This window comes from Watersipora subatra, chromosome 4 (assembly GCF_963576615.1).
Source record: "Watersipora subatra chromosome 4, tzWatSuba1.1, whole genome shotgun sequence".
Classification (NCBI taxonomy): Eukaryota; Metazoa; Bryozoa; class Gymnolaemata; order Cheilostomatida; family Watersiporidae; genus Watersipora; species Watersipora subatra.
Window position 1 is genome coordinate 40,165,916 of NC_088711.1, and position 144,179 is coordinate 40,310,094.

The following is a 144,179-nucleotide window of genomic DNA, read 5'->3' on the forward strand; positions in this document are numbered from 1 at the left end:
TTATTATAAAGTGCTGTAAGAGATCATCAGGAGTGTTAATAAAGTACTGAGAATAAGTATATGTACAATTATTATAAAGTACTGTAAGAGATCATTAGGAGTGTTAATAAAGTACAGAGAATAAGCATATGTACAATTATTATAAAGTACTGTAAGAGATCATCAGGAGTGTTAATAAAGTACTGATAATAAGTATATGTACAATTATTATAAAGTACTGTAAGAGATCATCAGGAGTGTTAATAAAGTACTGAGAATAAGTATATGTACAATTATTATAAAGTGCTGTAAGAGATCATCAGGTGTGTTAATAAAGTACAGAGAATAAGTATATGTACAATTATTATAAAGTACTGTAAGAGATCATTAGGAGTGTTAATAAAGTACTGAGAATAAGTATATGTACAATTATTATAAAGTGTAGTAAGAGATGATCAGGAGTGTTAATAAAGTACTGAGAATAAGTATATGTACAATTATTATAAAGTGCTGTAAGAGATCATCAAGAGTGTTAATAAAGTACTGATAATAAGTATATGTACAATTATTATAAAGTGCTGTAAGAGATCATCAGGTGTGGTAAAAAAGTACAGAGAATAAGTATGTGTACAATTATTATAAAGTGTAGTAAAAGACCATCAAGAGTGTTAATAAAATACAGAGAATAAGTATGTGTACAATTATTATAAAGTACTGTAAAAGATCATCAGGAGTGTTAATAAAGTACTGAGAATAAGTATGTGTACAATTATTATAAAGTGCTGTAAGAGAACATCAGGAGTATTAATAAAGTACAGAGAATAAGTATATGTACAATTATTATAAAGTGCTGTCAGAGATCATCAAGAGTGTTAATAAAGTACAGATATTAAGTATATGTACAATTATTATAAAGCGCTGTAAGAGATCATCAAGAGTGTTAATAAAGTACAGAGAATAAGTATATGTACAATTATTATAAAGTGCTGTAAGAGATCATCAGGTGTATTAATAAAGTACAGAGAATAAGTATATGTACAATTATTATAAAGTACTGTAAGAGATCATTAGGAGTGTTAATGAAGTACAGAGAATAAGCATATGTACAATTATTATAAAGTACTGTAAGAGATCATCAGGAGTGTTAATAAAGTACTGAGAATAAGTATATGTACAATTATTATAAAGTGCTGTAAGAGATCATCAGGTGTGTTAATAAAGTACAGAGAATAAGTATATGTACAATTATTATAAAGTACTGTAAGAGATCATTAGGAGTGTTAATAAAGTACTGAGAATAAGTATATGTACAATTATTATAAAGTGTAGTAAGAGATGATCAGGAGTATTAATAAAGTACTGAGAATAAGTATATGTACAATTATTATAAAGTGCTGTAAGAGATCATCAGGAGTGTTAATAAAGTACTGAGAATAAGTATATGTACAATTATTATAAAGTGCTGTAAGAGATCATCAAGAGTGTTAATAAAGTACTGAGAATAAGTATATGTACAATTATTATAAAGTGCTGTAAGAGATCATCAAGAGTGTTAATAAAGTACTGAGAATAAGTATATGTACAATTATTATAAAGTGCTGTAAGAGATCATCAAGAGTGTTAATAAAGTACTGATAATAAGTATATGTACAATTATTATAAAGTGTAGTAAGAGATGATCAGGAGTGTTAATAAAGTACTGAGAATAAGTATATGTACAATTATTATAAAGTGCTGTAAGAGATCATCAGGAGTGTTAATAAAGTACTGATAATAAGTATATGTACAATTATTATAAAGTACTGTAAGAGATCATTAGGAGTGTTAATAAAGTACAGAGAATAAGCATATGTACAATTATTATAAAGTACTGTAAGAGATCATCAGGAGTGTTAATAAAGTACTGAGAATAAGTATATGTACAATTATTATAAAGTACTGTAAGAGATCATCAGGAGTGTTAATAAAGTACTGAGAATAAGTATATGTACAATTATTATAAAGTGCTGTAAGAGATCATCAGGTGTGTTAATAAAGTACAGAGAATAAGTATATGTACAATTATTATAAAGTACTGTAAGAGATCATTAGGAGTGTTAATAAAGTACTGAGAATAAGTATATGTACAATTATTATAAAGTGTAGTAAGAGATGATCAGGAGTGTTAATAAAGTACTGAGAATAAGTATATGTACAATTATTATAAAGTGCTGTAAGAGATCATCAAGAGTGTTAATAAAGTACTGATAATAAGTATATGTACAATTATTATAAAGTGCTGTAAGAGATCATCAGGTGTGGTAAAAAAGTACAGAGAATAAGTATGTGTACAATTATTATAAAGTGTAGTAAAAGACCATCAAGAGTGTTAATAAAATACAGAGAATAAGTATGTGTACAATTATTATAAAGTACTGTAAAAGATCATCAGGAGTGTTAATAAAGTACTGAGAATAAGTATGTGTACAATTATTATAAAGTGCTGTAAGAGAACATCAGGAGTATTAATAAAGTACAGAGAATAAGTATATGTACAATTATTATAAAGTGCTGTCAGAGATCATCAAGAGTGTTAATAAAGTACAGATATTAAGTATATGTACAATTATTATAAAGTGCTGTAAGAGATGATCAGGAGTGTTAATAAAGTACTGAGAATAAGTATATGTACAATTATTATAAAGTGCTGTAAGAGATCATCAGGAGTGTTAATAAAGTACTGAGAATAAGTATATGTACAATTATTATAAAGTGCTGTAAGAGATCATCAGGAGTGTTAATAAAGTACTGAGAATAAGTATATGTACAATTATTATAAAGTGCTGTAAGAGATCATCAGGAGTGTTAATAAAGTACTGAGAATAAGTATATGTACAATTATTATAAAGTGCTGTAAGAGATCATCAGGTGTGTTAATAAAGTACAGAGAATAAGTATATGTACAATTATTATAAAGTACTGTAAGAGATCATTAGGAGTGTTAATAAAGTACTGAGAATAAGTATATGTACAATTATTATAAAGTGTAGTAAGAGATGATCAGGAGTGTTAATAAAGTACTGAGAATAAGTATATGTACAATTATTATAAAGTGCTGTAAGAGATCATCAAGAGTGTTAATAAAGTACTGATAATAAGTATATGTACAATTATTATAAAGTGCTGTAAGAGATCATCAGGAGTGTTAATAAAGTACTGAGAATAAGTATATGTACAATTATTATAAAGTGCTGTAAGAGATCATCAGGAGTGTTAATAAAGTACTGAGAATAAGTATATGTACAATTATTATAAAGTGCTGTAAGAGATCATCAGGAGTGTTAATAAAGTACTGAGAATAAGTATATGTACAATTATTATAAAGTGCTGTAAGAGATCATCAGGAGTGTTAATAAAGTACTGAGAATAAGTATATGTACAATTATTATAAAGTGCTGTAAGAGATCATCAGGTGTGTTAATAAAGTACAGAGAATAAGTATATGTACAATTATTATAAAGTACTGTAAGAGATCATTAGGAGTGTTAATAAAGTACTGAGAATAAGTATATGTACAATTATTATAAAGTGTAGTAAGAGATGATCAGGAGTGTTAATAAAGTACTGAGAATAAGTATATGTACAATTATTATAAAGTGCTGTAAGAGATCATCAAGAGTGTTAATAAAGTACTGATAATAAGTATATGTACAATTATTATAAAGTGCTGTAAGAGATCATCAGGTGTGGTAAAAAAGTACAGAGAATAAGTATGTGTACAATTATTATAAAGTGTAGTAAAAGACCATCAAGAAAATTAATAAAATACAGAGAATAAGTATGTGTACAATTATTATAAAGTGTAGTAAGAGATCATCAAGAGTGTTAATAAAGTACAGAGAATAAGTATGTGTACAATTATTCTAAAGTGCTGTAAAAGATCATCAGGAGTGTTAATAAAGTACTGAGAATAAGTATGTGTACAATTATTATAAAGTGCTGTAAGAGAACATCAGGAGTATTAATAAAGTACAGAGAATAAGTATATGTACAATTATTATAAAGTGCTGTAAGAGATCATCAAGAGTGTTAATAAAGTACAGAGAATAAGTATATGTACAATTATTATAAAGTACTGTAAGAGATCATCAAGAGTGTTAATAAAGTACTGAGAATAAGTATATGTACAATTATTATAAAGTGCTGTAAGAGATCATCAGGAGTGTTAATAAAGTACTGAGAATAAGTATATGTACAATTATTATAAAGTGCTGTAAGAGAACATCAGGAGTATTAATAAAGTACTGAGAATAAGTATGTGTACAATTATTATAAAGTACTGTAAGAGATCATTAGGAGTGTTAATAAAGTACTGAGAATAAGTATGTGTACAATTATTATAAAGTGCTGTAAGAGATCATCAAGTGTTAATAAAGTACTGAGAATAATTATATGTACAATTATTATAAAGTGCTGTAAGAGATCATTAGGGGTGCTAATAAAGTACAGAGAATAAGTATATGTACAATTATTATAAAGTGCTGTAAGAGATCACCAGGTGTGTTAACAAAGTACAGATAATAAGTATGTGTACAATTATTACAAAGTGTAGTAAGAGATCATCAAGAGTGTTAATAAAGTACAGAGAATAAGTATGTGTACAATTATTATAAAGTGCTGTAAGAGATCATCAGGTGTGTTAACAAAGTACAGATAATAAGTATGTGTACAATTATTATAAAGTGTAGTAAGAGATCATCAGGTGTGTTAATAAAGTACAGAGAATAAGTATATGTACAATTATTATAAAGTGCTGTAAGAGATCATCAGGTGTGTTAATAAAGTACAGAGAATAAGTATATGTACAATTATTATAAAGTACTGATAAAGATTGTACATGAACATTTTCTTATGTATATATTCAATGTTTCATTTATACTATATTATCTTTATTGTGTCCTATCTACTTGAATATTTTCATATATTTCAAGTTAAACAAAAACTATTTTATTTTTATTGAAACAAAATGATGATGGAAATAATGAATAATACATATAAATATATCTTTTAAAGTGAATAATTTTGTAATAAAACTGATCTTTCATTCAACATATTAATTTCTCCAACAAATTTCAATCTTACATACAAAAAAATACAAAAAAAAACCGAAAATAAATTCCTTAAATTTCTTAACCATTCAAGAGCTTCAACATTACAAAATCATCAAATCTTCAAAAAATAACTTTGTACATAAACACTTTCTCATATATATTCAATGTTTCAAATATATAACAATCTCCGGAAAATCAACCCCTCGGTGTCCCAGATATTAACCCCCTCACTCATCCGGTAATCTCTCGCTCTCCTCGATAATCCGCGAGATCCACTCCGGAAAACCAACCAGCCCTCGATGTCCCAGATATTCACTCCCCACTAATCCACCGATAATCCGCGACGATTCGGCCGACTAATCCGCAACGATTCCCCCGACTAATCCCGCGATAATCCACGTTTAATCGGATGACTCATCCCCCACTAATCGGATGACTCATCCACAGATAATCCGCCGATTACGCCGGGAGCGGATCCATAACCATTTCCCCCCAAACCCCAACATCTCATTCAACTCCACCCAATTCAATCTACACCCTTAGCCAATTTAATTCGCAACCCCCTTTTTCTATCCCCCCGCTGGATCCATCACTTTTTTGTGTAGATCTGCTCTCTACATACTACTAATGTTCTTGACTTCTTTAGTTGATCTAGCTGAGTGTCAGTAGAAAATATCAAGCGCTTTTCACCAACAACTTGAATGTCCGCTCGCAAGAAGTTTTATTGGCATCAAGTTGAAGCTAAAAGATGTTTTAGATATGATATGATAGATATGATATAGATATGCATTGATATTTGTGTCATAGTTAGATTACCATGTCAGATGTTCAGATTACCAACCTTCATTTGCAAAATTAAAGCACAAGTGAAGTTAGTTTTCTAAGCAGCATCCCACTCAATAAGATTATAATCAATTGTTTTAATTAAGGCCAGTTTTCTTAATTCTATATTAAAATTCTATATGATAAAATTCTAGGCTGACTCACCTCAAAATCTTTTGACTTTGAATGTTTTGGTCTGCATCTCTCTTTTATCTTATTGGCCATCCTAATTAAATTTTGTCTTGAAAGACTGCTGCTGGCTGTACATTTGTCATAGATTCTTTTAAATTGTTGTGTACTATCAAGATAGCACTCAAGAAAGATTTCAGTTTTGCTTCTTCTTTAATCTATAATATCAGTCAGAGTCATGTGCAGCATTTTATAGGCTAATCTTTAGCATGAAAAGCTTCAGCCAAACGTATCAAATAGTCTGTTTTTCCACCATCCATTTTTGTGAGTTTTATTGACGACATAGCTGGACCCATTTGATGACACAAGTATCTCTCCTTGCTGCTTGCTCCCGGCTGGATAAATCTCATATTTCACCACACTAGAAAAATAGATTTTAGCTATGGTTATCTTTCCATAAAACAACACCAGAATTGCAAACATGTGAGACGAGATAACTACATTACATTACCGCCATGAACATATAACACATGTAAATGATACGTGGTGTTTTTATTTCTTTTTCAGTTATGCTCTCTGTTGACTTCTCGGATGTTTTTGGTACCACCTGATAGCACAACTACATAGATGTTCATTTCAATTGGTGCTGGACAATAATTCCATAGTTTTGAATCGATCTAAAAAAAATTTGCCTTTAGACATAACATTTGTATTTCCTTTTATATATAAAAAATAAGTGAATTCCATGTATATTATTGTGTGTTTAGTATATGAAAACCACACATTGTTATAATGATGATTTATCAAAAAGCGGTATACTTTTTTGGTCATATTCATTGTATGGTTATTGCTAATAAGAATTATATTTATCTAGACTCACGTATCATCAAGGTCCCTGTTGTCAAAGTCATCAGGTCCTGGATCATGATGCATAATTGATGACGAAGAATTTGACCCGCTATAAACAAAATGATAAATTATCATACTGTATGCTGTGCTATCAAAACATGTATTAATAATTATGAAGGAGGGGTGCTTAATAACTTTATTAAAGTGAAAGTAAACACATAATTTTAACAATGTTTTATATAATTGGTAATGGATGATACTATGTTAATTAAACGAGAAAACTAAATTTTAGCAGATATTTCCACTAGTTTAGCAAGTTCATAGTTGAAAACATATTTTGGTGCATTTACCTCGGGACATCACTGGTTCGCAATTCAGCCATTTCCGGTAACTTTTTCCTTAGTGCGATAACATCCAACACATTTGAATTTTTTTGTCTAGCCACAATCAGTTAGTTACAATGGGTAGATGTCTCTTTGGTACTTGCGAATCTGACACTAGAAGTCGTGGCATAACTTCTTTTAGAGTGCCTGTGTCTCAGTCATCAAATTTAACAAAATTGTGGCTGTCTAAGGCCAAGCGTGCCTATTTAACTTTTCGCAGACTACCTGCTAGTGCGGTCGTGTGCATTAGGCACTTCCATGAGAGCCAGCTTTATTCTGAAAATTTTTGGACAACCTCAAGATTAAGGGTGAAAAAGGGAGAAGTTCCATTCCCTAATGGTGTTGTACCATACAGCAAGAGGGCATCATTGAACAGGAAAACCTCAACTGTAAGTAATTTATAAATAACTTTAAATAAATAACCAATATAGTAGTTGTATAATATAAATTAATAAATATGATAATTAAAAATATTTAGTACTGTACATGAGTACAAAGCAATGATTTAATATGACTGGGTGACAATGAGACTCAGGCTGAGTTTCATACGTTTGCTTTTAAATTTTTTGTTCGGTCTGGATTGTCAGAAATGCCCAAATTGTTCATAAAATACATGACTAATATAATCATAAAATTTGGATTGCATTACTATTTTTATATTCATTCTATTATTACTAATATAGGCTTTACAGATCGCTTGAAGTGATTAGCCTATACTTACAATCAGGTATAACTTTTAAACTATGTGTAGTGTTAGTGTGTGTAGGTGATGGTGGTAGATAGCGGTTATGGTGATAGTGTTTGTGGTGGTAGTGGTGACACTGTAGGTAATGGTTTAGAAGCAATTCAAATGCATTAACTTTAGTCTTATTTATTTGTAATTTTTTGATAGGATGTATGGCATTGGACCAAGAATCTGGCCAAAAATCTGACTAGATCAGATCTGAAAGATCAAAAAGAGTTGCTCCCTTGGATAAAGGAAATAAAGAACCATGTGTGGTATTCTGCGGTTGAATATAAAGGTGATGCTGAGCTATTGGTTGAGATGGTACTTAGCATAAGATACCATGTCGCTAATATTCATAGGAGCTTCCCAGGACATGACAAGTTCATCCACTCCTCTCATGAACCAATTGATCCGTGAGTGATAAAAAAATATATTATTTGCGCTCAATTTTGGCATGAAAGCTGTATGTTGAATCTAATAATATATTCAGAAATAACAAAGCACAGGCAAATGTGTAATATAATATTTTATATATCACTTACAATACCTTTGGTTTGTGATATAAGAAGATGTAGTCATTTATTGCGTAATACTAAACAGCGATTGTACAAAAGGTAAATATTCTGCAGCTGGTTGACATTTGAATAAACAGAAACTTTGCAGATTTATAATATATTGAAAAATAACAATGAGTAATTTGATATGTTCACAGAGAAATGGAAAGAAACGTGAAATGGTTAATTCCAGGAAGTGCATGGCACAAAGTGCTTTGTGATGCGTTAGGGCAAGCGAGACAGCTAAACACATTGCGTCTGTTGAACCATGGTCAACACACTGGTGCTTTTGAAAACCTCCACAGCCTCATATCAAGTTATGCACCAAAGTGAATAGACTTTGATCCCCCAGGATATTTTACGAGAATCAAACTAGTAGTGACAGATCACAACAGGAATGTGGGAAGAGAAGTTCTGACTGGTAAGCTGAACAATCTACAACAAAACTATATATGGATTACACTACTCTTCAGCAGGGATACCACTTTTACAGCTTAAACAGCATTAAAGATAAATTTATGCAGAACTTGTATTAACACGATTGATAACTGGCATTAAATTGTAATTATTAGAAATTATTTATTAAAGATAGTGATGGGGAACTGAAGATGACAGTATATTACTCTAAAGAAGCTAAAGGCTGTCGCACAAGAAATGTATATGCTGGAAAGTCGTTTGAATTTCGAAGAGAGCTTTTAAAGATTATCTGTAAGAAATCTATGGGATCAACTCCAAATTATTGAAATGATTGAAATGTAATTATTTATCAAACCATACATTATGGTTGTATTATTTTGTTAAAATCACTTATTCACTGTACAAGACATGAACATCAGCTAAGTAAAGATGCTGTCAGATTCAGTTAAAATATTTCTAAAAACTATATTTTTTTCAACTCTCAACTGAACTTACATTATTTCCTTCATCCATAATAAAAAGCTCCACTTTATCTGCATCATTCTGATCATCATCTTCTGATTCTACATTTTTGAAGCCTACATAACTCCCATTTGGATAAGGTAACATTATGTAGGAAACAACGCATGAAAGACTAACTTTTTGGTTTTTCTTCCAAGGTACCCGTAGACAAGAAAGGAGTAGTTGTGTTAGCAGTGAGTCTTTTAGCCTTCGTATTATGAACGTAATAAAAGAACGATAAAAATAAATTATAGTTGAAATTTTTTAGCGAAACTTATTAGCAATAATGATCATAGAACGCGTTCCATATGTGCACTTGTTTCCGGGTTGTTACAATTGCGGGGGACATGTGGTCTCCACCACATTAGATAATAAAGAGTCAAGTCAAACGCTACATTTCGCGTGATTGGATGATTGATTGAGAATCAGTGTTACCAGTGGCGAGCCTGTTTCACACTCATTTTCACAATGGCGTTATCTATCTGATTTTTGCAAAATATGCATTTGGAGAAAGACTCTGTACTCAGTTATATGTGAATGCATGGGCATTTTTTGTTTTTAAAATATTATTCTGAGTATTTATCTATTGTAAGAAATAATTTATATTTTGCTAAACGTAGTAAATTACACAAAACAAATAGAGTAAAAGTTGGCCTTCATCAGTAAAATGTGTTTACTTTCCCTTTAACAAATTTCTATCTATAAGTTGAAAATCAATGTGCAATTTGTGCCGCAGGTCCTATGTCCTATGTCATAAAAGAAACGTATACTCTAAACTTCTACTCCAAAATCTATAGCGCTGATCTGCCCTTAATCTATTATAATAGTGCCATGCCTGATTCAAAGTCATCTCAAGATTTACATTTTCACTTATTAGAGCAAAAACCAATGCACAACTACCCTTAACACTTTCTCTATATTTATCTTTTGCATGAACTATAAGCATGTGTCAGGTTTTTGTTGAATGAAAACAATAGAGTTAAAATATACAAAGTTTTAATTGCATATTTAAACTGCTTGCAAATTCTGAATAAAAATAATACACACTATAGAATTACCCAGTTTTGGTGATCTTCAGTACAGCAGCCTTAAATAAAATATAACATATATATGTTTTATTGTTTGGCTGTAATTTTAACTGAGTATATCTCAAAACCATGTGAGCTGTCATTGATATACATTATTTTTACAGTGTTTATGTCCACGGAAATCAGCAAATGAAGTCTCAAAGATTTTCTGCTTAAGGCTGCGGTCATGACTACCTTACAGCCTCAAAACCGCGCCCACATGTATGGGGTGTTTTAATTTACAATTTATACATATTACAAAATATATTTGTATTTATATTCTAGTAACATAATCTTGTACTGTGAAGTTAAATGACACATATAATATTTAGGGTTGCGCCCATTACAAAAACGGTACATTGATAAGTCCTTATAGATGACAAGATGTAAAATGTGTTGCAATAAATCATTGTCAAGATATATATGTAGTTGCATTAGCAGTGCAGTAGTGGGCATACCATGATTATACAGTGTATATGCATTGTGTACTTTTACCACTGTAGCATACATAGAATACAACTACTTGTATTTCCTATTGTACAGTAAGTAGTATTGCTGCAAGGGAGAATCACCTACTGCTCTAGATGAAACGAGAGTGTTGCTAGTACACATTGACTCTGCACAATTTTAATGAGCCACAACTCTGATAATAGTATCAACCTGAGTAGAACACAGAAGTATATAGACAACCATGTAAACATCGTTTCATATAAAGCCTCACTTTTGGTGGCGGCGCACATTCAAAAAATGTGCATACACTTGCATTGAGCTGAATTTTTCTAATACATTTGCTGTACTTTTTAAAGCTTAGAATCAGTGCTAAAATAAATAATGACTGGAAATAAATAATGACTTATATATTGGTCTAAACTAACAAAGAAGTTTAAATTCTAATAACTATTAGAAAATTAATCATTACTCGAAAAACGGATTTTACCACTTACTTGATATACGATTTTGGAATTTCTTTTAACATTTAGGAAACAAAAACTTCTAATATAGGGGAATTACCAACAAAGTGAAGAATGGAAAAGTAGAATTGTTGTAGATAAGTAACCCTAGCTACTTTTGGAAGTGGGTTTTTGGATGGTGAAAGATAGTGTCTCGGTAATATGTTATCAATTGGAGGCGTGGCATTTCCGCCGCCACAGCTAATTAGCTATGACGTCATTGCCTAAACCTTTATAATCTTAAAAGTTGACTTGCAACAAAATTCACATTACAGTGATTTGGTATCAAAAAATTAACTATGTCTTACTCTGTTGTGTTGTAGGTGCAAAATATGTGGAAATGTGATTACAAGCTTTTAAAAGCTCAAAAACGAACAGTTAATCGTAGCCATCACAAAACCGCCGTAGATAAGAATCTATTTCCAAAACGACTCAAATGGGACGTAGTTGTACGAAATGGCTTCTGTTCACACTTTCACGCAACCTCAGTCATCAAAATATCTTCACAAATATACTTCACGCATTCAATAAAACCATGTCTATTGTTCTTATGGGTCTATTTTATCATCATTGTAATGCTGTTACTTTCAGCACTGATATATTGTAACATACCGTAAAGATTTGTTTAATTTTTTAACCTTAGCTCGAAGGAGTACATATCATTGTCTGATAATCATGGGGAGCCTGTTGGTCACCTGTGATAATCAAAAAGCGCTGCAGAAATTATTTGCGAAGTATTGGGTCACATGATCAGATTACAACTAGACGATTAGACCAAGTCGAAACAAAACTGTAAAGTAGCGAGCATCTATATTTGATACAGGGGTCTTCGGTAAAACCCGAAGTGTTTGTCGTAAACTAGTGCTATGAGAAGTTTTATATTGAGCCTTTTATTGGCCTTTCAATTCACATGAGAACATCACGTGACAAAACAATAACCAAATGTAACGAAAACGTCAAAGAAATAAACTGATTCCAATCTACGGCGACTTTTTGTTTTTGAGCTTTTAAAAGGTTGTAATCACATTTCCACATATTTTGCACCTACAATACAGCAGAGTAAGACTGTTGTATTATGGGATTTGTTAGGCTCAGGCTATATTGGTGTCTGAGCTCAAGGCAGTACAGGTGGTCTTGGTAATTACGGTGAGAGCATAAAGCTGGATAAAGCTAGTGGATAAGTCTAGTAGGTTAGGTAGTGTAAGGCAGTATTGAGAGGATATAAGGAAGTGCAATGAAAGAAGGAGGCTCTTCTTCATCTTTACATCAATTCATATAAGTGCACATATTTATACAACATGGCGCAGTTGACAAAGCTCTAAAAAAATTTTGTGTATTATCGTTAGCTATAACTTTCTGGTTTCAGTGTAAGTTTAACGTTTGATAAGACCCTTTCATGGGTATGCAGGTGAGATGACATGTAGAGGTATGGTGCAGACGAGTTGTGAGGTATTGGAGTGATGAAGTATCGGGGTTGGAGAGGTGTAGATATTTATTAAGAGATCAGAAAAGGTGGGAATTACAAAAATTTATACGAGAGGGGTAGAATGAATTTGTAGCGGGAAATAAACGTATTGTGTTGAGATGGAGAGCGGTTTTCCAAAGCTGGTGTTCGGAGAGAACGGTGATGGCTCATGGGAACGGTTTATAGAAGAGATGAACTTGTGTATTGAGAGTGCAGTGGAGAGGAGAGGTTATGTAGTTGATGGTGAGGGCAACAGAGTGGCTATTATGAGAGGTAGAGCTAAGTTAGTGCCACTATTGAGAGCTATAGGACATAACGGTAGAGAAGTATTGAGGGGTGCAGGGTTTAATGTAGATGGTGCAAGTTCAACTTATAAAGAAGCAGTGGATATTTTGCAGGAATAATATGGTAGACAGGAGAGCATGTTTGTGAAGGGTCATAAGTTTTTGACGGCTAGTCAGGCACTTGGTGAAAGTTATAGAGAGTTCTTGTTACGAGTTGAGAGTTTAAGCAGATATGCTGTGGTAACAAATAATGCTGATAGAGTAAGGTTTGCGCTTATAGTGGCAGTTAACGGGTTAAGAGATAGATAAGTGAGTAGAAACTTGATGAAGAATGCTAATTTGACCTGGGTGATGTTTAATGAGACATTGAGGGCTCGTGAGATGGCGAATCATTCAGACAGGTTTGTGAGAGCAGATAGTAGAGGTAGAAATTTAAAAAGTGAGATTAAAAAAGAGGTAGCAAGGGTATCACAGTGCAACCGTCGTGCGCAGTACTGAAGTGGTTGTAGGGATAGAAAATACGACTCAGGATGTAGATATTCTCTTAGAAGCAGTCTTAGGAGTGATAAAAAGTATTATGGGGATAGTAGTGATGAGCGAGATGTTAGTAGGTATTGGGCAAGAAGTGGAAAGTATAACAGGGACAATGGGAAGTATAGAGACATTAGCGGGGAGAGGCATGTCTTTAGATATAGAGCAAATAGTAGAGAAGGTTGTGAAGATAGAGTATGCTACAATTGCAAACATAGTGGTCATGAGATGTGAAGTTGTCTCTCCATTAAATGTTTTTCTTGTGGGCAATGAGGACATATATCCTGATATTTTGGGGATAAGGGTAGAGAAGGAAGGTATGGCAGTCAAGATAGCAGTAGGGAAAGGTATTGGGGTAGAGAAAGTTCTCAAGATTTAAGAGATAAGTGGAATAGACCCCGAGATTACAGTATGAACAGGTATGAGAGATGCAGTTGGTTTGAGAAACAAGAGATGGATAGGCATGATGAAAAGTACAGTGAAGGTAGCAGGAGTAGAAGTGCAAAATTTGCTGGGTATAGAGATAAATATGGTGAAGATCAATGAACAAGGCCAGAGAATTGCGCAGTATTTAGAAGTTAATGGAGTAAATGTGTAGTTTACGTTTGACACTGGGGTGTCAATAGTAACTGAGGCAACAGCCAATAAGTTGAACCTACGGTTAAAGAAACCGTTGATAGTGTTAGAAACTGCTGATGGTAGTGAGTTAAAAGTGGTTGGAAGTGTGGTAGTTCATTTGGAAAGTAAACACCGGCGCATGGATGAAGTTCATGTGGTGAAAGGATTGAGAAGGAGCTTTTTGGGCATAACTGAGTTGAAGCAGCTAAAATTATTTGCTGTTGTAAATGTGTTATGCAAAAATAGGTTTGAGCCTGTCAAGGAGTGTAGAAGTATTAAGCCAGTCAAGCCGTTTTCGTCGAGAACCATTATTGCTGGGTCAAGTTATGTTTCAGATGGTATTAAGTTGCAAAACCTGACAAATAAGTCTGACAGTGAGAGCGAAATTAAGAAAGGTCACACAGGTCAAGAGGAGTGATGAGTAGTGGATGCGCAGTAATAGAAAGGCATACCGAAAACCAGCTCAAGGACAGTGGTGGAAAAACTTGTAGTCAAGGGGGACAGCCAAAGGCAGCAGAGAGATGAAAGTGTCTATGGGACATAACAGGAAACACAGTCACGCTGACGTAAGTGAAGGTGCTAAGAAAGTAGCCGAACCAGTATCTGTAATGAAAAAGGTTTGCTCTTTTTAGCTGAGGTGTCCTGCAATAGAACATTAGACAAAGATGATCATGAGAAAAATATAGCAGAGATTGAAAAAGAGGAAAAGGAGGTGCAGAGGAAGTCGAAGGAAAAATTTGGCTAAGCTAAAAGCCATACGTAAGGCAGCAGTCATGGAGCTGGAAAATGTCCAGGCATTCAGGGTAGCTGTGCAGGAGTTAGCCGAGGTTCAGAGAAGAATTGCTGGTAGCAGACCTAAACTGGTGGCAGGTGAAGTCGAGCTAGATAGGTCTGGGCCTATTCCAACTCCCAGCTCTGTGGTACCATCCCCTGTGCAGCCAATTACGGCCCAGGTAGAGACCTCCTACAGGATGCCTGTCGAGCCCACCTCTTATTGGGGAGAGCGAGATAAATGCGGAAGAGACGGAGATGAGGTTGAGGAGTCATTACTGACCCAACCAAAAGACTCCGGGCTAGTCAAAGTTGGTGGAAGTAGTATTGGAGATGTTGGTTGAAGTAGTGGCAGTGGTCACAGTGAAAGTATTGGTAGCAGCGGAGGTCAGGGCGATAACAAAGCAAGTACAGACGGGCAATGGAGCTGGCAGTAATGAGGAGAGTATTGTTGACGGTGGCACATAGTCAGACAAGCCAGAGGCATAGCCTATGGAGACTGCCCTAACGGAGTCAGGTAACGAGCAACAGAAGTAAGGTAAGTTACTACGTCTGCTTGTTGGTAGTGATAGGGTGGCCCAAAACAAAAAGAAAAAATTAAAGGGCATGTTGTATTATGGGATTTGTTAGGCTCAGGCTATATTGGTGTCTGAGCTCAAGGCAGTACAGGTGGTTTTAGTAATTACGATGAACGCATAAAGCTGGATAAAGCTAGTGGGTAAAGTTAGTAGATTAGGTAGTATAAGGCAGTATGGGGAGGATATAAGGAAGTGTGATGAAAGACGGAGGCTCTTCTTCATCTTCACATCAATTCATGTAAGTGCACATATTTATACAACAAAGACGTGGTGAATCTTTTGATATCAAATAACTGTAATGTGAATTTTGTAGCAAGTCAACCTTTAAACCCAGGAATCAACTATCAAAATCAGAAGAACGGCAGTACCGTAACTGCAAACGGCTAATTTGTACTTAGAGTTATGCTCTCTTAAATAAATAACATTTTCGCGAAAGTGTTCAAATACTTCGACCGAATAGTCTATGAATTCGACAAATAGTCTTCAATTTCGACTAATAGTCTACGAATTCGACAAATAGCCTGTCGGCAACAACGGTTTCGACCATTAGTTTTTTTACTAAATCTTTATTTACCTGCTGACAGATACGCCGAATTTTTCACGACGTGAAGCAAAAACATTTTTGTATTTTTACTCACTTTGTAAGAGTGGAAGTGCACCGAATTATTAATTGCTGGCCTAAAAAGATGCTAAAAGTGGTAAGCTACCATTGACCTCAATTTCTGCTGCCTATTGGCACAATAATAATGTGTGGCAATCAGACTATCGGTAAAGGAACACGTGCACAACTAAAGATGGAAACATAGTGAACGGCGAGTGAAACGAATACTTTTCGCCGTCGTGACGACATTCCAATTTATAAATTCAGCATTATTATGTCTGACGTTACTATTGGATAAAAATGTAAATAACAAATTGTGATTGACTAACCATTGTTAGCCTTACAAAACACACCCCTAGAAACGACAACATCGTCGCTATACAGACTGCGCGTAGTCCCCAACAACGACAAACACGTTATAGTACCAATGTAAAAGGGCAAAGGCACTAATACTCTGTTGACTTTAATTTCTCTACTTGTGATATAGCTGCCATCTAATTTTCTAGATAAACAATGGTTATAGTATGTGCGCCTTAAACATTTTTACATGTTCAACTGTCAGTTTAACTGTTCACTAAAGACGAGATTCTAATGAAAATAGACTTGGGTTTACATAATGGTATTGTTTGTCTTCAGACATCAGCTACTATTGAGAAGCATTTTATCTATATATAAATCTCACTGCTTGTTTGGCGTTTGGTTATCTGTTGTCTTTGTATTCAGTCACAGCTGATTAAAAGTTATCAATAAAAATCTGGATAGCACAGGAATTGAACTGCGTATTCAAATTGCAAATCTACAAACAACCGCACCTAGCCACTAAGCTAAGCCGTTCTTATCATCCTCAAATGTATCTATCCTTATTACAGTTGCACACAATAAATAGGTACTTTTATTATTATTTAAAGTTAGATTTTGTGGTTGTTTTTTTTTACAGTTTTTTTGAACGCCATTTTAAAATCCATTGCTTATTTTTTAATTTGTAATTTTCAAATGTGCCATTTTAACTCCAAATGTGCTGTTACACTTCTCTTTTTTGGTTTTTCGTAAGGTCAATAGCCAAATCTGTAAAAGCTAAATACTTTTCTCGTAAAATGTTGTATTATCTAGAGTAGGATTTGCCTCTACATTCTCTCTCCTTTACAAAGTACCCTCGTGCACTTCACTACTAAATGTTTGTACCTGTATGAAAGGTAGTGGTATCGTTTATTAAAACTTTGAATACATATTTAAATATCTAACTATTACTTGCTAATTATTTCCCATTTAAACATCTTTACAGCTATTTAATTTTTACTCTTAATTTATTTGAACTGCGCAAAACACTTTTCTCTTTAATTGAAGTTTCAAAGTTAGAATGGTAAATGTTGTAAGTGATAATTAAAAATAACTTTTCTGTGCAAAAAACTTTTTTTTTTGGCAACGCTAGTCTCATAATAAGGCTCATGACCGGTCAATAGATAATGAATGCATCACTTCAGAGAATGAAAGTGAGCTACGAAGGCTAAAGCTTTCACTCTTCAACAAAACGCACCAGCCTAACAGTATACTAGCCTAGTCTTAGTCATTGTCTTTTTAAAGGGTCAACAGTACATTTTGTTACTTGCAATGTTTGCTAACGTAAATTGCAGAAAATCCCTGTCAACTATCTGTCAATAGATATAGAGGAATGAAAGGTGGAGAAATATTTACAAGCATGCGCTAGGATTTTGATAAAAACCTGAGTTATTCAGCCTCCTGTTAGGATATTGTTTCTGTTTGTTACGCTTATAGATTTTTACCAACATCACATTAATAGTTAACCAGTTTGTATCAGATAATCTCTGAGATAAATAGAGCATAAATTGATTAGCTTTTGAGCACCGATGTTGATCAGTGCTTGTTCACTACAACGCCTCATCTTATGTACTCACCATGCAACTAAATCTAACTCTTAGAACTGTCAGAGATCTGCTATTAATTTGGCTGTGCACAAATTAAGTGTGATTACATTGATCTCTTTAGCAGCAGGATCATATAAGATACATACTAGTGATATTAAAAATGTACCAGACTTTGAGCAATTTATAATATAAGTAATAGATTATTACTAACGTAAAGGAAACTGCCATGTTCCCTTTACTACTCAACAAGACTTAAAATTGCTGACTTCAAGGCAATGAAAGATATATACTGTATATTTGATAATATATATATCTAAGCAATTCAAAATGTGCTCATGCAATGAACAGCATGCAAGAGACCGCCAGAGATCTATGTTTATCGGCACTTCAGGCGATCATTTTATATCATTTTGTCTTTGATAAGTTTTAGCTGACCAGAAGCCTCACCAGCAGTGGTGTCTTCTGCAGACCCAGAGCATGGTCTGGTCAGTACATCGGTTACTCTGAAGTCATCTAGGCAACCAGCCCTGGTCTTGATAATCTTTCACCACATGATTCTCTCTAGTGGAGGCCCTGACAGCATCAAGATGAAATATCAACATAGACCAAAGTTGCCTCTGCAAACGCCCAGTCTTTTTCGGTAGGTTTTCAGGTCTGTATCAGGCTGGCAGTCCTAAGAGCCACTTCTTGCCAGTGGTGGCTTTTATCACACCGCCGGCAGGCTCTCTCCTCCTGCTGACAATTGAAGGGCTTGTTAGCAGTAGGACCTCCTGACTCGGCCTGTGGCAAGGTCTCCTTGGCTCATCTCTTGTGTCAAGCAGGTGGGCCACTGGACGGTTCCTCAGTCCATTTCCTTTTTGCAGGCTGTCGTCTTGTGGCGGGGTTAACCCAGGTCGGCTCAGCTGTGTAGAGGTAATTTGCTATCGTTGAGTCAGCTCTGGCTCTGATGACTCAGCTCGGTCACCTTTGACCAGGTAGCGCCACTGACATAGCACTCGGTCTAGACGATCTCTTTTAGCTAGCTCAGTAGGCAATTTCTACAATCAAACAAGAGATTTGGGCCGGCTCAGAGAACTCAGCTTGCTCGACTGTTACCCAATCCAGTCGTTCACAGATCTCAAAGAGTTTTTCACTCGGTGCCTCACTCGTCAACTGATTGCACGAAGGCTGAGTGCTAACCAGGTTTGACTCGACATGAGCTTTTCTGTCTGATAAAGAGTCACTCATAAAGGCAGCCTGGCTAAAAGACTTTTTTTCCTCTGTGCTGAGGGCCCCACTGCCTCATCCGAATCGTCTGTCATCCCTATACTCTTACACACAGACGCGGGCTCCTTGGTTGAGTCAAGATAGATCATCAAGCATTCTTTTTCCCCTACTTCCAGTGGCTCTAACAGGCTTAACATATCTGCGATAGAATTTACAGTCTCACCTGGTTGAGCCATGTCGACAGGTTTATTAGAATATAGAACAACAGTGTTTGGTGTGTAAGTATCGATGTCTCCGAGAGAGTACTTGCTTGCTGTAGGGTGCAAAAGCAAATGGCCTTGGCCTACTAAGCTCCTGAGATTGCCACCTTTTCTTGGTCCCTGTATTCCTATGCGAGAGTTACTTGGGATTGGCTGCCATTTCCGATAACAAAGCCCACTCTCCATACCTGTGTAGTTGCCGAGTGATCCAAGCTAATGAAGGGTTGTGCCAAGTGATACCAGGTGCTGTTAGCTTTGGGCTCAGGGGTCGAACTGGCTTTTCTGGGGTGTCAACTTGTCATTTTTCCAATTGCCTCCAAAGTTCCTTCAACCGAGCTTTTCGCTCTTTAATAAGCACCAGGTTCTTTGTAGCCTCAGCTCTTGGTTATGCCAGTTCCAGCTCGGCTTCTAACTCAACCTGAACTTTTTGCTTTCTGGCCCTATTCCCTTTCATATTAAGGGCCTCGGTGAGACTTTATCAGGGCTGGTGTGCGATCGAGCTCTTTTATTCAACTGTGAAGTGAATGAAACCAGTTCTCGCTCTTCACCAAGGATTATCCTTGAAACTCAATCAGGCAAGGATAGTTGGGCCAAGCTTTGATAGTCTGGTGAGATCCCAAAACTTTGTCTAGAGCATGGGTGGGCCACCTTTTTGGTCATAAGGCCACTTTCAGATGGTAATTTGATAAAAGACCACCATCACTTATGTCCTATAACTTTTAACAACTAGTGTAGGCAAAAGAATGTTTACCTTTTTATCTAGATCACCCTTTCTCAGAAGTCAATGCTCATAGGCGATTTTTCAGAATTTGTTTCATCATTGTAAAATTTTAGAAGTTTATGGAAATTGGAAGAAGTTCAACTTTGTCCAGTTATTGCAATGACTGTATCATTCACCTGTAATTGTACTGGAATGCAAATAAACATGAGTTAGTATACATAGAGGGCAGTGTATGCTCACACATAACTCCTTTAATGATACTCTTGGCATTGAATGTCATCCATGACCTGCGTGTACCGTTGCGGAATGTCTGTAGCAGAGAGATGGAGAATGCCGTTGATGTGCTCATCTGTGAGCTTTGTTCTGTATTTATTTTTGACATAATGCAGTCAAGAGAAGAGTGGTTCACACATGTAAGTGCTTCTGAATGTACTCATGATTCATGCTGGAAAGGCCTTCAGTTGTGGGTATATCAGACAGGGAAGCATACGATAGGTGTGGGTGAGATCTTGGCCAGGGTTAAACAGCGTAGAGCAGATGAGCTCATTTCTAGAATCAATCACTTCTGCATGTAGTAGAAGATGAGATTGGAATGTTTTTTACAACTAGCACTGCTGAGAACAGACAGAGCTCGTTTTTACATTCTTGAAGTCATGAGATCTGTCCTTCGAATTCTTGCTTTAGATCACACACAACATCAGCATAACTTTCTAGCTCTGGTTCACTTGGCTGCTCACAAAACCTTGGAACGCTTTGTACATCTAAATTGTCCTCTATTTACTTTGATTGTAACATATTTTATCGACCGTAAAAACTAACAACAGTATCATAGATAGATAGGACTATTTTCTAGAAACCAATTTTCACTTTGCAGTTTAGTGTTGAGCTCATCAAGGTGCAGCATCATATCCACAAGGCGATGTCATCTAAAAATTGAACATCATGAAACTCAGTCAACTGTTTCTCTTGCAATCAATAGAATTATATTATCTCAGTTTGCAAATTGAAGGCTCGGATTAACATCTTTCTTTTTGATAGCCAGGTACTTGAGCAAAATATGGAGTATCTACAAGTTCTGATTCAATATCATTGAGAAGCTGACAGAATGACAATGTCTCAACCCTTTCTGTCCCAGATAGAGGACAACATCTTTGATAACCCGACATGATTCAGTTTCATTGCTTTATCAGCCAAGTTTTGCTGATGTAGAATGTAGTGTAATTGTAAGGGAAGTGGATTAATCCCATCTTTCCAGAGCTCATCCAGTTGCAAACTGCGGAAACCATTGACACAGCCAATCATACCAGAGGCTCCATCTGTTGCTATAGAACATAATTTGCTGAGATCAAGATTTTTCTGTTCTACCACTTTTCATATTTTGGCCAACATCTTTTCCTGTTGTACGACCATGCATGTTACACAGAGCAAGCAAATCTTTAGTAATAGTGAGCTCTTTGTCTACTCCATAAATAAGCACAGCTAACTGAGCTGTATCTTATGCATCTGTCGTTTCATCGAGTGCGATGGAATATGCTGTAAAACCTTGCAATTTATCATGTAGCTGTCGCTGCATATCCTGGCTCAAAATTTCAGCCTGACAAGCTACTGTACGACGGGAGAGGGGTATACCTTTAAAAGTTTTTTTAGTTTTTCTATCAGAGCATTTAACATCAGCTGAATCTTCATTACACTTTTTGATTAACTCCCCATCCATAGATAGCTTTTCACACCTGCTGATTCGGTGAACTATCTTCATACTTGCTAAAGTGACCATTTGGCTGCTCTCAGTAGAAGTCCTCATTATATTCTGCTGTGTTCTTCTTTTGTTGAACATTGTCACATTTCTTGCCTTTTTTGCATCATTGGACATCTGTCCAGATACTGTTCTGATCTTAGCATTGAAATCCGTCTTTGCAATGTTTTTCTTCATGATCTTTACAATGTCCAAACATTCAACAGCTTGGCAGTTCTACCATAAGAAATTTATCAGTACACTAATGCTGCACCTTGAAAATAAGAAAAGAAATCAACTTGACCTTGAGAGCGACTTGAGGTGTGCATTATAAAAAAACAATGCCTGATTGGTGCAAACTTGCACAGAGGCATCAGCAGGAGCGGTCTCATTAAAATTCATAATCTCACCCCACACCCGTTGAGTGTACTGACATAACAATAATGTTGACGTGATTTATTACTATATATGCTACTCTCAGATATTTAACAAATAAATACATGTATATATGCTGCTGACCTACATATATGTACCTGTGTAGCCCTTTCAGTGAATAAAATATAGTATAAGTTCACACTCCAAATTTTCCAGGGGGGAATTTGTATTTGAAAACTTTGCAAAGGGGTAAAAGCAAATAAAGGTTGGGAACCACTGCTCTAAAGCTTTGTAGTAATTTTGGAGAACTATAGTAAGAGTATCCTTTACTGCCATCTCGGCCAGGGTGGTCGAGGCATACCTCCTTTGTCCCAACTTCTATATTACTCTTTGAGCTCATCCGGCAGGACATCTCTCCTGGCAAGACGTCCCTCTTGGCCAGGCGTCTCTGACCAGCATATCAGAGTGCCTGTTGCCGGGGTGGGATCAGTTTGAGGCCTTGGTGCAACCAGATTGCCCAAAAATGTAGCATTAAAACATTTACACAGACTAACCCACCCATGCACACAAAACCGGATCTATTATATAGATAATAACAGAGAAGAAAGAACATCAACGCAAAAAAATCAAAGCAATTCGCTGTAATTTAATAATAAATTAAATACAGAGATTATTAAAACACTCTGCTGGCTAATGCTCACTTCTATATTATTATTATCAGTTATACTTTCAGGCACCAAGTTGTGTTTACATAATCCTCAAGTAAATTTTACTACCCAATTGATTGGCCAATAATTTTGTGAATTGAAGTTTAGATAATTTGGTCTCCATATTTTGATTAGATCAATAACACATAGACCTATTAATTATACTAAACTTGGCAGTCTAATGCATCACAGCTCAGCATTCTGCCCCACTTGAATAGTCACATTCTTTACGACACAACATCATTGCTTTGTTCACCTTACCTAGTCCAGGCCATAATTTAAAGTAGGAAGCTGTGGAGAGTAGAGCAAATACCAGCACCGGAAAGGATTCAAAGGTAAATTTTGCTCTAGTTTTCAAGTTTGGTTGTGAGGGGTCTCTAGATATATAGAGCAAGGAATATTTCGGACTGTTTCGAGATATGCATACAAATAATGGTTTTTTCCAAAGATTTTTTCGAAAGATCAATGCTAGCACTACAATTTGAAAAGTTGTATCACACAAAGAGGCGCCAAGTGCATAGTAGACAAAGTGTTGCCCAGTTTATGAAGCTTTCCATCACCATGGCAGGCGGACATAGGCCAGTAAATGAGTATAAAGATGGCTGCCATACCAAAGCTAACTGCTGTACCATGCATATTTGATTCTCTGCCAAAATACTTACAAACGACTCGACCAAGGCATAGACAACTGTAGTGCCGCCTAACGCCATCTACATCATCTACACCGGACCAAGATGAGCCAGCCGTGGAACCTTCATTTTGCTCTGAAGACCCAGCAGCTGCCGAGCAATCTAAAGAGGTCACTATCGACCCTCTACATAAGCGCCCACGAGGTAGACCAAAGAATGCACCAGAGATACGTATATCGAATCTTCTATTGTAATCGTATTCTCTCATCTGAACGAAGAAAAAGCCATGTAGAAAGCAACAATGACTTCCATGATGATTTGGAAACAAGCGCACAGCTGGAAATCATTCTGTCAAAATCTGTCTCGGACATAGTGGAGTACATAGGTAGGTAAATATTATCAATCCTTCCACATTTTCTGCAAAACAAGGGATCTGGCATACATTGTAGCCTTGCTGCATATGCTAAACTGCATGGCTGATCCTATTGTGTTACATGATTTGGGTATTAGCTACTTTCACTCATCGTTAATGTGTAGAGCAGATATACAGAAAGCAGAGTGGCTTGAAATAATACTGCAGCAGATCACTGAGATGTAGTTAAATTTATATTACGGTTGATACATCTGATTTTTATAATAATATTAGCATCGGTTATTTATTTATTATTTATTTTATTTATTTATTTAGCAGGTTATGTGGTACGAAGCTTAAAACTCAACTGCAATGACTGTAACAGCTTTATAACCTCCTGTCCAGATTTACTCACCAGGGATGATGCGGCACTAATCAGTGTAAAAGATAGAGGTGGTCCGTTTACACCTCATCCTGTCATCCCAAAGATGTGTCTAGGCTCAGAACAGATCATACGGCAGTGTGTCGACTTACAAGGAATCACTGCAGACATACACAAGCTGGTGGTCACTAAAACTCTTTCATTGGGCTTACAAAGCAATTTTCATCAGGAATTTTCATGCTCAATCTACAGCACGGCGTTAGTTAAAACTATCACCTCCAGATATGTCAGGATTATAATTCACCAGGAGGCTACAAAGGTTGCTGTTAACAAGAGTGATCTCAGATCAAGGCTCAGCCGACTGGTGGTCTTTACTCATGTTTAGCCCTTCACAATAATGTATAGAAAAGTGTACCATATGTCACTTGTTTTCTGCGATTTTTCTAATGCTGTTTGCATAATACCCAAGACCCAACATTTATGTTCAGGGCAGACTGCAATCAGTGTACCATTTACCAGTGTGTATACATTTGAAATCAGTTTGTACACTTAGCTACCTGACATATTAGCCCATAGTATAGGGCAACATTGATGATTTTGCAATATATTTTGAATTGGATCAATATACATTTTTACTCACACTTTACATATGAAATATTCAACTTTGTTTACAAATTTGCAGGGTAGAAAATACATAGCGTATATGCTTTATATCTAAAATTTGAAACAAATATCTTGTGTACTTTAGCAGTTATGTCAAACTACATGTAGCAACAAAAATGTATCTTTATTCTTTCAATGTAAACAATGATGGCTCACTTGCCTGACTAGGTGAAAGTGAACAAAGCAATCGCGTTGCGTCAGAAAGAATGTGGCTATTTATGTAGGACACCACGGTTTTGCATTGCCCAGTCTAAAAAACGTTAATAGGTCTATGGTATCAGATGAGACTGATGGTTACTTTCTATGATTCAAACCACTTGGTTGCACAATTTTTAACAGTCATTTATTGCTGCAGGCAAAGGATGGAGCAGTTGAGGTCGCTTTTGCTACCATATTTATACTCACAAACAAAAACGATCACAGACACAGATACCTTGAAGAAGTGCTTAGAAAATGTATCTGAAGATCAACTGTTGCGTGTGCTCACGAATCTTAAAGATGGACGGGGATTTGGTGTTATACAGCACGTAGCTAAACAAGGGGACATTGATCTTCTAAGATGTTTAATGGAAAACCGCAGCTGTGCTGTACTCAGTCTGAAGGATGCAGAGGAACGAAATATTCTACACACAGCCGCTCAAGCTAATCAGACAAATATTTTGGAATATTCTTTAAGCAAGTTGGACGCAAAAACGAAAATGGATTTGCTGAAACAACTTTCAAAAAAAGGTTGGAACCCTTTGAGTGAAGCCATTTCAAGTTGCAGCCATGATGCGGTCAAGGTCATCCTAAACCACACATCGCCTATGGAATGCAGTGCAATTTTGAAGCAAAAACTAACTCAATATGACACAGTCCTCCATTTGGCCACATCGAAACCAAACATGCTTGACATTATCAATCGTCTGATAAATAAAATACCAAAAGGAGACTTAGTGGAACATCTCATACAACAAGACTCTGATGGGAACACACCGCTTATGATCTCAGCCAAAGATGGTCGGCATAGTTATGCTGAGTCACTCCTGAAGATATTACCAGACTACGAACATAAAATTCAGGTTCTGCGAGTGCGAAATAAACAAGGGAAAAGTGCTGAGGAGCTAGCAGATGCAAATCGTTACCATGGTATCAGGAGATTTATTGGAGTACTAACCGAAGGTGAGATCAGCCGCTGCGATATTGTCTGGCAGCAGATGATTTATCTGAACCGAGTTACCACGGAATTTTTATTGTTGATTATGCTAACAAGTTGATGTAATAAGCTAACAGTTATGAAAAGCCTTCTGAAAAATTAACTTATGGATAAGGTTTCAGTTTGCATTGCTCTCACACCTACTTGAGTCATTTGGAAAACATTTTAAAAGGAGCTCTTCGTTCTAGACTGAAATGTATTTTAAGGTTTGAACTACACTTTCTGAAGCACCTAACTATTTGTGTAACTAAATGATATATTTGAGCCATAAAAACTGAGAAGTGATAGTATTGCGTGTTAAAAATTTGCATTTTATGATCACGGAAAACCATCATAACATCATAAAATTTAAAAAAGCAATAAAAAAGAATTTTAAAACTGAAACACAAAACTTGGCAGCATCTGCAAGCCCGCTACAATGTTTATATTTCAACACCTTTTGTTTTCCTCGCTGCATGTTCTAATGATGGCTGCATAGAAATCTGAAATATTAGTCTGTATCCATCATTTTAAACCATAAAAATAAGCAGGTCATTTTAAAACCTGATTGGCAGCAAACCCTTTTGCAAATCTGGCTCTTTTTAAAGGCTTAAAATATTTTTCTTGCAAATATTAGGTATACTCTGATGTTTTGGCTAAAAATCATGAGACAAAATCTCTGTTTTAGAGCCTCTGACTGCTGCTGCATTACAAATGCAAAAGGAAAGATTGTGTCTCTGTGAGAGAAAACTGATTAATGCAAAAAAGCAAGTAGCTGAGGCTACGACCAGGGCACAAGTGAAGCTTAACAAGGTGGGGAAAGACATTCTTGAAACCAATCAATTGATCAATACTTATGAAAAGAAAAACAAAGATCTTCAACAACAACGAGACCAAACTTCAAGAAAGAAACAAGAGATAACTCACAAAATAACAAATACTACCTCACAAATGCAAGCGAAAGAATGTGCAGAATTTTTGGAAGGTCAGTATTTTTGTAGTTACAGTTTAGATAATAGTTGAGATTCAGTAAATGGAAAAAAGCTCAGTTTTCTCATTTATTGAACAAACATTTGTATCAAAAACTCGAGTCAAAGGCTGTACTGTTGTGCAGAATACAGCAAATTGAGGGCAGAACAGGAAAAGCTGAACAAGGAAAAGGCGGACAGAGATACGGAGTCGAGAGAGGTGGAGAATGAGAAGGCCAAATGTGAACGCGAGCTGAGAATGTTGCAGGAAAGAGCGGGTGATATGACAGGAGAACATGCAAAGCTAGAAAATAAAATAAAGGACTATGAGAAAAAACATAGCACTTTAGAGATCAAACTAGCGCAAACCAGGGAAAGGATTACTATTTGTGACATGAGGATTCGTGATCTTCAGCAAAAAGATGCATGGAAGCTGTTAAAATATGCAGGTCAGTCTTACAAAAATATTTTTATATTTATACCTATACACATACATACATATATATATATATATATATATATATATATATATATAAATATATATATATATACCTATATATGGGAGCAAATACTCAATGGCTTTGTGTACTAATATATATATATATATATATATATATATATATATATATATATATATATATATATATATATATATATATATGCTAGGATGTAAGAACAACTGTAATTCCAGTAGTCAATGGGGCACTGGGCGCAATAAACCGGCGCATAAAATGTGGCTTGCCCAAATACCGACAGCAATCAACCCAGGTGAGTTGCAGAAAAGTGCGCTATTGGGAACAGCTAAGATCTTGAGGCAAGTGCTCAAACTCCCAGGTCTCTGGTTGGAAACCTGAGTTGGAGCAGAAATTACCACCCATATGGGTTAACCAGGGTGAGGAAACAATTTTTTATATATATACTAGCTGTGCTTTTCGGCATTGCCCAAGTATTAAAAATCAGCTTATAAACACTGAGAAGTAATGAGAGTTGCCTGCGACTTGCTATTAGCCTGGCAGATTGGCAATGGAATAGTTTAGTAAGCTAACTAATGACAATCGCTTATGTAATCACCCAGCGCGGTATGCAAAGTCGTTGGGTATGTGCTCCCATATAGTGACTTAGATCGACGAGCTCTCAACTCATTCTCTATGGCCTATTAAGTATGGTGTCGAACTGGTGGACATTAGGGTCTGAGATCAAATCTTCTAGTACAGTTTCTTTATTCCAAGATGTTAATAGCTATAGTCGGAATGCATACATCCGGACATACTTTGAGAAATATACATATAAGATAGAGGATAGATATATATTTATGTATAGCCCAACTAAGGTGATTCAGTGACCACTTGATCGCTTACTTTAAGTTACCAACTATTATCAAACTAAACAGGTATTTTCCGAGTGTTAATAAATAATTGTTATCTTTTTATGAGGTAATTGTTGGTCAATGTTGAGCTTATTATGTGAAGGGTACAAACTCACTAATTTATTTAGTATTTTCTTATGTAAAGGCTATATCTGCTGTTACAGGTTTCGCGGCAGCAGCAGCATTTGCAACACTTTCTGCGCCAATAGCGCTTACAGCAGGAGCAGTAGTTAGCGCTGGGGCAGCTGCTCTGATGGAAGGCCAAACTCCTCCGCCAAGAGTTATTGGGAGTAAGTGGAATGATGACCTCTTTTTCTAATCTAACATCCAGTAATCAGTAACAATCAAGCACAATATGGTTAGACATCTCAGTTTTACAGCAATGAGAACAAAATGATAGCTCAGTTCCTATAATTCTTTTCACGAACTGAGTAATGATCCCTCCTCTACTGTTATTTCACAGATTTGGAATTTACTATGGACATAGACGACTATATAAGAGACAACATTACAGCAAAACTTTAAGATGGATGATGAGGACAACTAATGGTAAATACACACCTTAATATGTTTATATAAGGGTAGCGTTATCTTATATGTTACTGTTCACATAATGATAATACTATATATTTTATTCTGATTAATATGACTTGAAGGAGCTAACTACAGTTTAGCAAATTGATCAGCACGAACATGACAAAAGCAAAACTATTTCTATGATGCATGAGAGAACGACACGAAATTATCTGACAAAATTGAATAGACAACTCTTAATGCTTCAAAGCTTTCCAAGTGTTTTTCAAAGAAGTGTTAGTTTCTACAGATAACTTTATGAAAAATCAGTTTAACTGAAGTCAGTTTTAACAGCAGTTATTTATTGTAGGACTGAGCTACTAATCAAGACACCGTAGATGGGAACTAGAGTTCTGTCCAATACCATGAAAACAGAGACTGCGACTCCTGTGGAAAAAGATGGTGTCTAGGAAAATAACTTATTAGTGAGCACTACAAACTTCTCTCAAATCTCTCGCATTCTGGATACTCAGGTTTTGTAGAAAGACCAAGTTTTACCTTGACCTATTAATCTAATGGTTTTCGTCTATAAATTCATGCCCAGTAGCAGATAATTCTATTGAATCTCCCATCATTTTTTACCTAAAACAAGTTCTGGCCACTTTCAACTTATCTCTGAATGGTACTAACCAGGTCTCTATACCTTCACTAGAGCAGATTAGTTTGGTTGATTGTATTTTAGTTTCTAGTTTTGAAAATTATTCAGTTAGTACGTATTTTAAGTTTGGATTATTGGATTTTAGCTTTTAGTTTTAAAAATAATTCAGTTGGTGCGTATTTTAAGTTTGGATTATTGGATTTTAGCTTTTAGTTTTAAAAATCATTCAGCTGGTGCGTATTTTAAGTTTGGATTATTGGATTTTAGCTTTTAGTTTTAAAAATCATTCAGTTGGTGCATATTTTCAGTTTGGATTATTGGATTTTAGCTTTCTAGTTTTAAAAATCATTCAGTTGGTGCGTGTTTTAAGTTTGGATTATTGGATTTTAGCTTTTAGTTTTAAAAATCATTCAGTTGGTGCATATTTTCAGTTTGGATTATTGGATTTTAGCTTTCTAGTTTTAAAATCATTCAGTTGGTGCGTATTTTAAGTTTGGATTATTGGATTTTAGCTTTCTAGTTTTAAAACTCATTCAGTTAGTGCGTATTTTAAGTTTGGATTTTAGCTTTCTAGTTTTAAAATCATTCAGTTGGTGCGTATTTTAAGTTTGGATTATTGGATTTTAGCTTTTAGTTTTAAAAATCATTCAGTTGGTGAGTATTTTAAGCTACGCGTAATAGTTACCCTACAAACAGCATTTCATGATGTAAAATTTCAAGTGATCTTTGTCATGGCACAAAATTTAAGTCTTATGTTGGCATCCCTTTTTGATTCAGATATTTCTTTAGCTAGTTTTAATACGATTTCCGTGGTGTTTCTGGAAAATGCTTACTTGCACATTTTTAAACTTGGTAAGAAACCCGCAAGAAATTCACGCAAATCCACATTTATCAATACTGAACTGGACATATGCTCGTGTTTATTATTTGAGCTTATAAGCAGTGATATTGACAATAGTACACACAGGGTGGCATGATTGATGTATATTCTAACCTGTTTGGTTACCGGGGTCAAGGTGTCATTTAAACCAGTTGTGTTATTTCTACAATAGTGAGTTGCTATGCCATCTATTTGCTATGCCTTTTTATTGCGTGAGTTTTTACAGATGTTTTCTTTTGCTTTAGTACTAAAATAAAGCTTTTAGAAAGTTTTACATATTGCCAGCAAAGAAACTCAACCCGTATCAGATACTTTGCTTAAACAACCTTCAAGGACTGGAACGCTTTTGGTGAAGCTATTTTCAGTTCCAGCCATAATGCCTTCAAGGCCATCCTAAACCATACATTGCTTATGGAATGCTGTGCAATCTTGAGTCAAAGGATGGCTTAAGATGACCCTATACTTCACCAAACAGTTTCAGAACCAGACATGCTTAACGAGATTGACTTGCTACAGAAAGTACCACAAAAACATTTACTGGAATATTTCAAACAAAAGGACTCTGATGGGAACACACCTCTTATGAATTCAACTAAAGATGGCCAGTTTAGCTATGTTCAGTCTTTCATGAAGCCATTACTAGACTATGAACAGACAACTACAGTGAGGAATACACAAGGAAGGAGCGCTGAAACAATAGCAGCTGCAGAAGTAATGCTGCAAGGGGGGGAGGGTCAAGTTCTAATACTCTTGTATAACCAATGAATTTATAACACAGCTCCAATTTATAGCATAATTTATTTCATCAACTATATATGGTAATTATATACATCTATAACTCTCGCTAACATTGAGACTGCAGAATTTACGAGTGGTAAATGTGTTTACAGCTACGCATGAATAGTATTCTCAGCGATAGAAGCTTCCAGAGCAGCCTGCAGAGAGTCCTCTTCATCTTCTTCCAAATTCTAAAGTCAATACATAGCAACTCTATTAATAGAGCCACGAACTAGAGTTATTCTCATCAGTGGAGACAGAAGAATCTAGCTTCATCCATCCACATCACGTACGTTAATAGAAATACCCATAGGTATACGCACCGCCGCTAACACCCATAGGTATACGCACCGCCGCTAACACCCATAGGTATACGCACCGCCGCTAACACCCATAGATATACGCACCGCCGCTAACACCCATAGATATACGCACCGCCGCTAACACCCATAGATATACGCACCGCCGCTAACACCCATAGATATACGCACCGCCGCTAACACCCATAGATATACGCACCGCCGCTAACACCCATAGATATACGCACCGCCGCTAACACCCATAGATATACGCACCGCCGCTGACACCCATAGATATACGCACCGCCGCTGACACCCATAGATATACACACCGCCGCTGACACCCATAGATATACACACCGCCGCTGACACCCATAGATATATTCAAAAATACGCATTACCACCACTGACACCCATAGATATATCGATAGTGATACACACCACCACTGACACCCATAGATATACCCATAGAGATACATCCCCATAGATACATATCATTATATTTGGCTTATCTGAACAAAAAACTTCCTGAGTTAGAATTTTTTTAAAGAGCTCATATTGCTAACTACATTTCATCAGGTTCTCTAACATGCAGAAAGCATCCTCCTCCCATTGAAATTATATAACTAAATCTCAGTTACTGCAATTTAACATCCTCCTATTGATAAATGTAGAGAGTTCTTTTCTATGTAATTCCAACTATAGATAACAACTAAAGTACAATAATGCATTCTAGTAACTGGGTTTTAGCACTGCTTTGGATATCAACAATGATTAAGAATGTGACTACCATAACTACCGGTATATTTGTCAGATCCTCTTGCTATATCATAGCCCTGGGAGTGTCTCTCCCAAAGACCAACTGTACTCACCACAAACCAGTCATAATCAAACTGATGACGCAAGTTCATATGACGCAGCAGATGAATGCTAGTCTTGTCCGATTCTCCCCAAGGATACGCGACACAAATTGTACAAACCTGCAATAGGTGGATACATTACACAAATTGTACAAACCTGCAATAGGTGGATACATGATACAAATTGTACAAACCTGCAATGGGCGGATACATGATACAAATTGTACAAACCTGCAATGGGTGAATACGCGACATAATTTGTACAAACCTGCAATGATAACTCTAATAACTAGATGTATATCACAGAATTCTCAGCTTGCACTGTTAATTACTCTGCTGGTCATTTAATACCCTCAGCTAAGATATATTTTGTTCGACCTTAGCATTATTATTAGTATGACACTTTTCGAAATGATATAGTATATCATAAGCATAACAAGCCAGCCAAAAACACAGATTTAGCTTATATATCACCATGTGCAATATGAGCCTTTTTAAATCTGAACAGATATCACGATCATCTAGCAAACAAACTTTGCCCTACAGTGCCGCGCATACGTAACACCAAGTGACTAATGATTGGACTATATCTATGTTGGTAAACAAGCCTTAGCGCCAGACCGATTACTGGCAAGAGGCGTCTATACTAGAGCAGAAAGATGGCTGTATGAACCATGATACAGATTGTTAGCAGAGTAACTGCTAAGGACAGAAGTTATGAGCCTTACCAGTTTGTGGCTCGGCGCATGTTTATGGTTGGCATTGCAGTGTGCCAAAAGACCTTCCCTGGAGAAGTTCCTCGCCCCACAATAGGCGCAAGAAAACAGATGCGTGTTTGAACCTGTCCTGAAACAGTAACGGGTAGAATGATGTCAATAGAGCCCGACTACAACAGGAAGTTTCAGTCACGCTGACACAAAGATTAACACAGTTTGGGGCATACAGCTATCGACAAGAGAAAATGTCAAAACCCACCCCTAAAGGCTTGTCGGATACGCTATCAATTTTGTGCATACACTAAGAAAGCGGAAGAATTTAACTGAAATAAAAATCTAGACTAAAAAATGGGGCAGATGTTTTAAGAACTCAGGAATAGACTATCATGACCATACATTAATGTTTTTTTTTTTTAAGTTCTGAACTCACATTATAAAACAGATTCAGTTCAAAGTCCTATTTCCATTTTGTTTTGGTTTATAAAATACTCGTGCAAGTCTCTCAAACATTGGTAAATATGGCATCGAGAGGCAGATATCTCAAATACATTTAGAATAAAAGGGAAGACAACTACCGTGTCCACGCTCGCAACTACTAAGGCCAGTTAACCACATTTACCAGAATTAATCGAGTTTGGTTAAAACGTTATTAATAAATGGTAGAATGAGTAAGAAGCCATTTCCCATTATGAACTTGTAGCAACCGCTTAGGAAAAACGAACAGCTCTAAGAGACACTTACACCACGTCAGGATTTCTAGCTACAGGCCTCGAAACATATGCATCCACACACACGTCATCATGATCTCTTCCATCAACAGCTCTAAACTGCAACAAATGTAAGATTATACCAAATAGAAATATTTTTTGAAGTCTCCATGCTCTACTACATACTACAGCTCATTGACAGCGCACAACTGCTGCCGATACCTATTGATACTTACCTGTCCTTGACACCTATCACATGTCAACAATGTTGAAATCATGCTCTCCTCCATCGCTTCAGCGACTTCGTAATGTAGCACTTGTGTCCGACAACACGGACAGTTTAGTGAAACATTGAGAGATGTGAGAAGACAGACTTTGCAAAACCTAAAATAGAAAAATGAGAATTTTGTCAACGAATAATCTTTCCAAATTTTTGCATCTTCTTTCTTTCCATAATCTAAATTTTTATTTTGCATAAATTAAGGATTAAAGTTTTTTCATGGTTTGTGTTTGTTTTTACACGATAGTTACACTTTTTAAACTCATTTCATCTTATGTGATATGAAAAAATTGCCCACAACATCTAACAATTATTTTCAAGTATCCTTGCTAGCTGCTTTAACCATCTTCCACCTAATATTTATTGTCTAAGCAGAGAGATACATTTTTAAACACCATTTGTTATTTGAAAACATACTATTTACTTGATTTTACTGGTGCAATATTGCCCTTTTTTGTTGTATGATTGTTGCACGGCATAATTTGAAAAATGTTACTGTTTGAAATGATATGCTTGCCAATAAGATAATATATATAATTATATATATTTGTAGTGAACTGAAGTTTCTTAAGGTACTTGGTTTAAAGAAATGGTGTTGGTGGGCCTACACCATCATGTTTCTTCTAATTACCTTTAAACCGTCTTCTTGTCGACCTCAAGTAGAACTTGAATCAGTTCTATTAAACCAATGTTTTCCCAGTTGAAGAAATGCAACCAGAAAGTCAGTCAGAAAAAAATTTCAGTCTACACTACACCTTACCAAATATGGCTAATATGATATTTAAAAAAGGAAACGAGCATTCCCAGCTTTCCACGCTTCGGATTGGGTTCGGAGTAGACGATTACGTACCCTACCATTTCCACGATTCAGAGTTGCAGATTTTTTCAAGTTTTAATAAACTATTAGTATGTAGCCTTAGGACTAAATAAAATTGAGAGATATTTTGGTAACCTTCACTTGTTTCTAATAAACTGGTTTCATAAATGCATGCATCCATAATATATTTTGCGCAAACCCATATCTTGTTGCTAGAATATGACTATACATCAATTGAAACCATTATTTTTAATTTGGGTCAAAAACTTCCAGAATTTCTTTAAAATTCAAAGCCAATCTATAGCCAAAATGATAGAAGAAACGTAAATGAGATGATTAGCGGTTCAATGCATCTTTTTTTGAAAAAACTTTGGTCAAGACTGATTGAATACACTTTAAATATGCTAAGTACATGTATTTAGTGGCTTTTATAGAATTTTAAATCAAGCCTCTATTGTAAGTTCATTAACACAGGGCTTCCATGCTATGAATGGATTGAAAGTTGACCTCTATACAAATTCACACCCTACACTAGACTATATAGATCTTTCCAAGGTTTGTGATATATTCCCTCGAAACAGAACTTGTTAAACTTGATTTTATGTCACGATCACATTTCAATTCACACGTAAAATTACTAGCTCTGAAAGGGTAATATTTCATCAACCTCAAATGCTAAGGCCAGGGCAAAAGTCAAGCATGACCAATAGTAGAGTAGCGGTAAATGTTTTCGTAACAAAGACCCGCATGGTTGTGAGCTGATATTTTTTTACCTCCACTGGGGAGGGTTTAGCAGAGTATTATTGATTAGGATCCATCAGCAGTGAGGGTTTCTATCATATCAAATAGTACTCTCACAGTGAATGCCTTCACACAAATTCGGAGCAAAATTCAGTCGAATGCGTTCAAATTTTACTGTTTCTACGATTTGAAGAAAAAGCCGACACCGAAACCATTCAAAGCATAAAATCGCACTGATAATCTCATTACCAAAAGGTCAAATGCAAAACAACGAATACATACACATGATTGCAGGAAGTCTTTACGGGTTCCTTCAAATAGTCTTTACAGATCGAACACATGAACTCGCAGCTGGAAGCATCTCCCGCCGCTGTCTCACGAGTCATCGAGCTGTTCATACCTGCAGTTTTCTTTTGTTAGGCGTGATTGCTGCTGGCTGAAACAGCATACCATAGATGGGAGTTACCCTAATACCTGACCCAACGCAGTACAATTCATAGAGCAAGCAACTTTGCTGAAGCCATTGACTCTCGAACAAAACATGTAGAGCAATCTGTACTTTTTAAAGCTAGAGCAACTTGGAATAACACAAAACAACTTATCGTAACAGATGAAAACAAATGCATGTTTAACTTAGCAAATAACTGATTGCCACTACACCCAGAAGTACCACAATTTCATGTGTATTCATTTAGCCAATTTTTAGCCATGCATAAATGATACAACATCATAATCCTTAGGTTATGGGCTGTTTGACAGGCACAAACATGTACTTGGATTATTCAGAAAGATTTTAGATATGTCAGAAGTTGCAGCAACAGTTTAATTTGCCTATTCAGAAGGTTTATCAGGAGTTACAACTGAACATAATTTGCACCAAGTGGTTACCTTCTCAAAGTATGCTCGCTATATTCCCATTGTGTATTTCAACACAACGAAACACATGAAATTTCGGCATATGCAAATTATAAATAACGTTGTTTAAAATCATGTGCAGATGATGAACTAGCGTCTCTGCGATAAATAAAATGCCAGCTGTGAATTACAATAAACTGATCAAAGCTTACCTTAGCAGACGGTGAGAGCTACTGTTCATTCAGCTAACTCCTAGCAGAATGGTATCCTCTCTGAACATTCTGAACCTTTTATATGAATCCTTTGAAAAAGCTAGAACTAACGTAAATCTGATTACACGATAGCTAACAAAATAAAGCAAGTTGTAGCAGAGTTTTACCGGCTTGATAAATGTTCCCATCATTCCAGTCGATAATATAATTCAGCTTCTCTGAAACCAGTGTGGCTTGAAGATTCCAATGCCAATCTAAAAGTATTAATATGGGCAGGGTTGGAAAAAATCAATGATTTTTTGCAAAAAACCAGATTTTTTGTGATTTAAATCGATTTTTACAAATTTTTGTACCAATAACTGTTTTAGTATCTTGCAACGAGAATGCTAACACAAATTTATGTAAAGAATTACATTTTATTCTGCGAAAAGAAACTGATAATTGATAATAATTGATAATAATTGACAATAATTGATAATCTGATGCATTAGCGCTGCAGCATGCAGTTCAAGACTGCAAGCCTCTGTAAACTCTCACTCCCTAAAGGTTCCTATTTAATTAAATTCTTAAGTAAATGAATGTTTGGTCAATGAGTTTATACTATCCAGTTAAAAGCAGTACAAAACAGGTTGCTTATTGCAAGACTAAATCTACTACACTAGTGGTAGACTATTTTTTTGAAAAAAAATCCTTTTTTGACAAAAATCGTGATTTTTTTCGCGTGATTTAAATCGAATAAAAATCGCCTGATTTAAATCGTTTGATTTAAATCGTGCCAACCCTGAATATGGGAGTTACAGTAAGTATGGTAGATGGCCAAATTAAAGTCTGGCATAAAATTCCAGTTTTCCCATTCAGACTACCTTCAAGAAATCTCATCCTTTGCAAATGAACAGTGTTTTGATAATATCCCAACTTATTCTTTGCTTATTACAATCAAGAACAGCTTTATAACAGTAGTAAGTAATGGCTAGCCAATCAAAAAACATTGGTTTCATTTTAAAACTTCAAAAAAGGAAAACGGCAAATTATTACTGCTGAATACGTTCTGTTGAATTACAGTACGGAAAGCTGTCTGACAATTTGATGCAACCGCAGGTCTCATAAACAAATACCATACTTTGATAATAACAGGAAGCTAAGTAAAAATGAAGCAACCAGATGTTTCCCTAGCACGAATGTTTTCATTATTAGTCCAGATGGTTAGGTGCAACTCTTCTCTGCAGAATATATTGACGCTAACAGTAATTATGAAGCATCCAGTTACATAAGATATACTCACCAGTTCTGCATCCGCGAGGATAGACAGTATAGAGTCACCTATTTCAGCCACCCTCATCGGTATAGCTAATCGCTGTGAAGTGAGCAGCGCTGACATCGCATAAAGGGTCTACTGAAATAATATATATGACATTTTCGACATTTGGCTGATGGAGGTTTTTTTCGTCATGTTGTTAGTACATGTTTTTTCTCAAATAGTTCTTTGACAACTAATCGCGAAGCAACAGGATTCATAGCAAACCAAAACAATACATTTCATGCTCATTGGATAGATGATATTTTCGAATTATCAATAACAACTTGTATTATGGGTCTGGTATCACCAACTCGGTGTTTTTACATCGAGCATTAGAACTGAATATTATAATTAAATTTTCTAAATACCTTTTGTCAGATAAATCGACTGAAGCATGAAAATATTCGCGAAACAACCACACGGAGAACATAAGTTATTTGCTCAACAATATGGATTAAGTTTTTTGTTTTACAAGCCCATTTCTTGTAATACTTTCTAGCTAATCAAAAACTGAAAGTTGTAACACAGAAGGCAATAAAGAATTATATTTAAACATTTTCATCCACTCCTACTTTTAAAAACGCACAGAATCATGCTGCGTCAAATACCACACCATCGTACACTTAAATGTACTTTTATACAGTAATTATGTATTTAAAGGTTATTTAAAGACTTTAAAATTTTAAAAAACTTATTGAAAGATCACTGGAACAAGAGCTTGCTGAAGCTAGAATCTTCTCTAAGCAGTAGCTAAAAGTAAAGAAAAATTAAGAGCTGGACACTGTGTCGAGACAGTGACGGATATAAATCAGAAGATTTTGTTACATTTGTTGGCTTTCGTCGCAAAAGCTGCTGTACTATGCTCAGGCAGCATGTGAGAAACTGAAACATTTCACTATTACAGCTAAGTATTTGCTCAATAGAATTTATAGAAATACTTTGTAATTTAATTAAATAAATACTAATGTAATTTATTAACAATAACCAATTTACCAGATCAAACTATACTTTTAAAAGCTCATAAAACAGTTGTTTTTACAATTTTTTTATTTCAAAAATGACTGCAAAATCCTATCGGATTGTTACTTAATATAAACTAAATTTGTAAAGGAATGACATCAACGTTTTGTGAATGTATAATACTGAACCCAGCAATTCTTATGCATATCTAAAAGCATACAATGCATGGCTGTGATACAATGATAGCATACAATGATGTGTTAAAATAGCACCTATTAAAATAGCACTGGGTGCAGAGCAGAGTTCACTAGACAGCAGCAGATTTTTATTTGTCTTATAAACTAAATAATGCTCTGAAAAACACTCTAGTTTCACTGAAATTTGTCATGGTTTCTGTATGTCACAGCTACCAAACATTTTTTAGGTTTAACTAGTAAGATGTGGCATTTATGAATGTTGACTAGATATACTCCCTATTTCCATACCATGGAATAAAACTGACATACCCAATTAACTATCAATACAGAGTAAAAGTACCCCCCAAGCTACTGCAAAAGCAAAAACTAATAAGACCTACTGTCTTATAGAGACATCAGCAAAACCAGATACCAAAAAGGAAGTGATGAATGAAAAAGACCGGACAAACACCAAAGAAAATTAGAGGCGGATGCTATATACAGAGCTCTACCAACCTCTACCAGACCCGACCAAAATAACAGAAGTGAGTCATCTTTTCCAATCAGTACAATTCCATGTCGTACTCTAGACAAGTTTTTTAAATACCAACCCTCTACAACATAAAGAAGAGAACCTGAGCACCTAAACGCCTTCTCACAGGCTAACAGAGACATCTATGAATGAGAGCAACTTCAATGATTCTGCCTCTTTCCCTTGTGGCTTCAGAGCCACTTTTCTCTCTGCCTGCTAAAGCTCTGTTTGCCCTCCAGCCGCAAAACCTCCTCTTCTGTCATCGTCTGAGCATCTTCTCCTTCACCGCTGAGACTCCTACTAATTTAACTGGTGAGCCTCTCTACATACGGACTGTCATGGCTCTCGTTTGAATGTCGAGACTCGCAGCCATAAAGAACTGAGTGAATAACATGGATGACCTTTCAAGTGAGGGTGTAACGTGTATTGGCTATTTTAATTTTTTGACATTAATATTATTGTTTGAGAGTTTTGTTAGTTGTGTATTTTAATTGTTTGACTTATAGAATAAAGAAGTAACTTTTTCTAGTAAATATCAGTATTGCTCACACTAGCTTTCTTTCACTAGTACCTAAACCAGCAGCTATCAAATTAGTTCACACAAGCTAAGCAACAGTGCACAAAGCAATCATAAAGATAATAGAATTAGATGACAAAAGATATGCAACACTGATGTATGTGTGAGTTCGGATGAATTGTGTATAACATAGTTTCTCCCCAAACACACATTGCATTTTTGGTGGAAGCGCCAGGTACATATATTTTCACATAACAGTAGTGCATAGATTCAATCGACAATTAATATTTTTGTTGCTTAAATTATATTATCTAATTATATATGAACTGATATTACGATTTGCGTGTGTTCCTATTCGTCGTTATCAGATAATTCACGCCATCGTAAGTATTTCACTAACTTGATCATTTCGGATCAAGATTTGGTTGTGCTGTCTCATAAGCAACACGTATCACCACCACGCATCAAGTGTCAGCGCAATTAGCTGTACTGTACCGTTGTTTTGTATTTGAAATCAAATTTCCCAGCTCTTTGCTTTTTCGAGGTAACATTCGCAAGAACCCACACAACCGGAAACTGGGGTGAGCTTTAGTAGTAAGCCATCCGCTATTGAACGATAATAATTTGATACCAGATGGCAGAAATCAATAGAGAACCATGTTGTCTATTTGCCCATTGTGGTGCGTGCCAGGGAATAGATCAAGAACAACTTTTAAAAGGTTTGCAAAAACCAAGTGGATGATCTTAAAAATGTCAGCATTGAACAGCTTGAACAAATTACTGACGCATTTTCATTACACCACGTAACGAAATTAGGTTTATATTATTGCTTAATGCATGTATTTATGGTTTTTGTTAGATGTTACTAAGAAGCACAACTTGCCCGAATATGACACAATTGTTGAAGACATATTAGGATTTACTTGGAACTTTGAAACAAAATATTACACATGTACTGTGAAACTTTGCAAGACCAACCGACCGGTTCTAGGAAGCCAACAGTTTGCAGACGATCTAGAAGTAGTCATACTTGTATTTGATCCTAATGAGGTAATCGTATAGATTAATTACATCTCTGTTACGGTAAAGTTGAACGCAGCGAGCCTAAATCATTGCGTTAACATACACAAGTTTAATATTCACAGTCGAACTGGATATTTCAAAATGTTTTGTAAAGCTATTATGGAATGAAAAATGCAGTGCTTTGTAAGTTCCTCCTTTTTATTTTTTGTCAACCTCTTGCAGTAGGTTACCAATTATAAGCAAAGTACTGATTTCCTAGTTGATATACATGTATATTAGACTTTTTCTTTTTTAAATATGAAATTATCCCATTTTGGCAAGCAAGCAAAATGAAGAGGTCTCATTTTTTACAGCTGGTAATACATCTTTTTGGTTTTGGAGTTATGCAAATACTCTTACGCTTCATTTCCAGGCCTGTTGTCTGGTTGAATATAAGATTTAATTATTTTACTTTTTTATATATCTTTGTGCTAGTTCATTCATGTTGTCTAATTTTAGGTGGACAGCTGGACAAGTGTAACTTCATGGCTATCTTATCTTTCAGAATTAGAACCTTATGTTAAAATGCTGGTATGCAATTCTTGCACAGAAAGTGATCGTAAGTTTGTTTCAATGTTAAAATCTCAGAATTGGAGTTCAATTAAGACAACTTGTGCTCTTGAGCTTTCTTTACCAGCTTGGTGGTACTTTTGCCATGTTCTGCCACATTCTGCCACTTTGTGAATAGACGGAACAGAATCGGATTAGATTACGCAGAGTTGCTTCTCATTGAGAAGACAAAAACTCCTTTTTCTCTCGTAAACTGAAGTATTGACTTTAATCAAAAATTGTCTATAAGTGATCTTGATATACTTTGAGTATTTAACTGCATTGCACTATCATTTTTGCGCATATACCGAAGTTCATTAATTGAAAGCTGCTTTGGTAAATACTGTAAAGGTTTGCTTCATATTACATAAGAAATTCCATGTAACGTAAAGCGTCAAGTTGGTGGAAGTTCTCAAATGTAATTTGAATAATGACAGTTTCAGTTATTCTTGAACATAGTATTTTATCTCTTGCCACACTTCAGAGAGCAAACAACATTATTTATCCCACGACCAAACAGAGCGAAGCGATTGGTTGGGAGATTTATGATAAATGCACATGTGCGCACAACTCCCGAAAATTATTCATCAACAATAAGACGAACCTTTGAATTAAAATTTCATCAACAAATTTAACCATCGTTTTGTAGAGTCAGTAAAGTGTAATAGCAATACAAAACACATACAAACCTATTTAAATATGTTACCAAGTCTTTGTAAATCGTCGTTATTATCTTAAAACTTACTCATCTAATCGGATTATACACAAATAAACAGATTTATTTGGGCGAAAATCGTTATTAAAACTTGTCAAGCCTCACTTTTATAAAAGTTAAGACCGGAAGTTGAAACGTCGAGCAACAAAGAATAGAACGATTACATCGTGCGCATTTCACGAAAAAGTAACGTGCACTTTTCACCAGTCTATAGCATGGTCGAAGGTTTCGTTGATTAACGTAGGAGTACTGAAATCGTTTCATTTTTGCCGAGTTCGAATTAACTGACATTTCAGACACATTTGAGTACTTTGGTATTCTAACTGATGTCCAACGCAGTGTAAGTAAAGGATATGACGATGATATTTTTTTCTAACGATTTTTATGAGATTACGATATTTAATTATAAGTTTGGTTATTCTTCTTGATACTTCTTGATATTGTTAGCTATGACGTTTTGAAATGTAAACAAAATTGTTCATTGGTTTTCTATTATTACTGTATTACTATTACTAAGTTTGGATATTCTTTTTGATACTTCTTGATATTGTTAGCTATGACGTTTTGAAATGTAAACAAAATTGCGCATTGGTTTTCTATTATTGCTGTATTACTATTACTAAGTTTGGATATTATTTTTGATACTTCTTGATATTGTTAGCTATGACGTTTTAAATCCAAACAAAATTGTTTATTGGTTTTCTATTATTACTGTATTACTATATTAATAATATTGGTTATTCTAATAATATCAGTGCATTTTACTTCTAATATTACATTTCTCCTATTGCAGGGGGAGATATATAAACATATAATCTTTTCTTTTCATTATCGCTGTTTGTCATGACCAAACACTTTTTTAAATAGATTTTCTAAAAATCTATATAATAAATATCACTTTTTGATATTGTTAGCTATGACGTTTTGAAATGTAAACAAAATTGTGCATTGGTTTTATATTATTACTATATTAATAATCTTGGTTATTCTAATAATATCAGTGCATTCTACTTCTAATATTGGCCAATATTGCATTTCTCCTATTGCAGGAGGAGAGATATAAACATATAATCTTTTCTTTCATTATTGCTGTTTGTTGTATATAATAACACTCACACCCAGTACATTACAGCTACCATTGCAGTTATCCTATTGCACTGCAGTGTCATTTGACTGCTAATATTGCATTTCTCAACCATCAGTACCCTTTCTTTTTTGCAATATCACTTTGGTCGTGGGCTGTATGACCGTGGAATTTCTAGTCTATTACATTTTATTTTAAATTTATTTTAGACATGTACATGTTTTTTTTCATTATAGAGTTTTCTGTGGAGCATACAAGGGACAAAATTGATTTAAATTGACATTGCATGTGTGCATTTCCTTAACTTATCATAAAATTACCATAAGCATGGATCCTAAAGCGAGTGTATGATGACAAAAATAGAAGTTGTCTGCACCAATTATACCATAGTTAATGTTGAGTTGAGGTTTTTATTTCCAAGTGCCAAAGAAGTGAGTTTAGAAAATTTTTTGAAAGGATTAGGCAATTTACATGTATTTTGCTGTTTGCATAACGTAGAATCCCTATAATGTAAACCTTCCAGGAACGGATAATCTACATTGTACAGGTGTTTAGCATATGCTATTATCGTTTTTAAAATACGAGAATGTTTGCTTACTCCGTGCGTAATATTCTTTTTATTTCTACCTACATGCATATGCAGCAGTGATATTAGTCAATTTTTATTCCATCACTAGGTGAATGCCTGGCGTTGCGCGAATAATAAAAAAGTTTTTTCACAGAAAATTGGTTTTTAATCAACATATACAATATTTACTATTCTCATTTTAAATGAAGGTTTTTGTTTATTTCTGTGTACTATGTTTATTTTTGTATGCCATGTTTTCTTCTGACTACAGTAGATGCTCCTACAACATAAATAATCCTTTCCAGGAATGTTTACATTATACGAACAAGAAAATACTTGTAAATTGCCTAATCCATTCCAAGATCACCCCTTTAGCGATATAAAAAGAAAAAAACTAGAAAAATCTTTTTAATTTGTTGGCTGTATCGTAACTGTAATATTATTAGTTTGCATTGACAGGTTGTCTCCTTTTTCTGATCAATTTCACTGGTTTTATAGATTATGATTGCCGTAATTTTACAATAAGTTGATGCGGAACGCACATATTCAACGTCCATCTTCAACGATTTGTTCATTTTTTTAGACAGCAAAGTCTATTCTGGAAAGTGAAACTAATAACAAATATTATTTAAGTCTACAATAAAGCAGAACAAAAATATAGTTTGCTATAAAAAGAGTAACGTCTATCTGTTCGTCAAGGTTAGGATGAAAGATAACTTTCGGCGATACCCTCAACTCGTGACGTTCAGATTGGTAGACCGACACTGAATCACCCGCACCAATCATTTGCCTTTTAAGTATTTTTCAGTATCTGCACAGCTACCTATTCTCTGTTTTGTCGACACATCTGACGATCTATCATGAAAAAATAGAATGTCATGGAAGTTCTATATATAATAAATATAATGCTACACGAGCATCATTTTTTCTCACAAGTGTGGCAAGATACGTTACCATTTGAATCGAATTTGAGAAGTTGCCTCTACTTGACAGTTTACATTGTATGAAATTTTTTACCGAGTAGGAAGCAAAAACTTTGCATAATTTTTTTACGTTATCTAGAATTTACGTTATAGGAGGGTCCACTGTAATCCACACAGTACCGGCTGCAGTGCCTACCAAAGCTTTATACTGCTTGCATTAGTCTTGTTTTAAGCATTTTCTTCACGTATGGGCACATGTTTTTCTATTGGTCACATGTCTTCACCCATAACACTAACTGAAATGTTAAACGTGAAGCCATGAAAAACTGGCAGGTGTAATAAGCTTGTGCACAAACTAATTCTATGGTCTAGTTAGTAGGACAGCTTGGCATAGGGCTTAGTGCACCTGTTTGCAGAACTGAAGGTTCCTGGTTCAAATCTAGTGCGCAGTGGATTTTTATTCTTAAAACTTTATTGTTATAACTGGACACTCAGCTAGACAGACAAACAAACATTGAGATTTATATGTCCACTAGCCGTACTACCCGGCGTTGCCCTGGTAATAAAAAAGTCTTTCGACTGACAATTTGTTTTTATGTAACATATATATATACAACATTTACCATTGTAACTTTTAAACTTCATATCATGAGAAAAGTATTTTTGTGCAGTTCAAATGAACTAAGAAAAAAAATAAAACAACTAAAGGTTTTCAGCCAACTGTAACTTTTAAATTTCATAACTTTAGAGAGGTGTTTCGTTGAAATAAATTAAGAGAAAAAATAAAAATGTAAAGCTGTTTAAATGTAAATGTGAACTATGGCTACATCGTTAAATATAATCTTTTTTTGCTATGATTACAATTAAAAATTATTTGTTATACATATATGTGATTTTAGTTTGTTTCAGTGTTGGCATACGAAAATATCGTAGGCTATAGATGTATATATAGAGTGGTATAGAAACCCATAGTAATTATCTAATGCAGTCACCTCCTGATAAAAATCATCAAAATCATCATCGTAAAAAAATAGTAACAAAACGATATGTTAACCTTAGTAACTATAGTTACCTACAATGACTTTAGTGCATTTTGTGGTTATGATCTGCAAGGTAACTTAACATTATAATGTACTACGAGGAAATTTCTTACCTTCAAGACAGAAGAGTAACATTAACGCTGAATCTAACTTAAATGATTTTAGCATACTAAACACACACTTGAAGGAAGTTTTAGTATGTGTTTTAGTAAACTTCCAATTTTGGACTAAAGTTTTATCATTTATCCGTTTGCGAATCCTATTTTACAATAGCGGATAACGCTGAACTCATAATGGCGAGCAAGTATATTTCCTAATAACGTATATAATCAGCACACAAATCGCCAAATTTCAATTTCGAGATAAATTACTGTTGATATCGTGTGGCAGAACCAATTAGCTCTAACGAAAAAAAGATGAAGAAGCATCGTGTTTCATATACTTAAGAACAAAACGTTTCTTAATAGGGACATCGTAATGCGTGGGTGCGCTGCTAAAGTAATTAGCATGTCTTTACGGTATATGGTAATGTCTTTGATCTACATGTCTTGTATAATAGCTCAGTGGTAGGGTGGTTGGATTTAAAACTTTAGCTTACAATCTACGTGAGTTCAAATCCGTTTTGATGCGGAATTTTAAACTCCAAGATATTAATATCTATAGCTGGACCAACACAGACACGTATACACAAACTTTGAGAAATGTGTATAGATGTATATAAATAGAAGATAGTTAGATTGGGAATTTCTGTTCACAAGAAACAAATGGATGTGTTCCCATTGACTGCTGACAAAGCAGTATTCTTTGTAGCACAGGACTTATGTTATTACCAACTAACAGCATTTACCCAATAGTAAATGATATCTTTTAGGTTAAATGTTAGAAAGTACATCGTGTTATATAATGTTTGTCTTTTGCTTATTTCTTTGAACACCTCACAGAAATTCAGTAGATTAATTAGCTATGGTTACCAATCGACCAGCTAGTCACTCAATGAAGCGACTTACAGCTTGCCTCATCTCTATTCACTAGTTGTGTATTTTGGAAACCTGTCTAGAGCCATGTATCTGTTTATTGCAGTCATACCAAAGGCCAAGGTGCAGCAGTGGTGCATAGATAATGAGTTTGAACTCATTGAATTGCAAGCTGATGATGCGGAGGGTGGCGATGAAGGTATTTGTATAGCAACTCTAGCGATGTATTTAGTCCTGTCGTGTGCTCCTTTTAAGATCTTTGTAATGTATTTGCTGTCTACACGTAAACTTAAACGGAATTCTGTTACATGTTTGGCTTTTTATGCTTTTAGACGAGTTTGATGTAGACGGTGTACAAAGAATTATTCAAGTGATGCACGCACACACCTGGTCCAATCTCGTCATGAAAGGTGTGAATGCCAAGTGTTTATTTGTAAACAATCCAACATGACTTATTATTTCCTGTTTGGCTGTTTTGTCGTGTCTTCTACACCCGCATCTGGACTAATTGCTAAATTTTCTCTTTATCCATTAAACTCAGTCTGGATAACAATTGATTTGGTTTATTTTTATTTTATAATTTATTTGCAAACTAAGGAGTTATGTTATCTCTCTGATTCTGTTAGTCAGATGGTAATATGCTCGGTTTATACAAATCTCTTCAAGGTGCCATGAATGACCGATACGTAGAGCACTTGTAATCATCATAACATAGTTTGATAGCGCTTGGGAGGTCGAGCATTTGTTGATATATATTTTTCTTGCAAGTATTAGTTACCATCCAGACGACTCAAGACTGCAAATTTCATCAATCTGTAGGTTTAGTGCTAGAGTGAGGGAGGGAAGTATTTGCTGCAACATACTCTAATTTACACTAAATATAGTTTATATTAACCTAACTTGGGATTCTTTTAAAATATATTTCCTGTTTTATTTTCCTCAGTTTTTTATTTTTTTTTAAAACCAAGTTTCAAAAACAGTGTTTTTCTACTATAAGTGACTTTCTATGACCAGAAATTTTTATAAAAGTGTTTGCCATATTCCTAACCAATTGTGTGTAGAAGGGATCGCAATCTTTGGTTTGGTTGTACATGTAATGGGTAGTATTCAACATCTGATGGTTGACATGTCTGTATGTACATGTAATGGGTGGTATTCAGCATCTGATGGTTGACATGTCTGTATGTATGTGTAATGTTCACATGGCGACGGCTTTGTAGGCCTGCACTGCTTTCTTTGAACAGCAGATTGGAATCATTGTGCTTGCCATTTCATTATTGTTGCTTCCTTTAATGTTCTTTTTAGTAATGGCTCATTGTTATCGTATGTCTTGTTGATGTAGAACACTTCATTAGTTTCAATAGATTAGCTGTGTCATTCCTCAGCGAACTTGAGATACACACGCTTTGTTTTTCAGACACTTGGCAGCCTGTGTTATGATCAATAACTTTGTCCTTTAGGCTGCCTTTGAGTCATATATAATTGGGCCATAACTGTTTCGTTGGTGTGATATCCCAAGTTAGTCATGTGTGCATTTGGCAGCATATCAAAGTAAATTTTAACACACTTTTTAAAGTGTGTTAAAAGACTATTAAAGGATTGATGTTTTTTAAACCACTTGTGTTGCTCTCATACCAGTATGTAATATGTTATACATAATGTTATACACATTACACGATGCAATATGTTCTCCAGACAAACCAGACACAGTCAGCCCGTACATGAAGAAATTGATGGATGAAAGTAAGGTTGAAGCTGAGGCAGCTGCCGGGCAAGAGCAGAGTGAGATAGATATCTGCAGCGAGTTAGGTAGGTTTATGAGTGATGAAGTTTTAGGAGGTAAGCTTGTACATGCGTTGGTATGAAAGTTGTCGGTACACAGAAGGGTTATTAATACTTGCGCTGTTTTACACATTTGAATCGGTAATGTGATTGTGAAGACAGGTTAGCCAGGATCGACGGTGTGTTTCCATTACGCGGTTGGTGGGGATTTGGAGTTGCGCGCACTTTGAGTTAATAAGCGATAAGTGTTTCATTGGACATTCGCATGATGCGGATTAATGCGGGCATTTTGTTAAAAAAGCTAAGCAATTTTTCACCAGATGTCATATCGGCACACTCCTGTCTCGCTTAAATTAAAATAAAAACGGCTGGAGTGTAGAGAATGTTGAAAATTGAATTGCTTGCAGTGCATTTTCTTGCTCAGCAAACTGGTAGATTAACCGTATCATCGAAACATAGTTTGTTAGTGCTTTAGTTGCCTTTTATTTTTATATCCATTTGACTTTAATCAAGGCCCTTTTTTGTACTAATTATTGGCTGTATGCAACTACCATATACTAATTGTATATATGGCTATCATATTTCGTTATGAATCATTTCTCGTTGATCAGTTGTACATCTATATATATACATAATTATATTTCTTAAAGTATGTCATCTGTTTTTGGTATGTCTAGCTATAGCTATTAAAATTTTGGAATTAGAATTTTTCATTTTGCTGGACTCAAACTCACGAGGATTGCGAACGCAGTGATAATCCAGCACTTCAACGGCGAGACCACGGAAGCTCTTACAATTGCTCACACTTAATACATATCGTTTACAACTTTTTTCCGTTTTCACACCAAAATGACGTATTAATTTAAACTCTATTAACTTTTTTAGCTTTATGAAACGCGATGTTTTTTCATCATTGCTGTATTAGAGCTAATTTGTTTTCGGCAAAACGATATCAACAATAGACTTTCTCGAAATTAATATTTGGCAATTATATTGTATTAACTCTATGAAACTCGACGCTTTTTTGCGTTTTCATGAGCTTCTAATTCTGGCTTTTCGTAAGGTTCAATTGCTAAATCGCAGTGAAGGTCAATACATTTCACGCGGACCATTATATTATCTCTTTTTGTTCGGTCAAACAAAGACAGTCCGATATCTCAGTTTTACATTTGTACCAGTATCGAGAGGTACCAGTATCGTCGTATTTAGAGTTTTGATGGATAGCTGCTGGTGGAACAGTAGCTTTTTTATACCCACACTTCTATGCAAGAATTGTTATTATTAATTCAATATATTCGTAATTTTCATTTTGTTTTCTCATTTCTTATTAATTGTATCATTACCAAATCATCTCTTATTGTAATCATTGCAAAACAGACTCAATTTAGCTATTACTTGCTAATTATTTCACTTTTACATCTAAACCCTTTATAGTCGTTTTATTTTTTTTAATTTATGTGACCTGTACGAAACATTTTTCCATGATATGAAGCTTAAAAGTTGTTTGGCAAAGTTTGAAAGCCTTTACAGTTGTTTTTATTTGCTCTTTTAATTTATTTCAACTACACAAAACACTTTTCTCATGATAGGAAGTTTAAAGGTTAGAATGGCAAATGTTGTTATATGTTAAATACAATTCAGTTTTCTGTCCAAAGACATTTTTTATTATCCGGGCAATGCGGGGTTGTACAGCTATACGTATATAAATATCAGTGTTTCCTTTTTTATTAAACCCTGTGTCCAGTTATAGCGATTACATTTTAGCAATGAAAAATCTGCTTGGCTCTGGATTTGATCTCCAGGACCTTCAGATTTAGAGGTGGCGGAACTTAACCATTAAGCTACACGGGAAAACAAAGGTTCCATTGGTCAAATAATCATTAAATTGGTCATTAAATTAATCATTAAAAATCATTAATACTCGCGCTTAAAGCACCTGCTTGTGGTTATTAACGAGCACTGTTGACTGGTATGCGTAACGATTGTTAAGCTGGTACAAAACACGGGTATTGTTTTAATGAAAATTTTAGTAAAGATCTAGCTTCCTAGGTAAGTTACTCAAATTCATTAGGTAATAATTATATTACCCGTGCAACACCTGGTATTTCAGGCATTTGGCTATGTAGATAACCTCTGCATGCAAATTATCACATATAAATTGTAAACCATACTAGTTTTCTTCTGTGATAAGCTTTTAGCAAGCATGTATAGTCAGCTTTTATAAAGTTGAGCACCACCTGGTAAATAATGCATTTGTGTAGGGAGAGAGAGGTTTACTCTGTTTGCTACTATTAGGAATGAATACGAAGGAACTAACAGATATGCTTCATGATGATGGAGAAGCAGGCGTGGAGTCTTTCGAGAAACTTTTTTCTAGTCTGCATCTTATGAAAGGTGAAAGTTTTCGATGTCTATTAGCATCAAAGTTTATAAATATTCTGCATGTCATGCTTGTTTTACAAGCTTGATGCCTTGCATTGTATGTCGACATGCTGCCTATTATATGGTTCATACACTGCTATTTGTAATTATATAAACTGGTAATGGAGGAGAGACAGCACAAAAGAAAATGGTACATTAATGATTTAATTACACTAATGATATTTTATTTATTTAAAATATGAATAGATGTATCACTGTTGATTTAGGCGTATCTGCTTCAAGCCGAATCGGCGACATTAGGATTTTATTTAACTCCTTTATAAGTGGATATGTCCGGCATTGTTCCCTTAACCTTCTCAATACAGAATGTTTTGCTTGTTCTGATGGAATGAAGTTTGCAGACGTACACTCAGCATCTTTGCTGTAAAAGCTAGATTTTCTGTCATAAAGCTTCAACTTAGAGGACTTTTCAAATCAGCAAAAAAATTTTCAAAAGAATGCATTTGAAGTATGGAAGCCATGTTCTTTTTTCTATTTTAGTACAACCGACAGCAAAAAAGTTTGGTTAAAAGACAGACCCCCATTTTCTGGTATAGAAGTAGGCTATAGTTATTAGAGGTATCTTCAGCTCAATAATTTTGAAGAATTTTTTTAACAGAACTTAGTTTATGTCGCAGTGTACAATTTTTCTTTTCCATCCTAAACAGAAAATAAAAAAGTTATAAACCGCAATATTATGCTGTGAATTCTGAGTAAAAAGAAAACTGCTTCAGTTTGTTTTGACGAAATGATAACACTATATCTTAACTTGATTGTGGCGCAATTTTGGGTGGATCTGTTAACTCTCTGAGCTGCGGCGAATGTTTATGTAATGGTACCACAGGTGAGCCGTTTAACCAGCTTTCTTAGCTGAAGGAGATAGGGTTATATTATAGTGTGGCATGTCTAGCTAAACCTTATAGTCACCTCTGCCTCTGAGAAACTTCAATTGCAACCATCTGACTGCAGGTCCAATTTTTAACCTGCTATTAGTAGACACTGATATTCAAAGATGTTGTTTTTTTAGAAAAAGCTGAAAGTCTTGCTCCAGAAGAGAGAAAAAGTTATGCAGAAAAAGTGGCCCTGTCATTCTGGTCTGCTATCGGAGGATCAGACGATGAAATAGATCTTAGTGACTAACCATGTGATCAACAGACCCATCATTTGCAGACAGAAGAACAGTTCATAGTTTCAGGGCACAACTTTATGGTAGGATGCGAGACCGCTGTAGATTATAACATATGGCAGCTCAACTGCATATCGCGATGATAACGATTATGGTTTGAGATGCTGCTTTTGCCAAAAATGCACTCTACTGCATAATCTCATAATAGAGCTATAGCTCTGTTGGACCTATTTTCTTTGAAATGGACCATATTCTAATAAGATTATTTGAAATTCCAACTTTTTTAGAAGTTTATGCTATCCAAGTATTGCTGTTGTTACATACGCCCAATCCTTATCCTCAAGGAATAAGTACTCGGGCTAAGCATCGTCTAGTTGCTAAGGATATCTGAACTCATTTTTTATCTACTTTGTGATTGGTTATACATTTTTTATTCATACAAAATTCAGGAAAAATATATCAGATAAACAACAATATATCATCGTCACGGCCTAAATTGTGGCAAACTCTACAATCCACACACTGTATTGATATTTGAACACATGCCAAATCATACAGCAAGCAACAAGTGGCTGCACATCTAGGACGGATCGACATATTGTCAAACTCACAAGTACATAAAAGTACCTTAGAATAGTGAATAATAGCAATTCTCTCTAACTGGCTGTTTGCTAATAATGGAAAACATTTAGCAGTGGTGTAAAAACCACAGGCGTACAACAAATAGCATCGAGCAGTTAAAATACATTCGTGGTAAGACGACCCTGGCAGCGCTTCCTTCCAGCTAAGATTCCATACAGTGAGTCTATGCATAGACATCTTCATAGACAGTATCTGGTATCATTTCCTATGGCTAGGCACCCATTACTATGTATTCGAAATAGGGGAATCGGGAATCGTGCTATCCTGGTCAACATCTGACTGCACTGTATCCATCGTATTGGCAAGTCTATCAGAAGTCTCTGAAGAAGCAGTTGTCTTGGAAAGATGTGATGTATCCATTTGCTCCCCTGCAAATGAATAGCAACTTTTCACACACACTACTAAACGTCATATGGCTTACATGCATGCAGGCAAAACAATTGTGGTCCGAGAGATTACAGGTGAAGGGATAATCCTCTGTTTACATTGTGCAGAAGATGCAGATTTGGAGTTGCACGCTCATTGAGTTACTGCTCAATAAGAGTCTCAGTGGACATTCGCATGATGCGGATTAAAGCAGGGCAAGCACTTTATATAAAAATATTTTTTTAAGCCAGAAGTCATAGTGGCGCATTCGAAACTGCGCACATCAAAATAGGAATAACAGAAGTGTGGAAAACTTTTTAAGATGGAATGGAATAGTTTGGGTGGCATTTTCATAAGCATCATTCACAAGTGCCTTTTCCATATTTCGCAAGCATGAAACATCTGGTAAAAGTTGCAGGATTTTTTGCATCTTGCGAATGACTCAGATTTGCGGATGACTTAAACTAGAAACAGTGAAAGTTATTGCGAGCAACCATTTTTATATTAGCTGAGATTCATAAGCCAAGTGAATGGTCACACATATAGCATGTTTGCTATATAGGAGTAAATACATTGTAAGGGCTCAGTTCCCTCCGCTATTGCTTGTCCACTAAAAGGGGAAAAATGAAAACAAAAAACAAATGAACAGCAAAAAAGCGTCGAATAAACAAAGGCTCTCACTGGCTATTCTCTCCCTACCGCGCTTCCGTTGTGAGACCTCAATACTCAGCGTGTCTGTGAGAAATTTGCAAATGAGCTATCATGCCATACTCATCAATTTGATACCCTGCTAAAGTAGATTAGAACATTGGTACGAGCTGCTGGTGTCTTAGGGTGAGAGAATTCAAAATGGCAACATTGCTATGCGACAATAAAAATCGTGACCAGTAGTGACAAGATGACATGAGTAACAAAAAGAAGTATTGCAACTGGCTCAAATTTCTTCGTAAAGGATGATGAGGGCAGGGTAATTAGACCGAGAGGAAAGAAGACAACTTATACACCCAGGATAGGAGGCATGAGAGTAGAGGTCAATGGCAGTTTATTAAGGGTGATAAAACAAGTGTGTTTAATTGCTGATTGTGCACATCAAACAAAGGTAAAAAAAACCTTTGCATGTGTTAACTGTTGTAAAATCTATGTGGTTTGTAAAAGTTCCAGCTCAATCACGCTAATATATTGGAAGGATAACTCTCAATATACGCTATGCAAGGCAACAACATACTTAATAATGAGAAGAAAACTCCCGCTAAACTATTTCATAGCATGTACTCAGACAAGCTTTCTAATGCATAATTTCGTAATACTGTATAACATTTAATATTAACCAATAGTTCAAACAGAAAGCAGAGTCATTAACATTTGCTGCCGCTGACAGACAAACATACCACTAGCAGTTGAGTCTAATGTTGAGCGGTTGAGTCTTATAGCCTTGGCTCTTTCCTGTTTAGCCCGTATCATTTCCAGTTGTTCCTCAGTCAAATCCTTTATGAAAAAATCAATGATAGTTACATGGTTAGACATAAGTGACATTAAAATATACTTTATGGCTATTGACCAAATTCCCAATGAGTAACAAAGTTGAAGATGATAATTTTAGCTTTTCAACAAGGTTTATTTCTTGTAGCACGGCAAAATGTGAAAACAATTAATTCCGATTGGTAATTAATTGCTTATTACTGATAATTGGAAAACGGCAACTTCCATAACATCCTCTACATGAAGAGTTACTTAGAGGAAATAAACTAGTCAGGAGAACTAAAGTCTCCTGACTAAGGTCAAGAGGACTAACACATTCAGGAACATTAACCCTTTCGCAGGCGAGTTTTTTGGGGATATTTGAGACCACCTGGAAAAATTAATTGTTCACAAATCGATTTAAAAAAATCATTGATTTTTATTCTCTCTTATTCATGATATTGTATACTTGTATTATGTTTTTATGATACAGGTAAATACAAACAGACATGTTTTATGTCAATTCTTCACCTAACTGTTTCTCTAGCTATGGTACTTTCGGCAGCAATGTGCCGAAACCATGTGCTCTTTCTTGTTCCCACACCCACCTCCATAATCGTCAAAACTATTACTAGGTTCTTCATCACTTTCACTCTCAGATTCTAATGAAAATCGTCCAAGCCACAATCTAAACCAGATTCACTGTCACTATTAATTCTGGTTACTAACTCTAAGAATTTATCACAATCAGCTGATATCATCCTATTACTGCTAGCACTAACACTACTACTTGCAGCATTAGAGAGACTTGGGTAATTTCGTTCGGAGGTCGCCATGACAATAAAAGAAAGTTGTTGCACTCTGGAAAAAGGTTAAGAAAGCATAGACAAGCTACAAACAAAACTCCAAGATTTATTTACAGAATTTTCTTTTTCGAATTTTTCGTTCGTTTAGTATTGCAAAAACGATCGTTTTTTTCACAAAACGGCCTATTTTTTTGTTGCTAACAGAGAATAATCTATTGTAGTTTACTATTAGTAAAAAATCTAAACAAACAGCAATAAGCAAACCAAAAATCAATTTATAAAAACGGTTCTTGTGCAACATAACAGTCATGCATTATCGTCATTACTGCTAAACGGCAATATCGTCGCTATGCCTGAAAAAGGGTTAAACAAATGTTACCGATGCATCAGGTGGAGAGGCAGGCCTAGCCTTAGGATGAGGAGTACTTGAACTCAATATTATATTTTGTGAGCTGATTTCTTCTTCCTGCAAGATCTCATTCATAGCCTCCTCATCATCCTCTAGTATACCGGCGCACTCGGGCTACAATCATAGTTTTCCCTGCACCATTCTTTAAACGCAGAGGTGAGCGAAGATTTTATCTATAACAAACATCTATCTATAACTCTGTAATATTTCAATGGAGAAAGTCAGCAAACAGTAAAAAAGATGAGACAACTCCGAAACTATAAAGCAGGGTTAATGAAATGTGATTAAAATATTTTTGACTAAATACTAAGCTGTTTCACATTGAGATGAAAAAACAAATTAAGAAACAATCAATTACTGTTAATAAAACGGATAAAGAAGAAAGCCATAGACACAAATTAATAGAATCATGTCTAAATACTGAGTAGTGGTCTCACTTCTCCAAACAGTTCTCGCTCCAAATTCTCGTCTGGAAGCGTAGTCTGGTCTGTTGCCTGCGCCTCATCATCGCTCACTTGGCTAACAAAGTCCTCATCAAACAGGGGCATGTCCAGGCGTACCTTACTCACAAAGGTCTGCAGTAGAAGATGTACAAGTAAGCTCTGTGGATCTTGTAAAATGGATTTAAACAAAATGCTCTTTAGGTATAATGATTCATTATTTTGAAACATTTAATTATAAAGCTAAAATATTATTCATTATTATCATTATATGATTGTTATTACGCTCAAATCTAGTTAGGACATTTTTTGACCAGGGCTCAAAACTGCATCAAAGCTGAGTTACAACTACATAACTTTTATAGCGTAAAAAAGGTGTTAAGATTAACTATGCATAGTGCACTACTGGTTGTTCACCCATATCAGGAAAAAGATTATCTTCTGATGAGGTAGCTTTTGGTAGTTAATAAATATATGTATGGTGTACAGCGGTACATAGTACAGTGTGTATAAAAAGCTGATACTATGTGATAAGGTGTATACATATGAAAGGAACGTTGATTAGAAACAATATGTAACACCTGAATCTAATCAAAGACTATGCCTTGAAAATGTTTGAAGTTGTCTGTCCGGTTGCCGAAATAGAAGATAACTCCAACCGACTTTAAGGAACTGTCTTCAACTCATTTTTTTTTTCATTTTTTTCTGAAGTGGTAAAAATGTTGGGTTATCTGTCTCTAATCAATAAAGCAATTTTCATCCCTCCTGCGCCTATTGCGAATTATTTGAGTCAAATTTTCTGACTAAAATAGTTAAAAATGTTTGCATAGCTCTCACGTAAGCTCTTACTCTGTTGTGTTGTAAGTGCAAAATATGAGAAAATGTGATTACAAGCTCTTAAAAGCTCAAAAACCAAAAGCCGCCGTAGATTAGAATCTCTTTATTTCGATGACGTAGCCATGAAATTTGGTTATCGTCTCTTCACATATGTTCTCACGTGAATGGAAAGGCCAATACAAAGCTCAATATAAAACTTATCGTAGTACTAGTTTATCACAAACACTTTGGGTTTTACCGAACACCCCGTATCAAATATAGATGCTCGCTACTTTACTTTTTTGTTTCTACCTGGTCTAATCGTCAAGTCGTAATCTGATCATATGACCCAACACTTCGCAAATAATTTCTGCAGCACTTTTCGATTATCACAGGTGACCAACAGGCTCGTCATGATTATTAAACAATGATATGTACTCCTTTAAGCTAAGGCTAAAAAATTAAACGAATTTTTACGGTAAGTTATAAGATATCGCTGCTAAAAGTGGCAGCATTACGATGACGATAAGAACGGACGCGTAAGAACAATAGAAATAGTTTTATTGAATGCGTGAAGTATATTTGTGAAAATATTTCGACGAATGAGGTTGCAAGAAAGTGTAAACAGAAACCATCTCTCACAACTACATCACATTTGAGCCGTTTTGGAAAGGGAATCCAAACTACGGCGGTCTCGTGTGGCTGCGATTTTCTGTTCGCTTTTGAGCTTTTAAGAGCTTGTAATCACTTTTCCATATATTTTGTACCTACAACACAACAAGAGTAAGACATGGTGAATCTTTTCATATCAAATAATGGTAATGTGAATTTTGTTGCAAGTCAACCTTTAAATTTGTTCGAAGGCATTCGCATAAATTATAACAGGCTGCGAGGGTACCATTCGACATCCTAGAAATTCTCAGTGTTGATAGATCCAAATCAATAATACTCGGCTAAGCGACTCCGAATCGTTGATTCGTCAGTAGCGAGTGATTCATCGGAAGTAGTCACCAGGGAGCAACTCCAAAATTATTCAAAGCATGGAAAGGCATTGATTGAACTGCGTGAATCGCTCATTCTCCTAGAATGATATTTAACTCAAATGGTCATCAACCACCGACCTGCACAGCTTTCTTCTGGCAAAGTCTCTCAACCCGCTCAATAAGCTCATCGAAAGGCATCCTGGGAAAGAGTCGGTGACCCCAGTGCTCCATCACACCCATCATGGTTTTTAGATCACTGACCTCGTGACCTTTGCCTTTATACTTGACATTCTCAAATAGTTGTGGAAGTATGCCGATCCCTCGCTTTCCAGTGAGTCTAAAACCAACTATAACTTTATAAAAACTTATTGTAAGACAAGCTGTCTGATAATATCATAAGATGAACCCTAAAACAAATAGCAGCGTACATGTAGGTACTCATCAAAGGGCAAACACTAAGGCACCAGAAAGTACACAATCGCACAACTTGTATCTATCCTGTAGTAAGAGATAAATTAGTTGGCAATGAGTGGACAACTCCTTGGATTATAAATGACAAGCCTTTAATTTGTCAAGTTCCACATTTACATTTCGACTTGAGCGGCATTAAAAGATTTTTCCAAAATTGTAGAAATTGAGTATAATAATATTATAAAAGTTATAATATTAAAAATTTGTCAATTTTATCAAATTTGCTAATTATCAAATTTTCCCTAATTTCTGTGAAAAAGAATTTTCATAAATAATTACAGTCAAACCTCGACATATGATGTTGATGTTTTGATGATCGCTTCACAGGCCAAAGCTGTTTCACTGTTTTTTGTATTTCATTTAATTCAATCCAAAGCCCAAAAACAATGATAAATGCATGAAGCAATTATAAGTAAAGCTAAAACAAATGCCTAATATAAAACTATGGAAAAATCAAACGCAAAACTAATATATTACATTATTTTAAGCTAAATTTTCAAAGTAGGAATTAAAAAGAAAGTTTGTGTTGTAAATCTACCTTGAAGACATGAGAATCGAGGGGTTTAGGATTACGAAGATTATATATATATAAAATAGTGAAATGAGGGATAAAAAGGCATACTACACTGGAGTAGTTTAGAGTGATTTCATGTATATATCTGTTTTATTATTGACTGATGTCTGTCTGTCTGCTTTTTGGTCACAAAGCACAATAAATAAAATTATTCTGAGGCTTTGGAAGGTGTTCTACGTGGATGAATAACTCTAATAAGCTAAATGTAAGGAGTTCAAGCCTGGTAATCGGCAACATTTTAGTAGTATCATTAAATTCATGTACAGAATTTTGTGTTTGCGTACACTTAAGTTGGCACAATTACCACAACTGCTATTGTAACACTATAATATAAGACTTTGGTATATAAACACAACTGCTATTGTAACACTATAATATAAGACTTTGGTATATAAACACAACTGCTATTGTAACACTATAATATATAAGGCTTCGGTACATAAACACACTGCACCTTATCATCACTCATTATTATATGAAAATTTATAGAAAATGTAAAAAATATTAATTAAAAACCCATGAGTAATTAAATTAACAGTTTAGGAGAGAAGGTTACGACGTTCATACTGTATATATCATATTTATAATGTGTGTCACCTTTATAGTTGATTATTTAGTCTCACGAGTTGTTCTTATTGGTTAAAAATGCCGTGGCACTCTGTAACTAACATACAGTCAAACATGGATAACTCGAACTTCAAGGGACCGAGCAAAAGTGTTCGAATTATCAGAGCATTCAAGTTATCAGAGCACTGTCACAAGTCCATATATTTACTTATTTATTAGTAGATACATGTACATATACAAACTATAATATAAATCAAAAGCACAAATGGCTTGTTTCAAATTAAATGCTTCTAATGTAAAGTTTAAAACGTTTTCATGAAAAAGTATAGAGATTTTTCTATCACTTGAGATTGGTTTGTTGTTTGAGGTGATGTTATTGCCAGGACGTTTTTCAGATTGACATTGGCAAAACTTGATCGTTGTTGAAATGCTCAAAAGAAAAGACATTTTTTTCTTTTGGGGTTTTACCCACGATCAATTTTGCCGTTTTTTCTTGAAGTTTATGCAGATTACCTTACTTTACCTGGGATTCGTTAAGAGCAACACTCCGAGGCAGTTCAATTAGAAGTTTTACGAGGTTTTACGGTACATTCTATATCACTCACGCTTTTTGAATGGATACTTATTGAATGTACACACGTATTCTGTGTTTAGGTCAAACGATGAATAGTTTTTTGTAGCTCAGACAACGTATACGTTTAATTACAACATTTTTTAAGACGTTTTAAACATTCAACATTCCGACGTTGATTCAACACGGAATCAACGTCGGAAAACTATTCATCACGGGCTAGCCGAGTCACGCACTCAAGGATTTTCGCCACGCACATACAAAACAACATGCGATTTTTGTTTTGTATGTGCGTGGCGAAAATCCTTGCGCGCGTGACCCGGCTAGCCCGTGCTATTCATCGTATCGCAGTATAAATCAAATTTCACCAAACTTTTAGAAAAGTCGTTGACAAAAATATTTTGCCGATGGTGGTAATAACGACGCTTATGAATTACGAAAAGATGAAGTTTACCTCTATGGCTTTGAATAAAGTGATTTTCTAAAGCGAAAACAACCGTTTCGGTAGCTGTTGGGCAAAAAAACAGTTCGAATTAACAGTGTTGAGTTCGAGTTATCTATAGCAATTTATCATTATGTGGGAACGGACCAAAGGAAATGTTCGAATTAACCATGTGTTCGAGCTATCCGTGGACGAGTTATCCATGTTTGACTGTATTTAGTAATGACCTATTGATCCTGAACATAGACGGGTTTATTGTTAGTACAATATAGAACTATAAACTAGAGGTGCAGTATATAAACTAAATATTGTACTAGAGGTAAAATATATAAACTATATATTGTACTAGAGGTAAAATATATAAACTATATATTGTACTAGAGGTAAAATATAAAACTTAAACTAGCAATACAAAAATATATTAATAATGAGTGAAAAAATGTGTTTAGTGTTACTTTACCTTAGAAACATGAGCAGAACTATAGAACTAACAATACCCAATGTGGGTAATAGAAAGGAGGACAAAAACAACTTACAATAGATATAGTTAAAGCTACTTAATTCTATGGATTTTATCGATTCCTCAATTTATTATAATGATTCTTTACTTTTTTGTCACTACAAAGTTAAAAAACTTCAAACGTCAAATGTTGGAAATGAGTTTGTATGTGGAGAAAAATATTAGGACAATTTTTATGAATGTCAAAAAATCTGTATGCAGAAGTGATCTGATTGCATATGCAAACCAGCCGTGAGCAAATATGCTAGATATAATATTAATTATCAAGAAATTACTAGTACATGTTCGGGGGGGGGGGGGGAATAAACTCTGTGTAGCCACAGATTTTCACTAGGTGTTCGATAAACTCAACATCTGCAAAAAAATCAGAGAATTACACCAAATAGTAATAGCTGATTCACCTTTTAGGGTCGAGTTTAGGCTGCTCCTTCATTACCCGTTTCTTGGCAGCACCCGCTCCTAGCTGTCGCAGTTTCTCTGCCACTTGCTGACTTATGTTTCCTTCATCTGAAACCAAACAATTTTAGCATAAGGTTGTAAAAGAGAGAAACGATAGTGTATAATTATGTTTTGGCCATGCTTCTCTATAAATATTTTAAAGGTTAACTGACAGCACAAACTTGTATTGCATAAACAGTAGTGGATAACATTAAATATTGGTGTTTGAATAACTAAAATAATTGTTTGTAAGTTCGACCAAATAACAAATTTATCAACATTTTCTAGTGATGAAAATTGACAGAAAGATCCTCGATCTTAGCGGGTTTTGACACGATAATCACATTTAAGTCAACATTTATTGTTTTTTAACTGGATTATTAAAAAATGTCTGTTAAAAAACCTTATTCATAAAAACAGAGCATGCGGTAATAAGTTTGAAACCAAAATTTTCAAGAATGGCTAATTTTACAGGCGATTCCTTAAATTTCCTATTTGTGAATGGAAGAACTTCTTGCTAGCACACTGCACCAGATGTACGCGGAAGCCACTTGGTGTAACTATATAACCATCACTCCAAAGCTAACGTGAAACGTATAAGTATGGCGCAGACTTTTTCGGTATTTATGGAACCTACCTTGACAATGTGCTATGATTATCTGCTAAGTTGGGTAGCCAAAACAAGCAGAGCGGCAATGATGGAGAAAATGTAATAGAATGATGGCCAACAGATGCCCTTTTGCCTCGCGTTCACTCACTGGCTAATCATCCGCATTGACATAAATGGCATTGACATTGCCTAAAATGACCAGCTAATGTCACAGCTTGGAGCCTGTATCACGAGTATTTGTGTTTCCAAATTTATTTTTTGGTCTTTAAATATTAAAATCATTTCTTGAAAAAACAAATTTCATGATTACACATTATAAATGTATGATACATTATAAACGTGTTTGTTTGTTGGTTTGTTGTATGTCCAGTTATAACGATAAAATACGCACGCTTGCAGCTTTTGCTAACTTTAGGAATAAAAGACTGCTTCGCCCTGTAATTGAACTCAAAAACAACAGTTCTGCAGACAGGCGTGCTATCCACTACACAGCTTACTTGCGATACTATGGAACAACTAGCAAACTTGAATAAAAGTTTCTAGCTTTTCTAGCTCGAGTAAAAGCATGATTGTGTGAAAGATCATGACTTGTATAAAAATTATAAACTTGTACAATTATTCCAAGCACTGGCAAGCTAGCTGAGTGGCTTAGTGGTAGTTTGCTTGGCTTCACAACCGTGCACCCGCAGAATGTATGGTTTCTATCCCAGTAAGGTGCAATTTTTTAATGCCCAGGCGGAAGGGCGAACACGGCTCTTAATATAGTAAAGATTTGAGTTAATTCAAGTAAAGTTACTCAAATTTATTGAGTAAATAGATTTAGCTAATGGCAACTACATTACCTGCTAAAGTTTATGAACTGTTTAAAGCTTGAACAAATGTGTGGCATAAGAAGTAAGAAAGGTGTTTCATCAATCTGTTTCAGCTAAGCCTTGAGCTTTCAAACGCTTGAAATATGCATTGGCCAGACACACACTGTTATAAAAACACCTTCATCTCAAAGTTAGAATAGTAAATGTTTTTACGACCTGTGCAACGCCAGGCATTCACCTAATCTTTACTATAATAAGGTCTGTGTCCATTCATAGCCACTCCTAGCGGTTTATAAAAAAGATGTACAGGATTAGAACTCTTGACTTTCAACTTGGTCACCTGACACACCAACACCTTTAACACGTTTACTAGTTGTGGTACCACACCATATCACATACATACCATTCTGTGAATTATTTCCTTCTCCGTCTACTCCATCCACAGCATCAGGATTAAGTTCCTGAACTGTTTCAAAGTCATTCAATTCTTGCCCAACGTCCCCGTCATCAAAAAGTTCATCCATGCCCAATCCGTAAGACTCCATTTCTCAGCTGCAAATAAAAAGTAGCAATCAAAACATCCACTTCTTATTCATCCTTTGAACTGATCAGCTTGTGATATACCAGTTTGAATAATTTTGACGAGCAGCAATAAAATACTATTTAGCGATACAAAAAGTTAAAGTAGATAAAAACCAAAGAAACAATATTTAATTTTGTTTTTAATCTCAACAAACCATTTTGTTGAGATATATTCACTATTCACATTAAAATTTGCAAAAAAACATTCAGCGATTATATTGCAAACTCCCCTAATACGCATTAGCTGCAAAAAATTGGCCTAGATCAGTAAAAGCTCAAGAATGCCAACACCATATATCAAATCAGACTTTTCATAGCATATCGCATCCGTCTTGAAATGCAACAAATGTCTGGTCACAGAACAAATACAAGTAGAAATCTGATTTATTATAGAGAACTATAAGTCATGGTGTTCCGGCAGCACTGATGGTCATCAAAGATTACAATCATTTGATTTTTTTCATGAACAGCCTGAAAATCTTGAAAGAGCGATTTGTTGTCAAGCTTCAGACTAGTAAAACTTGATACTCACTCGAAACATACAGGCAAAACACTAGTATCTGGTAACTTGATTTAATAAACAGTAAAAAGCTTTAAAGCAAATGATAAAATAAAAAACATTTCTATTTAAACTGAAGTTATCACCAATAGAATAATATAACAATAGGATATCTATGGCGCCTAACAGCGCCTCGGGTTCCGTGTTCTCAACTTGAGTTGTTGAACTCGAGTTGCTGTTCAAAGAACTCGGCCTGGGTTTTTGATGAACTCGAGTTGTGTTACGCAAAACTAACCCGGGTTTGTAAAAAAAAATAAAGTGAGTAATTGAGATGTCTCATTTACAGAACTGCATTTGCTCATATTATATAAAATTTAATAATTGATTAATAATAATAATTTAGATATATATATACATATTTAAATAATATATATTGGCGATATTTGTGCATATTTATTTATATAAAGAGACAAAAACAATTGTAAATGTAAAAAGCAAACTAAAAAACAATCTATGTGGGGGCCGGGCCACTTCTTTTTCAAATAAAAAAAGAGTTCTCTTTCTAAAAGCACTGATTTTTTCTTCAACAATAACCAGCTCACTAAAACTCGTTGAGGTTCTTAATTAGCAACATTTTGAAAGTCAACTCTGTTCAGATGAGCACATATCTGATCAACACCCCTGCCTATCCTCAACTAAACACATGTTGTTTCTGTTGAAAAGAAAGAACATAATAGGTGGCCTGGAAAATAACATGACACCGGAAAATAACGAGACAACAGACAGTGAAGAAATTCAGAAATTTAAACGGCTCGTTGACCTTAACCCGAATTTAGATTGCCTTGAAATATCTGCAGCAAAAATCAACAGTTACAAGCTTTCCAGAACATGAGGACTGTCGGCATCATATCAATACAGGACAAGAACTAAAAGAGATGGCTAATATTACAACCAAATATTCTTGTAAAACGCTAGAAGGCATTGTGTTTCACAACTAAAACAACACTAAATCAAGTGCTGAATAACAGACATTGCAGCTTTCTAATTATTGTTTGTGATACCCATACTATTCATCATGAACTTGTTTGGGTTTTAAAACACTCATCTTTGCATAAATGCAGTCATATTTTAAGTAAGCTAAGTAGACCTATTTGAAAATGCGCGTCATAAACTGCTTATATACAACATCTGGAACATTGATAAGGTAAATAATAGGCTACTATAGAAAAATGGATTCCGTAATTCAACTAAAACCAAACTTAAGAGGTTGTGGTATAAATGGAGAAGTTGTATGATGTATCGGGTACTTTTGGAGTTCAATAAACTCAACGCATGGTCACATCTTGTTTCTAATATATATTCATGGCTTACCTTGTTAGGTATTACGCGATGTTAGTTTATACTGATGATGCTTTGCTATATGCGGATCTCAACAAAAAAACAGATCAGCGCTCCTTCCAACTTGACTTAAGCTTTCTTTATGAGTAATCAGTGGAATGAAACGTGACCTTCAACAATGAAAAATGTGAAGTAATAGCATTCTCCAGCAGTGATAAACTCGGCTCTAAATACTCACTGGAACTAGACTTTTAAAGAGAAAGAAAATTTTTAACAAGGATTGGCAATGCGGACTGAGCACTTGTGAGCATAGCGATGGCGCCTTACAGTGCCTCGCGTTGTGTGTTCGCAACTCGAGTTGTAAAACTCGGCCTGGGTTTTTGATGAACTCGAGTTGTGTTATACGCAAAACTAACACGGGTTTGTAAAACAAGCAAAGTGAGTAATTGGGGTGTCTCATTTACAGAACATTTACAGAAATTTAATAATAATAATTTAAATATATAGACACATTTAAATTATATATATTGGCGATATTTGCGCATATTCATTTCTATAAATATAACGAGACAAAAACAATTGTAGAATGTAAAAAGCAAACTAAAAAACAATCTATGTGGGAGCCGGGCAACTTCTTTTTCAAATGAAAAAAGAGTTATCTCTCAAGAGCCTGACAAGAAACTGAATGAACACCGAAAATGAACATAGAAATTATTTCAACGGCGTTTAATGATGCACACAAAAAATTCCATATAGCTAGAGAAAATGAAACGATGAGATGTTCTCAAGCCGAGTTGTTGAACTCGAGCTGCTGTTGAAAGAACTCGGCTTGGGTTTTAATGAACTCGAGTTGTACAACTCGAGTTGTACAACTCGTGTTATATTTACACAACTCGAGTTTGCAACTCGAGTTACAAACTCGGCACACTATAATTCGCCATTAGCTCTAGTTTTACAGCACATACATACATAGTTTAATTTCTATTAGCTAACGGGTGCCTATTGATGTACCATTGTTAATATAACCAGATCTACGGTTATGCTACCGTAATACCGATATATTGCACCTAACTTTTACAAAGTCGCGTTGCGTGTTCACAACTCGAGTTGTACAACTCGAGTTGTGAACATGCAACACGAGGCACTGTAAGGCGCCATAGCATAGCATATTCCATTACTAGAGTCGCTATGACATCTAGACTTATGGTTTATACAAGTTGGCAAACTTTAACTGGAGCATACGCATTATGTATCATAGAGTAAGTTCAGAACTAGGTGGAGCACTTTATAAAAAACATCAAAAGATTTCGAACTTCACACTTTCAAGAAAGGAACAATTTTGAAATTCCTTGCTAGTAGAATACTATTAAATGCATATCAGCAGCAACCTCTCTGATCTACTTATAACAAAACAGCAAACAGCCAAAAAAACACAGCTTCTGTTACCTTGGTCACACAAATAATAGCCGGCATCGATTTGGAACTTCCCTTAGCTCTGCCACAACAGTATCCTGGCTATCCTGTTCACATCTATAGAAGACCAGATGATCGGTTTACATAACTCTACAATTAGCATATCATCGACATACTGATACACAGTTTAAATATCCTACCGGTCTCTAAGTCAAATAAGGCACTCTCGTATGTATGAGTGTGCTTTAACATCTCTGAAGTAAACTTTTAATTAAGATATCCTGGCTACTATCTCATTCACATGGAAGATTCCTTTTATCTCAATATAAGTCGAGTAAAGCGTAGATTTGTATAAAATAATTTATAGGCACAATGCATTACGGGTGCTATACGTGTACCCTGTCAGCCAAGGAACGGTTACTTTGTCTTTGCACGTTGCACTGTATGAAGAAAGTCTACTCATATTAAGGTGATCGTTTGTTTCGTAATATTGCTTTGCTACTTGTTTTAGATAATTTTTTCATACATATATATGCTAGCTTATATGCTGAAAACTGTTTCAGAACCCAATGAAATTTCAAAGGCATGATGAATCAAGAACGCATAAATAAATAAAACCGTAAAATAATGTATTATTTCTCACCATCTAAATTGCTACCTAAACGTAGTCCTAAATCATCAGCAAAGCGCGCGTTTAGCACGTGATCTAGAATTGGCCAATCCTGGAGAAAATACTCTAGACTTTCCGCAATAAAAACGTCATAGGCGACCAGGTTCATGACCTTTGATGCATGCCGGGAAGAAAACGACGTTCGCAATCATTGATGTTGTTGCACTAAACAAAATTCCGAAAAGAAAGTATTATTTGAATGAAATACTTTTAATATTCTTTGAAGGATCTTACATGTAGTGCCGCTGGCGCTTTCAAATGACATTTATACGCTGTTAAATCTCGCATGGAGGAGCAAAATACAAAACGAAAGGGTAACTATACAAATATTCACATTTTTATTGTAGCATAGTTATGCGTTTGTTGCTGTTATTTGTTGTGATTAGTATATTTCATTGGGTGTGTTTCTAATTAAATCTTAATGAACTTCATTTAATATCATTGTATATTTCCGAAGAACGCTCTTAGTTACCTAGTTAAAAATAAGCACTGCACACATTGAAAGTTTTTAGACTATCATACTTCTTTTGTTGTTCAAGTGCTGCCTAGCATCGGGGAGATGAATAGTCTTCGCGTATTATTATTTATCAGCAATAAATAAGTTTCAAGATAATGATAATAATACTGACATTACCAAACTGTGTGTAGTTTTTATGTTTTGGTTTGGTGCTGTTTGCGATCAACTATCGCAGTCGCAGCCAAAAATATGCAAGATGAACTAGTCATGAATATTGCTGAGAAGATAAATACTCTTCATTTGATTCTTCTTTTTTGTTCGTTCATTCGATTGGTACTGTTTTTACGTAAAAGTTATTTATCGAAGAATGGTAGTCCTCTTACATTTGGTTCTCATGTTTATTTGATATTAAATAAAGTTAATTTTGCATTAACGTGATGGTATTAGTAGTAGTAGTGTTTGCATGTATAGAACAGCGATGGAAACACGGCTCGGTATGGAATTAACGACAAAAACTCTCTACATCTCATGTTAGGATCTGTTTCTTCACTGTTATGAATGACTATGAGACTATGGCAATAGTATTATTTTATAAGGTTGCTTGGAGTGAATATTTGTTGTGAAATTTTTAATCAAACATACTTCCTGTTAATGAGAAATATTATGAACTAGTATAGACCCATTTTATTTTAACAGGTGTTCAGCCCAACCTTCACAGCTCTGCGTTAAAGCGTTCATCACCAAGCATATTTGGACAACCCAAAGTGAGTAAGCTAGTGAACACTTTTCATCAAATGCTTTCATATCAAATTGGTTTGTATGATTTTTACTACGTTCATCTTTTCAAATAGATTAAAGTCTCACGAAAGAGGAGTGGACGTACTAAACAGGATTTCTTGGACTTTTGCAAAACTGTCTTAGCATACGCGAACTACCACCCTGAAGAATCAGACAAGGTATGTACAGATCAACATCGGTTTTGTCTATCAAAAAATGCATTTAGTTATTGAATCATCCTTCAATCTTTTGTCCGCTAATAATTTTGATTTGATTCAGTCGGATGGTGAAGTCGACTACAATGCCAACAATCGGGCAAGTCCAATTGATGACAGTCTTGGAAGCAACAGCGACTCAGGAGCTTCCCATAGCAACCACGCATATAGCGGCTCTTCTACTGCGACGGCTATCAGCTCACCAAGTCTTTGCTCCTCAGAAGGTTAGTTCACTCTTAATTCTTGGATCTGTCACTAAAGCCAAACATTTGCTTTTCAGTTTTATTGTGAATGTTTTGTTGTTATGTATTTGTTAAAATGTCAATGTGAGTCTATATCAGTGGTTCCCAACTTTTTTCATTCAGTTCCCCTTTATCCCTTTTCATAAATTTGATTCCCCACGTGTGTTTAACTCACATGACTAAAAACAACCGATACAAATATAATCCCATTTTAATGTACATATCTAAACATATAACAACGTATTATTAATTTTTATACAGCTCGCATACAATGCACAACAATTCATGACCTTCGGCATGGTGGTGAATTGGTTTATGAGTAGGTTAACTTACTATTCAATCAAAATCTGGATAGATGTTTTCACATATATCTGAGTTCTGACTAGTAGCTCATTATTAACAACTAATGTTATAGAGAAAACCAAAATGTTAAATGATGAAACCCAAACTCACGCGGCACTGCAGGACATAAATTGAAAATTTAACAAATCAGACACTTCTCTGTTCCCCTGTTGTATATTCAAAATTACCCCCTATGGGGGAATTTCTCCCTGGTTGGGAACCCCTGGTCTATATTAAGATAAGGGCTGAAAGTTAGACAATATTCACTTGGTTACGTTTACAAAGATGTTGGTTCAGCTATCATCTATGCAATTATCGCCTAATTTTTGTTTTATAGAAGATGAGCCTATCACTTGCTTCTGTAACAAACCGTTCGCAAATCGACCTATGATCGAATGCGGCACCTGTCAAACCTGGATACACTTATCCTGCGCTAAGATCCGACGCACCCACATCCCTGAAGTCTACATCTGCAATAATTGTCGGAATTCGACTAAGCGCTCAAGCAAGGTCGGCAGACAGCAAATGGACAAAACAAGTTTCACTGATGTGTAACCTAGATTGGCCGTAGTGGTTCCGAGTATAGCTCGCCCATAACTATGCAACGGACTTAATTTTTCTTACACATCAAAATGCTATCAAAACCTGTACAGAAATGTTTTTATTTTGCTTTGCCAGTATCACAGATCGATTTGAGGTATTTGTAGGTTAATATTTTATTGGATAAGTGGTTACAGTAGTTGTACTCCTCGTCTAGTATTTTAGTTATGTATATATGGGTGTTACTGTTATGCATATAGTCTATGTATGGCTACCTGTTAAATAAGTTTACTTGTATCCAGTTTAATCCGTTTCTTGCGCAACACAACTTTATGATATTATGTTTTAAGAATTTTTGAGCCAGCTCTCTTCCCTTAATGTTAGGAACCAAGACTGGGCCACCTGCAAACACTTGCCTAACACCTCTACTCAATGCTTTAGCATTCCTCTCCGACAGACACAAACAGATTTCTATGACTTTAATTTTCTACCTGATGTACTTTGTGATCTGGTAGCTTTTCATCAAATCTTAACCCGGCTCTTTAGCAAACGAGTGACAGATACTGAATTTCAAATGTGTGAAAGGTTTTGAGCAATGCAAGGCAATCACACCATATAGCAACTATCCTGTCTGTACATACAAATTCTACTATACGGATGCCCACCTGTTCATAACGCGAATCCTATTATAAGAAATATATTATACATGTATACCTAAATTTATTATTTGTAAGGTTTCTGTGCACTTTGTCAACCAACACTTCGCTTTGGTGTTACACTAAGCACCTTTCGTTGCAGTTTGGATGCTATTTAAAAATTACACATTCAGAGCCATCAGAATCTGTAAGACCACCTCACATTTTACGAGACATTTGCTGGTAGTGATGATTTGCCTTAATTTTGCTAGAAACCACCATAAACCATGTACCATTAGATGCAGAATTTTTTAACGATTAATATGGTATATGTTTCAAATAATCGGCAATTGACAATTAATTCTTTCATTGAAAGCGTGTATGCAACTGACCGTGACAATAATCAACAGATAGCTTTCAACTAATTAATTTTGTGATACTATTTTTATCCTTTCTGCCATAAAATGAGAGTAAAAAGCTTTTGCTTCGTTTTGCTCAAACAAGACAAAATTTTCGCATCTAATGATGTGCGATATGTGGTAAGTAAATAGATGAACATGGCTCCAGTAAGGGTGCCAAGATGAACAAAGGTGTCACTTATTGGGTGGTCTCATCATTTCTGACAGCACTGTAGGCATTCGTCAATAAAGCTTTACGACACGATTATATGTAGGGTCACACTATATATACACAAGGACTGTTGAATCACATGTAGGCTAAAATTCAAAATCATTGATTCAAAGTTTTCAAATTTACCTGATCCACTTCCACTCCCAGCAAAACATTTTGAAGCGTCTGGGCTATGATTTACATTCATTGCGCGATGTACTGGATGGTTTCTATTTTTATCTGTAAGCTCAAACAATTGCAAATCTATCAAAGTGTGATTGGAAATATTCTAGTTATTTCTGATGATAAAAAGAAAATATTTGCCAAAAGATATACACAAGGTCACTCACCATGTCAAATATGTTTACACGGACAGCTCGTACTGAATACCGTTCCCTCGGATTCCTTAATATAAAATTTGAAAGACAATATCAAGAAAACAAATTTGAGAATGGTCACACATTGTCTGAGCGAACTGAGGGCGTCTGAATTCTTCTGAAGAATGATAAGTATTTGTCTCCACTATTCCTTGTCACCTTTTTTCCTTCCTCACTACTGTCATACAGTTTCTCTGTAACCGGATCAGCATCCTGGAGCAGACAAGCATCACAAATAACAGACTAATTTTTCAATGTTTTGTTATCGTCAAGTTGAACAGCGATCCCAACCAGAGCAAATGCAAATATTAAAAATACTACTTGCACCGTCACAGGCTTCAAGGCAACAGTGAACCTCTATCGATGTTCTTGGGATTGAACAACAAACATTGACAAACCAACTCATTTCAGGCCTGGATGAGTGCATTTTTAACATGGAAAATAGCTTTTTACCTCATTAGCTTGCATACATATATATTCATGTACTTGTATATATGTACACTCATGATCTTACATAGGCGTTCTGTTTACGTACACTCTTGTCTCTGCACATATGTGTACAATTCATGTCTTTGCATATGCAATCAGGTTTTTGTATATTTGTACACCTGTCTCCACACGTATGTGCACTCATATCCTTATGAACATGAGTGCATTTTTTACATGAGAAATAGCTTTTTACCTCTTTAGTTGGCATACATGTACACACAGAGACATACACTCCTGTTTATGTACACGCATGGCTTTGCAAACACATACACAATCATATCCTTACATACACCGTCACTTTTTGTATATCAATCTCAACGCATCTATGTACATTCAAGTCCATACCGCAAGGCCTCATGCTCAAGCCGCGTGGCTTGTGCTCACAAACAGACGACTCACGAAGGAAAAAATAATCCTCCAACAAGCCGTCTGTGGTATCTAGCCACCCTTACCAACAAGCTGCATATGCCCACAGACCACGGCTAACAACTGAGGTTTTGTCATCCTTGACCCCTTCAGAAGCAAGAGTGTTGAGACGGGTTTCGCTATACCCCGTCCTCTTGAACAAGAAAAACTGTTTTGCACTCAGTTTGGTCCATAGTTTCTGCTTCGATGTCAGCAGGTATTAACACGCTCCCAACCACTTGTCTCTCACTCGTGTGTCACGAATTTATCTCGACTTGAAGCGATACATTCTTCTTTAGTCTAAAGTATTCCATAAACATGACCTTAAAAATAAACGAGTAGGTCGCCAAAACCCCCGTACATAAAAGTGTATCATGGCTGCGATTCTATGGTTATAGTGCAGGAGCTGAGCAGAAACCACATTTATCGAGAAGCCGCCCTGAGCCCCACATAAGTTTTAAAAGAAAAGCCTTAAGCCGCAATCTATGACCTTGAACCAGAAGCCACGCCCAATGACAAGCTGCGCGACTTGAGCATGAGGACTTACGGTATATACACACACCTATATACTGTGACCTTTCAGTTAACATATCTAATGTGTGTGAATCTACCAACCATTTCCTGTTGAGAAAGTTGTTCAAATAGAGGATGTTCTGCTAGATGAAGGGTCATCCAATCATGTAAATCCTTCACATCTGTTACTGTGTAAACAATCCCCTACAGGTATACATAAGAATATCTGCTGATTCACTATAAGTAATCATCCAACCTTACATTATATTAACAATATGGTAGAGTAAGACAACTTCTCTAACTACCGAGAAACAACACTAACTTTTCATAGAAGTAATTGTCTAGTGAAAGGCTCAACATAAGTGAACACGCAACCTTACATGATTATTACAATATGGTAGAGTAAGACAACTTCTCTAACTACTGAAAAACAACACCAACTTTTCATAGAAGTAATTGTCTGGTGCAAGGTTCAATATAAGTAATCACCCAACCTTACACTATAATTACCATATGGTAGAGTAAGACAACTTCCGTAACTACTGAGAAACAACACCAACTTTTCATAGTTGTCGGGTACAAAGTTATCATGCATGCACAGTCAATCCTTGACATACAAAGTTAATAACTTCCAAGAATTGCTTTGTATCTCAAAACAGTTGCGCGGCAAAGCAACACTTTCTTCTTGAAAAACTGCTCAACAAGTAAAACTGGGTTTTTATGTATTGTTTTGGATTTTAAAAAATCCCTGCTTTCCTCTTTTTTACATAACAACATAACTCACAGTTGCCATATTGAAATTGATAATTTTTCAACAAAAATAACAGAATATTATGAATTTTTTAAGATTTTGCTATCTGTGGAAAATGCAACCATAAGATAAATAATTGTGGACACATGCTCTTATTCAAAAAACTATAATATTTGAAAAAGCTTTAGATGCCCTATGCTGGAAATTACGTAAAATGTTACATCAGATATTCGCTCAAATTTAATGCTGTATTCCTATATACGTTAAGGCACTTATACATCAATGTTTGGCTGTGTATTTGCAAAATAGACCTACTTTCATGATTAAAGGAAATAATGAATTTTTCAGCAATAAATTATAGGCGTACTAAGAAATGAGGCTGTCCGTTGTTCCAAATATTCAGACATTTAAGTTGTTCCGTGAGAGAACATTTAAATTATTACAGATTGAGAAGAGAGAGCAAAGAAGCTCTTATAATCAACCTAGTAGAACAGTCAAATACATGGAGCACATAAACAACGCCAAATAAATTTAGCAACAATCGACGAGAGATGATAAAGTCATGGAAACAGCTAAGCAGATTCTTAAAAATGACTCGGGCTGTACTATGAGGAGTACTATGTTGTACTATGGTTTGGCCTACATGAATATGGTGAAGATCTCAGCCAGAAATACAGTAGTAACTAGGAATCTGAAGCATTATTAAGTGAATTAAAAAAAACTTTTTAAAAGGAAATACAACCTTAAAAAATAGTCCACTGGCCAAAAATGCTGCACTCAACAAATCAATTTAAAATATTTCAACTGTCTTAATGAGATATAAAAGTTGTTGAGACTAAATAACAAACATTAAACTTTTTTTTACACTAGCTGGTACCAAAAACTACATAAATTTCAAGCCCTCATACAATACAAAATACAAAAATATAAAAAACTTCAACAAAAATGACCAATATGACCGACGGTAGCCATAAGAGCAGGCATCTGATGGAGCAAACTGAAAAAAGAGGACTGAAGAGGACTCTGTGGTGATACAGCATCTAATATCCAGAACGCAAAAGTAGTTATCTTACCCTACTTGAGCTACTTACACCGACTTTCATGGCGTATGCGTACTCAGCTATCAAGGTTGGGCTGATTATTCTCCACTTGTGCTTGGCCTTCTTAAAATGTGGATCGGGAAAGAGGAAAAATAATTTTGTCAGCTGCAAAGAATAACAATATTTAACGCAACATTTTACGCTACTCTATTTTTGTCTGCTATAATTTTAGGCAGCACTATGAATGGAGAGAGTCAATTGGTCAACTTACAAGTACAATACATGACTTGGGGACAACCTTCACCTAATTACACAAAAGAAAAACGGGAATGTGCATATTATGAAGTAAACACTAAGGATAGAGGATCCATGTACTTTGGAGTTAATTTGATAGTGTCATTACTAGAGGAAGTACTCGTATCTATGACTACCACACCCTTATGATCGACATTAAAAATTTGAAGCCGGAATTTTGTATCATCTTATACACATATGAGCATATAATAATGCAACAAGATTCTACTTCTAGCCAATGAAAGCAGTGAAACTGCACAGGCAATAAGTTGGAAGCTTTAATAAAATGTTGTTACTTCAAACAGCTCAATGAACAGGAACTCAAACCCAAATCATCTTCTCATTTAGCTATCAATCATCTACCTACAACTGTGAACTCTGCCTACACCACCGCTGCGCTTGTATCACCAAGTACATACCAACAAACAATAACAATCATGATATAAACATGACACAGTTGTAGACATACAAGCTCAAAGGTTACAGCATCATAATGGTTAAAACTATTGTAAATACTGTTCAGGAGAGGGTGCACCATCTAACAGATTTCTGGTATGCCACTTTTTAAAAAATTCTTACAGTACACGCCACGAGCCACTAATAAACTTGAAGTTAGCTGATGAATAACATGGCAAAAAAATCGGCACCGCAGATCAATATGGTTCTAATTAGACATATTTTCGATTGCAATAAAAAGTATCGTTATTTTTTATATTTCTTTCTGCAACTCGCAATCCAGGCTTTTAACTGAGATTGTCAATAAAAGATATTCTGTGGCCACTTCGTAAAACCTCAAGCATCACAGTGCAGCAATATACTTTTTCCATTCCTCAACACATGTAACAACGGCAATTATGAGACTATCTGAATTAAATGGTAGCTACTTGCATGAGTCCAAATAATGTTCAGTTCAGCCGAGGAGTGGAAGATAATCACCCCTCTCAGAATTAAATATAAGACTGCGTCCACACCAAGTTACACTCAACTTGGGCTGTAATCAGTCTTAGAGAAATGTACCTTATTCATTCAAGTATAAAACAAGCCGCACCTCCATATTTGACACGAAAAACAGTAAAACATACATTTTGCCATTGCTCCTTCATTGCAGTCACATGACATTATTGATGTCACTGTATTTTGGAAATAGTATATTTACGCTCGGCAGCACTGTTTTCATATTCCTCCAGAAATTTTATAATCTTCGGTTTAAAAGCATCGTAATAACACCAACATTTTCTTTTAAAAGCTATAAAGCCGAGAAAATTTTGCAAATGAAATGTTTGTTTTGACACATGTTTGTTTTGCAATGGTATGTTTTAATTAACTACGTGTGGCATGTGCGATAGCTCATAGAAAGTGATAGCAGGGAAACGCCTCAGCAAAATCTATTCGCGTCTAAGTCGCACCAAGCTTTTTGGGCTTACTTGGCACAAAAAATGTGACTTACACTCGAATAAATACATGTGATTTTATGAAGATCCAAAAACATACCGATCATCAAAATACTTGTCGATGGATGAAAAAACGACAATAAAAATCACTCTATTGAGTACAAGAAAATGCGACTTACACTCGAATATATATGGTACATGTGATTCTATTTCTCTAAATACAGCTAAAGACAGAGGAATGTCTAAAAATGTGAAACAATAGTTGAAAATGCTAGTAACACCAGTAAAAACTAAAAGTGAGTTTGAAAAGACCGCAGAAGACACCAGCCCACCTGTCCTTTGGCAAAGAGATTGGGTAGATACTTCATAGCGTTATTTCTGATACAAGCAATATTTTCATACTGTCCAGGATTCTGTGAACGGAGGGCTTTGATTCTTTCCTGAACATACTGAGAGACCTTGACCCTGATCTCTATCCCCAGCATTAGAGTTTCAGGAAACATTGTAGAGAGAGTAACTAAAAGGTGAGACATTTATTGCTGACCAGTGATATCTTCAGGCTATGGATACATTCCTATGACAACAACCGACAAATCTAACCAAGAAACATGATTATCAATAGCAGTTGTATTAGACAAGCTCTTGTTCCAATAATAATTATCTCTCAAAAGGTAAAAATGAGGATTTCCCGATGAACCTCCAGCAATTGTGCTTGTGCAAATATTCTCATATTTTCATCTTAAATAGTCAACTGTTTCGGTTATGGTTCTTTCTGAGATGTTAATAACATATAAAAAAATTTAGTGCCAAGAGACGCCTCTCAGACAGCAAGCCCACAAATCCCAGGTTTGACAGACTTCACCAAAGTGTAGACCAAAGTTCATATCAACAGTGGGTGGAGATAAGTGGTAGCATAACAGATGAGGCAGTTTAGAAATTTAATCCCTGAGATATGTTATCTGAACATTAAGTTGAATAGCCTCGTATTCAAAAAGAATAAGATTTCAATATTTACGCGACAACAAAAGAATCCAATAAACCACTTGTGTGAATTTTAGAAAATTACTAACGTTTTCAAAAGAATTGACAATTTTTGGCAAATCTAGGAAGTGATATAATTGCCTATGAAAGCATAAAAAAGGCCTTGCAAATAATCCCTTTAATGATGAGTTCATTAACATTTATCTAAAATGATTCAGGAATGCAGGTAGCAGATTTTAACTATATTTTCTGTTATTCTTCAATGATTGGCCCTTCAAAGCATTCATCAGTGCATAGAAACACACAATAGACAACAAAAAATTGACTCTTCAATGGGGGTTTCCATTATAAGCCAGTGCATCAAAGAAGATTCACTCAAAGAATAAAAACTGTCACCTTTAACGCTTTGAACAGATCTGAGTACAGTCAATAAACATATAGCTTGTACTCAACACCATAGCCATGCATATCAATTTAAAATTTAAATTTTAAAAAAATGAATTACTGAAGGATCTCAACAAAGAGTCCCTGACATAGTAAATCAATGTAGATAAACAATCACACTAGGTGAAAAGTTACATAAAATGCGCTCGACAGGATATCTGCCTATGACCCTACTTTGCGTTTGCTATGATTATCCGTTAAAATTTATTAATTTGGTTACATGTAATATTCTGGGACTGTACGCAAATCAACCTGTAATAAACTCTTAAAAGAATAGATGAATCCAAAAAAGATAGTTTTAAATGCTTGCAAGCGAAATGATTTTCGCCAAAAATGTTAGAATTACAAAATTGGTAAGATTCCATTATCTCATCATACCTGTTAGCCCTCCATAACCGCATCCAATGTCTGCAAACTCAACACATTTTCCATCTTTTCCCTTGTTTCCCTTTCCAGTGAAGTATGCTGGGTAGTAAGTAGACCAGTCCATTTCCTCTGGGCAAACAGGGCTGGATAGGATATTGAAAATTTGAGTTGTCCCATGGCCATATAGGATCTTATTGGGAACCTGCTCTGAAGGTAGAATTACTGAATGCTTGCGCTGATACCAATTATATATGCCCACCACACATTTTACAGAAAGACATTGGATAACACAAATCGTAATAATCAGATAATAATAATCATATCGTAATAATCAGATAAAATTGAATTTTGTCAACAGCGTGACAGCTTATAATAAATTCATCAATAGATAATGGTTAACAAATTAATGTAGATGCAAAAATGACAATCAATAAGTCATAAAAAGTGTATAAAGAAAGTGCATTCACATCAATTTGGTAATAAAACATTTTACGCACCTTTAGTTTAGTTTGATAATTATTTAAAACATGGTATTTAAAGCAATACAAATCTATTCATGTGAATTTTCTAAACACAAGAACGCTGGCAATGGCCATAGTAAAATTAATAACAATATAATAACAGTTATTACAAAAATAAATTATAATTCTATCATGTCTATGACCATTTGAAGACTTACTATTCCACAAGGTGATCAGAAATAGGGTTGGAGTGAGCTCTCTGTCGATAGTACCTCTTTTGAGGTAGATTAAATTTAGTCGGTTCCTTGACGATGTCACCCGGTTCCTCAGATTTTTCATCCATTTTCACTGAAAAAACACATTGCACGCTTATCAAGCGTCTGTAACAGCTGTGATAGCCGTGTTTCGAAACTTACTACTTGTAATTAGTTTAATAACTCGACACTACAATTTATATAATAGTAGTACACTGGAGTGCTGTGAGAGATCGTCAAACGTATTAACTATATAGAGACCATTATTGTTGTATGCTCGTTATTAGTGTCGGTTACCACCAGGAAAGTGGTGAGTTAGATTCCTGTATAATCCAATACTTTTTCCTAACCTTCAGCTGCAGCTTGGGACAGACAGACATTGGTCTAATAATAATAAAGATTATATTCAACATTAGAACATTCAACTAATGTTTGGTTGACATAAAAATTAATATTCGATGAAAATGGGTGAGCTTGAAATTCTCGAAATTTACGAAAAAACAGACAGAAGTGTGATGTCTGAAAAAGACTGAAGGAGCATTAAATTGAGATCTTGAATTTATCTTGTAAGATAGCATGGTATGGCATGGCTCCTTGCGATGAGCCAGGGAAACACATTGTCAAAGATCCACCCAAACCTAACTACTGGGCTAGTAAGAGCAGATGTAGCGTATAAACCAACAGCTCCTGCCATTAAGTACTTAAAAAGAAAGAATTGAAGCAAATGTTACATAATTAGATACATAGTAGAGTTAAACAGCCAGTCATCTTTCATAACCTGTCCAAACAAGTAGTTACTAGATCCTTCAGTGCTCAGTGGAAAGCTTCTAACAACTGCTGATGTCACGCTGATCTACGAAATTTGCAAAACTACCAGTCCATATTCCGAACAAGTACATTATGTAAAATGGTGGAAAACATAGTGCTGCATCATCTAAAAAACCACTCTCTATTTAATCTCGTACAATGTGGTTTCAAGCATGGATTATCCTGTGTAAGTTACATGTAACTCTGCCCCACTCAACATGACTGTGTTCATGCTTATGAACACTCATTCCTCACGCACACAGCTATATGGCATTTGACTTAAGTCTTACTAAATCCTTTTGCCAAAATACTTCAGAACTGCTATTACAAAAAATATGAAAAATTGACAAGATAGATTTTAGTGTAGTATATTGGATTCAGGACTCCTTAACAAACCCGACCCGGGTTGTGGCAAATTACAGAGCTTCGACCTATCAGTAACCTCTGAAGTTCCACGAAAGCCTATGCTGAACCCTATATTATTTGTAATATATATTAATAATCTACCGTGCTCGCTGGGCAGCAATTTTTGTCTACATGAAGATTATACTCCGCTTTATTCTAAATTTAACAGTAAGACAGATGAGTGGTGCACCCTAGGTTAAATCTTTCTTTGACACATAGAACCAACAAAGTATTTGAGTGTACTGATGAGGTAAAATCTAAAATTTGAGAGCTGTATCACAAAGACTAGCAAGGCAAACTGGGTCTAGGTCTAGGTCTAGGTGTTTTAAGAACCCGTAAATCCCGAAATCGGGCAAAAGAAGGCCGTTGAGAACTTTATTTAAAAATAGTCAATAAAACATAAAATTATGGTAAGCCGCGCAAGTTGCGCGATGTTCTAGGTAAAAAACTATTCATATAAAACCCGGTGTTTGCACATACAGCTGAAGGAGCACCCCCCGTAACCAGTCTTGTTTCATGACTGTGAAGAACATTTTGTATTTGGTTAAAACTTTCGATAAGAGATTCATGGCAGTCGTCAGATAAAATCTTTAGCATGAGAGACATTCTTGCATGTTTGCGTCTTAGTTCTAAAAGTTCTAGATCTATAAAAATTCTTGCCTCTGTAACACTCTGCCTACCTTTCAAACCAGATATAAACCTAACCGCCTTTCTTTGAACTGCTTCCAATGATGCTACCTGTCGCATCAAATGAGGGTCCCATACTTCACTCGCATATTCCAATATTGGTCTACACAGAGTGAGATATGCAACCCTTCTAACCCTCATCGGCGCATTAAACAAAACATGCTTCATCATTCCCAATCGCTGACTTGCCTTAGATATGATTGAGTCTATATGTAAATCCCAATTAAAATCATTTGATATAAAAACTCCGAGGTATTTAAAACTGTCTACTACAGATAAAGGTCTGCCACTTAGGTAATACACCACATCTGGGTTTCCGCTACTCTGCCTTGCAAAACGAACGATTTGGCATTTATCAGTGTTAAAATTCATTTTCCAGTTATAGGCCCACTGGTCTAATATGTTTAAATCCTCCTGGAAATTCACTGAATCCTGAAGGGTGTTTACCTGAGAAAAAAGTAAAGCGTCGTCTGCAAAAAGCTTGATAGTAGAAAAATTTAGATTATCGGAGATATCATTTATGTACACCAAAAATAGGGTGGGCCCGAGGACAGACCCTTGTGGAACGCCCGATGAAACCAGCAGGTCAGAAGATGCAGCACCCTCTATCACTACTCTTTGGAGTCTGTTTGACAGAAAGTCCCTAATCCAATTTACCATGTACGGGTTTATGTTTGATTTTATCAAACATAAACCCGTACGGGGTGTTTGAAAGCATTAAATATACAGAACTATGGTGACCCGCAAAGTTTAAAGTCCTGGCATATATAAATCCCTGCACCACAATACGTGAGTTCGCAGACTGCTTATGGGTTCCTACAGATAAATTCATTGTGGAAGAAAATTGCCTTATAAATAACATAAAAGGGATATGTAGCATAATGTATGCTCTCACAAAACTAGAATTTAGTAAACAAACACAAAATCTCCTTATTGGTAAAAATTTTTGGAAACGCAGACAACATTTTCCATATTTCTCCGATAAAATTGCGAACCAACAAAACTCAACTAAAGTGACTATTATTACGTACTATCTGTTTACGTTTCCTCTATTTTTTATCACAATTCCCTGCTCAAATCCATAGAGTGACCAGAGAATTGGCTCACACAATACAAGATAGGTAGCATGTTAACACTCAGTCCTAAACATATGGAAGCGCTTGAGCTGACTAAAGCCCTCTCACGTGTGCACCTGAGGCATTCTTCTCATAAGAAAGTTCTATTGTCTTTGAGGTAAGGATTGAGGCTAAACGTGTTACCACATATATAACAGTATCAGAGCGTAGTGCAAGAGTTTTGATTTCAGATAAAAATATAGTTTACTTCTCTCGATTCCCCTTACCCTCCCCATCTCTCGTGCCTCTCCTTTACCGTCCTTCACACTCCCATCCTCCCCTTTTTCCTCTCCCAGAGATGCCACCGATTTCACCCACCTATCCGAGGTATGCGAAAGTAATATTTAAGGTAAAAAATAAGCCTTTAAAATACATAGAAAAGGTTGTCTAACCCGATACAAATAAGAATTGTATTTCGGGTTGAACAGCCAAAAATGTAAAAACGACTCGGACACAACCATAAGCAAATATCCTAGTAAGCAAGCAATGAACGGAAACCGTTTACTCTCTGTTGTACGAGGTCGCGAAGTGTAAAAGTGTACTCGCTTTCATCGTTTATTGTCGCCAATCAAAGTTGAGGGTTTGCCAATTTAGCCAATCACGGCCGTTTCGTTATACCAACGCACTTTACCGCATAAAAATGAACCTTGCTAGGCTCGCCGCTAGTTTTAGCGAAGAACAATCTCAATAAATTATTTGTTTGACCTTATTCCTTTTTATCTTGCCACACGAAAGTGTCGAGAAGTTTTCTAACAGCGTGATTTGTTGCTTTATATGGTGACCCATGTTGAATTTTTCAATCTTTCATTTAGAAAACAAAAAACATACACAATTTTGGAGGAGAAATACATACTTACTCGATACTTACTCGATAGTAATAGTGACTTGTAATTGTAATTAGCCCCAGGGGCCTTGAGAAAGTGCCTCAGAAGTAAAAATTTGGTTAATACTCTGGTTCACCTAGATTCCAGCATTAGGCTGAGTTATGTTTCAGTCTGAGATTTAAGTCTTAAGTCTCTAACGGTTTTGGGTAAGAAACTGTTATGAAAGAGGCGAGTCACGGCATATATTGATGTTGGTTCACCCCCATACCTGCCAACCCTGGAGTGGGGAAAGGAGTGAGAGTCTATTTTGGGGGCAATAAAAACGCGAGGATTTGATAAATGGGGTAAATTTTCATAGAGTATAAAAACACCACAGCGAAAGATAATATAACTCCATATGAAAACTACATGTCATGGAGGTTATTGATAGATGAGAATGCCACAAATATGTTTATACATAGTTGTTTATTAGTAAGAATATGATTACTACTAGAAGATTGGGGCAAAAAACAGGTTTGCTTGGGTAAAAGGGGCAATTGCGTGACACGGGTGTGAGATGCGTGAGGTATGGGGCAATTGCGTGAGTCTCACGCCCAATGCGTGAGAGTTGGCAGGTATGTTCACCCCGGGCAGCAGCATGTGTGGTTATGGCAGTACCCTTTCTGTCAGTAGTAAGCTCATCATAAGCAGAAGCTAGCACATTATGCTTACTTTCATGTGATAGAATCTTCATCAGTAAAGCTTCTTTATGATTTCTTCTTTTGGATTCAAGCGATTGTAAACCTAGCTTTTCACGGGTGTTGCTGACACTATCTCTACCTTTAAGATTGGCTATGAATCGTGTTGCTCGGTTTTGAATCATTGCCAAGTTATGTACTGTCTGTCACTCGGGTCCCATACTGTACAAGCATATTCCAGGACGACACAAGGCTGTATAAGCAAGTTGTTTAGACTGTGATGGTGCATCGTATAGGGTGTGTTTGATGCATCCAAGAACCTTGGAAGCTTTGTTGGTTTTCTCAGTAATGTGTGCATCAAAGCGTAGGTTAGACTGTAATGTGACACCAAGATATTTTACAGTATCAACACATGTAAGAGTTCTATCACGCAGTAAATATTGTGGCTGTTGTTGCTCCAAGTTTCCAAATACTATCAGTTCACACTTGGCTGAGTTAAAAGGCATTTTCCATTTAGTTGACTAATCATAGACTGCATCAATATCAGGCTGAAAATTTCTTTGGTCTTCTGCAGAATTTACTTCTGAGTAAAGCAGTGTATTATCCGCGTACAGACTAACTCTGCATTTCACAGCTGCATGCAGGTTGTTGATATAGATAAGAAACAGTGTGGGTCCAGGACAAAGCCCTGCGGGACTCCTGAGGTTACTGGGAGCTGAGAAGATGATGTTCATCGAAGCACTACAGCTTGGTTGCGGTTTGTTAGAAAATCTTGAACCCAATTTGCCATTTGGGGATTAAGTCCTTCGATTTGTCGTATTTTAAACATAAGCAGTCGGTGTGACACCTTATCAAACGCCTTTTTGAAATCAAGGGCAACAGCATGGGTACAGGACCGAGTCTCAGCGATCTTAACTAAATCATGATGAGTAGAGCAGAGCCGTGTCAAACCTGAGCGGAAACCATGCTGGCGATTGTGCAGTACTTTGTCAAGAGCAACGTTTAGATAGTGGAGACAAGATGCTCTAGCGTTTTACAAGGAATGCTAGTGAGCGAGATTGGTCTATAATTTAATGGTTTATCAGTTGGGCCTTTCTTGTGAATTGGGGTGACATGAGCAGACTTCCACCAATTGGGCAGCTTGCCACTATCAATAGAGACCTGGAATATGTGTGATAGACACTGCAGTAATGTCTGGGGCTATTAGCATCTCACACTTTCTTCTATTATCTGGTCCAGGAGATTTATTATTTTTCAAGTTTTTGATGAGTGTTCTTACTCCTTTCGCTGTAACTTCCGTAGTTTTTTGTGGTACATCTATCAAGGGGAGATCTGAAATCAGCTCGTTTTGGCAAAAAGTTTTGAACATTTCTCCTTTGATGACCTAGTATTCGCAAGAAAAAGTTTTAGACTCTGGTTGAATGTCTGTTGTCCGTCTTCAGATTTGTTGCTGGTCAATTACAGATTGCTCAGACTCAGGCGAAAATACATGAAAATAAACATCTTGTAACTAACCAATGAGAATGTCATTTTGGGCTAAGCAAGCATGAGTAGTCAGTGTTCTGAACTCCTCACGGACTTACATAAATTTATCTTTTACGGGACCGTGTATAACAGTATCAATAGCTAAGGTTACATTTCAATTATTTTTGTAAACTTTGCACGCAATTCATCCCATCGCTGTTGTATTAGTCAGATGATGGCCAACATTTTGTTGAATAAAACGGAAGGAGTAAATGTTCACTACCGACTTAGCTTGGCAGATAAGTTAGAGACCATTCAAAGGGTGTCTGTGAATGGTCGCTAGCCATTCAAAGACCTCCTTTGAATGGAACCTTTGTATACGCTTCCTCTAGTTTTCAACTACTCGACTTCCTGCTAAAATCCATAGAGGACCTGGGTCAAGTGGATGTTTAGACTAGGTCTCATGGATAGCGTTAGGAATCGTTTGGGAAAATATATCTTCCAGAAATGGAGAGAGAGAAGGGACGAGTTAGACTTACAGTTTATAAGGAGACTAGAATTTGGTCTATATGCGTTAATCATCTCCAAATATATATTATATAACCCCTCTCACCAGACCAGTCATGGCATATTAAACCCACATTTTCAATTAGATCAATACAATTACACATTTTTAATAGAATGGCATCAGACATTGTATGTCCAGAGATTCCTATTACTCTTAACATATAAGACAATTTTAGCTACTTATTTTGAACATTTTTAATTTTATGTCTATGTAATTAATGTTCCTTTTATTTTTTTTGTCTGAGCAAACACCCCGAGTCGTCCCATGGACAACTGTTAGCAACATTCGCTATGCAAATTGTGGTCACGCAGTATCGTATTTGTCATACACATTAAGTTCCATGTTTTAAACAATAACATTACAACCATAGTTTCTATCAAATTACTTCTTTATTCAGTGTCTTTGTCCACATTCGGTGGGAAACTCAAAAGCCATGTAGGCTAACTAAAGGTGTAGCATATTAACATAGCTGTTTTAACAATGGTTTGTATTAATTATGGCAAAGCATGAACTGCAATGTGACATTGTCCTACTGTGATCTTGGAGAGAGGGCCGCTGTTCACTGTGTTTGATGGACCAACTATAGTCTGGAAGTCCCCTCATGTACGCGCTGCCTGTAGAAGTAATACATACACAATTTCAATTACCATTTGTTTATTACATTAACTGATATTACAGAAGTTACTAATCAATAGACACAAATATCTTGGTAAACAACACTAGATAAGCACAGATGTGACTGAGTACTAAAATTCCACCTTATTCTTCAGATGCACATGTTTGCTTCTTCTACAGTGTAAGGGTATTTATTCTGATTAGCTCTTGCTCTGGAAGGATTTAGATCCGTAAATATTTCAGAAAAAAGTTAAAATATTAACATGTTGCACAATGACGTGTGTTGTAATTTATAAAACAATAATAAACTATATCTGCAAAATTTTGAACTACACTGTTTTATAAGCATCTACACAAATGTTTAATAATTATTATTTTTAACCAATTAAAATTTAGCTCGAAACTGATTGAGAACTTAAATTTACCTTGTTTTCTCCATCTGTCTTTTTCTCCTCTCCAGTGGTTGTACAATTTGCCCAGGTTGATGGCCTTATTTTTGCTCCACACCTTCAAAAACTCGCTTTCTACTTCTCTACAGAGTAGACCTTTCTCCCTTAAAAAAGAACAAATTTCATCAAGCTTCACCGGTTTGTCTTCCAGTTGCACATGCTCCATGCGCATACTTTAATAGCCATTCTATCTTAAACGAACCACATTTCTTCTTTACTTGGTGACTGCATGCGCCCGTTCGTTTTGCCATCAATATGATGGGTAAAGAATACCTTGCCTTAGGTTGCGTAGCCTCCATAGCGAACACGCCTCGGTGCTTACAGTAACAGGCGGCCAAGAATACACAGGAACAGCGGCCAGTAAAAAAATTGGAAGTGTAATGATCTAACAAAATGGAACATCTATTAAATAAATATTCCAAGGATTTATAATATTCACAGTTGGTGTGAAACTACATTATAAAACAAAATGTGAGAGCTAAATCATACCTAAGCTAATAGGTTATAAACATCAATAAAATGGAAACAGATAACCGTAAAACCTGTATTTGATTACCATGGCAATATATTTTTCAATCCTTCCCATCGGGTAGGTGTTATTACAGGTTTTGTTTATATAAGGGTGGCATTGTATTTTTTAAATAGCTCGTCAGACTTTTGGGAAGATAAGTTTACTCCTTTCAGAGGCAAAGCAAATGTCACCTATAATTTGCGCTCTCCTAAAGTTGAGCAACAAAACCTTTTTGGATGCGATAAATCTGCTACAACTTACCTCCAACTTGTAAATGTCTAAATTAATATGCATTAGGAAGCTGAGTAATATCACTATCAGTTGATATCTATTGCTTGCTCTTTTTTTAAATTGAAGGCATACTTTGATTTTACAACTACATTTAGCAATGTTGCATAAAAGCTCATTGCACCCATTGATATGTTTGCAGTCAAAACTGGCTTTTTATGTGCAATACATGAGGCATTATGAGTGTCGATCCATCGTAAGCCAAGTTTAGATAATTGCAATGATGCTATCAAATAATGAGCTATAAATCTTCAAATTTAAGATATATAAAAATAATAATCTATCAAATGCTACAAATATATATTCAAAAACAAATGACATAAACAATTTTAATAATACATGCTCAATACATGCTAATACATGCTACTTTTTGAAACAAAAGTATTTGCATCATTTGCTCAGCCAGTTTCGTTTTTAATCATTTCTTTGGTTTGAACCCGTTTCGCCTTCATCTGACTGTTCAATACCTTTCACAGTGTCTTCTGATTTCAACTCTACTGCACTGATGAACTAGTTGATATCAGCGACCAAACAATTTTTTAGTAGAGCAAAAATTTCAAGCATTGCTATTCATAATACACTTTTTGCTCAAATAAAGAGAAACCATGCGTAATCTTGAACATTTGTTCTAACTTCAAAACATTACGTCAAATAACAAGACTGCATTAAACACGGAACTACTATTATCCTGATAGTTATTAATTATTTTATGGTGTTGCTTTCAAAGTTTTACCAAAATACCATAAAGTGTTGGAGTTAAAAAATGGACTTCGATATGAACAGCATCAATGAGAAAATTAACTATTATTGATGTAACTGGGTCATTAGTAATTGTTTTGTGGACAATGTTTTACTGATCTCTTAAGGGCTCGTAAAGATCAAAGAGTGTCAAAGTGGCGCTTAAATAGAGATGACATTTGATTAAGGGGTGCCGCTCTATCTTTCAACCCTTCTCCTATTATAGGAGAAGGGTTGAAAGATAGAGCCACTATAATAGTGGTTGACATTCAAATAAAGGTAATGTTCAAATAGAGGTTTTATGGTAGGTTAGATGAGAACAGAAAGACAGGTACGACACTGCTCAGGTTTTGATATAGAAATGGCAGAATTTACTTAGCTGAGTTATGGATTTTTGTGATTTTTATGTATTTTTACATATTGCTAACTTCCACCAAACTACTGTTTTGAGAAACTTGAAAAATTAAAAATGGAATATTACCTAGTATGTGAAGTCAACAATTTGCTCAATTTGACATTGTTTGTTGAAAAGCTCATATAATGAGGTTTGACTGGATTTGGGCAAATGGATATCAGTAGAATTTCATTAAACTCAGACTAGAAGGGTTATTATCTAAATCTAGCTGTAGCTTCATTGAAGTTAGTATTTGTTAACCTTTAAAATCCCAATTCAAATTTTTTTGAGTGGAATGCCAATTGATCTTTTTTTCGTTCTTGACCTATGAGACCTTTGACTTTAAGCTATGAGTACATAGGTAATTGATTATACGAAAAGCATGATAGATCAGCATAAAATATAGCAACCTACTCTAACAAAATTCATTCAGTGTCTTAACACTGGTACAGCAACGGGTATCAACTACCTTGGTTATGCAACCTTTTGTACAGTTCCCATTGTAATGCAAACAAACATTGAGGAATGATTTTTGTACTGCAGTTGGTAGAAAGTAGAATTGCTACCTACTCGGGCTTCTGAAAGTCATTCACAAGAAACTTCATTATGCTTTCATGTAGTTTTACCCAAATTATTAATCATGTCCATGTCAGCTACAGTTTTCAATCATGAACCATTTTAGGTGGGAAGTCTTCCATGTCCGATAGTCTTCTGGCTTTTAGATATAAAAACTATTTTATTTTTTTAAATTTGTCTCATTAAATGACCTATACAGTGAAACTCGGCTAACTAGTTATCAGAGCGTTCAAGTTATGAGAACACTGTCACAAGTGTATGTATTATTGTAATTATCAGTACATATACAAACTATATACAAATGAAAAAAATTGATTGCTTGTTGCAAGTTAAGGGACCTCTCACGAAATGTTTTAACAATTTTGATCAGAAAGTATAAATATTTTCCTTTTATTACTTGAGATTTGTTTGTTTGTGGTTATGTGACTGCCAGGACGTTTTCAGATTAAAATAGGCAAAACCTGATCACGGTTGAAACTCTCAGAAAAAAGATATATTTTTCTTTTGAGCATTTTAACAAAAACCAGTTTTGCCGATTTTATCTGAATTACCTGGGATCTCCTTGCTTGCGGAGAGCTATCTTCAAGCGGATGTTTGGTAAATTTTGATTTTTTGCAAACCTTTAGAAAAGTCGTTAACGAAAATATGTTGCCGATAATGGTAATAATGATGCCTAAGAACTACTAGAAGTTGTTGTTTATCTCTATGGCTTGAAATAAAGTGATATTCTAAAGCGATAACAACTATCTCGGTAGCAGTTAGGCAAAAAAACTGTTCAAGTTGACGAAGTTAAGGTCGAGTTATCTAAAGCAATTTATCATTGCATGGGAACGGACCAAACAAATCCGTTCGAGTTAACTATGTGTTCGAGATATCCGAGGGCGAGTTATCCGAGTTTCACTGTATACTTTAATAGAACGTAACATTTTTATACATTTTTATCTAACTCTAAACTCTACTCAGTGTACAACAGCTGTTGGATTCTTGTTTGATTTTTAATACAGTCATACTTCGATGTATGAACTTTATGCATTCTAGGCCTGAGCTAGTATGTCAATGTTCTCGTATCTCAATGCAATATTTCTCATGTAAACTAACTGAATACAAATTAGCATACAAATACAAAACCACTTAACCCTTTCACTTCCGTATGCGAAATTTATGGTCGACTGCCGTATGCGCATTTTTGCGAATTTCTCCGCAATTGCGTAGTAGCTTATTTTTATTATTTGTTGACAACATAACCAACGATCTTTAGGACTTATATTGTATTGACGGTGTTGTCCCAAGATTTATTTATAAAACTAGTCTAAATTAACGAAGCCATTTTAAATTTTTGTTTGAAAATTCCTAATTTAAAAACGAACATTTTTTCTTTCTGACGTTCGAGCTATTTGGTGTTATAATGGCTTTCGTGAGTACCTACCAAGTTAGAAAATAGAGAATTACTCATGTTGATGATATTATAGCCGATTCATATTCAGATTTAAGTGATTACACAGATAATTAAAGCAGCAGCACTGACTCTGATTGTGATGAAAGTAATAGTTTTGTAAGAGTAAGGAACATTGTAGAGGATCATTTTAACATCGTAGCTTCACATAGCTTTATCAATGCACAAAGTATAGATACACTGAATTTTTTGCGTAGCAGTGTTTGTTGGCATGTTGGCAAAATGAAATGTATAATGAAAGTGTTCTAGATAGAGTTTGAATTTGAAAAATATTGTATACAATACTTTTTGGACTGTTAACCGCACCCCTATGTAAGCCGTATCTGCGTTATTTCCAAGAAACCGATAATAAAACAATACATAAATCGCACCTTTGTATAGGCCGCAGAACTCAGGAGGCTGCTTTTTAACATGGCAGCAACTTTGCTGTTTAAAAAGACACTATTTCGTATTAACCAACGCTTCTTAACCTAGTGCCTAACGGAACTGTACTGGTAAGCACTGTTTCGTTTTTTCTTTCACCGCTAGAGGCGCACTAACCGGAGATTCCTGTTAACGCGCCCTAGCAGTGAAAGAAAAACCACAGAATCGCCACATCCTTATATAAGCCGAAAAGATCAAAACATCAGAAAAAAGTAGCCGCTAATAGTCTGAAAAGTACAGTACATATCATGAAACAAAATCGGCAATCTTCGGTAAAAAGGCTGGCAGTAGGCCGATAGCTAAATTTGTACATGGATAGCAGTGGAAGGGTTGAACCATAGATAGAGTAAACCCTAGATATGCGAATAATCAAAGTAAGTGAGGCCAATAAATAGCATGATGCAACTTCATGGTGAGTGAATCAGCTGATCTATGAATTTCTATTGACTTAACACTAAGACTTGCACGATTATTCCACAGTTTGTGCATCTGCAACTGCATATTATATTGAAAATATGTAAAACTTATATAATGACATTGGATGAGAAAGGCAAGAATCTTAGACACACGGTAATTGATAATACCAATGATTTAGAAGCTTTTATATCATTGATAATACAAAGTTACCAAATAGAAAGTAAACTAATAACAAACTAATGAATCAAATGAAATTTAAAAGCAGTTAAGTTGGACCACTGTATTAAACACCCATTATACATGACTGAAAATAACTAGGTGAGATAGTTTTTGTCGAAGGTTGGTTGAACTAGATTCCTGTTTTGAAGCTGCATACTGTATTCTGACTTCAATATAGCGATTTACTATAGTTTTGAGTAGATTGGTGGCATGCACTGTGCATGTGAAACCTTGATTGAGGTTATGGAATTAGACATACGTTAGTGGCTGTAACTTGTTACTTGTTTAACAACTCTGTGTGCTACCATAGCTTTCCATATGTGAACGTAAGCACTTTTCTGCAGCAATACATATTCGACCTATCAATGGGGTCACCAATCCTTCTCTGTTTTTAACTGAGATTAGGGTTATGTCATCACTACTTCTACTTCCCACTATTTCTACATAGGTCAATAACTTGATACAGTCATCACATTTGAGTTAGAAAAAATTCCTCATCACCGAACTCCTTATCTTCACCTTCTTCAGCTTTTATCTCTTCCTTCTAGCCAGAGAATGTAGCAAGAGTTGGCCAGTTTTTCAGCCCTGCTCACATCCAGATCAATACAGTTAGCATTAGGATTTGGTGTGATATCTGCTTTTATGAGCAGTGCTCAAAGTGCAGATCTAAAGCACTGCACATCCAGGTTATTGTTATAGCCACCCTTAGATCGTATCGTAGAAAACAGAGTCTCAATGTGATCCTGGTTGATCTTAAAGGTTAGAAAATAGTTGATGTAAGAGTAGATTGCACAGATTTGGCTGCTGACTCAAAACCAATGAAGGTTTTCCTATTATTTTCCACTAGCAGCTTGGTGTCTTTAATTGGCATAGATAGCTTATGATATTGTTGAGAACTTCTTGTTTTGAGTTCAAGTTCTGTCTTGTTATAGGCAATTCAGGATATACCTGGGGTGTTGTAGTCTCCTCTGGTGACATTTCACTAAGAATTTAGTATTATTGTTATGTGTATGACATAAAAACTAGTATGACAAGCATGCTTTCACTACTAAACTCATTGGTCAACTGAAGGCTCTGATGCTGTAATGCACATCACTGCGACGTAGCGTCGTGAAAACAACAGCCACTTATATGCCTCACTTTTGCTTCATTGTGATGATAGCTGTTCGCCAATCTAGAGTTTACTATATCTATGGGTTAAACCGGAATATTATGATGGAAAAATGTGTTTTTAGTTGTAATTCAGTACATATATATTGGTTATGATCTGCAATAAATGTAACATATACAGTATTATATGGAGCTCTTACCTTTGAGACAGACGTAATGGCTAACGGCGGAGTGAGAAAAACTTGACAGCAACACATGCGGTGCATTAGACTTTTGTGACACTACGCAACATAAATTTTGAATTTAACTTCAATCAAATTAGCCTACTAAAGACACACATAAAGCTAAGTTTTAATCTCTTGTTTAACTTGAAGTTAACCTTATTTTTATTAAATGTTTTGGGCTTGGCGCTTTTTGGCCTCGCTTTCACTATAACTTTAGTCAAAACTAATTCGATGAGCAAGATGGAGAGATGCTGTTCCCGAAAACAGCCTCTATCATACTTGACTATTTAGTGGCAATAGAGAACCGGCTCGTATGCTCGTATCTCAAAGGTTTCTCATATCTCAAGTTAGGAACTTGCTCAAAATCTTGTTCGTATCTCGATTTTCTTGTATGTCAGGGCACTCGCGTGTCAAGATATGACTGTAATCCTTTTGTGCTTTAGAAAAATGCACATGCAGACAACTATTAATAAATGTCTGCCTATTTGTAACACAGATTCAAATTATATATAGATTTCTAATTGTGCTCTAAAACTGAGTGAAGGTTGGTTTCAAAAAAAGCCACACATGTCAATTTCTCCGTTGGTTTATATTGAAATCATGAAATGAACGAAAAACACAGAATCATTCGGCCGAAATTCACAGAATTGTTAGAGCTCTGCATACACACCGTCGACGAAATGCTTTTAACTGGCTCACCAAATTATTAGCGGGCGCGATTTTAGCAGCTTTCGCATTTAGTATAGTCCAAGGCATGTATTACGACACTCAATGAAAGTATCAGTGCCATTCAACATAGTACATACAATGCAACTGTGTAGATTGCGCTAATGTTGGTTCTTTATCGTTTGGACACCATGGCTACAGATCGCTTTGTTTTTAATAATAACAATTTTTTAGCAGCAAAAGTTTCGTTATAGAAAGAGTTGCCATCTTTAGCGCAATCAAGTCAGTTGCATTGTATTTACTATGGGAAAGTGTGCTAATATTTTTCTTGCGTGTTGCATTATGTCCCTCAGACTATGTAAATCACGAAAGCTGCTAGAATCGTGCTCGCTAATAATTTGTTTAGCCAATTAAAAGCGTTTCGTCGACGATTTCGGTGTGCATGCATAGCTTTGACAATTCTGTGAATTTCAGCCAAATAATTCTGTTTTTTTTTGTTCATTTCGTGATTTCGGCCGAAACCAACGAGAAAACCGGCACGTGTGACCGTACTTTTACTCCGTTATAATTAAAGCTTTTATCTTTATTGAAGCCTTACAAAGGTTATTTACTGTATATTATGGTAGCTGTAATATTCAAGAACTAGCAAATAATTTATTTGTCCTCTGGCTGTCTTATAGGATCGTATGGCTGAGGAACCAAGTTCAAAGAAAGCCCGTCAGGATGATGGTGATGCTGATGCACAAACCGAAGCTGCCGCATCAACTAGTGTGGAAAAAACTGCTGAGGCTGAGCAGCAGCGAAAGGATCGACAAATGAAAAAAGAAGAGGAACGAAAAAAGATGCAGTGAGTGGTCAAAGTAGTGAAGTCGATGCTATCGTGATTTAAAACACACTTGTGCCTACAATTACAGGCAATTATCATTTCTCTAATGACAGATTCAAGCAATTGAATGTGCCAAAATTGGACTCATTTTACTCAAAATTGGACTCTAATATATTCTTACCACATATTTGCTTAACCTCCAGTTTATCATTATGTAACAGTTTTGCGTAAAATTTCCAGTTTGTTTGTGGCTTTGTTTTTCTGGCACCAACTCTCTGCAGATATACTAGGAGTTATCTTAACTTGGTAACATTATCAGTTGTAATGGAGAAGTTGTCTCAGACTGGTAAAGTACTTTACCAGTCAGACTGGTAAAGTACAACTCTGTAGCACCATTTTAGATATTGTGTTTAGTCGATGATGTGAAACTTCTATTTCCTTGTAGAATTCTGGTATCTAACTTTTCCGAGGACCAGCTAAACCGGTATGAGATGTACCGACGCGCCTGCTTCCCTAAAGCTTCAGTCAAACGGGTAATTACTGTTTCTTTCATGGCTAACTTGGCTTACAGCCTCTACATAGCTATTTATGTGCATACATTTGAGGGGAGCAGCGCACACATGCAGCTAGTGCGAAAATGTGTTACTAACATCAAAACAGCTGACAGCACACAAATGGCTGCCATATGTTGGTAAAAGTGTTTCAATTGGTAAATATAATAATTATCTAATACTATAATTGGAGATAAATATATTAATCTGCCAATGTACCATTGGTACAGTACATTTATGTGTAATTGTAGCCGCAGTACATGTATGTGTAAGTGACTACAGTGCAGTATGTATACAACTACAGCATTTACAGATGTGTATGTGACTACAATACACCATACTCAACCATAGTACTTGTATATGCTTATACATAAATGTATAGTAATAACTCACTACAGTACAATTTTTACCAAATTAATTACTACAGCAGAATCATCGCCATTATTGGCAATACATTGAGTCAAAGATGACTTTTCCTTTGGTTATGGTCTTCAGATCGTAACTCTCCAAACTGGATGATACAGAGAACTTTGTTACTAAGTACATGTATAAATGAGTACAGCACAATGCGTGTAGAACTACTTACAGCCTTGCTTTAAAAATATACGTAGGAAAATAGATTTAAAATAGATTAACTACGGTTTTAGTTTTGGTAACTTGTGCCAACTCAAAGTTGATTGTTCACCTTTGCCTTTAGTAAAAGTAACTCGTATCAAACCTGCATATTTATAGAAAGCGATAGATAATTGTCGGCAGGAACGGTTTTTGAAGAAACATTATCGCTGCGAAAACTGATCTTGAAATTTCCCATGGTTTGTGCTGTACTCCTTAGTATAGTTCATATCTGTCTAGGTATACATGTTCATTAGATGAGTTCTTCAGCATCATACATGAGGAAACAAATCTTTTGCTCTCCATACAAAGTTACTACATATTTCTACCAGTTACTGTACTTATCAGGTGCTATATAAAATGCTGGGGTACCCGTATATCACTACAAGTTCATTTTAGTGTTCATCCGTGTTCATACAAAACTCAACGTTTGTACCCAGGCTGCGAAAAAACTTAATAAACCTCTGTTTACGCTTCCTCTATTTTTCAACTACACAACTTGCTGCTCAGATCCATAAAGGACCAGGGAATTAGCTCACACAGCTACCCAAAACTGTCATGAATTTAACCCTTGCGTCCGGTTGGCCTAATTTGGTGCCCTCACATTCCATTGGCTGACTGTCTCTCTTTCCTGCATCTGATTGGCCATTTTACTTGTTTTGTAGCTCATGCAGACTATTACGGGCTCATCGGTATCACAGAACGTTGTTATAGCCATGGCAGGCATTTCGAAAGTGTACGTCGGAGAGCTTGTTGAACTAGGTAACACTTTTGCCCCTTCCAACCTTGTCTAGTGTTATGGTAGTAATGTAAAGGGCCAATCAGCCATTAGAATGTCAAGAGTGCTTTTAAAAACAAATGCGCAGCTATCAGTGGAACGCAATGTCTATAGTGTAGGTTTCTGTCAGCTCGTCTATGAATGTAAAGTAACAAACTCAGTATTGCGTTATTTTCAGTTTTTTGACAAATTGATGTCAGCAAGCTTGAACTGTTTCAATTTTTTAACACTGTCCGGAGAAACTGTGCAGTGTATGTCCTGAGATGCAGTTTTAATTACTGGCTCAGCAATTGTTTCATGTATAGTAAAAATTACTCTATAGCCAACCATTTGTGCGCAATTTTAAACAGTAGCTCAATAACTGAGCAACCGCAACTTTTTGCGAAGACTATTCTCACCTTAAGAATTGATAGACAATTCTGGCATTGATTTTATTTGTTTTAGTGGGAAATTGTTATTTAGGATCTTTTTGGCAATCACCAAGCTAGCTACATGTAGTTGTCGGATAAAAAAAGTGCCATGACTATCTGCTTTAGTTACTATATCGCTGCTATTGCCACTCTTTCAGCGCTGGATGTGAAAGAGCAATGGGGAGAAACTGGTCCAGTTAAGCCTAAACATATCAGAGAAGCTGTAAGAGTTCTCAAAGCGAAAACAAGTGTACCAAACTGTAAAAAGGTTTCCTCACTACACCGATAGCAGTCAGAGGACACCGCTCCTTTTTATTACGCGTTTTTGTGCATTTTGTCATTATCTTTTCCAGTTGTATAGTTGACCAGATGGCTTAGATTTGGTGCATTCAAAACGTGATTCTATTTTATGATGTACACATGTATATAGCTAATATTAATACGTATAGTTACTCCGTTCAGACTCTTCCTTATTGCTGCTGCACAAGAGCAAAATTAATTTTGGTCACCAAATTCCAAATGTTGGAATTTAACAAGGTGAAAAGGGACTTGGCATTATGTGAAGTCTAAAGAATATGACATTAATAAAATTTAAAAACAAACTTTCAGTCAGCCAATCTTCCTAGTGAAGGTTATTACTAGTCGACTTCCTGCACTATTTTTCACCTTTTAGTTTGGCACTTTGTGTACAACTGCCATTCCCTGTATGATGTTGCGTATCTGTTAAATAAAGAATGAATTTCTCAGTTGTGCTCACATGTGTATGCAGAGATGATTCAGTTACCATCCATATACCTAGGTTGTTATTATGGACGATCTTATAGTGTAGTTTCTAGCCTCTGCATATGCGTCTTTTCACTTTTATTATGAGAAGGTATCGGAGCAAATTATATCAGATGCTAGGTTGGTTTCACTGTGTCTACCGTGCAATAATAAAGTATTGATTTAGCTATCAAGTCAACGTTTCTCTTTTTTAGTGTCATTTGTTAAATTTTAGTAAGTCTGCATACAATAAAAGCCACTTTGCAACACACTTGTGGTCAGGCCTGCCAATCATACCTGCCAACTCTCACGCTTTGGGCGTGAGACTCACGCAATCACCCCAAAGAAAAAATGAAAATGCACGAGAAATGCGTGAGATTTTTGCCCCAATTTCCACAATTTTATATATACTATCATTGATACATCAATTGCCCCAAAACAAAATCTCACGCATTGCCCCACTCTTGGGTTGGCAGGTCTGCTGCCAATCCAAGAGATACATCAATTGCCCCAAAACCAAATGCTTGAGATTTGGTTTGGGGCAATTAATGTATTAATGATAGTATATATAAAACAGGAAATTGGGACAAAAATATCACGCATTTTTTACTTATTTTCATTTTTTTGTGCTTGCGTGAGTCTCACTCCCAATGCGTGAGAGTTGGCAGGCCTGCTTGTGGAGTTTTTAGACCAGCAAAGTTTTGAGCCAAATTAACAATTCCGCGGGAAGCGCGTGTTGCTCTGCACTCAAAAGCACGAACGTTGAAAGATGGGAGTTGTACGCCGTCCATAGCCGCATTACAAAGAAAAGTCAAGTCGTATATCGTATCAAACATACTATAATGTATGATGCGTTAATGCCAAAATGGACCGTTCACGTAGCGGGCATCGCGCAAACGCTGCGTGCTATGAGCGTAAATTTTTACCGCCTTTTGCTAAGGCTAGCTCAACAACATTAACCAATGAATTGTTAGGGGTTGGCGGCATAAGCTCCGCGTTGTGTAAATATCTCACCAATAAACACTCGCTTAATCCATAAATTGGCATGACGCCAATTGTCCGGTAAAAGACTTAGCCTGTTGTCCAACAAGCGTTGATGCTTTCTCATTGTTTGCTATGAACAACGCTTTCATAACAACAATCGCCAGGCTGGTAATTTGTGGCGCGCGCATTTCAAATGATTACAAAGAGTTTTCCATCGGTAGCTAGCTACGGCTGCTACTAGAATTCGGCGCTGTTTGTGGGTGTGCTTGCATTTTAATCCTTGTACTTCCGGCTTTGTGTTTAAAATACCATCGAGGATGAACTTTGCGTAGTAGTCATTAGCAATAATGTAAGTTATGTAATCATACTCTGGAAGTGTTTATCCTTTTGTAGTGCGCTGCGGTAATATTATTGTAATCCAGAGTTGATTAGAAACTGCGCAGAGCTCATGTGTGGTCATTATAGTTTTGTTCTGCACATGTTTGCGGTTATGTTTGTGCTACAGAACCGTATAATAATGTGAAAATATTTTGAGCAAATGTGAAGCTAATTTATTATGCATACTACAAACACTAGTACCACTAACGCGTAGTATGGTCAAGTGCCCTCGTAGTAACTAGACAAAGCCGTCTTGCATAATTTGATGAAAGTTTACTTGGTTACTTGTTTTTGTGCTACATTGTATAGTCCTGACCACTAATATGATACAATCGTGTGCAGGTTTTGGTATGTTGCTTCTAAAAGCTTGTTCTGAGACGTCTTCTAATGTATCTCGAGCTATATACTTATCAGATTTCTTCAGGCATTTTGGGACATGGTATAACCTAGGATGAGTTCACTCTTACAGATGTTGCAAAACAGCAAAATGAATCAACTTTTTCATATTCTTAGTGATGTCAAGATTAAATCTAGTTTCTGATTTGCTGTAGTTTCACTGGCTTTTGCGCGAAACACTGAAAATTGCTCGTTCATAGCTGCTGAAGCAATAGTCTGCAAGTGACAATTGTATGATATTGGGCTGTTTTCATTAACTGACCTTTCATAACTTGGATATTTTCCAAGTGCTCTTATAAGATATATAAATTTTATGGCAATAGAATAAAATTCGAACAGTATTGAATATTCTAACATTTAAATTATTGCAATAGTACTATATGACTTACAATAACAGTAAGTAGTGCATAAGACATTTACTTGATAAACATTGCGCATAACAAAGTTAGGTTTAGTAGCGATGTTCTCGATAATTCTATTGGTAGTAAGGTTGTTTGTTTCTTAACTGATCTGGTCTATCTTGAAAAAATGTGTACAAAACCATTAGATATAAAAACAACAGAATTTGCACGATTTCATTGCCATTGCTAGTTGTAGTAATTTAACTTGGGTGTTCATCCTCAAGTCGGTCTCAATGTCAACTATGTTTTCATTGCCAAATCAATAAATACAGCATGTAATGTATATTTGTCATGAATTGTCATTGATAGAGCTTTCTTTTTGATTTATCAGCAAATATTTTTCCATTTAAAAATCTACTTTTAGCACTGTAGTTTTCTTTAGACCGCTTCTATGTGACTCATAATACATCGGTTTCAAATATTTTTAGGATCATCACAGCTAACAAACAATACTGTGTTGGCTCCAGTTAAAAGATGGTAGCCAAAAATGGTTTTCATTTGGTCCTGTTTGATTTCCATTAAGGTAAATTAAGGTTAATTTGTTATAAGTAATTATGAAGGGATGCTGCCATAGGATTGTTAAGCTTTTAGCACCTACAATACATAAGTTATTCACTTTGATACAGATGCAAATTTCTTACCCGCCTTAATTACATGGCAAAGATCTTGTCAGTGTTGTGTGGGGGTTGAACAGTATTATTTTAGCCATGTAATATAATTGTATGTGTAATGATATAATAGTATGTTCAAAACTCATTAGTCGTGGTAAAAGTTGAAGGAGAGTCTAGTTCTAGATCTATCGAAATTGGTTTGTCTTGAATTTTCTAGAAGCTCGGATGTTTTGCACCCTCTGATTGTATTGATACATTAATAGAGTTAGTTTGTTGTTTTCAGCTATCAGGCATAACAGATTCATGTTAGCTATAAGCTACTTGCTTCACTAGACTTTTCGGCTGCAGCTGTGCCTTGTTATCAGTAAGTGCCTTGGTGAGCAATTCTCAAGCACAAATTGGTATCAGGCGACAGAGGCAGTTTAACTGGCTATCAATTGAAATATAATAGCAAAACACTCTGGAATGAGAATTAGTTACATTTCTTTCAGGATAGTAGTTTTCATAGGAAATCTTGATTAACGTGGGGCTACCTTGGAATTATGCTAGCACCAAGTCAATCAGGACTTCCTGTAGGACACTGGGCTGCTGCAATGATTAATATCAACTTGACTATATCAGGCTGATGTTGGAGAGTGCTAGGCTCGCTGGCATCTATTTATGCCATGGTTGCAGTACACATGCACAAATAGATACCATGCTTGCTGCACTTTCTCGATCTGCGTCCAGACGATTTTAGGGACTGGTATAGTGAGAAAGTGTTCTCCAAAGCTATTCAAAATATACATATCGTACTTTTCGGACTAAACCACGCCCCCACATAAGCCGCATCTGCTTTATTTTCCAAAAACGACAAAACAATACATAGGCCGCAGAACTCAGGAGGGTGCTTTTTAACACGGCATCAACTTTGCTGTTTAAAACGGCACTGTTTCGTATTAACCGATGCTTTTTAACCTAGTGCCTAACGGAACAGTACCGTTAGGCATTGTTTCGTTTGTTCTTTCACCGTTAAAGGTGCACTAATCGAAGATTCCGGTTAATGCGCCCTAGCAGTGAAAGAAAAAGTCACAGAATAGCCGCACTCTTATATAAGCCGCATGGCTCAAATCATCAAAAAAGGTAGCGGCTAATAGTCCGAAAAGTACGGTATGTCTTCTTGAATGTCTTCACAAGACCCAGCTTCACTAGGTCGACTCCGTGTGGGCTATTATTACTCTGATAGTGTTTAACATTAACAACCTGAGTATCTACGTACATGTAAACCTGTGATACTGTGATGCTTGCACAGATAGTTTAAAATGAAAGAATTGGCATTGCTAGGAGTTGATCAAAACCTTTGTTTCAAAACTTAACATCGCTTTGATAACATCAGCAAGCAACATGTCAAAGTGCAAAGATGTGTGATAGCATCAAAAATGTCTGATTTTGTTGTTTTACACCTTTAGATAACAAGTCTAGACTCAATTGTATACAGTAATTCAAGCGCAACAATATTCTAGTAGGTGGTAGAGTCACTGGGCTGTTGACGAGCTATGGGACACTGGGTAGGTTTTACGCATATGACCATGCAGTTTAAAGCATAGATTGCCTAGACATTAGGCTTGTTTTAAGGCATAGATTGCCTACACTTACGAAGTTTTTCATATGAAGAACTCCAAACAAGTAACGATGTTAGGAGTATGGAATCGGCTTCAACTGTGTTTTCAACACTCATTTGTCATATGGGCGCTTTTGTTGCCGCATGTTCCTGTCCTTGAGTAACAAAGGCGCAGTTGATTTTTATTGGCCAATGCAAACAGTTGTGTTTACTTAACGCATTACTATTTAATAGCGCTTCACTGATGATTTTATCGGATGCATGGTTGTAAAAGTGGACATTGTTTCTCATCAAAACTGACAGATATCATTGCTCAACTCTGACCTTCTCCGACCTTTCAAGCTCTCATTTACATTTGAATTTATATTCAATGTATTTAATGTAACTGAATTGTCGAACCCTCACAAACAGCTAATGTAACAACTGGCAAATAGAGGCTATATTCTTCATAACATGCTTTGTTTTGAAAAAACTGCTTTTAAGAATAGTTGTGCATGGATATATTTTGGGAACATACAGTAAATAATTAATAGGCGGCAATATATTATATCTACTCCTTTAAAAAACTTCGGCCTCTTTGTTGCATTTTGCTGTATATATGACAACTTCAGAGTTCCTGCTTTGCACAAGAGTAAATTGTTAATGGAAAAAGTATCAGTGGAAAGTGAAGCATGACAAGTTATTATTGGAGCTGTGACTGGAAAGTTGAGCGGTGAGCAATTGCCAGCCATAACTTTCTAAACTTTTTCACAAACTTTTATGTTCGCTTGCAAAGCAAGCGCTGAGTTAGAGAACTTGTGAGGTAGATTATCAAGGTCAATTATATCTCCTGGCGAAAGATCTTCTTCGAATATGTCGACCTCAACAATTCTGTGTAGATTTCCATTGGTGTCTTTTGCGACTTCATTTGCATCACTGCTCATCGCTACAGCTCCACTAATGCTGTATCGGGAGTAGAAAACTCCAATTATGTCTCCAGACTGCACTTCTATTTGTTCTTCTTCATCTATATCTGTCGTTTGAAAGTCAATTACTCCTGGTGTGAGTTCGTTAAAGTCAATAAGCTGGTAGCGGTTGGCCTCAATGTGTCGCCATACACTCGCACATAAAGGTACTATTGACTGCTTCCTGTAGTAATCCCACCGAACAAGAGTTCCTGGTGAGTTGAAATTGTCGGAAAGCAACAAGATCAACTTGTTCGAGCTAATCTCCGGCATATCTCGGGGCTGCCTTCCAACTTTTTGCAACTTCATGTTTCCTGTAAAACATTAATTGATTGAATTGAAGAAACTCTTCTACGCTAATTCAGGTGTGTCTGAACAACGCTGTTTATTTACAAGAGCGGTGTCTATTTCTCTGCCTCACCTATCTGAACAGTACAACAACATAAACATTTCTCTGTTTGACTATTGATACATAGTGTGTTTTTAGTTTCTATCGCTTTCCACAATCTTTCATAGTGTAACAAGATTACTCCCACATTGAAGATGAACTTACACGAAACCGGTATTTCGCTGTCATTTGCAATTGTTGTTTGTTTGAGGTGGTCTGACTGCCAGGATGTTTCAAGATAAAATTTGACAATATTTGCTTGAGGTTTAAATGCTCAGATCAAACGAAAGTGTGATTAGGACATCTATAATAGTTACTGGCAGTACCGACACATAACTTTGCAACTTGAAAGCAATAGCCGATATCAACAATAACAACTAGGAATATTATTTTACACGTCTTTTTCTTTTGAACATTTCACCGCAACCAAGTTTTGTCGATTTCGATCTTGAAACTTCTTGACAGTCATACCATCTCAAACATAAAAAAACAATCGCAAATGACAGAACAATACTGATACTTTCTGATGAGATGCTAAAATCTTGCGTAAATTCATTTTTAACTGTTTGTTTATTAACTCATTCGCACCTGACTAATTTCTAAGCGATACCGCTAATTTTTCAGAAAGTTGTCGTAATTCAAATTACAGTTCACCCTCGAGATACGATGTTAATCCCTTCCAAGGCTAGCATCGTATGGCGAAAAAATCGTATGTCGGGGTATAGAAACCATTGTAATTATACAATGAAAAAAAGAAGGTAAATATCGTCCAAAATTTTATAAAAATGCTGTACATATTGAAAATTAGTGACAAAATAGTATGTTAACTTTAGTAACTATAGTTACCTGCAGTAGCTGCATTGTATTAAGTGCACCTAGTGATTATAATCTGCAATACTGTAAAATTGTAATCTGTTTACCAAATGCAGATCGTACGGTAACAAGTTCTTACCTTCAAAAGGTACGCATAACATAAACGTTGAATTCACTTCAAATAAGTTTAGCTTGCCAAACTCACCCTTAAAACCAAGTTTTAGTATGTATTTTGAACTATTTTAATGAATTTCAACTGTTATCACGAAATTTTATCCTTCATAAGTTTCTGTCTTCACTTTTATTATAAAATTTAGTGTGTCTGGTTGAAACCTTTTTCAACCAGAATTCAATTAGGCCGAGCGATGCAGTTATCGAAAGCGGTCTCTCACACACCTGACCATTTAATGGCTACCGAAAAGAAAAATGAAATTTTATTTACTATACAGGACGTACATACCTTTGGAGTAACCTGACTTTAGCTGGAATATTGTGGCGAATAAAGCAGAGAGGAGGCAAATAGGTATCAATCCTAATTATGTTGCTGTACACTTGAAGATTAATACGTAATAAAATGAAATTTTTAGCAGGCTAAAAAAGGTTGTCTAGTCCTGTCCAATTTTTCTTCTGGTTTAAAATAAAAAATGCTGGTGCAATGCAGAAAACTGCTAGCTAGCTAGCTAAAGCTTGTAGGAGGATCCAGGGAAGGTGCTACAGTCGTTTTTCTAGTATGGTATGTGCACAAGAATCAATGTAACCATATGTAAAAGGTTTGTACGTATTTGTACCCTAGAGGAAAGGGCTTTAACAAGTTTCAGAAAGTAATGTAAATGCGTTAACTATCTTGAGTAGTTAATTATATGAGTTACATACATACGATGAATTGTATTCACGTAGGAGATAACAAGCCCACCTGCAAAGACATAGTTAAACAAGAAAAAACAAAATCGAAAGGAAACAAATAAAATATGAAAAACATGCCACACAAGAGATAAATAATATATATTATACATGCATTGTTTTAATGTACCAGTCCACATCAGCAAATTAAACACTTGAAATATTTCTGTCAATGTGGGGTTTTCTGTATCTTCTACTTCCTCGCCTTTACTAAATGGTTGCTCCTTTTGAATGCTGATCGTGTGCATGACCTAGCTCCTTCAAATCTTCAGCCGGAAGCTCTTAATTGTGATTGCTTTAATGGAGTTATTGTTTTAATAATAATTGCAAATGCTGATTGGTTGCGATCATATTCCTTGACAATGTTAATAATACGGGTGCTTTCTTATTTACGACATCCAACTTTGTTGACATAGAAATCATTTTTCCTTCGTTTTGTAACGTTTGTATCGGTCTCAGATTTCATAGCTAACGAATTAAATGTAGGTACTTGTAGTTATATACGAATGTTGACTTAAAAGTTTATAGTAAAATATATAATAACGCTACAAATGAATATTTGCTCTCGCTTGTGTATTTTACACGAAATCTTCTACGCGGAATGCTGACATGAGAGAAGTCGATCATCGTGTCTCTTCTAAACGTTCTGAAAATGTTTTCGGCAAACTATATTTCGGTGGCTTTTTTATTTTGGCGTGCGTTATGAGCACACCGACCACCAAATTTTAACTCGGGCGAAACTTTTCTCAAAATCGTATGGTGAAATAAAATTCGTATAGCGAGGTGAAGATATCGCAATGTTTGACTTCGTAAGGTGAACAAATCGTATATCAGGGTAATCGTATCTCAAGGGTGCACTGTACTACTAAAGGAGACATGCTTGAGATAATTTACTCATTCAAATTTCACAAGAACCAGCCAAGTCTCTTCTTTCAAATTATATTATATTCATATAGACAACTCATATCCCTTTTATGTAGATCCGTGCCTCAAAGAAGGTAGTTTCAGGAAATTTCCAATATTTGAAAAAATTGTCATACCCTAAAACAAAGTTAGATTTGCACCATAAAAGTTGCAAAATATACAAAGTTGGACTGAAATAACTTATTACATACAATACATAGTTATGAATATTATTTATACATATGCAGTTAGTCATAAGCACGGGCTAGCCGGGTCACGAACTCAAGGATTTTTGCCACGCTCATACAAAACAAAAACAACAGGGTAGACACACTTTTCGCGGTCTTCCGCACGAATATTCAAAAATACTAACATATGTCAATTCTATCGGCCAAACACAACCTACTAATGGATGAGCAACCTATTAATGTATCCGAATACCTCATATAAAATAAGCCAACCAGGTTACATAAAGGTTAATACCCACTTTATCTCTGGAAATATGCCTGCCCGCGGTTTTTGGCCAAGATTAACCAGGGTTCATCATACACCAAAATGTCTATTACGGGTTCCGGAGGGACCCCGTTCTGTTTATTAAGTTCGGGCGTCCATATAAACACCCTGTCCCGAATAGAAGCCACAATGTAAGCTAATCACAACGCCATACAATACGGTACCTACGCGCTAGTTGTAGTAGTGGAGTGGTAGTTCATTTACGTGCTCATGATTTATTCAACGCGTGAATTTGGTTGGCTTAAAAATAGTTTAAGTTTTGGTACGGGGACAATGGACCCACCCGATAATATTAAATAACGGACTACCTCCAGAACCCGTAAGAGACATTTTGGTGTATGATGAACCCTGGTTAATCTTGGCCAAAAACCGCGGGCAGGCATATTTCCAGAGATAAAGTGGGTATTAACCTTTATGTAACCTGGTTGGCTTATTTTATATGAGGTATTCGGATACATTAATAGGTTGTTCATCCATTAGTAGGTTGTGTTTGGCCGATAGAATTGACATCTGTTAGTATTTCTGAATATTCGTGCGGAAGACCGCGAAAAGTGTGTCTACCCTGTTGTTTTTGTTTTGTATGAGCGTGGCGAAAATCCTTGAGTTCGTGACCCGGCTAGCCCGTGGTCATAAGCATGAAAATCATGAAACTCCAACTTTGAACTTTTCCTCACGAGTATCATCCTTCAAACAAAAGCATAGCAAATTTATATGCCAATATAACTCAAATAAAACATCGTTAAATAGTTTCAAATAATATAAATATGTTCAATAACACTGTTCTTGACTTTTCAGACTTCATAGACAGCTCTAAGAATCAATATGATCCTATCGAAACTGAAATATAACGTTAGTCTGACTATGGCTGGCAGCCTGAAGAGTGCATTTTTATTCGAGCATAACGATTCAAATTGGCAAAATAAAAAGTTAATATAAACTTTGAAACGTTAAAAATAAGGTTTTAATTTGATTTATGCAGTCTTTCAATGTCTTACCACTTCTGAATCTGCATATTTACATGTGGAGTTGAAAAAACTATCGTGAACGATAAAATTTCAAGTCCCCATGATGATTTCCGGTTTTGGTAGATATTGAGATGGGTGTACTAATTTGGTTGTAACTTTTGCCAGAGATGTCATAGAGACATATTTTAAAGTTTGTCTGATTGGCCAGAATGTTTTCTTTCTAACTAATCTAAATTATTCTTTTATAATTTAAAAATAACGATGCAAGGAGTTGGTAAATTTCAGACGCCAGTTAACTCGCGATGGGTGCCTAGCAACGTTATAAATAGGCGAGTCAACTCGCGCCTAGGTGCGAATGAGTTAAATGCCTTTCAAGTTATGAAATACATACATCATGCAACCGATAGGTCAAATACGTTTGTGATTGGGAGAAGTCCAACAAGAGCTTGGACTCATTGGTAAAATTTTTTTGTTCACCAATACCTACAGTCAAATCAAAACTTATCTTCAGCTTGCAAATCAATACGGATTTGATGCCTCAAGATGCAAATCAATAAATAAAGCTATTTTAAAACCCCACCATTTGGTTGGTTGAACATCTGTCCTGTTGTATGTCACAATGAGCTTTCATTAATATGATTAGAGTCATGGTAAAGATATTGAAACAAGCAAAACTATAACAACCATCAGTTACTTATGTTGTTTTGTCTCAAACATGGTACAAGAATTTTACAAGTTGTAATAAGGAAATACGCTTACCTATTTTCTCTTTACCGTAAAGCTAAATTTGGATTCGTTTCCCTATTTTTATAAAATGTTTGAAATAGGCCTGCCATGCTTACCCGCAGCCATGTCTCTTTATAACCTTTTTTGCTTTGATAATATTAAAACAAGTCTCCAAAACATTAGGTCAATTGTTTGTAGTCAGTTTTATACATGAAAATGTTACAATCATCTTAATCCTTTAGTAATATCCTTTCAAATTACTTAGAATCCATAACAGAATACCCGCAGTTTGACCAGTGGTTCTGTAACTTGAACCATAACTGCCATGTCCGACTTTTATCGTTAAGATAAAACTTTTATCGTTAAGACAAAACAAAGATTGGTCCACTAACTTTCAAAGTCATGAAGGCTTTTTTAAAGCGTTTCAATATCCGTCTCGAAAACAACCCAATCGACACAGCAAGCTCCGCCCATAAATATGTGACGAATGCTAGCTTTTAGGAACGGAAGTTAGGGATGTTTAGACCCATTTAGAATAATAGAGATGGATGTCTTAAAACCCATTGTTTAAATTCAGCCTTCAAAAAATCTCAGTGTTTTATGAAAGGTAGATGAACTATTTAACATTGCTCGTAGCTTGTTACAGGATGTTTAATCGGCTGAATGCCGAGAAAAATGAGCTCAAAAAACTGCAATTTTGTCACAAGCTAGCATTGTTATTGCGATTTTTTGAGCTCATTTCCAAATATGCAGTTATAAATAGCTTATCTACCTTTCAGAAAAGACTGAGATCATTTTGAAGGCTGAATTTAGATAATAATGGGTTTTATGGCACCCATCTCTATCATTCTAAATCGGAATAAACATCCCAATTTTCGTTCCTAAAAAGCTAGCATACGTCATATATTTATGGGCGGAGCTTGTTGTGCCGATCGTATTGTTTTCGAGACGAATATTAAAATGCTGTAAAAAAACCTTCATTCCTCTGAAAGTTAGTGGACCAATTTTTATTTTGAGTACAAACTCTGAATCAGCATGTCTGATTTACTTAAAAATAATATGATAAAAGTTGTACGTGGCAGTTATGGTTTAAACGGAAACTAACTACCCTGAAAAAAGACAAGATATGTAAGTCCTCAACTGTTTGCTCACCTGGGAGGCTACTATGACACAATTTCATGTTAACTAATTTGGAGTTGATATACCTGAGTCAAACACTTTTCACTTCATAGGATATTTTGCGGGTATATAATACTTTTACTTTATTGCATAGACATCGACATTTCACAGTTTGTCTTAGGTGGAGAAATGAAAAAAAAGACTGAATTGATCAGGCATTATATGATTTCTCAGGATTGTACCTTAAAATCAATTTCATAGTTCTGTGTACCTGATTCTCAGATTCAATCCCAGCTTTAATGGCTGTCACTGTCTGCAGTTATGCAAGTGCCTTCAGCTCAGTTTATTACATTTATTCTATCTCCAACAATATTCAACTCCTTTATTTGATTGAAAGTCAAACACTGTAATACATAACTTTAAATAGGGGTTATTAAAAATGGTAAATCTTTACTATAATAAAAGCCGTGTACGTCTGTCCAAAGTTACTCTAAAAGCTTTAGGAAAAAACAATGCACCGCACGGAAATCAAACCCAGGTATTCAGATTCTATCAACAATACTCAGTCAGCATGTAAATTATTAGTGCGAGTTCAAATCCTGTAAGATGCAATATTTTTTACCAACTTCCAACTATGACTTAGCACAGACGAAGGGACAAGACTCTTATCATTATAGTAACAATCTTAGAGGCCCGTCTATGATGTCATAAAATTAATTTTGTGTTTTGTTCAGTTTGAAAAGCTATAACTCTAATGATCTTAAAACAAAATATGTTTTCCAACAGAATCTAGAAAGTTTGGATCTCTTTACCCTCTAGCAAGTATTACTGCAAGCATTTGCATGTTAATTGCAGAATAAACTGCTAGCCCATCATGAAGGATTGCTTCAGCAGTTTTATGACAAGTTAGTTGCGGCTATAAACTAGTTGGTCCCTGGATATAACGATCACGCTTATTTGCAGGCAGTGCAGCAACAGCTGCAAATATTTATTCAGTGCTTGGGAGTTGTCTGTTTGAATTACTCGATCACAATGCAGAAAATATTGTAAGCCACCTAGAATGAAATTTCGTTTAGGGTGTCTTGAGTTTCCTTTAAAAATTTGACTTGCATCTTTAATGAAACCATGCACTTGTGCGTCAGTTGCTCAGCATTTGTAATCAAGCACGTCACAGCAAGCACTCTGTGTCACAGCAAGCAATCCATGTCACAGATATCATTGTCTGCATATTAGTTTCCTCACACTAATGCATCTTGAACTTTATGAAGTTGGTAATTGCTAATGATTCATCCATATTATGAGTGATGGATTAAGTTGAACCAGTTTGTAGTACATGTATAACAAGTCAACAGTTCAGTGGAGTTTAAGCAGGTCTAATAAGCTTTAACATGATCCTTATTGAGTGTTAGTAGTCAACTTATTAACCTTGATTGAGAGTACAAGTCAGCATTTTACCTATTAGAACAATATCAGGTGTAACTAGATCAACAATATATAGGTTAATATTGAGCATAGATAGGTCAACACCAGCTAAAATAGGCCTGCTTTAAATCTATAGACATTTCTCAGCATTAGGTAACTTGAGTCAGAATTGAGTTTTGTAAGTCAGCGTTGAGGTTATTTAGATCAGCATTGAATTTATCTAGGTCAGCATTTAGTTCACTTAGGTCAGCATTTAGTTTAATTAGGTCAGCATTTAGTTTATTTAGGTCAGCATTAGAGGTGGAACGAGACACGAGACGTCTCGAGTATCGACCTGTCTCGTATCGGTCTCGACTTAACTATTGCCAAACTCGAGACAGGAAATAGAACTAAAGCGCCTGCGCACGGTTGTTAAAACATGGCTTCTTGCGGTAGCAACAACTCTATATATTGTAATGGATTGCGGGCAACTGCTTTTAAAGTTATACCCGGTCCGTTACTACCTGCTGCTACTGATTATGTTGGCAACTGAGTCTAATCATGTAGTCCAGACAACGGCCCTGTTATTTTTTAGTTCGGTTCTGTGTCCTTAAAACAGATACCAGGTCGTATCTAATTACTCTTCGGATAATCCAATTTAATAAATAAGTCTTTTGCGGGTAAAATGTCTGTATTTATCGTATCGTGTCTAAACGCCAGCTGCCCTTCATAAAATTCGGGCCTCTTTTACGTATATACTAACAATCGCGGGTAAAACTTGCCCGGACACGGAGAAACGAACGAAAGGCCGTGTCGACCATAGTCCGTGTTCGGTTAACAATGACGTTTTGTTAGTTCAATATAAGAATATACATGTGCATGTTTACAGTAATTAATATAATTTCATGAGTACAATTTAAATATAATTCACATACTACAGCTAATACACAAACAAAACTTAACATTAATGAAACGATAAGAATGAAAGTGTTATTGTGTGTTCTTTTAGTTGCGGTATTTCTTTGTAGAGCGACGGCTATCGGTTTCATTACATTAAAAAGTAAGAACTATTCAATAGATGGTAAAAATATACATGTACAAAGCAATATGTTTATAATAATTATGATCAATCAAGCTCAAAATTCTTAGAATATATAACTTCGGTATTTTAGAGCTGTTTGTGTCACTTTTGTTTACAAAAACTACATGCATATCACTATTAAAATGTTGTATTTAAATCGTTTACACCAGGTGAAAATTCAATTTAAAAAGAGTTTGATTAATTTTATATATACCAAGTAGCTAGTACTTGTGTAGTGAAATCATCACAAAATGCTCATTATTTTACTGTCTCGTGTCTCGAGTCTCGAATTTTTACAAGACAGTGTCTCGAGTCTCGTCTCGAGCTTAAAAAACCTGTCTCGTTCCACCTCTAGTCAGCATTGAGATTGTAGGCTACAATTAGGTTTAAAAAGGCCAGCATTAGGTATAAATAAGGTATCAGTTCACAGCAGAACTCTGAGTTTAAATATTAAAACTGTCTAAATTTTGAGTTTGAACTGATTTTAAAAAGGTCAACAATAAGTTTAGACAGTTTGGTTATTTAATTTGAATTGAAATAATTTTAGCATTGAGTTAAAGCAGGTCAGCCTTAATAAGTCAACATTAATTTTGAGTAGGTCAAGAAGAGTGTAAGTATGCCGCCAGCATTGAGTTTAAATAGGTCAGTATTTAGAAGAAACTGATCAGTGTTAAGTTTTATCCTTTTGGGTATCTTTTAATGACTTACCCTAGGACACTTGTATTTCGCTAGTATTTAGTTTTGTGAGTAGCATACAGAGTAAAATTTCGCTGCAACTTAATTTCGCAGCTCTGATGAGTGCGAAAATATAGTGATGTGAAAATAAATGCAGTGGAACAAACATAATTAGATTTTTCAGGTTCGGTTCACCGGTAAGCAAAGTTTTTTCAATTCGGAACTAGTTTGTAATTGCGAACCGCAGGTAGAATTGTGTGGCCGAGATCGATAATTCAATTTGATCGCTTGCTGCCATTTGTTTCTTGGACTATCAATAAACAAAGCTATATAATTCCGCGATTTCGCTCGTTCGTTATGATAGTTTAGTTTCGCTCATGAAGTTTTCGCGAGAAGATGACTCTGCGAAAATGCAAAAGTTAGATAAGCCGAATACATAAATGTCCTAGGGTAGTAGTATAGGCCTTTTGATAACAGGTAGTAAAATTTCAACTAATTCTATAACAATAAATGTTGTTCAGTGGTTTTATTATAAGTATTTTTACTTTTTACGAAATTCTAATGACTAAAATACTTTGGCTCCTGAAATAAAACCAACAGCCATATAATAGTTTGGCTATGGAGCAGACCAATTGTAACATGGTATTAGAAAATACTGGATATCAGGCTGGCACTACATGTATCCTGCAGCAGACGCTCATACAACGGGTAAACATGTCATTCCAGGAACATTGACGTTATATGAACAGCAAAATACATTTAAATAGACAAAAGAAAATGATTTCTCTTAAAATCAACTCAAGTTTGACGCAACCACATCTTTAATCCATTCCAGGATCTTCCTAAACTCACCTCTTTATCCCTTCAAATAGGAAAATCTAAACTTGACTTTTTAATTGAATGACTACAGTAAATGTGATATTGTCGGTTATATCTACAGTTTAATTTTCTCTTTTTCTTTTCCATTTCTTTTGGTTTAAAGTTCATGGTTAGTATAGTTTTACGTTAAGTCAAGGGGAGCACACACCTGCAATGTCAATTTAAATCGATTTGTTCACCTTTTTCTAAACACCAAGGCCTATGCTACAGAAGAAAAATATAGAAATATTGCATGTCTTAAATAAAGCAAAACAATGAATAGTTGTGTAGCTACTTCTCTGCCATTTATCACGCATCTAACGATCTCCCACGGCACACTAAACTGCCAGGGTACGACTATACACATGTATAATAAGATATCCTAATACGTCGCTTCTTTCCTAAGTGAGGCGAGAAAGAAAATGTTGTTTTTAAAGCTATCTATTGCGTTCTCACTATTTATATTCAACATAAGAACCTTGCATTGACGATGCCTTACATTATATGAAATTTCTTACAAAGGAAAAAGTTCTTGCAAAGGAAAAAACTTTACGTCGGAAAATTCTTCACACTAGGTGGGATTTGCGTAAAAGGAGGTTTATGTTAGAGAGAGCCTCTACCGTATGCATATCAGGAGGAGGTCTTTCTTAAATGCTTCTTATGAACAATTGTAGTTGATTAACATAAATGCAATAAGTCAACTACTACCTGGAGTAAATCAATACAGAGCGCAGCTGCTCTGAAAGTTGTGTTTGTCAGAAACATAGCCGCACACGCGTGCCTATTCAATAGTTTACTCATAGCCTAGCTGCACCGATCCTATCGCATGGTGACTAAGAGGCGTCCATGAGATAATTGAGACGAGCTCTTAGCTAATGGCTTATGGCTAGGCAATTAGTCGTTGATAAGAGGAAACATCCTCCATCTTTTACTCATCTTTTGGCAGTCTTTTCGCATTTGACCAACTTGTGGGAAACCTTTAAAAGCTAGTTTGTTGGTCATGGGGAGATAACGACTAAATAGTTGCTGAGGTTCAATAGATCATTAAAGTTTGTATTCAGTACATGGTAAGCTGTTGTAAGTCATTGGTAGCTCGTTTCTGATTTATGCTTAATGCTAATAATCCACATATTCAAGCAATTTACTTTCTATCGAATTTAGGAAACTTTACTCGTGTTCATCTGTTCAAAGCTGTCCGAAGTCGGTCTTTGATATTACACTTAGCATTCAGACAGACTACTAACCGGCGCCACTGAGCCACTGCATTGTGGGAAAATTGTGCAGATAGTGATTACACATGGTGGTCTCTCACAGGTCTGACAGCGTACTAGCAAAAGTAATAAAAAACAAAAACACTTTATAGCAAACAAAAGGAATTTTCAATCCATCTTTTTATGAATTTTTTTATTAAAAAATGGTAATCAGTGGTTTATATTTTCACTTTTGATATAAAATTTCTTACGTTAATTTTACAAGAGTCGAAAATCTGCAACCGTTACTGGGGAGCGGGGGGGGGGGGCATGATTGTACGCCCCATGTTTAGGTTAATGATTAATTGCTAATAGAATTTAGTTAGAGTTTTGCTAGCCATCTTGTTTAAGGCTGGTTCACACTATATCGCCGTATCTCAGCGTTGATGCCACAATACTTCGGTGATAGTCGATGATAACAATGTTCACACTATCACAACCCAATCCGTGTTTGCATCAGCAAATACTTAACAACGTAGTGTTCTCATTTTGCTTTTTAAATTTTTTCGGTGAAACCTCTTTTGTTTTCACATGACTGAAATCAAATCGTATAGTCCTGCAGCAACGGTCGTAAATGGAAATAAATAAATCACGCTACCCGCGACCACGAATTACTATCACCGAGATGGTTCATATTTGAAAGGCGGTCGTTGATGCTCGGCGAAATATCGGGAAAGTTTGAGAGCTGCAAACTTTCCCGACGTGTCCGCATTGCCTCGTCGATGCTATCGGTTTACGGTTCACATAATCGATGATGAATGCCGAAAGGAAAACGCAGACCTCATGTGATATAGTGTGAACCAGGCTTTAGGCTGAACTGTTCGAAGCACGCTCAATAGTATCTTAGCAGAAAATTGTTATCACTTAAAAGGTAAAAGCAGTTGTACGCTGTCAGGAGGTAGAATAGCTTATTCAACGGTAGCCTCTCAATTATTTACTTCTTGCATCGCTCATTGGTTTTACATCATCATACCAAAATTACTAAGAGAATCATCTGCTCTTGTATTTAGCATTTGTAATGACTTTTGGAGATTTTCTGACCTTGACCTTTTCGAAATATCTATCACATTATTGAGGCAAAATGTAAAAGTATTTGAATCAATTTTTTGAGAAAGTTTTCTTCTTAGATAGTCAAGTTGGAGAGGAGACAAATGAATGCATCACATGTCATGATGTCCATATTCGACTCCTGCCACTGTAACCTTGAAAACATCTTTGCTGATACTTCCAGCCTTTGCAGATACTGCTCTGTGTGATTGACCTAACAACATCTTATCGTCAGCAATAAAAAGCAATCACATTGCAATGATGCTAAGGTATAAGTACAATGAATCATATACCCAGGTCGCTAGAACATAGAGCTAACTCGTGTATCAGGAAAGTCTTGATCACTTTATAGATTGAAAACATCTCGAAAACATCTCAAGTGCAGATGGTTACCGGTATCAATTGCTGGTGGGAAAACAAAAGCTGACTTTTAGTGCTTTACCATTAGCTGTTGGACAAACCCATCGGGAGATTCTTAGCAACTTCAAGTGAAAAGGTTCATTGAATAGGTATCCTCAAATGTTTTCTGGCATGGGGAAATTTTTCAGATGCTAACACTACACCCTCATATGGGCAGTACAAAGTACTACATACTAATGTACCGCTGTATTATGTACCAGGGATGGACAAGATAACGATAAATGATAGCGATATTCGGTAGTTGTCTTCTCGATCATATATATCGAAGTGAAACTGCCCTATCATGTTATCGATCTTACCGGTAGTTTCTTCGTCTTATCGATAGCTCACACCTCAATACATGTATATTGTTTGTCAATTTTTTTTGCAGCAGATTGTTTTTTATCTGCAGTTCATCTTTTTATTCATAGATCACGATTGTTGTGGCTGTGGTTTTGTTGCTGAATCAAAGGTATTTTCTTTATCCTAATAAATGCTGACTGAAGCCTTAGCACCCAACTGAATCTTTTTAACACTCTTTTTGCACACGCACAATCTTATCATTTCAGTAGATCTTATGCCATGACAATCCTTGTTCCCTTGATAATGATTGAGATTTTTTAAATTCTTTTCTATCAACTCGATGTTTTATTTGACCGATAGGTCGATTGTTATTTTATTTCGGTAGGTAGTCAATTGCCTCACCAATATCCAGTAGTTATCGATAACTCGATATATCGAGAAAACAACTCCCAAAGATACGATATAAGCATATCAGTATTCATCGTCCATCCCTACTATGTACCGATGTACCAGTGTACCAATGTAATATGGACTAATGTACCAATGTACTACATACCAATTCATTGGTGTGCACTGTACTGATGTACCGATATACCCTGCACTGATGTACCGACGCACTACATACCAATGTACTGGTACACTATCTACCAATGTGTCGATGTACTACGATCCAATGTACCAATATACTCGGTATAATTAATGTAGTGATAATACCAATATGTAACGAATAGGCTTCCGGAAGAATCTGCACTTAGTTCAGCGTGTTGATGTGCGTTCTAAACAATTTTGCCTTACTTGCATCTTCTTGGCTTATTTTGTTACCAATGACCATGTTTTTTCCGTTACTAAAGGTCACTGGAAATGATAAGCTCGCAATTAAGGTAACTTTTATGCGAACTAAAAATAGACAGGAATCATCTAAATAGTATTGCATGGCTTCATTGGAAAAAATACTACGATCCAGTTATTTTCATCGCTTGCCTCTCATTGGCTCATTCTGTTATTAACAAGAACGACTCGTTTGAGTGTCTGATAAGGTCGCTGTCATGCTTATTATTGATAACTAATAATTAATAAACAATAATCCCTAAAATACCCTCAAACGCTGTCGGTGAAAATATTATTATAAATGTAAAGAATACATCGACTCACATAAAGGTATGGCCACACACGCCGTAAATTTTGGACGTTTCAGTCGAAATCACGAAATGTACGAAAAACATACAAATTTTTGTCCGAAACTCACAGAATTGTTAAAGCTGTGCATGCACACCAAAATCGTCAATGAAACGCTTTCCATTGGCTGAAAAAAGATTATTGGCAAGCGCTATTTTAGCAGCTTTCACGATTTGTATATTCTGAGACTCATATAAGGGCATGCAAGAAAATTACCAACGCAATTAAACATAGTGAACACAATGCAACTGATTAAAAATTGTACCATCTTTAGCGCAATCTAATTAATTTCATCGTATTTGCTATGTTGACTTACGTTAGAATTTTTCTTGCGTGTTTTTATGTGTCTCGGACTAAACAAATCACTAAAATCGTGCTCACAAATAATTTGTTTAGCCAATTAAAGGCGTTTCATTGACGATTTCGGTGTGCATGCACAGCTTTGACAATTCTGTGAGTTTCGAACGAATATTTTTTCCTTTTTCATATATTTCGTGATTTTGACCAAAACTTCCAAAATGCGCCATTTTTATGCCCTTTCCATGACACAAAGGTGGCGCATTCTATGAATGTTTCTCTTCCAAAGAGAATCAGGGACACTGAATCACGACAGAAAGAGAGTGACACTGCTGTTTCCATGATGACATAGCACCGTCATATGCGGGTATGTCACTTGGTTATCGCTCTATGGAAGCTTAGTAATACATAGAATCATAAATTTGCATTTTGTAGATCACCCGTGCATAAAATCTTCTGCTTTTGCAAAAGACGAAAAAGCTAACTGAAGAAAAGTTGTTATTCAGACTAATTAGATGAGAGAGGAGAGCTGAGCTTTCCTTAGTAAACAGCCTATTGATTAGCTTAGATTCGCTCCCCTCCAGATACAATCTGCAGAAATCTATACTCGTGTTGAAGGCATCAGCCTTTTACACTGTAAACTAGCCCAAGCTGTGCAAATGAAACGGTTTTTCTGCTCAAAGCTTCTCTTGCTAAAGGAATAGAAGAGCTTAGAGTATCTATAGCTATGAAACTAAACAAACGGCTAGAGATGTTAAGATTTTATGCCTGCGGTGGGATAAGCACACGTTTCTGTTGTTTGTTAATTAGTGCTTCAATGGTGTGTTGACTGAAGAGCTCATTTCAATTAAACGCTTCTCTCCCGGCTGTTCTGGTTTCAAGGCTTGTTGGCAACAGGTGATTCCGTAAAGGACTTTACAGCATCACGTTTCGTACTGTAGAAATTGCCTCAGTAAACATTAAAAGTGCGTTTACATCAGGCTGATCTATTAGAGCTGCTTCCATGCTGACAAAGTTTCCTCGGCTTAAAACAAATAACGATTGTAAAACTGCCTTGTCCCAGTCGGTGACACAAGATCGGTGAAATGCTGCATACTCTGTTTGTTCGTATTGACGGGCGTCGTTGGCAGAGTACAACATGTAATTGATCGATCACACATCGTAACTTTAATAGCGTCGAAAATACAAGCAAATGAACCAGTTATCGATGCTGTATTTCATCGGCTAAAAAAGTTGATCTAGTTCATATAGTCAGAGTTTGAGTTGATTTGATGTAAAGTTTTTATAAAAATCGAAAACCGACTAGAAGCCATTCCAACTCTAACTCTATCAGCAGAAACAAAACTGCGACAAATCGTTTTGGTGTAAACGCTCCTTTAATTTCAAGTCTACCAGCTGCATTTATAGCAATTGCTACTGCTAGATGCTGTGTTCAAACGATTTCTTAAAGGGAACTGTCTATAAGCAGACGATGTTGGTTTTTTAACGACCACACATTCTACAATCGTTAGCGTTAAGGTGTCACTGTATCTGTCTGTTAGTGGTCTGGCTTGTTCATAATATGGAAATATCAAGTTCATTGAATTCTCTTGATTAATATCAAAATCAGATACACATGTACATATATTGTCACAAATTGCTTGGGTAAACAATTAAACCACCTGCTAAGTTTTCTTGCCTTTTTCTCAAAAGAATTACTTAAAAAATCCTAATGAAATTTAGTGAAAATCTATTTTCATGGTAGTTATTCAATGTCAATATAAGGGTAAAGTAAAAGTACCAACTGAAAAAGTTCTGAGAAATGCACTGTTTGTGTATTCTGACAACCAAGGATAGCCTTTTCACTGAAATCTTGATGACCAAACTAAGAGACTGCTGGGACGGATTCTAATTAACCTAAATACAGACTACGTTAAAACTGCGTATACAACTATACAACTAACTAAACTGTGCAACAATAAATTAAAAACGTTTTATACACCCAAATGATTAGTCAATGTTTATATTATATTAATAAGTTTTGAACTAAAAAAAGAAACACTTTATTTTAGTAAAGTCAGCCTTCTATGACAGCCACTAGAGACAGCGTTATTCCTTGTTCATTCCGCTATGTCAAGTTGATTGTGTAAAATGTACTTGTGGTTACCACCTTTGGCTTAGTCATACAAACTGCACTTTCTCTTACAATAGATGATTACCCAATCGGTAGATATTGATCTATGGCAAGTCATGCGTATTGATTTATTTACTTTGTGAGTTAGAGCTTGGTAGTGACTAAGAGAAGGTTGATGAGTCACCATGACAGCTTGGTTCAGAGAGTTTAAACTGTTCATAAGTTGATAGTCTGCAATCCTCTGGACTAACAACTATTACAGCCTTTTACAACAGCTGATGTTTATTGTGACAGTCTTACGTAAACATGTAAAACTAAAACGTCAACCCTCCGTTGGCTACTAGTACTAAAGTACCATCACTAGTGTTTCAGCTCCTATTACTACTGTTACAGTTCCTTTCACCACTGTTACAGCTCCTATCACCACTGTTACAGTTCCCATCATCACTGTTACAGTTCCTATCACCACTGGTACAGTACCTATCACCACTGTTGCAGTTTCTATCACCACTGTTACTGTTCCCATCATCACTGTTACAGTTCACATCATCACTGTTACAGTTCCCATCTTCACTGTTACAGTTTCTTTCACCACTGTTACAGTTCCTATCACTACAGTTACTGTTCCTTTCACCACTGTTACAGCTCCTATCACTACTGTTACAGTGCCTATCACCACTGTTACATCTTCTATCACTACTGTTACAGCTCCTATCACCATTGTTACAGTTTCCATCATCATTATTACAGCTTTCCTTTAGCATTCTGTCATCTATATTCTAGGTTTGAAAGTTCTGTGTCGATGTTTAACCAGTTTACGCCATAAAAAGTTTAATATTAAAATACTACTAGTTTGATTCAATAACACAATTCCTTGTTTAATTAATTTTACATTTGTTCTAAAGAAAACTGCTACTTGTATAAACTTAAATTCTGTAGGGTCGTGCAAGAACACTTTCCAATTCCACTTGAGACAAGCCATCCAGCCATGCAGCAATGGCATGCTCTCTATATCAGTGCATTTATACATACCCAGTGCATATAAAAAAATCTCCTCAACATCTACTTTGTACTCATTCAATTAGAATGCTTTTTACAATGAACAAATTGACAAGCCGGTGAGTACGTGATAGAACAACTAATTATGTGAATCATACAGCTATAACACAGACAGCTATAATACAGGCAGCTATAACACAGGCAGCTATAACACAGACAGCTATAACACAGGCAGCTATAACACAGACAGATATAACACAGGCAGCTATAACACAGACAGCTATAACACAGACAGCTATAACACAGGCAGCTATAACACAGGCAGCTATAACACAGACAGCTATAACACAGGCAGCTATAACACAGACAGCTATAACATGGACAGCTATTACACAGACAGTCGTAACACTAGCAACAGTAACATTAGCAGCAGCAGCGGAGGCAGCATTGCGTAGTAAATAATTAGCTTGCGTGTGAAAGCAGCAATGATTGCTGTTTTCAAAGCTTGTTGCTTCAAGTGGGCTGATGCTAATGCATTTTCAATACTGCAGCATAGCAATGTGTCGGTTTAACAAATTGCATCTCATGGGATGTTTGCTAATGAGGAAACGTAAATGCTGTTTACAATAACATAATATGTACTTTTAACAAGACTTATGTTGAGTTATAATATAGCGCATCTCTGTGTGGCAAGTCATATAACAATAAAATAAGTGTACTTCGTTACTTTGCTGTGCTACTATATTATTATTACACGCTGCCTAGACAACTCTAGGGCCGATGAGCTGACCGAGAGAGCCTCGGCCTGATAGAAAGCACAGTCGCGTGGACATAGTGGCCTTTGAGGACTCGGCTGACCGAGTAATAGCAGCCGATGCTGAGAAAGGATCGAGAAAGGACCGAGGTACCGATGAGGCGATACCAACAGAAAATGCGATTCGTATGTAAGGAAACCAGAGAAGACGAGAGATCAGAGATTGCTGACAGTCTTTCGCATGTTGTTCTCTTGTAAGCGCAAATACTGACTTACATGTATTTATATATATTTGTGAAATATATATCTATCTTATTGCCTTGCACTCAGTGGCTTTGATTCTTGCGAAGCAGTAAAGGGAGCTGGCAGTTTTCTTTACAACATTTTGATAAGTAGCCTATTCGCGCTATTATTAAACATTTCTGCTATTATTGTCATTGTTTTTGTAACTGCGATTACACTTATTATTTTGGTTATTAACATTCTTTTATTGTTATCTGTTGTTATTATATCTTATAGCTGATAATAAGCTAAAGCTGTGAAAGAGCTTTTATTTCAACCAGTGTGAAACAAACAGCAAAATTATATTTGATAAATCTTCAACCAAAGCTCAATTTTAAACTAGATGATGCAACAATAATAAAAATAATACTTTTCATGCGTTACCTCAATTTTGCTACCATATTTCTTTACTGTTTTCACTTTGAATTGAAGACAATTTTAGAAGTCATAGTCAGAAGGACGTTTATTGGCTAATCTATGTTAGAAGGCTGTTCATTGGCTAATCATAGTCAAAAAGTCGTTAATTGGTTAATCACAAGGACACCTTTTATGGGTTAAATAGCGGTAAAATTTTGGCTCCTCATGTTTAGAAAGTTGTCATGATAAAGTTTTAGCACCTCAACAACTCCAGGTGCCAATATTACTTCGGACGATAGGTAAACTCGCTTCAAGTTATACCATCAGCATATTACTGTTATCTGGTCTCCACATACCTTTAAAAAATGGCATAATTATTTTATATTATGTAGTCTGACCATAAAAAATATTTCCTACTTTTAGTTTCTTTTAGTACTTTAGTAAAATAAATAACTACATATTTCTACAACAGCAAAACAATCATACTAAATGACCTAATGAATTGGTACCTACCAAACCAACATACATGTATCATGTTAACCAACTATCCAAGACGAACCATTCCACTCCCCGCACACAAGTTATATATTTGTCATAAACATTTTGACATTTTATTTAGGCGCTCCCACTCTAATAAGGCATGAAATATTGTGGTCAGCGCAAAGTTTTTGCAAGCTGTGATGTTTTCATTAACAACGCTGTAGAATTTTAAATTAGCTTTTACAAGTATGAATAATAGAGCACAAAATTGATGCCGACATCTTTTTTGGAAAGTTTTATTGAAACGTGGTTTCTGGACTATAGTAAAAAAGACTACCTGCCTGTGTACCCTGTGTACAAAGGTAGCTACCCTATTCCACATGTATAATATCATTTTGTACACTAGAATTTGCAACAAACAGATGGCTCTGGTATATGGCTATTGTACATCAAACACAAATGCATAACTTACAAAGAGATAGTTGTGGTTCAACTCCTGACGGCCGTTGTACGAAATGGTATTAGACCCCTCCTTACTTATCTTCTTCGTGAATATACAAATGAGGGAGTAAGAGCAACTTGCCAAATGAGCAAAATGGAAGCCGTGCAGCGTATAAATGAGAAGTAATAGAAGGAGGCCACTACAGTGTGCTATATAGAACAGATAAATCAATAAAAGTTAGTCTAGTGTAATCATAGATGAGATGTAGGCGCTGCTAGCCTCTGCTCCATAGAGTTAACAACCAATTAAACCTAATCCTTAATGAATGATACATAGTATTACGTAATCTTGTAAAAATCTGTGACCTTAGATCATTATAAGCGCTATGGTGGACAGATGGCGTTCAGCTTATTGTAATGTAGAGTGATAACCTGAGCAAAAACGAGTGACAGTCTGGTTATTAGGAACTAAGACTAAAGAGAGCAATGAGTGAATCGTAACAGGACTGAGTCATAAAATCTATAAGCTTCACCGACAGCTCTGCATGCCTATAATATCATTTAGATACTACTCTAGGTCGTATAAATCTTGCCATACTCTATGTATTACATGAAGTTAGTCAACTCCTTCTTGAGTAATAATCTAACTACAGATCTACCCTCTCAAAGTGGTCTGGTAGGCGTCGATTAGCATAGATAAGTTTGTAAAAGACTTTGTAGGTGTCAGCTGGCCAAAGTAGATGTCAGCTCACACCAATCGTATTTGCAAGTTATCTGTAGGTACGCCTAGGTAGGTTTAGGTGATTATAAATATGCATAGACATAGTTATGTCTATACATAGTTATGTCTATACATAGCTATGTCTATAGATAGCTATGTCAATACATAGCTATGTCTATACATAGCTATGTTTATGCATAGGTCGGTATAGACGAATCTGGGTGGATATGTCTAAGTGTGTGCAGGCAAGTGCAATTCAGTGTAGGTATACATAGGCGTGTGTAGGCATAGGTATATGCTATATATACTTATACCTACATGCTATATGTACCTACAGGTATAGGTTCAGTTATATGAAGGTATGTGTGAGTAGATATATGGGTGCGTGTAGGTACGCATAAGGGTTAGTAGGTTTTTGTAGACATGTGCAAGCATATGTACTGTATGTGTAGAGAGGTAAGCCACAAAGAAGTAGGCACACAAGCGAAAGAGGTGAAACATGTTGTAGGTTTAAATGTGTAGTAATGACAATTCTAGTTACATACCTGCTATAAAAAACACATTGACTAAATACATGGATTAAACTTGTGTTAGAGGAACATTGCAAATTTAGTTAGTTTTGAAATTAGCATCGACATAAGAACTTTCAAATGAACCAAACGACATAAATAAAATAGATTTCCATGAAGCATTAATTTTAATGTATTTAATTTTTTTGTCCTTCCTGCCTTCTTTAGATTTTTTTCTCAACACAAGACAAGCGCAATCCATTAACAACGCAACCGTAAGTCATGCATGGGCAGATAATCCCAAACAATTTAGTGAAAATGTTGCAACTTTGTTATTTTATTTCCCTTCTCATATTTTCATGACACATATGAATGTCTTGCAAAAATACTACCAAATGTTGAGAATAAATACGTCACAAGCAGGTTAGAAACTGGTTATGTCAGTACATGTACATGAAATATAAGATTGATGCATCTTGTGATTAAATGGCTTACATACGGAACAGGACAATGCCAGTCAGATAAGACAAAAGAATTTACCAACCAGCACCTTTGAGGTGAGTGAACATTTCACCTCCAGAGTCATAGTTCGTTGCTTCGGCGGTAACATAATCTAACAAGAGATATGGAAAGGAGAAATATGATGGCAGGAACAAGCAACGATCACTCAAGGAAAAGGATGCTGGTTTCCTGTATGTGGCTACCTACCCTATCTGTTATCTCATCTCTATTTATGAACATCAGACATTATGCAGACATATTAGAGACTTAATGGGTGTAACTGGATACGGAAATAAAGCAACCCTCTGAAGCTAAGGGAAGCTTCACTTGCTGCCACTTCGACGCTATAGGTCAGGTGCTGCTGGGCTGACACAGTAGGCAGTAGACCATGTTGCAGCCATCGACCTTCTGATTGCCTGTACAGCAGATACTACTCCAATGCAAATCATTGTTCCAGGAATGTTTTTTGTATGGACTTTACATTATAAAATCAGTAAAATACATCTAAATTGTCTAATTCGTTCTAATATCATCTCAGACTCACTCCTTTGGCTCTTACAACAACAAAAACTAAACAGAACTTTTTAATTTATTGACTGTACAGACTGACAAACAATAGTAATATTGGTTTGTATCGACAATTTTTCTTTGTTTCTTGTCCCTTTCACTTGGTTTATGGTTCTTGATTACAATAATTTTACAGCAAGTTAAAGAGAGATTACACCTTCAATTTCAATTTACAACAATTTTTTTTTAGGCAGTAAAGTCTATTCCGCAAAAGAAAACTACTAAAACTATTTCACAGGCCTGAAAAGTATGTCTTTGCAATTATAAGAGCGATCTCTATCTGTCCGTTCATCTAGCCATCACCAGGATTCAAGGCTAGGATAAGAGATTAGGATTCAAGGCTAAGATAAGTGATAGTTTAAAACAATACTCGAACTTGAGACATTCGAATTGGTAGATCGACACTCTAAGACCTGAACAAATCCATCTGTTTTAGTGCTGTTGAATAATTGCACGGCTTTTTATTTTCTGGGCCTTATCGACAATCTGATGATCTTTCACGGTGAACTAGCCTGCCAGGGCACTAATATACAAAATGTATGTATGTATATATATATATATATATATATATATATATATATATATAATTGAGATTATCCTATACGTCATGTTCTCTCCCAAGTGCGACAAGGGAAAAGACGATATTTTAAAGAGCTTGCACCGACTTAATGTATTGCATTATATTAAATTTTTTACACGACACGAAGCAAAAACCTCTGTACACTCTGTAGAATTTATGTTATAAGAGTGTCTACTGTACTATGTGGATAGCTACTATAAGAGTGTCTACTGTACTATGTGGATAGCTACTATAAGAGTGTCTACTGTACTATGTGGATAGCTACTATAAGAGTGTATACTGTACTATGTGGATAGCTACTATAAGAGTGTCTACTGTACTATGTGGATAGCTACTATAAGAGTGTCTACTGTACTATGTGGATAGCTACTATAAGAGTGTCTACTGTACTATGTGGATAGCTACTATAAGAGTGTCTACTGTACTATGTGGATAGCTACTATAAGAGTGTCTACTGTACTATGTGGATAGCTATTATAAGAGTGTCTACTGTACTATGTGGATAGCCACTATAAGAGTGTCTAATGTACTATGTGGATAGCTACTATAAGAGTGTCTACTGTACTATGTGGATAGCTACTGTGAGAGTGTCTACTGTACTATGTGGATAGCTACTATAAGAGTGTCTACTGTACTATGTGGATAGCTACTATAAGAGTGTCTACTGTACTATGTGGATAGCTACTATAAGAGTGTCTACTGTACTATGTGGATAGCCACTATAAGAGTGTCTACTGTACTATGTTGATAGCTACTATAAAAGTGTCTACTGTACTATGTTGATAGCTACTATAAGAGGGTCTACTGTACTATGTGGATAGCCACTATAAGAGTGTCTACTGTACTATGTGGATAGCCACTATAAGAGTGTCTACTGTACTATGTGGATAGCCACTATAAGAGTGTCTACTGTACTATGTGGATAGCTACTATAAGAGTGTCTACTGTACTATGTGGATAGCTACTATAAGAGTGTCTACTGTACTATGTGGATAGCCACTATAAGAGTGTCTACTGTACTATGTGGATAGCTACTATAAGAGTGTCTACTGTACTATGTGGATAGCTACTATAAGAGTGTCTACTGTACTATGTGGATAGCCACTATAAGAGTGTCTACTGTACTATGTGGATAGCTACTATAAGAGTGTCTACTGTACTATGTGGATAGCTACTATAAGAGTGTCTACTGTACTATGTGGATAGCCACTATAAGAGTGTCTACTGTACTATGTGGATAGCTACTATAAGAGTGTCTACTGTACTATGTGGATAGCTACTATAAGAGGGTCTACTGTACTATGTGGATAGCTACTATAAGAGTGTCTACTGTACTATGTAGATAGCTACTATAAGAGTGTCTACTGTACTATGTTGATAGCTACTATAAGAGGGTCTACTGTACTATGTGGATAGCTACTATAAGAGTGTCTACTGTACTATGTGGATAGCTACTGTGAGAGTGTCTACTGTACTATGTGGATAGCTACTATAAGAGTGTCTACTGTACTATGTTGATAGCTACTATAAGAGGGTCTACTGTACTATGTGGATAGCTACTATAAGAGTGTCTACTGTACTATGTGGATATAGCCACTATAAGAGGGTCTACTGTACTATGTGGATAGCTACTATAAGAGTGTCTACTGTACTATGTGGATAGCTACTGTAAGAGTGTCTACTGTACTACATGGATAGCCACTATAAGAGTGTCTACTGTACTATGTGGATAGCCACTATAAGAGTGTCTACTGTACTATGTGGATAGCTACTATAAGAGTGTCTACTGTACTATGTGGATAGCATGGTAGCTCATTGCGCTATTGAATAAGATTACAAACAAAATGTTGACTAGTTACATATTTTATAGTTAGTGCTATCCTTAAAGTTTACGATCTGTTGCAATAAAACTAGACTATTCCCAGGAATTCTTTCTACTAGATAGAAGTTTAAATTGATCAGACATATTACAGCTGAGTGTCTTATAAACGGATCTGGTCAACTTAACTCTACCTTGGAGAATGCAAAGAATGTCAGCTGTCGAAACTAACAGTGTAATTTTGTGAATCGGTTTTGGATGTGGGCTAAAGAGGAAGTGACATCAGAATTACCAATGTGCTATTCCTGAAACTAGATATAACACTCACCAGATGCATGAAATATAGATTAAGTTGTTAACATGCCATCAAATATTGCACCGATCTTCTTCAGATAACATTATCAATATAATAGCGAATATAGGTTAAAGTTTTACATGTATTTAAACAACTTTTAAAACCTAAGTTTTGAATGAAAACTAATAAATAGTTTACATGAGAATAAATCTTAAAAAAACTTTACAATGCAATTTGTTTGAAACAAAATGATGGATCAGTTAAGGTCTCATGCCAATCAAACAGTGCTGGGTTTCATACAATTGTTAGGGAAGATGAGCCCTATGATTGGGTAGTTATACACTTTTGTTATCATGCTATTGGATGAAGCAAAATATATGCTATTGTTCTATTGTTGATAGAGAAAAAAGTATTGTACAAGCTGGTGCCTGCATTACCATTGTATAAATTGATGAGTTGGATGAAATGGCCATAGAAATTTTTGTGAGATGTGACCACCCACGATGAAAATAAAGTTTGGATTCGTCCTACGCTTTGTCCAAGTTTCATCCTATTTGAACTTGAATTAGTGTCAGCATTCCAGGTCTTTTTATCTTTAGTCAATTAAACTAACCTAATGGCTGTATGACTCTATATTCAGAAGACATAAATTTACACATAAATAATGACTTGAATTCATTAGGTAATTTTATGAGAGATGGTAGTATTTGAATTGGTCTAATTCAGCAAACATGCTCGTGCATATCCTTGCTATCCTAACTATAACCTTTATTATAATTTTCTACTTGTCTGGTCAGTGATAAAAAAAATAGAAAAAAAATTCTTTCAATGGGATTTGAACTCACAGCTTTCAGCTTGGTTGAGCATCAATTTTTCAACTGCTCCAATTAACCTCTTTACTACATGTAGGAATAATTGCGATGTTAGTTATTACAACCTCTCGCAGTTCACAGGACTGCCAGGTTATTAACGATAAGTCTCACCAACTGCATCTGGGGCAATTGATACCAATTCCTCCTTACTGACTTGAAGTAAGCATGCAGCCAATAGAAGATTGCATTTTAGAGTGCTGTTGAGCTTCCTATGAGTACCCAATAAGAATACGCGTGACAAAATATACAACAGATATCTACAATGAATAAGTATTTGTTTAGTGGTACGAATACCTCAACTCTGAGTTATCCTTTCCGTTACAGTTTTGGTATATACGATGGACAAGGTATTTACTTTGCCAGTAAATCTAATCAGTACATGTACTTCTAATCAGCCAATGAACATAGCAAACAATTTTAAGCGAACACTAAACACAATTGATATTTTGCCATGGTCTGATTATTGTAGACAAAAACATAAAAATGCCAATAAAGTTTTTGAATGACTCTTGCAGATGTATACACTCATGTGTTGTCAATAAAATCTCCCCAACTTACAGTAGTTATTGCATAGTACCATGTACTCCAATGGAGCCAAAAACTCTAAATGATTCTCCTAATATTGTAAAAGATATGCTATCAGAGTTTAATTGTTTTACATGTACTCTGATGGCATCCTCCATACATGTGGAGAATTTAGAAAACCTAAAGATTACACATAAGCCAGTTGTTAGTAATAACTCGGAGCAATTGTATGTATATATGTAATGTACATATACTACACAGAAACTGTATGAATACCCTCTATATGTACAATATATATATTATATTTTTTGATGTATATATCAGAACATATATTATTCTTTATTTATATACAGATTTTATTTGTGGTGTAGATCTCTCTTTAGTTGCAGTGTTAGTAATACTGACTATCCGCAATGGTTATGATCTTGAGGCTCAAATTCCCAGGTTTTTGTTGGATAACTAAACTTGAGTAAACATTGCCATCAACTTGGGTTAACAAAAATAGAAAAATAATTTTTTATATAGATTATGTATATGTAATAATATATAAATAAATAAATTGTATATATTTATCATACATTTAAACTTTAAGATGAATGTACACAAAACTTTTGTAGATTGCATTAGAAATAAAGTATCTTTATTTTTCTATCATTTTTGATTGTTTTGATGTATGAGGTGTTCTAATTGCCAGGATGTTTCAAAATTAAAATCGACAAAACTTGATCGGGGTTAAATTGCTCAGAAAAAAATATATGCCGACATGACGTCAATAGTTTCGCGGCTGCCTGTCTATTTCATTATTGCTATCAACTAGTGCGTTTAAGTTGCAGGGTTATGCATTTACAATGTATATTCTGTCAGTCCCTTTGTCATAGAGGCCTCATAATAGCACTTTCACTTGAATCTGAGCATTTTAACCCTGATGAAGCTTTGTTGATTGTAATATTGAAACATCCTGGCAGTCAGATCACCCCAAACATAAAAAACAATTGCAAATTTTAGAGAAATAAAAACTCTTTTTGAGGAAAATTGATAGTCTTCTTAAATTTTGTGTAAGTTTTTTTTTAACAATACACAAGTATAGACTAGTTTTTAGGAGTCAGCTACTCCAATAAAAATAGAGAGGTGACAACTTTTACTAAATTAGTGTTTAAGTCTGTTTATTTGAAGGATTATCACTAACTTCACTGCTGATGTTTTTGACCAATCAATTGGGAGTAACTAATGCCTGCAGACAGGTAGGCTTCTTTAACTGTGTTAGTAAGCCTTTTATCTTTTTGATAAAAGGCTTGAAACATGGATGGTCACAACGGAGATAGGCAAACGAAGAAAGTCATGAAAAATTCAATCTAATATCTACACTAAATGGTGGCTAAAACATGCACGGAGAAACTGCGCAAAAAACTTAAATTATTTCTTTTCATAATGTTTAAGTATAATATCAGCAGAACTTGATAAAAGAAATGAAAATAACCAATGTGCATAAAAAAAAACTTATCTTGCACAGCTATTAATTTATATTGTTAAAATTAGAATAACTCAGACAATTTTCCAAAACTTACAAGTGTTTTTACCTTTTTATTGCAAGTCACTCCTTAGACTGTTATAACAGTTATAACTGTATTATTGTTATAGCAGACAATGAACTGTTTAAAATTTCAATTTATTTGCTCAGGTGATTTGGCTGACATTTTCATTAATTAATTTCATGACAATGTAAAGCAGTCCAAATAATGTACTTTGGCCTAAAATGGCAATTCCTATGAACATCTTTACGGAAGTTGATTAACTAAAAGTAAATATGACAATATGTTGTGATATGATTTACTACCTGCATTCCTTAACAGAATTTCTAGTGCTGTGTTGGCGTTTCACAAGATAAACAAAAATTATGTCAATCTGTTGGCATAATTATAAAACTTGACCTTGTATAATATTTTGTAGAATTGTGAACCCTTGCTGCTGATCAGGCCTTTGCTACTAAATGAGTGAAGAAGTTGTCCTACTACAGTTACAAGTGTAGACAACAAGACAACATAAAGGATGTTGTCACAAGCTTCATGCGGTACACCTATTTTGTGCAGCTCGAGCGCTAAGCTTTTATGATCACCGACACTGCTAACCCAGCTAGATGCTTAGCTGTTTTTATTTATCGACCCAAATTCAACAGTCTGTTAAGGTTGGGATAAACTTAACTCTGCTGCCAGTTAATGAGGCAGCGAAAAATGCATGTAATAGTATTTTAATAAAACTTGCATAAATGACTTGCTAATTACTTTGCTACCACTTTATAGGTTATTGATCAGTTTATAGATTATTGATCAGTTTATAGGTTATTGAAGAGTACTACAATCTTTACCATGTTTTACTATAATAAGAGCCGTGTTTATCCAGCCATCTGTCTGAAGCCACGATTGGAAGTTGAGAAAATAAAGTTACATATTCCAGGGCTCAAAGTAATTCGATTTAATATGCCATTCAGTTTGATAAACCAGCACCCTAACATCTGCCCAATAAACCATAGCAAGTAATAGAGCTATAGGAGTGCAATGACGACCTATTTTTATAGTGTGTGAAACAACCTTTACTACAATAGGAGCTGTGTCCATTCTTCCAAGCCATTCTTGAAAATTGAGAAAAAGGATTGCATCATACAAGATTCAAACTAACAACTATCAGCAGAGTCAACCAAGACTCTAACACCACCTTCCAAGCACTGGGAACAATTATGAAAATACTAATTCTCTGTCCTTTATCTGCAAGTATGGTGATCTCTCACGGTACACTAGACTGCCAGGGTATTTGTGCATAAATTTAGAGATCTGTGCTAAAATACATGTACTATTAAAATCATATAAGAGATTTTTATTATTACTTCAATGGAAATAATTTCATTTAAAGCAAAACAGTTTTTAAAATAACGCAATAAATAAATCTTAAAAAAAGAGCAACAGTTAGCCATCCAATCAGATAAATAGTTTGACATATAAACATAGAGTTAAACATAGAGTTAGAAATAATGACTGTATATATAGAAACTGTGATATAATCCTGCGAAGAACATTTTTGGTAAGACAACTAGTGCATAAAGCGCCGGCTCAGTCTATCTATTTCTTTTGTACACTGTACGACTATACAGCTGCAGGTGTAGTAGTATTATGTAAACTAGGATAAAAGTATCACACAGAAAAAGCTCGTTCTTCTGGCTCAATAGAACTAAACACTTGAGTACATGTAGTTCCACATAATATATAGTGAGCAAAGTAGACAAGAATAAACTGCTATGAATTAATAGAGGTATGCTTGTTTATCGAGACTGGTTAGCTGATGGGTGAATAGATGTATCCTAACAGACTCGTACCTCTATTGCTGATATGCTCAGACTATTAGCATGCACCAAGCTTCTTAACAGTGAACTTGTACAAAATATTAGTTGACTTTATCAAAAGGTATCGTAATCTTTTTATCACTTGTGATTGTTTTTCATGTTTGAGGTGATTTAATTACCAGAATTTTTAAGGTTAAAATTGACAAAACTTGATAACGGTTAAAACGCTCAGATCAAGCAAAAGTGTGATTTTGGTCTCTTTATCTGCAAAGGTACCGACAGAATAGAGACGTGCAACCCTGAAACTTGAAGGCAAGAGCTGATATCAACTATAGCAATGATAACAACTAGTGACTTCATTTCGCACGAATATTTTCTGAGCCTATTAACAGCAATCAAGTTTTGACAAATCTAATCTTGAAGCACCCGGGTGGCAAAATAACCTCACACATAAAAGCAATCAACAATGATAAAAAGTAAATAAATATAATAAATATAAATACTTTCTGATAAAATCGGCAAAGATTTTAAGCAAGTTCATCTTTAATTTACCGTCTTGAAAAGCTGATGTTTTAACTCATCAGTGACTCTGCATAAAACAGCCAAGATCATCAAGGTGTTAGAAAATGTATTAATTAAACTCTTACAATTGAAACGTTGAGTTGGAAGTGTTTCTGATCTCCTTTTTCAAACAAAGCCTGAATATGTTAGAAAAGACATGAACGATTATACTCTTAGAAGTTTTCAACATGACTGTAGAATGTCAACATTGAAAAAAAATGAATGTGTTTGCAGAAAGACTGTAAACAAGAGTGAACAGGTAACAAATAACAGTATGGAGATTCATCATAATCATTTGTAGGCAAATTCTTCATACGCTTTAATTATTAAACTTTGTTCAGCAGAATAACGCTATCCTTGAACTTGTTAAAAACTGTCAGCTTGTGATCTTTACTTTTAGACTGAGTGACCAGTAAAGTGAGCTCTAGTTGCATCACTAGACTGGCCTAAACCTAAAACCTGTGGTCTACAGTGTACCTTATTTAGTTTTGGTTCAGGTGTATCAGGGCTTATTATACATGTGTGATATACAGTGTATCTCATTTGGTTTTGGTTCAGGTGTATCAGGGCTTATACATGTGTGATATACAGTATACCTTATCTGGTTTTGGTGCAGGGATATCAGGGCGTATACATGTGTAATATACAGTATACCTTATCCGGTTCTGGTGCAGGGATATCAGGGCGTATACATGTGTAATATACAGTATACCTTATCTGGTTCTGTTTCAGGTGTATCAGGGCTTATACATGTGTGATATACAGTATACATTATCTGGTTCTGGTGCAGGTGTATCAGGGCTTATACAATAGAAGCAGGAGCTTCTATGAAAAGGCTACTTCTATAGCTCTATTTTTTGTAAAGGTAGGTGGGTCCCATAATATAGCTGTGTTAGCTGAGGTATTACTATAGTTTTATTGGAGAGAATTTGGGTTTTACTGTAGGCACATCAGGGTTTGTACTGAAGGTGTATGAGAGGTGCATTTACGAGCTCTACCACAGATTTATCATCTATGGTTTTACTGCATACATATCTATAATAATACTGCAGATGTATCTAGATTTTACTGCCTGTATATCTAGGAGTATGAAGCATATATATCTAGGATTATACTGCCTGTACATCTAGGGTTATGCAGCATATGTATCTAGGATTATACTGACTGTGTATCTAGGGATATGCAGCATATGTATCTAGGATTATACTGCCTGTGTATCTAGGGTTATGCAACATATGTATTTAAGATTATACTGACTGTGTATCTAGGGTTATGCAGCATATATATCTAGGATTATACTGCCTGTACATTTAGGGTTATGCAGCATATGTATCTAGGATTATACTGCCTATGTATTCAGGGTTAAGCAGGATATGTATATATCTAGGATTATACTGCATATGTATGTAAGAATGTACTGTAGGTATATGTATATGTATATATAAAAAAATTGTTTCCTCACCCCGGATACCCCGTATGGGTGGTAAATTCTGCTCTAACTCGGGTCTCCTACCAGAGACCTGGGAGTTTGAGCACTCGTCTCAAGATCTTAGCTGTTCCCAATAGCGCACTCTTCTGCAACTCACCTGAGTTGATTGTTGTTGGTATTTGGGCAAGCCACATTTTATGCGCCGGTGTTATTGCGCCCAGTGCCCCAATGACTACTGGGATTACGGTTGTTCTTACCTTCCAGCATTTTTCAATTTCTTCTCCAAGAGGGAGATATTTTTCTACCTTTTCTTTTTCTTTGCTGGCTATATTGTAGTCATTGGGTACTGCTATATCTATTATAGTAGCCCTCTTGTTCTCCTTGTCTACCACCACTATATCTGGTTGGTTTGCTAGGACATGCTTGTCAGTTTGGATGTAGAAGTCCCAGAGGATCTTAGCGCGGTCATTTTCATTGACCTTATCAGGAGCTTCCCACCAGTGTTGTGGTTTATTAAGGCCATACTCATCACATAGACTTCTATACACAATACCTGCGACATGATTATGCCGCTCAGTGTATGCGTTCCCTGCTAGCTGTCTGCATCCACTGATGATGTGTTGGATGGTCTCAGGTGCATCTTTGCACAGTCTGCATCTAGGATCGTCTCTAGTGTGATAGATTTTCGTTTGGAGTTGCCTTGTTGGGAGCACTTGCTCCTGGGCTGCCATGATTAGCGACTCTGTATTGGCCGTTAGGTTTCCTTTGTTCAGCCACATATATGTCTGATGAAGATCGCCAACCTTAGATATTTGTTGGTGGTAAGCACCATGAAGAGGTTTCGTATGCCAGTCAATTTCCTCATCATCAGGGCGTAGGTCCATTGTGAGAGCAGCCGATTGAAATTCAGCTAGCAAATTATCTGAGATGGCCATGGAGACTGCATATGCTTTGATGCTTCGCTCCTCCTCTTTCACTGTCTGCTGTACACTTTTGAGTCCCCTACCGCCATCTTTCCTATCAAGATACAATCTAATAGTATCAGATTTTGGGTGGAGTGCTCCATGCATATATATATATATATATATATATATATATATATATATATATATATATATATATATATATATATATATATATATATATATATATATATATATACATATATATATATATACATATATATATACAATACAATAAAGTATGGGCTAAAAGTCATCATAAAGTGCTCGATACTAAAGTAGAGCTTACTATAAATTTGGTAAGAAATTTATTGCTTACCAAAATTGCTAATTTAAAATGCTTGACTAAGCATTTTATCTGATGAGTGTTACACACCTTTTGTGTAATACGAAACTTTTAGTAATTTTTTGCTTAGTCAAATTTTAATAAATTTCTTACCAAATTTATTTATATATATATATATGTATATATATATAAATATATATACATATATATATATATATGTATATATATATATATTGCATCTAGAATTAAAATGTATGGAAATGCGTTTGACTGAAAATCTGATTCGATGTCAAAGCTATTAAAAAACTATTCCTACTGTACTAAGCCTTGTAGCAATAATCATGAAAGGGACCTTGTTTATTCTGCCTCAGACACCTTAAATCTTAGAGAATGGTTGAGAGGATTTATTTATGTTAAATTATTTTGTACTAGCAACCTGGCTATCTAGTGCACCCTTACAGATCATCAGGTGTGCTAAAGAGTGCACAAATGTGTAAAATTAAATGCCGATGTCCTGTTGATCAGCAAAGTTGTTACTGCGTCAGTATGCGAAGATGACGATGGTGAGTTTGAATGAATTTTTTTCCAACCTTCAACCACGACTTCAAAAGCGGAGGCACCTTTACAACTTTTATTAGTCTAAAGATTATGGACACAAAAAATTGCGAACATGAATTATTTCCTTCTGTAGTTGTTTCCTGTTGTTTTTGTCCTTGAAATGTAGCAGAAAATTGAAAATCTTGTTTCAAAATGGACCAAACATTGAGAAAATCTAAATAACTTTAGAAATACTTTTGGTCAAATAATTATGAATAATAGTTACTATTTTTTGTTTTTTTGTAATGCCTCCCTACTTTAGGAATGTGGAGCGTAAACAACTTGCTAATGAAGAAAGTTTGCAATTTTTGTAATATTTTAGCTGGCTATTAGGAGGATTGCATACTCAAAAGAAGTCAAGCAAAGTTATATGTTAACAGGTTATACAAGTATTGTCAAAGCTTTTTTATAAAATACTATAACTCTTTCTGGCACTGGATGAAAGTTTTTAAGAACCCCACTTGAAACAAAACCTTATTCATAACATCGTTGCTAATTCACTCATATCAGCTTTTCACAAAGACATTTCATTTTTAAAGTGCACAAGCATTTTACATCCATGCTTTAATATATAATATACTAGCTGTACTACCCGGCATTGCTCGGGTATTAAAAAAGTCTTTGAACAGTAAATTGATTTGTATTTAACATATAACAACATTTCCCATTCTAACTTTCAAACTACATATCATGAGAGAAGTGTTTTGTGTAGTTGAAATAAATTAAGAGAAAAATCAAAACAACTGTAAAGGTTTTAAAACTTTGTCAAACAACTGTAACTTTCAAGCTATTAGCCTGGCACATTGCCAATGGGAAATTGCAGTAAGCTGCTAGGCTTCTAATGACGGTACTCCATGACATTGCAACAGCATTGTTGTCCAGCTGCAGTTATTCTAATAATAGCTATAGCCGAAATGCAGACAGACATACAGACATACTTTGAGAAATATATATATAGATAATATATATGTTTTTCAAAATATGCCGTGCAATAATCATAAACAAAGGAAAAAGAGCAACAGTTAGTTAGCTACTAAAATCAAATGAATGGTTTGGCATATATTGTCTAAAATACCTTTCTCTGCTAAGAGAATAGATATTAGATGTATTATTTGGAAAATTGTTAAAGGAACTAGAGACGATATTTTCAAAACAATTGTTAAAATTGTGTTGCATGCAATATGTTCATATTATTTCAGTTGAAATGAGTTGAAAGCTTGTTATTGACCTGTGAGATACAAGGACACAAACCATGAAACTACATGTATGTGTAGGCCTAAGATGAGACAGTTTTTGTGACGGGTAAAAATGTCTCCTACACATTCTATATATAATCAATCGTGGGTCAGCAAGTTCATCCTGTAAGTTACTCGTCTAGTCCTACTATTTCTCAAACTATTTTCCTAGCCTTTGTAACATAATTGCTTGTATCTCTCTATGTTCTTGTAACATCTTCATCGGAGTTTTTTGTGGCTGCACGGTCGGTCTTGAAAGTTGCACAAGAATTCTAAATATTCGTATCATTACAGGTTTGTTTTTATATATAATTCAGCTATGCTATAAATTGTCTCAATGTAATTACCAAACATTCATCACTGCTTGCCAAAAAAGTACTCAACTTCCGATTCTAACACGAACTACATAAACCATTAAATATGATAAACAGCAACCGAAATGTTTTTTTTAAATGATGGTTGGCACTGTGCAAAGTTTAATCTCCAGCTACCAGGTCAACGCCTATTTGAGTATAACCGTCTATATTTATACATAATTTACTTACAGATCAGTAGCGCTATGCTGTGAAAGAGAGAGATTTGATACAATCTATTGAAGATTTATACTACAGACACGTATTTGATGCTATGGAAAAGTAATTCTAATTAACTGTCAATGTATCCAAATAATTAGTTAGGCTGTGAAATCAGTCATTTTGATATGTTGTTTGATGCTTTCTAAAAGTAGAATGTACGATGGAATTAACAAATTAAACAGAATCATCTGTGATAAAACTTTTCTCCTGGCCAACGTCAGCGCATCTTTACAGCTTTGTAAGCTGAGATTATTGTTGTAAGCTATTGCACGGGTAATAGAATAATGACCTAATGAATTTGAGTAACTCACTTGGAAAGCTAGATCTTTACTAAAACAATGCCGGCGTTTTCTCGTTACGTGTAACTACCATTTTATCAACACTGCCCAACTATCATTACATGTAGTGGTCAACAGTGCTAGTTATTAACCCCAAGCAATCTCTTTAAGCATGAGTATCTTAACCAATTAAATGACTATTTACTCGAGGAATCTATTGTAATCTGTGTAGTATAATGGAAAAGTTTACTATCTTGAGAGCTGGACGTTTCGAGATCAAATCCAGCGCAATGCAAATTTTTCCTTGCTAGATTTTAGTTGTAATAAGTAGACACAGGGTTTAACAAAAAGGCAAAAAGACAAATACTGAAATTTATATATACAGATGAATTTAAGAATAGTCTGATTATCTGCAGTGTCTAACCTGCAGATGGTAGGTTGAGGTGTAATATCTGTAAAGGATGTGTACATATCTGACAAAAAAGGACACCAAATCTTCAACTTAGAAATGTTGATTAACTTGTTGTGACCAAGTAATAATATAATGCGTTAAAAGATGTAAAAAAAAGGTGTTATCAACCAATTTTCTAAAGTTCCGTCGGAGACCAGCACACTCTATTTCTCTTACGTTGTTGCGCAAACTGCTTCTTAGTGACTTGCGTGCCAACAGTTATATAAGGAATGCAATTTTCCTGATACGTGGAACGCTTAAAATGTTTGAGTTTGATGAAGATGAATTGACTAGATGTCTGATGGCCTGTCATACTTTATTAATTATTAGCTACTATCATGTCAGACTAATGTGTGTAAAATAATAATGACCAGCTTCAAAGAAAATAAGCTCAGAGACCGCTCGTGCCATACCTCTAAACATACCACTTGAATTCTGGTAAAGAGACTAGGCCATATTTTTAGATTAAAAATTATGTTTTCCTTCTCAATAAACCATAAAATATGTGAGGGCTGGGGAATTATGAAAACCCTAGCCATAACAACTGTAGCTGGATATACAAGTTAAATTCTCTACTGGTTACTTTTTTGTTGATGTTTTTTAAACTGATATGTCGGCCGGAAAATCTATTTGGTTTAATTGGCAGCGTGCCAAAGTTTTGACTGGACTTTGAAATAATCATGCTGAATCTTTAGAAAATTGTTCTGTGTAATAGTTGGATGCGATGTTGTTTAACTACCTTTGAATCAAATAAGAGAAAAGCTCGTTGATTATATAAACTTTATTCTATTATACTCTCGATGGCTGGCTAACTTGCTTACTAATACTGCACATTAACGAATCAAAACACAGCCTTATATACTACTCATAACAACCTTTGAAATCCCAGAAATTCATTGCTACCATAACAATAAATTAAAATGAAAAAACAAATTAAGTTTCTTCAGGATACAAGACACACAGACACTTAAAAAATCAAATGGATGTTGATGGCAAACCAGAATCAACACTTCAAGTTTACAGACTTGATTGTAACGATATGAAAAGGAAAATCTTGTTGACTTCTTCTGATGGCTTCATAAACATTGTGCTACATTATGATTATTGTTTCACTGGCAAAATATCTTCATTGTATCAATTAGGTGGTGATGTCTCCTATATATACACAGATACAAATGTCTCTGATATATCAGATGTGTTGCGACGACCAATGGATCTCAAAAGTTATTCTTTTTTATAGACAGTGTGAGTGCTGCAAGATAGAAAAAATAAAGTGTTATGATATACTAATTGACCTATATCTTACACCTGTACTACCAGCTGATCCAAGAAGCTATATTGGAAGTTATATTTTGTCACAAGGATTAGGATTTTGCATCATTTTTAAAAGTTTTCAGTAGTAATAAATCTTTGGGCTTGAATTTTGGGTAGAAATATTTACACTTTTGTGTAGAAAGATCCACAATTTTGTGTAGAAAGATCTACAATTTTTTACCTGTTGTTCCTTTAATAAAGAAACCACTTTTAATACTTGTTTTGATAGTTTTTATTTGTTCGGATAAAAAGTTTTACATGAAACTTCTCCTAATTCTCAGAGTCTGCTCATTTGCATGGCTATCACATGAATGATATCTCATTGCACAGTCCAAAGCTGTCGTACCAAAAATATTGAAGGGAAAACCTAAAAACAATGTTAATAAAAAATAATTTTGTTGAGGTCACAATAAAGGTCGTATTGGCAGGTTGAAAAAACTTTATTGAGTTCAATCTCAACGAGTTTTTTTTATTTTTATTTATTTATTTTTTAACTGCATATTAGCTTGTAGCATCTGAAATAGATTAAGATGATCACTTTTAACCATTAAAGCATCTTTTATCAAAAATTTTTTTATCATTAAATGCAATACGGAAAGTTATCTTTGATTATTCAAATCTCTGCTATTGTGCTTGTTTTTGTCCAATAAAGAATGGTAACCTTTAACGCATAGAAACGGTAAGTTCCAGTTAATTTCCAAAAAGAAACTAAATGCTCAGAACTTATAGAATTTACTAATGGCTGTTGCAAAGATGGTTTCAACAAACACCAAGTTAGTACAGTTGCTGTTACTATTAACACCACTTGCTAATCAAAGTTATACAAATCATGAACTAACACTCCATGACTGGATTTATATAGCTTATACCAACCAGGAAAGCTTGCATTCCCTTACAGATGTCAATAACAAATTGACATCTTGCACAGACAAACATCTAGAATCCTGGATGACTTTGTCTAAAATTAAATCTTTTATGCTCAACAGGACTATATAGTAACAACATCTTCATCTATACACAAATTTTCTAGAGCAAAAACAAGCGCACACCAAGAATAACTTATCATAAGAAACTTTTCCCAAAATCATATCTAACAAACTGAAAGAGTGCCTTGCTGAGCAAACAACAGATAAAATAAGTAAAACCAAACCATAAAAACTGTTAAAAACTGTAAAACATAATATTAAGTACTTGACCGGTGAGGACCCACAATGCTCCAGCAGCTCATATTTGATAATGGACAGTGTTTGTTTGAACTCAACGCAGTTTGTAGATCACCTGAACTCATAATGTCCAACTGGTCACAATGACTATGAGCCTAACTTTTCAGACTTCTCTGGCAGCAAATGTTCTCTGAATACTGGTGTCATGTGAGTTTATAAGCTGCTAACTAAAATAGATGCATCAAACACAATGACTAATGATGATTTCCCAAGTTGGATTATTAAGAACAACACTAATATACTTCCTGAACCGACGTCAAATATTATCAACACAATTCTCTACGATACAGCTATGAGGAAAAAGGCTAAAATCTCAACCAAGAGCAATAATTTTAGTTTCACGCAACTTTGATTCATCTGACTGTTCTTTCATGTAGTTAAGGTTGCTGAAACTATGTTATAAAGTCACATCATATTTTCAACAACATCACTTGGAGTTGTTTACTACTGACTTATTTTAAAGTTTTAACATACTAAACAGGAAACCATTTACTAAATACTATATATAAATATATGTATATAATATATAAATTTAATATATTAAATTTACAGTATTTACTACTGTAAATACTGTTGTAATAGTTTCAACTCTCTTGTTTATACATAGTTCATGAAGTTGACTGAACATTAAATTCTTTTTTCCATCGGTAAGACTGAATTGCCTTTTTAAAGCATGTTTATAGCTTGTCATTGGATGAACATAAAAAGCCCAAAATGCTTTTTTATGAACCTGAGTGAAAACATTTTTAGACTGAGCATGTTAATTAGTTGTGATTGGGTGCTCACTCAAGTTTGCCCAAATATGGATAACAAGATAGTTCCTTATTTATACAAATAACTGTTTTTATGGTGCTAACTGGATTGTCAGCCAGCTGGCAATATATTAGACAAGTAACAACTTATAATCTTCTTAAAATATTTATCATCACATTATTAACTTAGATGGCTTCCAAAACTTCATAATAATGGTGATCAAAACTGGCCACTGGGTGTGGGATAAAACTTTGATAACCAGAGATATCAACAAACCATGCTGGAATCTGTTAAAGTCATTTTGTCTTAAATCCATATATAGACATAATGGTTTTGACCTGGTAGAATGTAGGTCACAGAAGGTAAACATACCTTGCTTTCAATTTTTATTCAGATACAAAGCTAAGTATGTTTTGTTGTGCCTGTAAAAAACAACCTGGGAAGCAGAACACATGGCTACAATGAAAGCCCAAATTCTCACTAGCCCTTGTTAGTTGAATTCTAAGGTGTAACATTTTGTTACATAAACTATTTGCAAGGAGCTTGATGTTTGCTGCAGTTGTGTCTGACTTAATCTACTAAATTCAAATCGCTTCAAGGCGCCAGCCGTCTATCATACTTCAGTTGAAATCTACACTGTATCTGTACTTTTGTTATTCTCATTAAAGCATCCAATAAAAATTTTCCTACATTTTTTTCTCTGTACTTAGTAACTTTATATATTTCCGTGATATGGTGTGGACCTTGATGCTCAAGTTATTACTGTTACTATTTATTGTTATGATTATATGTTTTACCACTCCTCCAGTGCATATTTACCCCCATACTGTTGTAGTCAGTAAACCTGTTATTAACATAAATTGTGCTATATAATCTTTTCTATGGAA

General features: G+C 35.5%; 7 protein-coding genes across 11 annotated transcripts; 3 read left to right on the forward strand and 4 right to left on the reverse strand.

The window, feature by feature from the left end:
* Positions 1-31,641: 31,641 nt before the first annotated feature.
* On the reverse strand, positions 31,642-40,098 carry LOC137394852 (E3 ubiquitin-protein ligase RNF166-like). Of its 3 annotated transcripts, XM_068081618.1 has the most exons (9): positions 40,015-40,098; positions 38,332-38,442; positions 37,217-37,303; positions 36,265-36,418; positions 34,381-34,528; positions 34,179-34,264; positions 33,450-33,567; positions 32,734-32,841; positions 31,642-31,753 (listed from the first exon to the last, which is right to left on the reverse strand). In XM_068081618.1, exons 4-9 carry the CDS (start codon positions 36,378-36,380, stop codon positions 31,676-31,678), a joined length of 654 nt encoding a protein of 217 aa, XP_067937719.1. In that variant the 5' UTR covers positions 36,381-36,418; positions 37,217-37,303; positions 38,332-38,442; positions 40,015-40,098; the 3' UTR covers positions 31,642-31,675. The 3 variants fall into 3 exon arrangements, with proteins under 3 accessions (XP_067937719.1, XP_067937720.1, XP_067937721.1); XM_068081619.1 differs by lacking the exon at positions 40,015-40,098 and having other exon boundaries at positions 38,332-38,456; XM_068081620.1 differs by lacking the exons at positions 37,217-37,303; positions 38,332-38,442; positions 40,015-40,098 and adding an exon at positions 37,050-37,092.
* A 1,014-nt stretch (positions 40,099-41,112) lies between these two features.
* On the forward strand, positions 41,113-53,171 carry LOC137393554 (alpha- and gamma-adaptin-binding protein p34-like). Of its 2 annotated transcripts, none has more exons than XM_068080154.1 (8): positions 41,113-41,250; positions 41,391-41,581; positions 42,053-42,152; positions 47,553-47,645; positions 47,779-47,856; positions 49,142-49,255; positions 51,524-51,622; positions 52,677-53,171. In XM_068080154.1, the coding sequence occupies exons 1-8, from the start codon at positions 41,166-41,168 to the stop codon at positions 52,787-52,789; spliced, it is 873 nt and encodes a 290-aa protein (XP_067936255.1). In that variant the 5' UTR covers positions 41,113-41,165; the 3' UTR covers positions 52,790-53,171. The 2 variants fall into 2 exon arrangements, with proteins under 2 accessions (XP_067936255.1, XP_067936256.1); XM_068080155.1 differs by having other exon boundaries at positions 47,553-47,633.
* A 31-nt stretch (positions 53,172-53,202) lies between these two features.
* Positions 53,203-68,215, reverse strand: LOC137393555 (TIMELESS-interacting protein-like). 2 transcript variants are annotated; one of them, XM_068080156.1, is made up of 10 exons: positions 68,176-68,215; positions 67,566-67,649; positions 66,153-66,289; positions 64,104-64,252; positions 62,242-62,347; positions 58,834-59,032; positions 56,894-57,031; positions 56,427-56,570; positions 55,172-55,268; positions 53,203-53,785 (listed from the first exon to the last, which is right to left on the reverse strand). In XM_068080156.1, the coding sequence occupies exons 4-10, from the start codon at positions 64,243-64,245 to the stop codon at positions 53,643-53,645; spliced, it is 969 nt and encodes a 322-aa protein (XP_067936257.1). In that variant the 5' UTR covers positions 64,246-64,252; positions 66,153-66,289; positions 67,566-67,649; positions 68,176-68,215; the 3' UTR covers positions 53,203-53,642. The 2 variants fall into 2 exon arrangements, with proteins under 2 accessions (XP_067936257.1, XP_067936258.1); XM_068080157.1 differs by having other exon boundaries at positions 67,566-67,682; positions 68,176-68,212.
* Positions 68,216-68,341: 126 nt separating this feature from the next.
* On the forward strand, positions 68,342-71,488 carry LOC137392812 (PHD finger protein 23B-like). Its single transcript, XM_068079143.1, has 5 exons — positions 68,342-68,516; positions 69,356-69,423; positions 69,511-69,615; positions 69,716-69,875; positions 70,573-71,488. The coding sequence occupies exons 1-5, from the start codon at positions 68,489-68,491 to the stop codon at positions 70,788-70,790; spliced, it is 579 nt and encodes a 192-aa protein (XP_067935244.1). The 5' UTR covers positions 68,342-68,488; the 3' UTR covers positions 70,791-71,488.
* A 760-nt stretch (positions 71,489-72,248) lies between these two features.
* LOC137392811 (tRNA (guanine-N(7)-)-methyltransferase B-like) lies at positions 72,249-79,880 on the reverse strand. Its single transcript, XM_068079142.1, has 6 exons — positions 79,750-79,880; positions 79,083-79,213; positions 77,612-77,796; positions 75,646-75,759; positions 73,906-74,007; positions 72,249-72,609 (listed from the first exon to the last, which is right to left on the reverse strand). The coding sequence occupies exons 1-6, from the start codon at positions 79,872-79,874 to the stop codon at positions 72,475-72,477; spliced, it is 792 nt and encodes a 263-aa protein (XP_067935243.1). The 5' UTR covers positions 79,875-79,880; the 3' UTR covers positions 72,249-72,474.
* A 15,219-nt stretch (positions 79,881-95,099) lies between these two features.
* On the forward strand, positions 95,100-98,515 carry LOC137393630 (transcription initiation factor TFIID subunit 11-like). Its single transcript, XM_068080267.1, has 4 exons — positions 95,100-95,262; positions 95,687-95,774; positions 97,070-97,166; positions 97,751-98,515. The coding sequence occupies exons 1-4, from the start codon at positions 95,102-95,104 to the stop codon at positions 97,879-97,881; spliced, it is 477 nt and encodes a 158-aa protein (XP_067936368.1). The 5' UTR covers positions 95,100-95,101; the 3' UTR covers positions 97,882-98,515.
* Positions 98,516-103,211: 4,696 nt separating this feature from the next.
* Positions 103,212-124,078, reverse strand: LOC137394736 (uncharacterized). Its single transcript, XM_068081499.1, has 2 exons — positions 123,940-124,078; positions 103,212-103,982 (listed from the first exon to the last, which is right to left on the reverse strand). Exon 2 carries the CDS (start codon positions 103,975-103,977, stop codon positions 103,462-103,464), a length of 516 nt encoding a protein of 171 aa, XP_067937600.1. The 5' UTR covers positions 103,978-103,982; positions 123,940-124,078; the 3' UTR covers positions 103,212-103,461.
* Positions 124,079-144,179: the final 20,101 nt, after the last annotated feature.

Excerpts from the sequence above, each read along its gene's own strand:
- LOC137394852 (XM_068081618.1), bottom strand. The coding sequence starts at position 36,380 with ATGAACAGCTCGATGACTCGTGAGACAGCGGCGGGAGATGCTTCCAGC. Across the intron at positions 33,568-34,178 it reads GCTAGAAATCCTGACGTGGT|GACAGGTTCAAACACGCATC; the intron begins GTAAGTGTCTCT and ends TTACTGTTTCAG. Across the intron at positions 31,754-32,733 it reads TTGATTATGACTGGTTTGTG|AATTTGGAAGAAGATGAAGA; the intron begins GTGAGTACAGTT and ends TATTGACTTTAG.
- LOC137393554 (XM_068080154.1), top strand. The coding sequence starts at position 41,166 with ATGGCAGAAATCAATAGAGAACCATGTTGTCTATTTGCCCATTGTGGT. Across the intron at positions 41,251-41,390 it reads TCAAGAACAACTTTTAAAAG|ATGTTACTAAGAAGCACAAC; the intron begins GTTTGCAAAAAC and ends GGTTTTTGTTAG. Across the intron at positions 47,857-49,141 it reads GTCCAATCTCGTCATGAAAG|ACAAACCAGACACAGTCAGC; the intron begins GTGTGAATGCCA and ends TATGTTCTCCAG.
- LOC137393555 (XM_068080156.1), bottom strand. The coding sequence starts at position 64,245 with ATGGAGTCTTACGGATTGGGCATGGATGAACTTTTTGATGACGGGGAC. Across the intron at positions 62,348-64,103 it reads AGGAAATAATTCACAGAATG|ATGAAGGAAACATAAGTCAG; the intron begins GTATGTATGTGA and ends GTTTGGTTTCAG. Across the intron at positions 55,269-56,426 it reads CCTCTCCACCTGATGCATCG|GATTTGACTGAGGAACAACT; the intron begins GTAACATTTGTT and ends TTTTTCATAAAG.
- LOC137392812 (XM_068079143.1), top strand. The coding sequence starts at position 68,489 with ATGGAGGAGCAAAATACAAAACGAAAGG. Across the intron at positions 69,424-69,510 it reads GCATATTTGGACAACCCAAA|ATTAAAGTCTCACGAAAGAG; the intron begins GTGAGTAAGCTA and ends CTTTTCAAATAG. Across the intron at positions 69,616-69,715 it reads ACCCTGAAGAATCAGACAAG|TCGGATGGTGAAGTCGACTA; the intron begins GTATGTACAGAT and ends GATTTGATTCAG.
- LOC137392811 (XM_068079142.1), bottom strand. The coding sequence starts at position 79,874 with ATGGATGAAAAATCTGAGGAACCGGGTGACATCGTCAAGGAACCGACT. Across the intron at positions 77,797-79,082 it reads CGGTTATGGAGGGCTAACAG|TTACTCTCTCTACAATGTTT; the intron begins GTATGATGAGAT and ends CTCACCTTTTAG. Across the intron at positions 72,610-73,905 it reads AACTTTCTCAACAGGAAATG|GATGCTGATCCGGTTACAGA; the intron begins GTTGGTAGATTC and ends TGTCTGCTCCAG.
- LOC137393630 (XM_068080267.1), top strand. The coding sequence starts at position 95,102 with ATGGCTGAGGAACCAAGTTCAAAGAAAGCCCGTCAGGATGATGGTGAT. Across the intron at positions 95,775-97,069 it reads CTAAAGCTTCAGTCAAACGG|CTCATGCAGACTATTACGGG; the intron begins GTAATTACTGTT and ends CTTGTTTTGTAG. Across the intron at positions 97,167-97,750 it reads CGGAGAGCTTGTTGAACTAG|CGCTGGATGTGAAAGAGCAA; the intron begins GTAACACTTTTG and ends CCACTCTTTCAG.
- LOC137394736 (XM_068081499.1), bottom strand. The coding sequence starts at position 103,977 with ATGAAGTTGCAAAAAGTTGGAAGGCAGCCCCGAGATATGCCGGAGATT.